At 57.5% G+C, this 133,180-nt stretch overlaps 8 protein-coding genes across 14 annotated transcripts; 4 read left to right on the top strand and 4 right to left on the bottom strand.

Annotated features, from left to right (window-relative positions):
* The first annotated feature begins 15,464 nt into the window (after positions 1-15,464).
* Positions 15,465-53,819, top strand: SEZ6L (seizure related 6 homolog like). 2 transcript variants are annotated; one of them, XM_030501686.1, is made up of 17 exons: positions 15,465-15,760; positions 38,360-39,079; positions 39,303-39,436; positions 43,654-43,846; positions 44,352-44,537; positions 45,094-45,259; positions 46,113-46,279; positions 46,620-46,814; positions 46,905-47,043; positions 48,392-48,588; positions 50,005-50,199; positions 50,295-50,486; positions 50,714-50,908; positions 51,314-51,346; positions 51,491-51,602; positions 51,864-51,966; positions 52,229-53,819. In XM_030501686.1, exons 1-17 carry the CDS (start codon positions 15,694-15,696, stop codon positions 52,256-52,258), a joined length of 3,024 nt encoding a protein of 1,007 aa, XP_030357546.1. In that variant the 5' UTR covers positions 15,465-15,693; the 3' UTR covers positions 52,259-53,819. The 2 variants fall into 2 exon arrangements, with proteins under 2 accessions (XP_030357546.1, XP_030357545.1); XM_030501685.1 differs by having other exon boundaries at positions 51,488-51,602.
* Positions 53,820-57,576: 3,757 nt separating this feature from the next.
* Positions 57,577-65,764, top strand: ASPHD2 (aspartate beta-hydroxylase domain containing 2). Its single transcript, XM_030500709.1, has 4 exons — positions 57,577-57,765; positions 60,434-61,509; positions 63,456-63,569; positions 64,378-65,764. The coding sequence occupies exons 2-4, from the start codon at positions 60,624-60,626 to the stop codon at positions 64,485-64,487; spliced, it is 1,110 nt and encodes a 369-aa protein (XP_030356569.1). The 5' UTR covers positions 57,577-57,765; positions 60,434-60,623; the 3' UTR covers positions 64,488-65,764.
* Positions 65,765-67,139: 1,375 nt separating this feature from the next.
* HPS4 (HPS4 biogenesis of lysosomal organelles complex 3 subunit 2) lies at positions 67,140-81,842 on the bottom strand. 2 transcript variants are annotated; one of them, XM_030500703.1, is made up of 13 exons: positions 81,730-81,842; positions 80,078-80,168; positions 79,490-79,633; positions 78,438-78,545; positions 77,953-78,069; positions 77,731-77,825; positions 76,100-76,172; positions 75,414-75,447; positions 74,684-74,780; positions 73,298-74,204; positions 70,395-70,527; positions 69,798-69,906; positions 67,140-68,332 (listed from the first exon to the last, which is right to left on the bottom strand). In XM_030500703.1, exons 3-13 carry the CDS (start codon positions 79,574-79,576, stop codon positions 68,161-68,163), a joined length of 1,932 nt encoding a protein of 643 aa, XP_030356563.1. In that variant the 5' UTR covers positions 79,577-79,633; positions 80,078-80,168; positions 81,730-81,842; the 3' UTR covers positions 67,140-68,160. The 2 variants fall into 2 exon arrangements, with proteins under 2 accessions (XP_030356563.1, XP_030356562.1); XM_030500702.1 differs by lacking the exon at positions 81,730-81,842 and adding an exon at positions 80,883-80,976.
* On the top strand, positions 81,032-86,122 carry SRRD (SRR1 domain containing). The gene is made up of 8 exons (XM_030500708.1): positions 81,032-81,169; positions 81,242-81,282; positions 81,356-81,492; positions 81,579-81,677; positions 81,780-81,934; positions 82,149-82,194; positions 82,473-82,728; positions 85,610-86,122. Exons 1-7 carry the CDS (start codon positions 81,042-81,044, stop codon positions 82,695-82,697), a joined length of 831 nt encoding a protein of 276 aa, XP_030356568.1. The 5' UTR covers positions 81,032-81,041; the 3' UTR covers positions 82,698-82,728; positions 85,610-86,122.
* TFIP11 (tuftelin interacting protein 11) lies at positions 86,068-93,722 on the bottom strand. Its single transcript, XM_030500701.1, has 12 exons — positions 93,431-93,722; positions 93,007-93,160; positions 92,461-92,617; positions 91,821-91,948; positions 91,211-91,363; positions 89,951-90,460; positions 89,223-89,329; positions 88,818-88,986; positions 88,394-88,637; positions 87,927-88,069; positions 87,515-87,680; positions 86,068-87,033 (listed from the first exon to the last, which is right to left on the bottom strand). Exons 1-12 carry the CDS (start codon positions 93,625-93,627, stop codon positions 86,678-86,680), a joined length of 2,484 nt encoding a protein of 827 aa, XP_030356561.1. The 5' UTR covers positions 93,628-93,722; the 3' UTR covers positions 86,068-86,677.
* A 169-nt stretch (positions 93,723-93,891) lies between these two features.
* TPST2 (tyrosylprotein sulfotransferase 2) lies at positions 93,892-109,739 on the bottom strand. 4 transcript variants are annotated; one of them, XM_030500707.1, is made up of 8 exons: positions 109,577-109,634; positions 101,938-102,005; positions 98,515-98,858; positions 97,952-98,379; positions 97,060-97,258; positions 96,059-96,109; positions 95,313-95,361; positions 93,892-94,437 (listed from the first exon to the last, which is right to left on the bottom strand). In XM_030500707.1, exons 3-7 carry the CDS (start codon positions 98,785-98,787, stop codon positions 95,332-95,334), a joined length of 981 nt encoding a protein of 326 aa, XP_030356567.1. In that variant the 5' UTR covers positions 98,788-98,858; positions 101,938-102,005; positions 109,577-109,634; the 3' UTR covers positions 93,892-94,437; positions 95,313-95,331. The 4 variants fall into 4 exon arrangements, with proteins under 4 accessions (XP_030356567.1, XP_030356564.1, XP_030356566.1 ...); XM_030500704.1 differs by having other exon boundaries at positions 97,952-98,858; positions 109,577-109,739; XM_030500706.1 differs by lacking the exon at positions 109,577-109,634 and adding an exon at positions 109,360-109,400 and having other exon boundaries at positions 94,348-94,437; positions 97,952-98,858.
* A 259-nt stretch (positions 109,740-109,998) lies between these two features.
* Positions 109,999-113,748, bottom strand: CRYBB1 (crystallin beta B1). 2 transcript variants are annotated; one of them, XM_030500699.1, is made up of 6 exons: positions 113,661-113,748; positions 112,909-113,068; positions 112,221-112,339; positions 110,679-110,811; positions 110,434-110,576; positions 109,999-110,294 (listed from the first exon to the last, which is right to left on the bottom strand). In XM_030500699.1, the coding sequence occupies exons 2-6, from the start codon at positions 113,047-113,049 to the stop codon at positions 110,114-110,116; spliced, it is 717 nt and encodes a 238-aa protein (XP_030356559.1). In that variant the 5' UTR covers positions 113,050-113,068; positions 113,661-113,748; the 3' UTR covers positions 109,999-110,113. The 2 variants fall into 2 exon arrangements, with proteins under 2 accessions (XP_030356559.1, XP_030356558.1); XM_030500698.1 differs by having other exon boundaries at positions 110,006-110,294; positions 110,434-110,811.
* Positions 113,749-116,691: 2,943 nt separating this feature from the next.
* Positions 116,692-118,459, top strand: CRYBA4 (crystallin beta A4). Its single transcript, XM_030500700.1, has 6 exons — positions 116,692-116,717; positions 117,170-117,215; positions 117,339-117,457; positions 117,660-117,801; positions 117,900-118,042; positions 118,304-118,459. The coding sequence occupies exons 2-6, from the start codon at positions 117,177-117,179 to the stop codon at positions 118,449-118,451; spliced, it is 591 nt and encodes a 196-aa protein (XP_030356560.1). The 5' UTR covers positions 116,692-116,717; positions 117,170-117,176; the 3' UTR covers positions 118,452-118,459.
* Positions 118,460-133,180: the final 14,721 nt, after the last annotated feature.

Here is a 133,180-nt window from a genome sequence, read left to right as displayed (position 1 = left end):
TCAGGGTAGGAAGGCATTTCTGCAGACATTGATTAATGGATGCCCTAAACCCTCCTGCGAGGCAGGTGCTGTCGATGCACACAGCAGTAGGTGAGATTGAGAGTTGAGTGTGGCCTTGTGCTGAGTTAGGGAATTTCTGCTGCTCACCATACCTGAGGTCAATACTAATGCAGTCCTCGAGCCCATGGCCAGCTGGAGGCTGAAAATCTTCAAAACTAGCCAAGAACCTTCCCCTGTTTGAGCTCTCGCTTTCCCTTCCACTTCTTGTTGCAAGATCAAGCAAACTTGGGTAAATCAGAACAGTGCCTCTGCTCCACCAAGGCCAAGAGCCCCAGATCATCTCAGACAAGGAAAAGCCCAACCGTGATGAAGGTCAGAGGCATCTCTGCTCAGGGGCTGCTCACACTGGGACTCTGTAGCCCCCATCCCCTGCTGAAACCTGCACCCAGGCTGTGCTGGGGACAGCCCGCTCCTCCTCTGCACCCTACAAGAGGAATTCTTGAAGCATGCCAAGAAAATAAACATGATCCCAGAAAGAAAAAGCAAAATACCTCCCACTCATGTATTGGATCATCACCCTGTCAGATGTCCATGCTGTGAGCACATGGGTATGAAATAACCATGAGTGTTCAAGCACAGAGATGGGGCTCCAGCACAACAAGGTGTCATCCTGGCTGCAGCACACTGCCAGCCCTGTGACAGCCCCTGTGCAGCCCAGACCCCTGTGCACCAAGCCCAGCACTGATGCTACGCCCCCACAAGGTGTTGAACACATCTGCTGCTTCCCCTGGCTTTGGGGCAGAAGGAATGAACCATGCCTCATGCTGGAGCAAAGCCGATAGCAAAGGCAGTAAGTCATTTGCTCCTCTCCCTCTCGGAGCACCCCTGTTTAATGAGACTATCCATCACTGGGGTTTTTTAAGCTATCAGCACAGTTCAGGGTGCAGGACTCAGCCATCAGTCACAGGGATCCACCAGCGGCTGCAGGCAAAGGCACTGGATGCTTCCTAATGTCTAAAGCAGCATCGCACTGAATCCCCAGCTCCGATTCAGGGTGCAGCACAGTGCCCTCATCCCACCAACAGCACAGCCAGTCCCAGAGACATAACTGCTGCTTGGCCACATTGCTCCGGGCTTCTTCCTGAACCAAGACCTGAACCAAGACCACTAATCCTGGGACTGGCCACCTTTCCAGCAGAGCAGCACTGGGAGAGCTGCACAGAGTGGAACTCTCCCAGGAACAGCCTTTGCCCAGCCTGCTGGAGGCTGCATACTGAAAAGGTCGGGCTGACACAGTGCAGCCTTCAGTAAACGATGCCCCAGCCCCGCAGTGGGACCAGCCCCTGCATCCCTCCCCTTGTTTATCGTCTCTCCTGAAAAACACCGGGGGAAGGGAAGGAGCTCAGGAAGGAGAAAGCACAAGGGCAGTGGGATGAAAGGGGACGAAAGCAGATGGCGAGATGGGAGGGACTAGAAGTACCTGGAAGGCTTGAACTGCGGAGAATCGCTCTAACACACAAGTAAGTACATTCTCCACAGTGCTGTGCACTGCAGGAGGACAGGCAGAGGCTTCTGCTCCATGAAATCAATCCCACTCAGTATACACAGGCACTTCGGCTGGAAACCACCACTTATTCCATCAGGAATCCTTCCTGGGTCTCGCTAACCCACCTCTGATCAACACCCACAGCTTGCAAATGGAATTAGAGCAGCAATGAGTAATTGAGACCTTGTTTTCAGAGTGGAAGAGAGCATCTGAAAGTGAGAAATGCCAGGAATGACTGGTTTGCAAGGAGGTGTGGGACACGCTGTGAGCCGGGAGGAAGCGCGCTCAGAGCCGCGTTGGGAGCAACACGGTTCCATGGTGTGGAGCCTGGCGCTGCACCCTGAAGACAACAGCCACAGGCACTACACACCATTGCAAGTTCCTGTGTAAACAGCAGTTTGAGACAGCACATGAGCATCGCTCTGCAGCATCCTTGAAGCACAGGCTCAGGGATCCCCAGAGAGATCTATTCCATGAGCATGGAGTTTTGCAAAGCGAGGAGCGTCCTTGGCCAAGGGTGGAGCACAAGCCCCTGGGCACATCCCAGTCCTGAATGGCCATGCCGCACCAAACCAGCTGCAGGGCAGGGTGATGGACCACACTGAGCCAGTATGTTCCTTGAGGTTCAGGGGTCCTATGTAGCCCCTTTTGCTGACAATCAGGCTTTGCAGTAGCCACTGAGATGTTCTTCAAGGCAGTGGGAAAAGCAGCAGCTTTTGCACAGGAGGAGCTGCCCTCCCCTCCCGCCCTTTTGTGCCACTGGAGCTTTTACCAGCTCCAGAAACAAGGGGAACAGGAGCCTGGAGCTAATCCAAGAGCCAGCCCCTGCCTGGGGCAGGAAGGCTCTTTGAGGATGTTGGAGAGCACCGTACATGGGCTCTTACACACAAGGGAGCTTTTGGTGCTCACAGGGGGCTTTGTAGGCACAGAACAGAGACGACACTAAATAGGGGCATGTTCACTGCACAAATCTGCCACCACATGTACGGAAAAGGAAGCAAAGGCAAAGGCTTTACAAAAAGTCTTAATTTTGTTAGAATCACAAGAGAAAGGAAATAACTATCTGTGGTTACAGACGTTACATTATCAGTGTTACACGCTCAGGTCCTTGGCTCCAAGCATGCAGGAGTATACAGCTCATCCTCTCATCATCCCCAGGCCCAAGCAGCAGCCAGGGAAGGTCCCTGTGACTCAGAGCTGTGTCATCGCCCCATCGCACCCTCACGTGCACATAGACCAACATGAGACCTGCACGTGAACACAGCTCAACACAGGAAGCATCTTTAAGCCTGTGACAAGGCCATGCACCAGCACTGCCAGGGGACAATGTTAACTCCAAACCATTACAACCAGGACATGCAGAGCTGGAGTTCCACAAACAGGATACAGAGCATGCTTTGGAGTGGGCAGGCCAGGCTTATTCCAAATGTGAGCCTCTCTGAACATACATCTTGCCCAATCCTCTCTGCCCGCCCTCATCTCCATCACTGCCAGGTCTAACCCTGGAGCCATGGCACCAGAGCACAATCAGCATCCCTCTGGGATAGCCTGAAGAGGCGGCTGGTCCTGGAGCCGCTGTGTCTGGGGGCTGCCACCCTCCCTCCCTCTGATCCTCCCATGTAATAACACACTGCTGCACTTGACAGCTTCCCTTATCTGCTGCCAGGCTGATCAGTTCTGGCTGTAATTTCATGCTGCTATAAGCAATCACACTTGTAAAGCAAAAACCATGGCTGCGTTTCATAGCAGAGGATGCAAAGCTGGCTTTCAAGTGCTGGAGAAATCCCAGCTTGCGGCTGCGACCTCAGTCCCTCCCGGTGCCCCAACAGCCACACATCCCCACACCTGCTCCCGCTGCTCCCAGACTCTTTCCCCATCCCAATCTCTTGGGGTTTTGCTGAGACAGCAGCTTGCAGCACCCACACCAGGGCATGCAGCGATGCACTCAGGGCAGCACGTTCTGCGCATTCACCGCAAACCACATGTGCCATCATCGCTGAGCCCTGACCGAGCCTGGGGCTGGCTCTGGCACAGCAAGAGAACTACATTGATGATGCTGCAAAACTTTGCTGTTACAGTGTGTGGCTCCAGCAGCACAGTCCTGTGCCTTCACTAGCCTTTTGCTGGGCCTCAAACCAGTCCTTTTGCACAGGGATGGAAAGGATGTGCTATAGGAGTCAGAAACCACCCTCCCCTCAAAAACAAGCACTCCTCCCATAGGATGAATCTGACCGTGGAAAGATGCTGCCTCATCTTCCCTGGGCTCGTGAGAACAGAGGGACCAGCCAGGACTGGGACAGGTGAGGAGTGATGCTCCAGCTCCCGCTGCACCCACCACAGGGAGAACAGGGAGCTGTGAGAGCTGAACCTCCCGAGGGCGCAGCAGGGCTGTTTTTAGAAAGAAAAGAGAGGTCTAAGCCATTTGCACCTGTGTTTTATAAGAAGCCTTTTGCAGATGTGCCTGTGGGGACAGATCACCTCAGGGAGGCTGCACCAAACTGGAACCCTGGGGTTGGATGTGCTGATGAAGCTTTCCTTCACACCCACCCTGCTGCAGAGAGCTGGGCTTGGGCACCCAGCATCAGAATGGTGTGCAGGATACCAGCTCCCGAGCTGGGATACCTGCTGATAGCAAGAAACGCTCTCAGAAGCCAGCCCTGCCAGCACACAGCTACTCACCGCTCACACAGCAGCAGCCCGGCCATCCTCACCTCAGCCCTGCTCCATGGGCAGCCTCCTCTGCACCAGCAGCATCAGGGGGAGGCAGCACCAGCCCTTTTTAATGGCTCTCAGTAACAAGCCCCAGGTGGGAGTGAGCATCTCTGTGCTGGGGCTGCCCCTCAGCTCCAAACCTCCTCCAGAGAATCATGGAATCAACCAGGCTGGAAAAGACCTTTAAGCTCATCAAGTCCAACCATTCCCCAGCACTGCCAAGGCCACCACAAACCCATGGCACTGAGGCCTCGGCTACACAGTGTGTGAACACTTCCAGGGACGGTGACTCCAGCACTGCCCTGGGCAGCCTGTTCCAATGCCTGAGCACCCTCTGGGGAAGGAATTGTTCCTAATCTCCAGCCTGAACCTCCCCTGGTGCAGCTTGGGGGTCCAAGGAGCCAAGGAGCACCCCTGTGCATGCTGCATCAGCCCTGGGATAACACTGGTGTAGCTGTTATCCCCTGCATGCTCTTCACAGCACAGCATCAACTGTTCCTTGCCCCACGTAGCGCAGCCCTGCGCAGACACCTTGTTAGACAGGCAGAGAATGTGTTGTGTGTTTTGGGAAGGAAACAAACCTCCTTATGGCGCGCTCCATCTGGGCTGAAAGGTTGCCTGGAAGGAAGGAAGGACAGCCAAGTGCGCAGGGCACCGTACCAGGGTGAGAAAAACCTGCCTCACTTCCAGCCCAGCCTCCCAGCACAGCTCTGCTTCCCATCCCTCCGCATCGTGTGCTGGGAAGAGGGGCTGGGAGCCACGGGACCAGTGGGACACATCACGGCTCCACTAGCCACATGTCGCATGGGAGAGGATGCGCTGCTGAGGGCAGCCAGGAAAAGGATGTCAGGCAAAGCAACACATCTCCTTTGGCCATAGCAGGAGGGGAATGAGAGCAGCTTGGTTGAGCCATGGCGGGGAATGTCTCTGTGCCTGCAACTGGCGATTTTCAGCAATGGGTTGGGACAGGGATGGTCCAACCTGCAGCTCTTCCAGCAGGGACAGGCTGCAAATGCTGGAATTTAGCTCCAAGCTGTCAAGTAGCTTTGAGGCCCTGAGGGAGGGAGGACAGTCCCACGCCTGTTCCACCTTGGGTTTCACTCTTTGTTGCTGGAGCTGATATTGTGGCAGTGCAATGGGAAATCTTTTTAAAGAGAGAGAACTCCCCAGTCGTGCAATTCAGTTCTATGGAACACAGGATGTTCCATAGAATCCCAGAGTGGTTTGTGTTGGAAGGGACCTTAAAGCTCCTCCAGCTCCAACCCCTGCCACGGGCAGGGACACCTTCCACTAGAGCAGGTTGCTCCAAGCCCCTGTGTCCAACCTGGCCTTGAACACTGCCAGGGATGGGGCAGCCACAGCTTCTCTGGGCACCCTGTGCCAGCGCCTCAGCACCCTCACAGGGAAGAGCTTCTGCCTCAGAGCTCATCTCAGTGTTCAGTGTCACCCTCCGGGGACAGAGGATGTTCTCCCTGTGCCATCAGAAGGGACTGGAGAGCTTGGGCCTGGGAAACAAACCCCCTCTCTGCACCCCCTGGGATGCTGGTGCTCAGGGCTGGGGACAGCAGGAGGACAGTGCAGAGCGTGCAAGGTGAGGAGCTGCTCTTCAGCCTCCAAACTTGAAGCAGGGACCCTTCAGATCACAAAGTCATTCAGGTTGGACAGGACCACTTGAGATCTCCGGGTCCAGACACACCAGTAACCCCATCAACCAACCACCCATCACCAGTACTGAGGAAGCTGTTGAGCATCTCAGGGTTTGGGCAGCAGCGCTGATGCCAAACTGCACTCACACAAGCAGAAGGGCTGGTCCCCAGCACACCCCAGGGCCCCAGGGATGAGGCACTGGAGCCTAGAAAATTGATTATGCAGAAATTTGGCTCCCTGTGGGTTTCTCTGACAATTCCCAGCCTTATTTTAGACTTTTATGGTCCCCATAAATGCAGTTATAGTAAATTATTAGACCTCCATGTGGGCTGTCAAGGCTTCTTCCATCTTAAATCCCCCACAATGTTGTTAATTCACTGCACTCAGGGGTGATTCCCTAAAAACAAGGGCTGCGCTTTGAAGAAGTGGTGGTGCCACACTGGTATCAGCAGGATGCTGTTATTCCTGGAGATATTTGGGATAGAAACCCACTGCTGAGCTGCCCCAGCGCTGGTTCTGCACAGTCAGTGGATGTTATTCCCAAAACACAAGGAAGAAAAGCAGCCAGGGACATTCCACTGCTGGGAGAACACCATGTCCTGGCCAAGCAGCAGCACCGGTAAGAGCATCACCATCCACCACACTGGTGAGAGCATCACTGTTTGCAGTACCAGTAAGAGCGTCACCATTTCTGCTTCACGGGTACCCAGCCCAAGGGTGGCTGAAGCCCAAGGCCAGGCACAGCCCCGGGACATTCTCTTTGCAGCTGAAGCTGCTGCAGTCAGTTTTTCCCTCCCAACTCCCCTTCACACAGTTCCTGCGTGAGGATCCTGCAAAAGACAGGTCCATGTCAGATGACATTAAGGTTTCCAGAGATTTATCCCCAGCTCCACCTCTTCACTCCCAGCTGCAACAATAGAGAAGTGCAGGACAACTCCTGTGGGTATTGTGAAGGAGCATCGTCCCCACCAGGGCAGGCAGGGCTGTGTCCAGCGTGCTGTACCCCACCGAGCTCTGCCCAGGTGCCTGGAACCTCCTAGGAGTCAAGAAGAGTCCTCACTAAGCCATCGTAATGGCCAGGCCTGGGGAAGCAGAACAGTGTCTGCTTCAGGCTCGCTGCTCTGCCCAGGAATCAGCTGAACTGGAACGCGGTTCCGCAGCGCTGGCAGCAGGAGCTGCAGGAGGTGCCGAGCTCTGCGGGCAAGGAACCACAGAACGAATTGCACACATTGCTTAATGCTGGTGTGTTTCCAGGATGGGCAACTGAATCCACCGGGCTGGCAAGTGGCAAAGCTGTGATCCTGCAGCACCACTGTGCTCGCCTTCCTTGGAGCAGAGGGGTGCCACCACCAGGGACCATTGTAGGAACTGCCTGTGCCCCCGCATCTTCTGCCCCAGCCCCAGCAGCCCTGAACATGGTTTCTCTGAGCTGGTTTGGCCACAGGGTGGGCCAAGGAGGGGTCCTGAAGTTAAGCTGGGGTGAATCGAATTGCTTCTGCATGCAGAGAGCAGTGACTGCTCTCTTCCCATTCGGATCGATGGAGGTACAGAGAAGTTTAGCATTGGCATAAAGCCCTTGGTCTGCTCTCTACAAAGAGCTTGTCCTCTTGTGAGACACATGCATATGAGGGAGAGAAGGAAAAATAACCTCTGCTGTCGCAGTTCTCACCATCATCAGCGTTACAAGTGCAGCTATGTGTCTGAAGAGACCTTTCTGCTCCGGAGCTGGTATATACCGAGGGTTAAACCCAAGCCTGCAGCCTGCAAAAGCCCCTTCCATGACAACTGCTTCCCTCTGCCAAGCATCTCAGAGCCCGGCCAAGAGCATCCTCTGAAAACACGTGGCTAATTGTAACCGAGGCACTGGGGGACGTTACTGGTTATCAGCGGCTGCAGAGTGGCCCCGGGGCCCTGTGTGCTCAATGTGCCTGGCAGAACAGCCCTTCTCCTGTCTATAGGTGCAGCAAACAGGCAGAGCCACACTGGCAGCTCAAAGTGTGTGCTATGGAGAGGATGCACCCCTCAGGCAGCAACGTGCCAGAGTTGCTGGGAGCAAACACCGCTGGGTGCTCGCAGGGACCATGCACCAACATCACGGTGAGCCCCTGCATCCCTCTCCTCGCCAGGAGGCAGGGCACCGGGGTTAATGGGCAACATTACCCAGTAAACCAGGCATGAAGATGTGGGTCTGTTGGAGGGGGAGCTCTCCCTGCTAGACGGGTGGTGTTTGCAGTACATTAGCTAATCTCATTGCAGCTTGCGCTACATCTCCCGCCGTGCGAATGCACACGCACACACACTGCGATGCTGAAGCCCTGCCAGGGCCCCACACATGTTGTTTCCAGGCTGCCTGCTCCTCCCTCCTCCACAACCTCCCTCCTGCCTTTCCGAGTCGTGCCTGCATCCCGCAGAGTCCCCCCAGAGCTGCTGCCTCCGCAAACAGGGAAGGACCCGATGCCTTTGCACACCGGCTGCTGTGGCATCGTGCCGCCCTTCGCAATGGCACGGAGCAAACCCCTGCATGGAGCCCGGGATGGATCCTGTGGGAGCGCAGAGCCACGGGGCTGGCTCCAGGCGATAACCCCCTCTGGGATGCTGGATCCCATCACCAGCTGTATGAAGTACCAGGAACCAACACTGGACCTTTCAGTCTTGGCAAATCCCTGTTCTCAGGACTGTAAGCAGGTGCTGGGGGGCAAAGTACTGTTATTTCAGAGGAGGCATTTATATAGCAGCACTTAGTGACTGCTGGTAGGTTTATTACCAACCCCTCATCATACTGACACACGCAGCAGCATGAAGTTAGAGCAAGGCTTGATAATAGCTCTGCACTAGTGAAATGTTATTATTTTGCTAGGATGTCTGGGAATAAATAGACCTGTATCCATACAGCCTCGCAGCGCTGCAGGATGGGAGGGTCAATGTGCACATGGACCTGCAGCTCAGGGCAGAGTGCAAGGTCTGACCTGGCCACTGACACCAGCACTATGTGATTTAGGGGCTTTTCCTTTTAAACAACCCACAAGCATCAGCCCAAAGGCACTTTGCAGGTGGAGGGCTGAATCTGGAGGCAGTTAATGGCTCCCCACCTGCGGGAGCTGCAGAAATGCTACCAACAAAGCACAGGCTCTGCTGCCAAGCTCTTACAAGCTAATCAATTAAAGCATCGCAGCTTGGAAGACGGGTCAGAGCAAAGCAGAGCAGTATGGATTTTAGTTTTCTTCATGAAAAGAGCTTTAGAACAAATCCCCTTTTTCCCCCGCAAAGAGAACAACTGGCTCCTGCAGAGAACACCGGCCCCAGGATGCCAGGAGAGCCCACGGGTGGGCTGCAGGGGATGATGCCTCCACAGCAAGTCATGGCCGCTGTTCTGCTCCCTGTGCCACCCCATTCATGGGTGCTGGCTCCATAGGTGATGCCCGGAGTGGGGGGGGTGTATGTATGCCCCTGCTGGCCCATGGTTCTGCTATTGAGGAGGCACAGACCCCATCAGGAGCAGGCTGCGCTGCCTCTGCAATGCCATGATGTAGTAAAGCACCGTTCCTTGCTCCAGCTGCAGGAGCTGCCACCACGATGGGACCCCCGAGCCCCTTCCAGTGCTGTCCGGAGCACGCCTCTCCCTCTGCTTCACAGCACAGGAATTAGCATCTGAGTGGCTGGACCACATCTGGTTCAATAATTCATCCTGCGCTGTGATCCGGGTTGCGCCGTGTGGCTGCACGTCTCCGCTCACGTTAACCAGCCTGCTAATCTCCTGCTTGGCAATCTAATCACTGGTGATTCCGTGTTTACCTGCAGATCATAATGGAAATGTGGAGCAGTGGCAGAGCTAAGCACGAGTTCTTAATGGGCTCATTAATAATTCCTCCATTTGAAAATCCTTCCTCATCGCTGTTCTCTGAGATCTGTCAATGAGCTGCTTCTTAACCCACTTAACATGCACCGCACTGATACTGCACCATGCTGCTTTTCATGAGGATACTGCTTGATACCACATCAAACACGCTGCAACAACCTGTGACAGCAGCTCCAGCACCTTCCTCTATCAAATGGATAATCTCCTCAAAGATTACAATCAGCTCATCGACAAGATCTGGTGTTCATAATGCCATGATTACTGCTGCTAATTGTAACCCGCTCCTTCCTTCTTTTCCCCCTTATTCCACTGTTCCCTTCCCTTTGCCGCTGCCCGCCGTGCTGCCCAGCCGTGCCAGGGCACTGCTCACTGCTCTCTGCAGCACCTCAGGGGTTATTCCCAATCAGCGTCACCCAGAGATGCTGATTGCGGCAGCTCCTCGGAGGCTGCGTTTAAGGTTCCTAAGGGGAAATTATCTGGGCCAGGTGGATGATAACTATTGACTCTGGTCAGTGCCCAGGCTGTGCTGCACACACCTCGAGTCTTCCCTTCACTCCTGCCTGGCTCGAGGTGCTGAGCATGGATGCTGTGCCCTCCTGCCTGCGGCTGGGGGACCCTGAAAAGCATGGAGAGACACTGGAACAAGTGGGAAAGTCAGAACATCTTCCTGGAGACAATAAATAGACTACAGGAAGCATAGAATAATGCAGAGGCAAAGAAATCCCTGTTTCTGGAGGCAGCAGGATAGCACTAAAGCGATGCTGCACTTGGGCCCGCTTTAAATAAAACTTCTAACAAAACCTGGTCCTATTCCTCAAGGAAAAATGTGTAGATAGGACACCACAGTTCTGTGCACTCATGAATTTACAAATTCAGTTTTCAGTAACAGAATCTGGTGCAGAGTAACTTATCTTGCCATTTATATGGGATGTGATGAGTAAATACCAGCAGTGTCCTGGCATGAATGCTGATTCTGGAATGAAGACTGGGAATGGAGGCCCAGGGAGGAGAACCTCAACAGAGCTGGTGTTTTCTGACATCTGACACTGAGTGAAAGGTGATTGTCCCCAGGCACTTGTGAAGATGCTCATATGGACTTGCTGTGGAGCAGCATTACTGCCTTGGGAAAGAGGCTCTAACCCTGGAGCAGGATGGGCTGGAAGAGCGGCGGTGCCTGAAGCTGATGGGAGCCCATCTGAGTGCTGCCGTGAGGAGATGTAGTTAATTAAGCTGTGAATTATGCATAGAGGATAAATCAATGTCCTGCTTTGTGGCTGGGGAATAAAGGTGCCATGGGCTCAGGGAGGTGCTCCCAGGCTTCATCCCTGCTGCAAGATGAAAGCTGATGGGATGACTCCCTGGGATGTGCTGCAGAGATTCTCTCTTTGAAGCCAGGGGCACCGCATCCTGGAGGGATGCTGAAGCGGGATGCAGGGGTGATGCTGCAGGTCAGAGCCCCCAGCCCTGGCTGGTGCTTGGCTGAGGAGCAGCCAGCACTGCCCGCAGGGTCCCTTCCCTCCCGCTCTGCAGGGACACTGCCTGCCATCCCTGCAGCGGGTTTGTTCCTCTCAGCCCCCTCCAGACCCCAATGGGCAATAGAGAGCCTATTTTTGAGCTGTGCAAAGTCTTCTTCTGTTGACAAGGAACAAGGACTTCCCTCCTGAAAGAGCCCCCAGCTGTGCCCGCAGGCACTCGCTCAAAGGGGCTGGACCCGAGCCTGGGCTCAGGCTCAAACCCCCCATTCAGCGCCGGCATTTGGGAGGCAGAGCAGGGAGGCAGCCCGCTCCCAAAGCCAAGGCCTGGAGTGGCTCTGCCATCCCAGGGGGACAAAGGCCTTTTCTGCCCTGGGACAATATTGCCACTCACCAGCAGTGCCCCCATCCAGCGGTGCCTGGAGACCGCTCCTCAGAGCCCCCATTCAGCCTCGCTACGGGAGACCTCAGCTTCCAAGTCTAAAGCTGAGGTTATTTTTCCGCTTCCTTCTGCCATTGAAGCCCCTCCAGGCACTGCAGGGAGGGGTGAAGCATCCCAGGAAAGCTGCAGGGAGGAGACTGGCCCTGTGCGTACACTAAGGGCTTGGGGAGCAGGAGCCTGCCCCTGGGTGCCCTCACGGGAACTCCACTTTGCCCCCCATAGCATCTGTACCAGCCTGGAATGGGAGCCCCGGAATGCTCTGGGACAGCTCCACAGGAATCTGGAGCCAGGACCCCCGGATGCACCCAGGCTGGGGTCTGTCCTCCCAGCACCTCTGTCCCTCTCTCCCACCTAGGGCTGTCCTGCACCCCCCAGCACTGGGGCCTCAGTGCCTCACAAGCACCTTGCTGCTGAGCATCAGCATCTCTGCTGAGCCCTGACCTTACACTGGGCCTGGGCAAAGGGACCTGCACCCAGCTCATATTTAAGCCCTGAGATGCTCTTCAGTGAGGTTTCAGGTAGCCCCATCCCTGGCAGTGTTCAAGGCCAGGCTGGATGAGGCTTGGAGCAACCTGGTGTAGCAGAAGGTGTTCCTGCCCATGGCAGGGGATTGGAATTAGACGGGTGTTAAAATCCCTTCCAACCAGTTCTAGGATTCTCTGACCCTCAGGGCTGGGAATGAGGGTCCAACATGTCACTGTCCATAAAATCACCACAGGTTCCTGGCTAGAGAGCTTCAGACCCAGGGAGTCAGCAGGAAGGGAAGCATCCCACAGGCGAATGTGTCTGAGGGCTCCTGGGCGATGCACAGGCCAGATGAAGTGAGGTGCAGGGAGCAGAGAGCAGATGGTGATTGATAGGTGTAACTGCAGAGCAAAGGCAGCAGCGCTGGGCTGCTGCAGCTCCATTGTGAAAATTAATGAGAGATTGATTTTCCAGACAGTTGGGATCTCATGGATCTCTCCCGCTGTGACAAGCGGAGATCAGGCATGACCAGCATGGATGTGCTGACACCCCCCTGCACTCCCATGCACAGGGGAGAGGAGGCGGCTGGAGACTTGGGCACCCGGGAATGAGGCAAAGCAGGTCTGAGGGTCCCAGGCTCTCACTGGCATCCCGGGGGATAGGCCCCATGCAGGGAGCCAGGCGAGGCTGGAGACAACAGCAGCGATGGGAAGTGCGGTGCCGGTGCTCACTGGCATCAGCCACATCCCAGACTGTGGTGAGCAGCGCTCTTCTGCTCACCAGCAAGGCTCTGCCTTTCTTGTACCATCTTATCTTCAAGCTTTTATTGCTAAGTCACATACGACTTAATTATGGTAATTAAGATTGACGTTAATACAAGATTAAAATGTGAAATTAAAATTAGCTGTGAAACTTATCTGGATTTTTAGTGTGCTTATTGATTTTCTTCGCTGTTAATCAAAGGTCTGAGGTAACTGCCATTGAACATGGTGCTAATTAGAGCAATGCCCACTAAAGTGGCCTTCGGAGACACGTCTCTTTGTTGCCTTTGAATATCCCAGGTTTCGGACCACAAATATCTCCAGCCCTGTGGCTGCCTGCCCTGCCTGCCCATAGAGCCACTGTCCTGCCTGCTCCTGCCAGCAGCGCTGCCTGCATGGTGCTGGTGCACAGTGCTGGTGCATGGTGATGCACGGTGATTCACGGTGATTCACAGTGATGATGCATGGTGATGCACAGTGATTATGCACAGTGATGCATGGTGATGATGCACAACATTGCACAGTGATGCATGGTGATGATGTATGGTGATGATGCACAGTGATGCAGGGTGATGCATGTCCATGCACGGTGCTGGAGGAGCCAGGGGCTGGAAGGGTCTTGTGGTGGCGGGTCTCAGCCGCAGGCAGGAGGACCCCTGCAGGTATTTCGGAGGCGACCCAAGGAACACCAAGGCAGCTGATTCCTGCGCTGCTGACACTGCTGTTGTTTCTTGGGCTGAAATTCCACAGACCATTAGGCCTTGGCACTGGCTGCAGGGGGAAAATTGTTCAAATCACCCTGTTACACACCAGGTGTGGGAAGCACATCCTGTGGTGCATCCCGCGGTGCATCCCACCTCATCCCAGCTCGCCTGAGTCCCCCACCAAGCAGCACTGTCCCCAGCAGCCACTTAGCCCCTCCAGGCCCAGGAGCTGTGGAGAGTCAGGAAAAGCACCCCAAGACCCCACTGGCCCCCAGCAGAGCAGCAACAACCTTGGGTGTGATGTCCTGGCTCGTGGGGTGCTGCGGTGGGGACCTGGGCCTGGCTGCGCTCCCTCATGCTGGCAAATAAGCGGAGGCTTGAGCATAACCCTCTCCATCACCATCCACTTTGGCCACTTCGTGGGCATTTCTGCGTTACAAATACAGCACTTGTTCTCTCTCTCCTGGCTGTTACCATGGCGCTGGTGTTATTATCTGGCTATCTTCGGAGTTTACTACAATGCAGATGAACACAATCAAAACCGCTCAAGGAAAACTGCTAAATGAGAGACAACTTTTATCCTGAATAACTGCGGGTTGGGAGGGGAGCCGGGGAGGGGGGCCCGGAGCAGACTGCGCTCACTCTGCCGCAGATAGCTTTGTTAGACCAAATTAAACCTGCGAGCAGGCGAATCCCGCTTTGTGTGTGAAGTGACAGTGCTGGGTAACACACTGCACCTCTCGGTGGTTTCTCTCCCTTTCTTATTTTGTCCTTCTCGCGTCTGCTGCCCAACAGCTCCCAGCCGGCTGCAGGCAGGAGCGACACAGGGAATGCAAATGGCCCGGCTGTGCAGAGCCTGCACCGTGCTCCTCAGAGCCCCGGCTGCAGTGGCATCAGTGCGGGAACTCAACACAACCCGGCAGGGAAAACACAGCAGGATCAGTCCCTGTGTTTGGACAGTTTCTTGACTTGATGTGTTCCGTGTGGTGGCATTTGTAGTGATACCAGTAGGTGATTATTGTTGCTGAGGTAACCGAATCGGTGTAATTGCTTTCTCAAAGGTAGCAGGGACTTCTCAGATGGCAGCATCAACAAACCGGCTATTCGAGGGAAAAGCTGGCCTTGGTCTTGTGGTGTTTGACACTTGTGTCGTGCTCTGTGACAGCGCTCTGGTTATTTGACTTGACAGGCAGAGCGGCCGGGAGGGCCAGGCAGCTCTCACCGGGAGGCAATTTACAGTAAATGTAAATCACAAGGTAGGATTTGGGATTTCGAGACAATGAAGCCTCTGTTCCTGTTCTTATCAAAGTCCATGTAATTATCCGTGTGCTCTGGTGGGGCTCATTGTAGCTGGGCAGTTCACGGAATGCAGCTCCCCCCAGGCTGGCTTTGCTGGGTGCAGCAGCAGGACCAGACCCTGGTGCACCCATGGTCCCTAGGGGGGACAGGGCCTGTATCAGCCCCCCCCCCCCCATAGCACTGCTCCCCTATTCACAGCCTGCTTTTGGGGAGCCTGAGGGGAGGGATGTAGGGTGAGGCTGGGCTTGAGTAGGGAGGCAAGAAGGGCTTGGGATGCTCAGGGGGGATTGCGATGCTGACCAGGGATTTGGATGCTGAGAAGGGGTTGGGATGCTGAGGGAGCCTGGGGACAAGGGGCAGTGAGATGGCACCAGGGGCTGGGCAGGGGTCTGCAGTGGGGAGCACTACTAGGTTAGGGGCGTCGGGGCTCCTGGAGTCGAGGGAAACGGGGGAGGGACGGAGGAAGCCCCGGGGAGCCGTGGGACCGGGGAAGCGCAGCGGGTCTGTGGGGCTGGGGCGAAGCGGGGAGGGCGGAACCGGGGGAGCCGCGGGCGGGGCCGGAGCAAACGGCGCTGCGCGGGGCCGGGGCGGCCGCCGGCGCCCTCCCCCGCCGCTCGCTCCGTTCCGTTCCGTTCGCTCCGTTCCGCTCCTCTCCACCCTCCGCCGCTCCCGCTCCCCCGCGCCGGCCCCGGCGACAGCGCCCGCCCCCGGCCCGGCCCCGCTCGGCTCGGCTCGGCTCGGCTCGCAGCAGCGCGGAGGCTCTGCCGCGCCCGCCGCCGCCGCCGCACCATGCCGGGGCCCCGCGGGCTCTGCCTGCTCGCGCTGCTGCTGGGCAGCCCCGCGGCCCCGCGGCCAGGTAAGCGGGGCGGAGCGGGGCGGAGCGGGCCGGGGCTGCGGCGCGGTGCGGAGCGGAGCGGGGGGTCCCCGGGCACGGCCGCCGGGGCCCTGCGCCTCCCGGCGGGGGAGGTGGAGAAGATGCCGCGGTGACCGGGGAGGGGGAAGTCGGACCGGGAAGGGGGGCAGGCGGCCCGGGAGGGGCTGCGGGAACCGGCTGTGGCACCCCCGGCCGGGGACCCCCCGCTTCTGCTGCTCCCCGGGCCGGGATGAAACTTCTGGCGTTGGTGGGAGAGCGCAGCACCGGCACCGGCACCGGCTGCGGGGCCCGGCGGGACAGCGGCGCTCAGCACCGCGGGGCGGACAGCTCCCGCCGCCGGGGCCGCGTCCTAATAGGAACCGTGCGCGGACCGAGCCGGGTCCCCCCGGGGCGCTGCGCCGGATCCTCCGCCTCCATCCCGCAGGGCAAGCAGCCCGGCATTCCCAGCCCCGGTGTGGGGAACGATGGTGTTCCCGTCCCCAGCGGCTGGGCACGCAGGGGGTGGCCGTGGGGTGGTGTTTACCCGGGGGCTGCGTGTTCATTCCACGTGTTTCACGTTTCCACGCAGATCCGCTCCCTCTCCCACTGCCGTGGTGACAGACCTAAGAATAGGCTCCGGGACCCGTTTGCGGGTGACTTGACAAAGTCATTGTAAACTCGTGTGGGGCTTAGTGATCGCTTCAGCCGGAGCCTGCGCCTGGGCTGTCGCACCGGGGAGGCTGCAGGGACAAGGCGGTGGCATTCGGTGTGCTGCTTAACGGTGAGGACTGGGGAGACGGAACCGGAGAGGCCAGCGCTGCGGGGGGTGTGTGGGGCCGGGAGGCTTATCCTCAGCCCCAGCGCTGGCTCTGTGGGTTTAGCAAAGATCAGCAGCTCCTGGTGTCAGGAGCACTGCATAATGCTGCCAGCCCGGCTTCGCCTTCTGTCCTCACATTCAGGTTGCATTAAAAGACTTTGGCTTCTTGGGCTTAAACCAAGACAGGGATTGTATTACAGAATCCATCCTTTCTGGGCAACAAACCAAAAATGGGCATAGATTACAGCATTTTCTCTCTCACCTGCATGAGTTTGTGCTCTGTGTATGGACATGCATGTACATAAGAAGGAATCAGGTCTGAAGTCTCTGCGCACAGTTGCTGGCACCCTGTTTCGGTACTGGAACAAACAGAAAGACCCCAGATTTCTCCAGGGTGTTACACAAATGCTCTCACCCAGGCTGCTGGCGAGCTGCTGTGGGAGATGTGTGCGTGCTGCTGCAGTCCCCATGCTGCTTGGGGGGGGCTCGAAGGACCCCAAACAGACCCACTGAAGGCAGGGCCCCTCGGGCATGCAGCAGCACCTCTGTGGGCAGGAGAGCTGCCTGGTCCCAAGCACTCGTTGGGAGCATCAGCAGGCAGCCCAGCTCATCCGGAGCAGGATCTGGCCCTTACAGCAAGCGTGATCTGTCATAAATCTCAGGGTAGGAGAACACGGCGTGCTGAACTCCTCTTCCCTTGGCAGAGGGAGCTGATGAATAGCTGACCCTTTGCAAGGTTTGGTGAATTATTGCTGTGAAAACCCAAGTGCCAGCATACGCAGCCCTGCGGCCGGAGGGGTGATGCAGCTCTCCCCATGCCCGGGGGGCATCGTTGATCTGTTCACAGGAGGTCACAGCAAGGCCTGGCTTAGCAAACCCTGCTGCTCTCAAACGGTGAGGGGGAGCAGGACCAGCCCCTGCAGAGAGATGGCTCGTTGTGCTCCATCTGCCTGCTCTTTCGCTTCGTGCTTCCAAGCAGCAACTAATTTCACATGACTTGCACCCATCCGTTGCTCGGCTGGTGGCTTCTTGGTGCTTTGCACTCGTGGAGCCATGTAGCGCAACAGAGAGGAGGTGCGAAAGCCTCTCCTCCAGCACCCACTCACACCCACCCACCGGCGCGGTGGCAGCGGAGGCACGTCCCTTCCCAAGGACTCGTGCCAGGAGGCTCCGGGCAGCAGCGTGTGAGGAGCACGGTGTCAGCAGTGTGTGAATGCAGCGTGCAGACACGGGCTGTGCAGGCAGGACGTGGCCAAGCTGGCAGCTGCAGGCAGAGGAGGGGCAGCAGCGCTGCAGGAGTGCAGCCTGGGGGTGCTGAGCATCGCATCGCGCTCCTCTGTACCCCCATCATCAGCGCTGCCCCTCCTGTTCTTCATGGCGTTCGGGCACCTCCAGGCTGGTTGCCCCAGCGGGTAGCAGCCACTGAGCTGTTCCTGGCTTTGTGGTGAGCACAGCACCACGGGGGACTATTTTCCAGAGGATATTGTCCGTCAGGAAGGAAAAGGGAGCGTGAACTCCACGAGGGCTGCAACAAGTGAGCGGTGAGTGCTGGTGCAGCTGGAGTCAGCGCCAGCACCGAGATAATATCACAGCCAGGCTGCCGAGAGCGGGGGGGGATTTGTCTGATCTATCAGAGGCCATAGTGAGCGTCTCCTGTTCCTTCTCTCCTCCTTGGCAGAAAGAACAGGGAAAGTCTGGAACAGAAGCAAATGGAATTAGTATCTCTCAGCCCTCCGCTTCTCCTGTATTTTTCCCATTATGGATCGATAAAGATGCTATTTAAAGTGGATGGTTTGTGGATGGTACAGTGCCACAGATGTTTCCTTCCATACATTTTTAACTTCTCTGTCAGTGAGGAATCTGATGGAAGGATCTGGGGCTGGAGAGGCAGGCTGCAGACCGATGAAGCTGAATGTGCTCACTTTGGCATACAGAATGCTACATGGAGGTCTTGTAAAACCACATAAAAAGGGAAGCGTGGAACATGTTGGTTTATAATCCATCCCTTGTAGTGCTAAGCCAGATTCTGCTGGGTTCAGAACTTGATAGAGAGTAAGTCCCAGCTGAGCCGGTGTGCACAGTATGTGGCAGGGCATCACTGGGGGGGACGTGAGGGCTGCTGTGAGTGGCATGTCCTGCCAGGGCTGCTCCTGTGGGTATTCAGGGTCAGAGCCCAGTGCTGTGACCCTTTGTTATCCCATTTTGCACAAACATATTTAGTTTTGTTCAGTGAAATAGGCTCTGGGCGATTAAATAACCCACAGCTTTTGATCTGGACTACAAGCACCCAGCAATCAGTGTATTTCACATCCTCTGCCATTGCAATGAGCACAGCCAGTTCCTGTGGCCTTTGGGGGGGGTGGAGGGGGGGAGAAAAAGACCAACCTTCTGTGAGCAATCCAGAAGTTATTTACTTGATGTGGGTTTATTTGTCAACTATTTGAAAGTGGTTCCCGAGCAGTAAAACATGTTCCAAGGAAATCCTATTACAAAACACAGGCTATATTTTGATTAGCATAACATGCAGTTACATGGCTGGAACTGGAGCCTGCCACTAAATGCATCTTTTGGGAGTTCAGATGGATGTCTATAGAAAATACAGCATGAGCACTGGCTTTCCAATTTTCCAGTCCATCAGGATGGATTTACGCGCCTGTCAGGGGGATGGAATGGCTGAACTCGGTACCGAGCACGCTCCGGCTCTGTCAGCCCTTGCCTTGCCAGGCATGGGGTGCTTAGGGGGTCCCTGCTTCTGTGCAAGGGACCCTGTAGCTCTGCAGGGGGATCACCCACTAGATGGGCAGGGGGTGCTGGACCCCCAACAAGCACCCAGCACCCCAAGCACTGCCCAGCACCCAGGGCGATCAGCAGAGCATCACCAGGGTGAACCCCGCTGGTATCAAACACGGTGCATGAGGCAAGCCCTGGGGATGTTGGTGATACCCCCACTGCTGGCCAAGGCTGAGCCCATTAGTGGTGCCTCTGGGGTAATATGTTTAAAAAGGGGGAAAAAGCCTGGGCAACTGCAGTGGGAGAGAGGAGTGAGGATATGGGAGGAAGAGCCCTGCAGAGCCCAGAGTGATTCCTACAGCAACTGCACCATGGGGAAGATGAAAAAGGGGAATAAGTGAACTTGTGATACTTGCAGCAACCTCCTCGTCACTCAGCGTGGTTATCTCTCAGACTTCATCCATAAGGACTTCAGAAATCAAAGGAGATCCTTCGAGCTGGAGGAGCTGATTGGAGCCTGGGATGGAAGAGGCAAAGCCAGAAAACAGCTGGAGGGAACACAGACTCGTTTTTCATACCAGAGCAAGGTGTTGTGGATCCCTGTGGATGGGAATGGGCTTGATAAGTACTGCGTCTTCGACTTGGATCTATGGCTGTGGTCCCTATGGCTGCGGGGATGCTTAAGCAGTTGTAGCTGGTGCCTGTGTCACAGCCCCAGGACTCTGGAACATGGGGATGCAGGTGATGTGTGAGGAGCTGCCGGGAACTTTGAGCGCCGGGGGCTGCAGCGGGCGCAGACGGGGAGCGCTGCTCCTCTTTCCAGAAGACACTATTTCTGGCCCAGCATCTTTCTTAGGTGACATGGATGTGGAATAACAAACCCTTTGAAGCGTGTTGCTGCGAGTTAGCATCACACCACTCAAGCTGCTGGGGCTGTGCTGATCTGTAGAAGCAGGGATCCAGCTGGGCGGCTCAGAGCCCGCGGGGCAGCGCGCAGTGGAGACCTGATTTGGCCCCATGTCCTCCTCCATGGTGTCCTCCCAGGCTTGCCAGATCGGGTAAGGGGTGCAGGAAGGAAATGGGCATTGGCACCCCCGGACGGATGGCTGCAGCAGGAATCATAGAATCCCAGACTGGTTTGTGTTGGAAGGGACCTTAAAGCTCCTCCAGCTCCAACCCCCTGCCACGGGCAGGGACACCTTCCACTAGAGCAGGTTGCTCCAAGCCCCTGTGTCCAACCTGGCCTTGAACACTGCCAGGGATGGTACAAGGAAACTTTATGCAACCGAAAGTCAAACTCCTGGGAGCAGGGAGGGAGCGTGTGAGCAGCCTGGCCACCAAACCCGGCTCTGGAGGTGCGATTCCAAATGCAAAGCTGTAGTCTGGAAAGGAAAATCTGGTGCCAAATGCAAAGGCATCCAAAAATCCAAGCGCGACAGAAGGAGTATCTGTGGGGCTGATCCTGGAGCAGTGTCATCTGCTCAGCAGAAAGAATTTGCACGTCTGTCTGTCTCACTGTCTTACATGCTTGTGCTTTATGTGCCAGCGCTGGGAGTTGTGCTCCAGGGAAAGGCCAGCAAACGTGGTCCCCAGGGCTGCAGAGGGGGCTTTGGCGATGTGCTGCAGCCCATCAGCAAGGGAACTGCTGCGGGGACCTGGCACTGCTGTGGAGAGCTTGGGCAGAGCAGGTAGGAGCAGGCAGGCACCGGTGGGAGCAGTTCTGGTGCTGGTCCCCTCCAGGCAGGGATGGAGAGAGGCTGGTGGAGTCTCCCACAAGGTGCTGTGGCAGTTGCTGTTGGGCTCAGCGTAGTTCTGCAATCAAAGCAATAAACTGATGAAGATATTAAATTAGCCTGAGCACATCCAGGCACTAATGAAACAGGAATAACGCGGGGGGAGTGAGGGAATGTTCTGGAAACTGGTCAATTCGGGATGATTTCAGAGCTAGTCGGAACGGCTGGAAATATTTAAAATTCAAGGGAGATTCTCCAACTGACTTTTTAGGGTGGATTAATGGAGCATGTCAACATTTTGTGGATGAGATCCTTCATCTCGGGTAGATTGGTGGCTGGGGGACTATATGGGAGGACATCACTTGTGATGCTCCCTCCACCGCAGCCCTGCAGCTCTTCCCCGCAGTGGGGCTGTGTGGTGGCACACAGCAACAGGGCTTGCATCTTCTGGTCATGATTTAAATGCAATTTCAGTAAAACATCAGCTATTCCTGGCAGCCCTAAACTTCCATTTGCAGAGATCCCATGTCCCTGCTTTGCAAGGCTGCTGTTGCATGAGCTCTGGCAGCCTCCCAGTGCTCCCAGCACACCAGCAGCATCCCCACCACAGCAAGGAGCTCTGCAGATGCAGCTTACAGACCTTGGACACATCAACAGTCCTTTCTCCCACTGCACGGGATACAGAGAAGGGAAGGATTTAAAATAAGAGAGGTAGATGATGCTAATGACATTAAAGACGTGATCCAAGTGCTGTTAGCACTGCACTGGCCTCAAGAGCACCCTTAGGAACATCAGACTGCTCCCAACACCATCATGGTTAGCCAGCTCTGGTGCAGAGGGGACAGATCCTGAGGCAACGTCCCCAAAGCAGCCACCCGCCTGCAAAGCCCCCCCAAACCCCAGCACCCCGAGACATGGAAAACCTGCTTTCCAGAGCCCACAGCCCCATCAGACGCCTCAGTTCCCTTCGCTCCTTATCATCCATACAGGTTATTTGCGCATAAGTTTTTAAACTGCTGCTGGACACTGTATTTACATAAATACAGGAGGCAATGAGGTCTAAAACCCCGGTGAGCTCTAAATGGCGTGTTAGGTTTGGGAAAGAGGATTTTATCAGTTTACTGAGAGTACAAATCAACAGAGCAGAATTTACAAACCCATCAAGAAGGGAGGTGACAGTTTGGAATTAATCCTCTGCCTGAGGCACACAATGTACCTCCACAAACACCTCCCAGCATAAATATAGTTGAGAAATAGCGAAGCAAAATGTAACTTCTAATGCCTTTGTAGGCTGCCAGTGGAACGGCGGCAGCATCCTCGGGGAGATGAATGGAGCTAATGTCATTGGGAAGGTGCTGCTGCCTCCCGCTTTATTTTTAGCCAGGACTCAGTCCCCAGCTTGCATTGAAATATTTCAATTTGTCTTTGTGCCAGAATTCCCCCAGAAGAAAACTTCCCGGATAATCTCTCCCTTAGTCATTCCTTAAAGTAAAATAATTAAATGTAGTTCCTCTGCACACACTCACACTGCTGGGAGCAGCACCGGAGCCGGTGTGTCCTGGGGCACGGGTCTGTGCTGGTGGGTGGCTGTGGCTCGGGGACAATAACTGACACTGTCTGGGCACAGTTGTGCCTTGATATGGGCTGGGTCAGAGGTTTTCTTGGGCCAGTGGGTACTCCTGGTATCCACAGCCCATGCTTCAGTCTGGTGGGATGCTCCTGATGCCCTTGGGCCAGTGGTACCCACGGTCCATGCCTCAGGCCAGTGCGATGCTCCCAGTGCCCACGGTCCTCAGGGGAGCCAAGTGTTCTGGCACTTGCCGTGCAATGCTGCTGCTTCTCCTTGCATAGGGCAAGAAAACAGGTTTTGTCTCCAAGCCCAGCGCAGTATCCTGAAGGCACAAAGGCTCCTGCTTCTCCTGGACCATTCAGAGCAGCACAGGATGCTGCAGCCAGTGCTGAGATGGGGAGCGGGGGCTGCTCTCCCATCAGGGCCCTGGAGCTGGCACTTGGATGAAACCAGCAAGGCAATTTCAAGTAAAAGCAAACTTCTCAAGCTATCTAATCAAAAAAATATAAAGGCTGCTTTTCAGCTTTTGTTTCCAGTACACAGAGGAGCCCATGCCTGCCAGCAGCGAAATGGCTGTCTTTGTTGTGTAGATGACTGTGAAGGACACAGGCAGCGCTCCCATTTAGGAATGTATTGAGGCTTTCTTGGAATTCATTATGAAAGGTAGGGAGGGAAAGGCGCAGCAGAACCAGAGCCCTTGCAGTTGCAGCCTGATGTGACCCAGGAGGATCAGCCTGCTCCCTGAATCTTTCCAGTTTTTCCATTGAAAAATGTCTTCACTACATTTAAATCCGAAAGCATTTTCCATTCCCGTAGCTGGGGCTTATCTGGAGTCTGCAGTGGAAGGCAGGAGGCACCACCAGGAAGCCAGCAGCTTGCTCTCCAGCACTGCTACAGCTGCATCCCAGATGGAAGCAGCCACGTCTCCTCACTGGGGCGCATTTGACATAGCCTAAATATGCTGCTGGACATCAGCATCTGCCCCCCATCTTCTACAGCTTTTGCTGCTCTTGCATATGCAGAAACATGTGCATGGTGATGGGCAGAGAGTGGTGCTGGGCTGCTGGGGAGCAGCTGATGGTGAAACACGATGGGGAGATGCTCCGTGGTTGGAAGCGCCTGGCTCTGCCGGTGGGATGCAGCGCAGGGGGATCATGACTCCATTCTGCTCCTGGGAACATTGTCACCCAACCGCACAAATGGAATTGAGTCACAGCAAATAACATCTCCTTGAGTGACTCAGATGATCCGAGCTGGATTCCATGGGCAAGGCCTGTATTCTTCCACATTTCCACTCCACATGCATCAAACTGGCCTCTTAAATTATACAGCATTGCATCTTTGATCAAAACAGAAAGCATGAACGAACAGCAAAGCAACAGCCTGATGAAAGGCAGGTTGGATGGGGCTTGGAGCAACCTGCTCTGGTGGAAGGTGTCCCTGCCCGTGGCAGGAGGTTGGAACTGGATGAGCTTTAAGGTCACTTGAACCCAAACCATTCCAGGATTCTATGAAAGTCAGGACAATGAGCCCAGAGTTGGAGTCAGCTCTGAAGAAGGCATTCAGCTCTGAGAATTTCCTTCCCAACACTCCTAGCACCATTCCCAGCTACACACCAGAACATTCCCAGGTAGAAAATACACGTTACAAGTACATCTTGAACCTGCTGCTGCTCTACCTGCTCTGATGCTTCCATGCTGTTGTGTTTCTCCTGAGCAAACAGGGACCAGCTCGGAGCAGGACCATCCCCAAGCAGGGACAACCCGGGTCCCCTTTGGCAGCGGCTGGTCCTTCCCTGCACATCAAGGAGGCAAGCCTCATGAACAGATTTATTCCTCAGATGTGCCTGTTTTAATCATCCTACGCTGCTATCAAAGCTGCATTAAAAGTTACAGTGACCCTGTAGGGGCATAAACAATAGCAGCAGCAGAAAGCAAACCCTCTCCGAGCCGGATGACACATGGTTCTATCATTTGCCAATTCCTTACCTGCTGGGAAGAACAGTCAGGTGCTTTCCCACTGCACTTCCCAGGCAGCAGCTTGTGTCAAAAATAACGTCACCAGGAAACACACACAGGCACCAGCACCACCACATGTGCGTTTACAAGGAGACGTGAGGAACATCTGACAAAGCCTCCTCTCCACACGCCAATTCAAATATCAAAGCTCTTCTGCAGAGACCACTGCTCAGCAGCACATCACCAGCACCCTGCTTCCCAACACACCACTCTGAGACAGGGCTCACAGTAGAAACAAGCCTCAAAGGCTGGCATTTGAGGGTGTTCTCATTCAACTCAATGCAGCTGTGACTAATGAACAAAACAGGCAATCAGTTACAGATGCCCCATCCCCGGCAGTGTTCAAGGCCAGGTTGGACACAGGGGCTTGGAGCAACCTGCTCTAGTGGAAGGTGACCCTGCCCGTGGCAGGGGGTTGGAACTAGATGAGCTTTGAGGTCCCTTCCAGCACAAACCAGTCTGTGGTTCGGCTCTGCCAGGGCTTTGACTTTCCTAACCTGATCCTCTTTGCATGTTTACAACATACTTTTAGCCTCCTGCTTCTCTGTTTTGGGGGAATTTGGGGGTCTCCTGGGTGCTGGTGGTGCCCTGGCAGTGGCACTGGGAGCAGAAGACTGGGCACCCCACACCTCATCCCCACCATCGCTGCCTGAGCAGCCCTTGTGTGCTCTTAACAAAGACATTGTCGTCTTAACAAAGACTTTGTCGTCTTTGTTCGCAATGTACTTGCACCCTCACAAAGACTATCATTATCCTTTCTGATGTAATTAAGATCAATCAAACGGAATAATAGAGCGGAGGTCAAGGAAGGCTGTTACTTCCTTGGGAAACAAGGGGCTGCTTTCGTCAGAAATACCAGGGAGCAGCTTAATTGTTCTAAATCCCAGGAATTACAAACGTGCCTTGTAATTGTGCGTCCTCCTGCACTGGAGGGAGGAGGGACCCGTGAGAGGCGCTGCTGGGGAGCCCTGCAGAGAGCTCCGGCACTGCACCCTCTGCTGTGGCACTGCTGCCATAGAGCAGCACGGCTAAACTGGCTTTTGTCAGGGTCTGGTGGGTCATGGCACCGATCCCGGGCTGGTTGGGAACCCTGTGCCTGCCCAGCCAGCGCTGTATGGGTGCTCATGGAGGGATGCAGAGGTGGCTGGAGCCAGGAAAGGACCAGGCAGGGCTGGGGGCTGTGCTCCTGCTGCTCCCCATGCAGGAGCGTGCTTCTCTCCTGCCACCCTGATGGCTAATGAAAATATATTTGCTATCTGTATTAATTAAAAGAAAGAGCAGCCGCTCGTTCTTGGGCTCTGTGGGAGAAGCTGTCCATAGGTTATCATCATCCAGCACGGCACAGTGCAAGAATGGAATTAGTTCTGCCAGGCCATCTTTAAAACACAAATCACTGATCACTCATACAGCTGGCAATTAATTACACAAAAACCAGCATCACTGGAAGCAAGGCAAGGGCTGAGAGGAGCAGCAGCTGCCCTGCAGGGATGGACCCAGGGTGGGCTGGGTGACCAGGGCAGAGCAGGGTGGCAAAGCCTGTGCCAGCCCCGAGGTGCTGCTCTACCAACAGCAGAATGATTCTGGTTTTAGTGAGGAAAAGTTAAAACTGTGTCTAGCTCTAGGGCAACAGCACAAGAGGGACGTGGAGCTGCTGGAGCGAGGCCAGAGGAGGCCCCGGAGCTGCTGCGAGGGCTGGAGCAGCTCTGCTCTGGAGCCAGGCTGAGAGAGCTGGGCTGGGGCAGCCTGGAGAAGAGAAGGCTCCTGAAGGGGAGACCTTAGAGCAGCTCCAGTGCCTAAAGGGGCTCCAGGAAACCTGGAGGTGGGCTTTGGACAAGGGCCTGGAGGGACAGGCCAAGGGCAATGGCTTTAACCTGCCGGAGGGGAGATTGAGATGAGCTCTGAGGCAGAAGTTCTTCCCTGTGAGGGTGCTGAGGCGCTGGCACAGAGTGCCCAGAGAAGCTGTGGCTGCCCCATCCCTGGCAGTGTTCAAGGCCAGGTTGGACACAGGGGCTTGGAGCAACCTGCTCTAGTGGAAGGTGTCCCTGCCCGTGGCAGGGGTTGGAGCTGGAGGAGCTTTAAGGTCCCTTCCACCACAAACCACTCTGGGATTCTGTGATAGAAAAAAAAGAATTAAAAATTGAGTTTCATATGTCTTCAGCTGAATCCTGCCTGCAAACAGGCCCATTTCAGGAATGATGCTGGTGCATCCCGCGCACAGAGCACGGCAATGGGCTGTGTGGGACACAGGGAGCTGCTGCGCTGCCAAATCCCAAATCGTTTTGACATAATGAGGATCCGGCAGCTCCAGTGCAGTTGATTCCTTTCTGTAGAGGGAAAACATGAAGCAATGGAGGAGGTGACAGGCTGACAAACTGCATCGCATCGCCCTGGCCGTGCTCTGGGTGGTTACACAGTGTTTGTGAGCAGAGCGTGTCCTGTCCTGTGGTGTCGAGCCAGGTTGTTCCCGGCCGGCAGCCGGTGCAGGGACAGGGAGCACCGGGCTTTGCCCTCGTTATTCCCAGGCTCTGTGGCACATTGTCCCCATAATCAATGGAGTCCAATAACTGCAATAACCACAAACATCAGTAACCCGGCACTTTCCCTGCCTCCCTGATTGCAGGCAGCGGGGCTGTGCGCAATCTGTCAGGAATCATTAGGCGCCAGAGCTACATAATTCCAGAGGAGTTTGTTCCACAGGGGTCTGTTCAAGGGCACTGTGCGGCGCAGGCAGCACGAGGGCACGAAGTGCAGAGGAAGCATTGCTTGGGAATGCTGCAGCCACCAGTGGGACATCCCCGTGCCTGGGCTGACAGACCCATGGAGCAGGCAGAGCTGGGACCCCACTGTGTCCCTGGGGAAGGAGAAACGGGCCATGCTGCGGGTGTGGGGATGAAGGCACAGCCGGGGGTGCAAGGAATCCCCACCTCTGTCCCCCTCCACTTGCCCACATCTCCAGCTCTGCCACCTCTCCCCACGCACAGTGTGATCAGCGGGTGCTGCATCCTGCAGTGGGAAAAGCCCAGTTCATTCACAAGGAGAGCAGTAAATACCTTGTACAACGGTGCCAGTGTTCACCCTCGCTGCTCTGAGGCACCCCTGCACCCTGGCAAGGTGGGCAGGACCTGGTGGGCTTCAAATCCCACCCTGGGACGCCCCAGGGCATCTTTTGGGGTACTCCAAATAAAACTAAATCATGCTTTTGGGGTACCCTGGTAGCACCCAGGGGAGGAAGGAGGCCACAGGCAGCAAACAGACCCTGAGGAGGCTGCTGGTACCTGCTCTTCCCTCGGGAGCCTGGACCAGAGCCACGCTGTGATTCCTGTTACATCTTGTGAAGGAAACACAAAGCCCTGCCAAGCAGATTCAGCACAAGGCAGCTCAGCTCTACCCCAGGCCTTGCAGTTGGTGCAGAAGCTGTGCCATGAGCTCAGGCAGAACCTGAACCCCCCAGCTCCCCACCCGAGGAGCTCAGGGCAGCGATGCTGCAGCACCAGCACGAGGCTGTTCTGGTCACCTGGATCTCTAATGCTGTATTGTCATCTCCTGTTTCCAATTCTGGAGTGGAAATCAAATCAAACCAAGGCATGAATACACTTCAGACAGGTAGAACAACAGGGGGAGGCTTTGAATAGTCAGATAGTCCATAGATGTGACTGCCTGGAAGTGAGAGCATGAATGATTTATAGCCAGGCAGAGAAATAGTCATCTATTATAATTAAACCAAACTTTGGCTGGCCAGATGTTTTATGGCTGTGTAGCTTGTAATTTTTTCCCAGCTGTCCCCAGACACACGGTGTTTTAGCTGAATCCAGTGGATGTTCCCCACCAGGCTCCTGCATCCCTGTCAGATTCCTGCATCCCCTCCCTCACTCCAGCCGGGGCAGGAGCTGGCAGGAACCCCTTGGTGTGGTGGCACAGAGCAGAGCACGAGCTGCATTCCACAGAGCTGACCTGCTCCCAAGGAGTTAAGTGCAGCACTCGCTCCTCAGGATCTGCTCTGCTGCATCTTAACAGTGATGGGAGATTAATTATCTTAGTCTCAGATAGCTGCCTAGAATGGGCTTTTTGTATCTAAATATACTCCCTTTTTAGGAACCCATTTCATTTTATACCCCGATATAGACAACTAGGCTGGATGATTGGTTGAGAAAGACGGAGCTTCTCTTCCTCCAGTGCAATTTGTAACCTGAAAAGCTGCCAAAATACTCAATTTCCTCTCTCCGGGGGGACCCTGAGGAAGGAGCATCCCAGCCACGGAGCCCAGGAGTGCCACAGGATCCATTTGCCTTGGCTCCTCCTTCCTCGTGATGAACCCCTCCGGAGCAGGGACATGGCAGCAGAGGATGGGATGGAGCAGGAGCATGGCAGGTCTTCCCCACCCCGGGCTATCTGTGTTTGGTGCTGGCTGGAGCCGGCCTGGGGGTGCATCAGACGTCTGGCTTCAGGGATTTACCAGGAGGACTGGAAAACTCAGTGGGAAACTTTCTATTGGCACCTCAGCAAGGCTCGGCTTTCCAAAAAATGAATTACTCCTCAAAACCACCCCGTTAATTCACTTCAGACAGGCCCATCTGCCCATGACAAAGCACAGACCGTGTCTTTCTTATATCAGATATTGTAAAAAGCTGCAGTGAACTCAAATCCCCACCTGCATCAAAGCACTGCTGTCTCTAATGGCTTTGCTCCCCTGCTCCGTGCTCCCCATCAGCCCCGGTATCTCTGTGGAGATATCAGTGTAATTAATCACCCTGTCAGCTGGGGAGGCAGCAGCGATGGGATAAGGAGCAGCAGTGGGACCAGACAGCACACAACAAGTCCTATTGCTTCCACACCGTGAATCTCTTGATTCCTCTGTAATTGGATGAGCTTCTTTAATTTCTCCTCCTCATTAGCTGCTGCTCGCATCCCTTCGGGTTCATCCCCAGGGATATGGGGACAAGGGGCTCTGCAGAGCTGCTCTGTGATGGGGTGGGACAGCTGCCAGGGTGCGGATGCTCAGGGCACATGGGGACACAGGGACCTGCTCCCAGAGCATCACTATGTCCCCCCAAGGCTGTGGGTGCCCACATGGAGCTGGTGTGGCCAGAACAAATGCCCGAGAGCCCAAGTCTCATTGATTCCAGCTCCACGAAGCAGCACTGGGGAGGAAAATCCATTTTCCTCGCAGCTCGGAGAAGTGTGTAATTTCCAGGCATCTGTCAGGCCGCTGCGGATCGTTAGAGCAGTTATGAGCTTCTCTGGAGTGTGGGGGGGGGAGAGGTTTGCAAGTTTAATTCCCATATTCCTGGCAGTGTCCTTGCTCCCAAGTGAGGAGTCAGGCACAGACGAAATGGATTCACCACTAAAAGGGGTTTTGAAAACAGCTTTTCCTTGTCAGAATATTGTTGAGAAGAAGCTCCCATATCCCATCAGTGTGCACTTGAGCCCAGAACCACCCCCTTGTGCTGGGCTGCACCCCCAGAGCCTGAGCAGCAGTTCAAGGGAGGGGATTCTCTCCCTCTGCTGCGCTCTGGGGAGACCTTAGAGCAGCTCCAGTGCCTAAAGGGGCTACAAGAAACCTGGAGAGGGGCTTTGGACAAGGGCCTGCAGGGACAGGCCAAGGGGAATGGCTTTAACCTGCCAGAGGGGAGACTGAGATGAGCTCTGAGGCAGAAGCTCTTCCCGCTGAGGCGCTGGCACAGGGTGCCCAGAGAAGCTGTGGCTGCCCCATCCCTGGCAGTGTTCAAGGCCAGGTTGGACACAGGGGCTTGGAGCAACCTGCTCTAGTGGAAGGTGTCCCTGCCCGTGGCAGGGGTTGGAACTGGAGGAGCTTTAAGGTCCCTTCAAACCCAGCCTGTGGTTCTATGAACATTGCCCCTGTTTGCAAGCAGTCCTGGGCACAGGAGTGGTGGCCGGGAGGAGAGCCTGGTCCTCGCTGGGCACAGCTCCTCAGGCCAGGCACTGCTGCCATCATCCATGCCCATAATGAAGGGTTTCCATGGCAACCTTATTTGAGCATTGCTAGTGACACAAGATGTAGATTTTAAAACAAAATATTCAGACCACAGTCCTGGGAGCATAAACAAACCCCTGCACACGGCCAATTGAACAGCATTTTAAAGCAGTTCGGAAGCTCCCCTGAGCCACAGGAGCCTCTGTGTCATTAGGAAATGCACGAAAGGGAAGGCAAAGCCCCTGACCCCATCCTGCCCCGGGAGTCCCAGCACCCAGTCGGGTCCCTAAGGCACTCCTGAGCTCCAGGGCAGGATGGAACCATACTCCTATGGTTCTAATTGCAACTGTGCTGCAGAAGATGCAGCACTCAGGGCTGGACATTCAGGTACCCAGGAGCAGGAGGCAGGGAGGTCCTGCAGCTCCTTAACCTCTGCTGCACCTTTCTTCTGAGCAAAGCCTGAGCATCTCTCCTCTTCTGAATTATCTGCCTATTAATTGTGCTGTGGTCCAGCTGAGGTGAGGACAGGCTGCCCAGATCCATCCACTGCAGCACTCCATGCACCCCAATGTGTATTAAGAGCTGCCTGCTTTGCACAAGCCCTGGTATCACTGCAGGACACTCTTACTGCCCTTGAAGGTGCGATATCCACATCTTCCTGCTGAACAGGAACAAACACTGGAATCTTTGGGCTCCCTGCACCCCAGGCTGTCACCCCAACAGGGCAGCAGGACCTGGGGACAGGGCACCGCTCCTGCAGCCCTTGCACCATGCACCAAACCATAGAATTATCTCCTGTTCTCTGCAACTACAATAAGAATGTTTGTCCAAAGCCATCCACAAGCCTTCCTGCTCCGGCCTCACCGGTGCTGGTGGCACAAAGCAGGAGAGCAGCTCAGAAACACCCGATGCAACGGGCAGACACTGCTTCGGCTGCACTTACCTGCGCTCCCACGTGGGTGACTCACTGGTGACCAGGTTGCTGCTATTCTGTTTGCCCATAGGCTGAGCTGCCAGGAAAACTGCTCGAGGAAAACTTTTTTTTACCATTGGAAAAGCTTAATTTGCCGAGATTGCATCCACAGGGAAGAGCAGGTTTCCGACCCCCTGTTTGGAGCCAGGCGGCCGTCGAGGCTGCACCGGTCTGTTTTGACATTTGGAAATGAAAGACTGTTTTGACTCAGGTTTTGCTGCACTTCAAGATTTAAAGCAGAAATGATTTAAAACCTGAAACCAACCCAAAGCATTTCCAATCCATCACATGCATGTTTTGACGGACACAACCTGCTTTTCTGCTCATCCTTGTTTCACCCCAACCCTCTGTATTTTCCTCCCTGATGGTGCAATCTGCATGGTGTGTGATGGAGATCCACGTGGGACAGAGCTCCTGCCGCTTCCCACCCCTACAGCCCTCCACCAACACAGGAGTGCATCAGAGACCAGCCTCGACACCCCTCTTTTACCTGAGGTAGATTGAGATCAGCCCTGTAGGAACTCACAGAAGGAAGCTTTGGAGTTAATATTAGCAGCATTCATCTTCCCCAGGTGTGCAGAGGGTGGCGTGGAGGGCAGGAGCTCTGTGTGCCCCTGCCTGCACCTCTCCTGACCAGGCACTGCTGCTGATGGCTGCAGGATGTGTGATCCAGTCTCTCCCATTGTGGTAAATGGCAGTGCTGACCAACCCTCCTTCATCACCCTGGTGGGAACTGGCAATTCTGGGGTTCCACCTTCATCCATCGCAGGCTGGAGATCACTGCCCTGCCTGCGCCTGCCACAGGCTCCCAGGATGTAAGGGAAGAAGCCTCTACCTTTGGGAAGATTTGGCTTAATCGAAGTGGCTGCAGGATCCCAACAACCTGAGCTGCAGCCGAGGCTGCTGGGCTCCATTGTTAGCAGCAGAATTGGTGCAGCTGCAGCAATGGCTTTGGTGGGTGGCTGCAATGTGCAGAGCCCTGATGCAGGGGGAAGATGAGACCAGCTGCCCAGGGCTCATCCAGCTCCATCTCATTGCCAGAGCTGCCCAGGCTCAGCATTTCGCTCACACAAGCCCAGGGACAGATGGAGCCTCTTCTCCAAGCACATCCCTCACGGCACCGGCAGCACACTGAGGCAGTTGTGCTCATTATGGCCATTGATTGCCCCATTTCACCTGCCGATGGAGATGACACAAGGCAGACGTGGACCATCTGTTGGGGTTCATTGCTCCACTCAGGCCCCTCTCCTCGCTCCCTGCTGTGCCATCTATCTCACCCTTCTGAGGCCTCACTCAAGGCAGGAATGCAGTAAAAAAATGGAGCTATGCTCTGCAAATGAATCAAGGCAACATCTTTTTAAAGGAAAGCCTGCTGCCTGTGCCAGGTGGCTCGCAGGGGTGGCTCTGCCCCCACAGAGTATCCCTGAGCAGGGGGTCCCCATGCGCCATTCCCAGGCACCCCCCCCAAAAACCCCCTCCTGACCTCGCAGCTGGCCAAGGGCTTGTGGTCCTCAGGGTCACCGCTGGGTCCAGGCGCTGCAGCGCATCCCTGCTCCCAGCACATCCCAGTGGCAGTGCCCTGGGTCTGGCACATGGCACAGCTCCTCGGCCGCATCCCCTGGCTTCAGGAAAGCTTCCTAACTCCTTACAGAGCAGGCTGAGCTACTGCCCTGCCCGTGGGAAGCCCTCTGCACAAGCCAAGCTTATCTACCTGCGCCTGACTTTATTGCAGAGTGGGGCCAGCTGGTCCCACAGCCCCTTAAAGGGGACTTGTTCCCTATAGCAGGGGTTTTGGGGTGCAGAGGCTGCGGTGCTGGAGGGTGCAGGATCAGTCCCAGCTTGCAGGGAGGGTTCAGGCGAGATGTCTGTGGCAGAAGCAGCTCCGGGCAGGATTTAACAGTCCCAGCACACCGTCAATCCGCCTAAGCCCGGCACACAGGCAGAGCGCAGGGGCTGAGCACCACCATTAATAGAATCTCTATAAGCTTCTCAGGGTTTCTGCTATAATCAGATCACTAAAACCTTCAGGACAGTAACCACCGAGCTCGAGCAATCGAGCCACCATCCTCAGGCGGCCGGGAACGCGCGCGGCAGTGATAGCATCGGTGTTAGTAATGGGAACCCGGCGATACAGCTGCTCACGGTTTAGCTCTTTCAGGAGCACAGCAGCAAAATGAGCGCTTTATGATTATTTCATCATCCTTTTATCACGCATTTGCAGTTCCCTAATTCCTCTAAGCCCCTCTGGCTGCAATACTGGCAGCAATCAGATTTGCCCGGCTCTCTCCAGCCTCAACACCTGTGGAGCGGCACAAGTCACTGGGATGCAGTCCCATCTCCCCAGCTGGGGATGGGGTGTCCCAGGGACCCTTTCTCATAGGGATGGAGCTTTGGGGCTGGGGAGGTCACGGCCAGTGGGTTCCTACACCTCGGAGCCCAGGGCTGAGCCTCTCATGGAAGTGATGTGGCTGCGCAGCATGGTCCAGAGAAGGGATGTGGGGACTCGACCTGCTCCAGGGATGCTTGTGGCAAATTCCAGACCACAACCCAAAATCTGTCACTGCATGCTCACAGACCACGGGCAATAAGCAGGATGAATGGTCAGATTTTACTCAGATTTAATTCTGAGTAACAGGAAAACAAAATTCTTCCAAAAAACAAGAGACAATTGTCCTAGATGGTAGAAAGAAAAGGCTGTTTGCACCTGAAAAAAAGTATTGTCAGGAGAATTAGTTGTTCTTTGTGGGGGCAGGAGGATTGCATGGACTGGTGAGGTTGTTGGTTTTTCTCACCCCAATAGCAAGTTCCAAAACATCACTTGTACTCATTTATGGATATTTAAGGATGATTTTGCTGCCAGGGGCCCTCCGTGAGCAGCTGATGGTGCTGGTGCCCTGGTCAGTGCTGCCCCTGTCCTGCCACCCCTCCAGCCCCTGCCATCACCCTGTCCCTGTGGATCGGGGCTGTGTTCCCGCTGGGAGCCCGCTCCCACCCGCGCCCTGCAGAGGAGCGAGCGCTTCCGACGGCGCTAAGTATAAACCATGGGGGAGTGAAAGCTGGTTGGAGATGTCCTCCCAGAGCTGAGCTTCCTTCCGCGCTGTTTACACGCCGGTATCTAGGCAGATCCCAGAATAGACCTGAAGATGAGCTGTCATTTCATATTAAGGTCACTTGTGCTCCACACTATCCCGGATGTTTCTGTCCCATCCTGCAGGAGCAGCCACTCGTGCCAATGCTGGGGTGCAGAGCTCGGTGCCCAGTGCTGTGCCCAGGGGCTATGGAGGCTTTCATGGGTTTAGAGAAGCCTTTCCAGCCTCAAACCGCTTGCAGAGTGCTCCTGATCGTGATACAAGATAAACCCCTCATACATCTTGATAGCATTCGCTTCCTCCAGAGCTGGTTTAGCAGATTAGAGCAAGGTCAAACGTGATCATTTCTTTTCCACCAACTCAGTGTCACTGGATCAATCACTTGTGCAGAACAGGATGGGTTTTGGCAGGCAGGAAGGGCTCTGGCCCCCAGCCCAGCCTCCCATGATGGTGGAGGGGAGCGTCAGCATCCTGCAGCACTGTGTGATGTCCCACAGCCTCAAGCCATGCTGGGAGTGGGCAGCAGAGAGTGAACCTGGCTGGGGAGCACCCCATGTAACCCTCCCATGCTGACATTTCCTGCTGCCATTGCTAAAGCAACACAGAGCAAGTCCATGGAATCGATCACAAATCCCCAGTGGTTTATTCCGCACTCCGGCCGCATTGCCGTGCTCCCGGGAAGGAATGGGGCTGCAGAGCTCCCTGTGATGAGTGCAAGCTCCTGGGCAGAAATGCACCAAAGATGCTCGGGCAATTTCCAACCTCATCTCTCACCCTTACCCCATAGTCCTTCGAGGTACTGTTTGCATTCAGATTGGTATGGAAAGTATCTTAGCAAAGCCCACCCTTATCCTCACAGCAAATATGGAACCCTCCTGCAATCCTTCCTTAAGGATGAGGATACTCGGTTCTGCTTCTCCTGCTCTTTGCTTTTCCTAAAGCCCTGCTCGCCCTGGAGATGCCATGGGCACGGGAACCCCCCCCCTGCGGGCAGTGACAGCCCCATCATGGGCTCTGCATGCCCATGGAGGGGGCCATGGGGCAGCACGAGGAGTGGCACCAGGAGTGGCAGCACCCGGACGCAGCAGCAGGGCTGGCAGCGCCTGCCGTGGGGACACGCTGGAGCGCAGCCCTGGTTTGGGGGTGGCGATGCAATCTGGAGTGCAGATCGCCAATCACTCCTCTTTCTGGTAGCGTGGAATATGCCCTTTTTAATCCCCGACACCAGGGTCCCCCCGTGCCTCCACCTCCCCGCTCCTGCCCGGCTGCGCTGTTCTGAGCTTCCCTGAAACACACATTTGCCCTTTACAAACTAAAGCATGTTAAGTACCTCATTAAAGAGTGGCTGTACAGAGTGTTTTATTTCATGCTTTGTTAAGGACAGAATCATTTAAATGCATCCTGGCAAAGGATCTAATAAGAAATTAGTCAACTTTCTGAAAGCATAAAATAGGGTTTAACGGCAACATCCGTTAAGAATTAGAGTTCACATGAGAAATAACCTGGAGATGCTGGTTCCCTGTTTCTGGTAACACACCAGCTTTAGGGACTCGGGTTCCTGCCTGTCTCACTGTGAGCCCATGTCCCACTGTGTCCCACCTTCCCCTCCCCTCCCAGAGCTGTGCCACCTCCTCCTTGTCTGACAGCCCCATCTTCTCCCATATGGAGAAACCATTTTGCTGTAGAGAAGCAAAACCAATGATTTGGAGGAGACCAGCAGCAGTGGCAGAGCCAGTTCCAGGCTTGGGCCGGGAGAGAAAGCCCGAAGCATAAACGAGCCCTGCAAAACCTGTCAGGGACGGAGAGTTGATGCTGGCACTGCCTTGGGGACCGATTCCCTCTATAACCCCATGGCAAGGTGCCCATGGAGGCCAGGCTCAGCCCAGGAGCAGGATGAAGAGGGAAGCAGGCACACTCAGACATGAGTGGAGGGTGCAGGAGCTCCCAGGCTGCCCCACCAGCAGCCTCCATGGGGACACAGAGGCACCAACCTCCCCAGGGAGCGAGGGGAGATTATTCAGAGCCAGCACAAGTCAGTGGTTGCCGACGATGTGTGTGAAATGCCTCCTAATGTGCTGAAGGAATCGGTTAATGAATTTGCTGAACCAAGGCTAATTAAAGAATTAATGTTTTAAGTCATGGGAAACATGCTGGGGGAGGCCGGGAAGGGCTCGGTATCTGGGATGGGCTCTCCTGTGGGTCTGTGGCTGGCAGCATGATGCGGTGCCTTGGGGCAGCACAGCCCTGACTGTCCCAACAGTACAATGTGCAAGGGCTCCCCGGAACAACAGCAGCAAGAATAACTGCTTGGTTATAAAGTGCAGGGACCCCTGAGACATTCAAGGCCCACTGTGGGTCCCTTTCCTTCCTGATGCATGTGGAGGTGACAGTGTGAGCACTCACACCTTGGGGCGTATGAGCCTGAGTCCTGAGATGCGCCTGATGCAGCAAACCCAAATGATGCAGGGCCGAGCACTGTGCTTGCAAACCAGGCCCAGTGGGTGCACAGCTCCGCAGGAAGCAGCACCCCAGGGTTGCAGGATCAGCGCTTAGGCAGTGCTAAGGCAGCAGAAGTTGAAAGGCATGAAAATCAGAGGGTGATGTGAACGGCGGTGGGACACTGGGGGAACCATGCTCACGTGTTTCAGGTTTCCCATCCAAAGGCTCTGTTCTCCCTTTCCATTCTGGTCCAGAATCTGAAACGCAAAAAAATCAGTTAAATTTCACTCAAGTGTTGTGCCTTTGTTTATAGTATCTGTAACTCCAGGCCAGGCTGGACAGGGCTTGGAGCAACCTGCTCTAGAGGAAGGTGTCCCTGCCTGTGGCAGGGGGTTGGCACTGGATGAGCTTTAAGGTCCCTTCCAACCCAAACCACCCTGTGATTCTATGATTCTATGACTCCCCATGCCTGTCCGGGCTCCCACCCTCCCCGAGGGCAGAGACCTGCAATTTAGGGGCTCCAAACCCCCCTGTGGAGCTGAGGGGGCTGGAATTACGGTCTTTAAGTGCCGTGCATTAAGCTCCTTCCCTGGCAACTGCTGTTTCCATGGAAAATGTTGACTCGGAGCGTCTCGGAGCTCCCTGCAGCCGCAGCCTTGCTCACAGCTTATTTTACACCGCGACCGCAGCCCAACCAGACCCACTGGTGGGGAATAAATTTATATTTCCTGCAATTAAGCTCCCAGCGACGCGGCGGCGGCGTGCCTTTGATTGCTCTTTCTTCCCCACGCCTTGCTTTGCCTGGCACAAAAGGTTAGTGGCAGCCTAAGGAGAGGCTTTGCCGAAGCGGGTGGTGCTTTGCTGCGGGAGGCAGGAGGAAGCCGGTTAATCGGTGACTGTTCCCCACCAGGCAATGGGACAGAGCCATGGCCTGAGCTGGTGCTTTGAAATAGCCCTATTTGCTAATGGCAACTGCAGAAATAAAGGCTGTTAGCAGAGACTGAGCCACAGCAACAAACTCGGCAGGAGCGAGTGAACCTCCCCGAACAAGTGGCCTCTAGATGAAGAGATCACAGAGCAGCTCTGAACTGGTGAGATGAGGCCACTGAGTTCCAGCAGAAACACAACTTCCAGGGAATCAGTGCAGGCTCATTATTGCTTTCCCATAATGAGCCTCTTTGGGAGAGCTGCAGGGTTCAATCAGCTGCAGCTCCCAGGGGGCTGATGCCATGCCACCATCACAGCCAGAATTCCATACCTGGAATTGCCCAAATCCCATTTTTTCTCCATGTCTTTTGCAGACAGCGGCTCAGGGGCAGCGCTGGTCCCTGCCAGCCCGGACCCTCTCGCTGCAGATGAGCTGGTGGAGAAGACAGTCCATGGAGCCGGGGAGCTGGGACACGCCATGGGTTCAGTTGGAGCTGGGGAGCTCGGACATGCCACTGCCCTCAACCTGCTGCCGGCCATGGAGGATGGCACCGAGCCGGCAGCGGAGGAGACGGTGCCGCTGGTGCAGAGCCACGTGCTGCCAACACCCACCACGGCCCCTGACGCTGGTGCGAAACAGACTTTCCCAGTTAAGAAAAAGCCACCCACTCCAAAGCATGTAAATACGGCGAGGAAGCACCCGAGGCCGAAGGCTGCCCCGCCGGGGTCCCCCAGGGCTGCCTCCCCAGCCAGCCCCATGCGCCCCGGGCTCCCCACCACCTCCCAGGAGCCGCGGGCAGCAGCCGGGGTGGGGGACACGGAGCAGAGCCCCCCCGAGCTGCCCTGGGGGGGCCAGGCCACCACCAGCCACCCTGCGCTGCAGATCTCCCCATCCACCCTGCCACCAGCAGCCCCGTGGCACCTCACCGACAGCACCGGCGATGCCGGCAGCGCTCCCACCATGGCTCCCACCAGGGATGCCGGTAACCGGACCGACAGCGCAGAGAGAGAGGTGCACACGGCAGAAGAGAGCCAAGAAACCACCACATCCACCATCATCACCACCACCGTCATCACCACAGAGCCCACCCCAGGTAAGCTGCACTGCTTGCATGGGGCCGGGATCAGGGCAGGGGTTCCGGCAGTGGATGGGGAGCATCCCTGTGTGTGGTGTGGGAAGCATTCCCTGGGTTTGTGGGGCTGCACTTTGGTGCTGTTGGTGCTCGAGCAAGGACCTGGGTGCTGAGGTTTAGGTGCAGGAGGGAGCTGCTGGGTGAGCCGTTCCCCAGGGCATTCACTGATGCACATTCCCCTCAGTCCTCTGCAGCATGAGCTTCCATGACCCTGAGGGTTACATCGACTCCACAGACTACCCGCCGCTGCCTCAGCACAGCTACCTGGAGTGCACCTACAATGTCACCGTCTACACCGGCTACGGCGTCGAGCTGCAGGTGAGAAGTGTGTCGGGGGGGGATCACCATGGCCTGACCCCCCTGCTCCGCAGCAGCACACGATGCGCAGCACCACGGCCATGGGCACAGCTGCCCCGGGCATGGGCTGAAATCACCCCTTCCCAAGGAGGAAAATAGGTTTTTCTTAGTGTAATAAAGCGGGAACTGGTACATCCTGAACATCAGCGAGGATCAAAGCATGAACATGCCATGTGATTAATTGAACAAGGAGCACAGCAAGCAATTTGCAAAGAGCCTTCATGGGAAGGGGTGAAGCAGCAGCACTGTCTCCAGCACGGCTGCCAACCCACACCAGGGCAGGGCCATGTCCCTACAATTGCAGGGTAAAGAGCACGCAGCCAAGGCATTCTGCAGGCATTCTGCAGGCATTCTGCAGCAAACCCCGGCAGCAGCAAGCATGCAGCTGCAGCAGAGTGCCAGGGCTGAGTTTCTGCAGTAGGTGTCTGTGAATGCTGTGAGCTGCACACATCGAGCATGGAGCAGTGGGCATGCTGCGTGCCAGGGCTGCCACTGTGCTGGTACCTGTGCTGTGCAGACACATTGGAGCCAGGGAGTCTGGCCCAGGCTCAGTGATCCCCAAAACGCTGCATCCCACAGCCTGGTGGGGCTCAGAGGGGAGCAGGGGCCTTGATGCTTTTCACATGGTCTCCACGTCAAACCAGCCCCCGGTCTCCATGCTCTGGTGCACAATCCTTTCTTCTTCTTGCGCTTTCCCCATGTCACCATTTGCATGCAATTAAAATCCATTAACTTTTAATCTGTGTAATTAAGAATGTGCATTAAAAGGAGTAGTAGCTCCAGAGAGCTTGTCCCTGCCATCCCCCCGTGGGCACAATCAAGGGGCTGACCCCTGGGCACGGCTGCAGTGTGGAATCGAGCCCTGATGGGAGGCTGACTCCCAATGGGATTGGGCAGTGCTGGGCTCCTTTCCACAGCATTAACTTGTCTCCCCAGCCCCACAGGGCTCTAAGGACAGGCCGCTCTGCTGTAAATTCGCTTCTGTCCATAATCCATCAGGTGACACCACTCCTGACCTCACTCCATTGTAAGCTGAGATTTTAATGGAGCATAAAATTAGCCTCTCCACTCCCCCAAGCTTTGCATCTCACTTTGCTGATGCTTCTGAACATTCCAGACAAATTAAATCACAGCAGCGGGGCTGTGCTGGCTGAGCACGGCCTCACCCGGAGCTGCTGAGCACCCGCTGAGCAGCCCGTCCTGGATGGGCACTGCAGGAGCTGGAGGAGGATGCTGAGCACCTTGGATGCCTGCATCCTGCCCGGGGTGGGCAGCAGCGCAGCAGAGGGCAGAGGGCTGCCTGGCCCGTGGATGAGGACCGATGTTCTCCTGTGTGACAGCATCAGCAGTGCCTGACCCTTGCTGCAGGCAGCGAGCTCTGCAGAAGGCTTTTAACCATTTAGGCAGCAGCAGTGACGTGATTTATGTCCCAGGGAAGCTAGGAATAGCGTTCATGACAAGCACAGCAACAGATTTATCCCCTCTCTCTAGTTCACGCAGAGGATGTTCACATGGGATACGTGCTGATGAAGGAGGCAGGCAGTGTGGTGCAGGAACTCTGTCTGTGTTTGCATGCAAGTCCACCCTGGACATCACCCCTGACCAGTGGGGCTGGTGCACAAAGCTCTGGGGCTTTTCCCACCATCACAAACAGGCTTTGCTGTAAGGACTCGTACCCAGCTGCTCCCACAAGCCTGCAAGAAGAGCATGAAAGACCAGCAAACAAGGGAGCTGAACCTGGAGGTGTCCCTGCCCAAGCTGCCACTGCTGGGGGGGGGACAGGGGCTGGGAGCAAACCCCAAAGGCCACCAGCCCCCAGCAGCATCCCAGCTCCTTGCAGCATCCCAGCTCCTTGCAGCATCCAGCCCCTCACCCAGGGCTGGGGAAAAGGGGCATAGGACAGCAAAAGGAGCTGTGTGGTGCTGTGTGGTGCTCAGGGTCCCTGCTTGGCTCGCTGCTGGCAGCATTGCAGCCAGAGCCATGTCCCCACGCCAGGCAGGTGCAGTGCCACAGCCCTGCCAGTGCTCTGTTAAACTGTATTTATGGTTAAACCCCTTGAATCTTCTTGGCAGGAAATAGAGTTTCCCTCAGGAGATTTGTCTAGTGGGTGAGCAGGGCTGGCAGCCGGAGTGAAGGATCCCTCCTGTCTTCCCAACAGGCTCTTTAGGAGCTGACATTGGTGCAGGCTTTGATTAAAGCAAGAACTCATCCTGCCCAGCCCCTGGCAGGAACTCACACATATGGTCCCTCTCGCAGTGCTGCCGGTCCCTGGCGCGAGGCCACTGCATCGGCTCTACCCGCCGGTCGCTCCCGGTCCTCGGAGGATCCTGCCTACCTGGCACTGGAGCTGTGCAGTGACACCCCTGCTCCAGGCTCCTCTGAGCCTGGGCTTGCAGGAGCGGGAGGCTGATGGTGCAGCTGAGCCATATCCCCAACACAGGGCACCCTGCAAAGGGCTGGGAGATGCCGCAGCATCCACCAGCTCCGTCTCTTCTGCAGAGCTCTGCAGGCTGGAGCTGCTCCTTGAACCCGCTTCCCAGCAGCACGGCTTGGGGAGGGCGGAAAGGCAGCTTGGTGCCACTGGGCTGCTTGAGCAGCTCTCCTGAATGTTTTTCTTTCCAATTTCCCAGAGCAATTTGGTGCTGGATAGTGTGTGTGATGGTAGTGATCAGAGGAAGCTAGAGGGGAGCAGGCTTGTCTTTGAGCGATTGCAGAACAAAATGTGTGTTAGAAACACCCTGGAAATGTCTTTGCAGTGATTCAGACCCAGCTCAGGAAGCAAAACTCTGCCCCAGTGGGAGCTGGGGGGAGCCGTTCGCTTTAGCATCCCTGGATCCCATGCTCCAAATAATTCATCCCTAATAACATTTAATTCATTCCATTCATTAATAATTAGACCCAAGCCATCACACCAGGCTCAATGTGTGCACGCTGTGCTGGCGTGGCATGTTTTCAGGACAAAACCTGGAGAAGAAAGAACCCAGGGGGCAGGTCAGGGTTTGGGGCATGCACTTGGCTTATGTTTCCAGTGCACTGCACAGTGCCCGTGAGGACAGGTCTGCTCTGCCCTGCAGCAAAGACCAGACTCTGCAGTGCCCCAGCATCCTGCTGCAAAACAAGGCAAAATCTGTTTCTCCTGGGTTAAAAGGATGGTCTGGGGTGAGCCCAGACAGGCTCTGACCCAGACTAAGTTTTTCCAGGGCTTGTGGACCTCTGGGGCAGGCAGGGAGTTACTCAATGGGGCTGATGTTGTTTCTCCAGTGGAAATCTCCCTTATTCCAGCAGAAGGTCAGAGGATGCCAAGCGCTGCTCGTGGCTCAGTGGTCCTTGGAGCCGGTCACATCCCCACCTCGTGCACTGGATACGGGCACAGTTGTAGCAACAGCAGCAAATCCTTCTAGTCACAACATGATGGGGAGTGCTCGCAGTCACGGGCTAAGGCTGTGGTGTGAGCTAAATATAGAGCTCCGGTCCTCGCACACTCACTTAAGGAAACAAATGATCTGATGAGCATCTTTCTGCTGAAATATGAGCCCATTTATTTAGCTAAATGGACGTAAAATGCAAATGTGAGGTTACTTTTCAGCTATTTCCAAATAATAATTAAAGTCTTTTGGGACCACTCATTAGGCACATTTGCTGTGTGACTCCCCGGTGTGGAGGAGGGATCCTGGGGAGGATCCCTGCTGAGCATCAAGCTCTACATACAAATGTACCCTGGTTTGGTTGCAGACCTGCCCTGCTGGGACCAGCAAGCCTGCTCCATGCTCCATGCTATGGTACCTCAAGGTGTAGGGCTGCTTCCAGGGTGGATGCAGGTGGAATTGGGGCCCCACCTGCCCTGACTCATGGTTCCCTTTCATTTTCCTCCTGTCTAACCCTCCCTGCCTGTCCAAACCCTCAGTTTCAGCAGGGAAGCAGACATGGGTCACCTTGTGCTGCACAGGAGCATCCATCCAGCATCAAAATGCACCTCAAGCGTGCAGCTCCAACTCCCTGTGCCTGCTGTCCCAAGGGTCAGTGGTTATGGGAGTCCTTGGGCTCATGCTGGGCACAGGCAGCTCCATCACCACTGAACAAGCAGCTCCTGTCCGTGATGACCCCCGTGCTGTGTGTGTTCGGGGCTGGGATGGGATCCCCATTCATCCCGCAGCTCACGGGTCTCTGGTCCCACCCAGGTGAAGAGTGTGAACCTGTCGGACGGGGAGGTGCTCTCCATCCGCGGCGTGGACGGCGATGCCCTCGTGGTCCTGGCCAACCAGACGCTGCTGGTGGAGGGCCAGGTGATCCGCAGCCCCACCAACACCATCTCCGTCTACTTCCGCACCTTCCAGGACGAGGTGGTGGGGACCTTCCAGCTTCACTACCAGGGTGGGTGCCTCCGCGATGGGGGTGCGCGAGGGGGGGTGCGATGGGATGTTGGTGCCTTGGGGCTCACCCCACTGGGCTGCAGGGTGGCAGGATGCTGGGCTCCTGTATCACTGTGTGCCCGTGCTGAGAGCATCACCGGGGCGCGTGGAACAGCCCATGTTATGCCCAGAGCAGAGAGTACAACATGCACCAATATCGCAGACCCTGGCACTGGCTGAGCTCCTCACACCCTCCCTGCCCCGTTTCTGTCCCCGTGCAGCAGCTCCTCCTGCACAACTCAGCCTGCGAGTCTATTTTTTCCTTAAAGAGCTATAAAAAATAGATGAGTTCAAGCAAATTCTCTCTAAAATAGAAACTGGGTCTGGGCAGAAGCAGTAACAGGTTGAGAAGCAGCAGCGTGACCGTTCGCCGGTGCTCTGCAGCCGACACCCGCAGCGAGGGCTGTCACTGTCCCCCCCTCTGACTGCGACAGCCCCAAGCTCTGAAATGTGTGTGCTCGTTGCAGTGTTTATGCTGAGCTGCAACTTCCCACGGAGGCCCGACTTCGGAGACGTCACCGTGATGGATTTGCACTCGGGGGGAGTTGCTCATTTTCACTGTCACCTGGGCTATGAGCTGCAGGGTCCCAGGGTGCTGACGTGCATCAACGCGTCGAGGCCGCACTGGAGCAGCCCGGAGCCGATCTGCTCAGGTATGTGCCTCATCAGCCTCGCTGCTGGGAAAAACTGGGATCCCCAAAGGAATAAACGAGGGTTGTTTTCTTCGTGCCATGAGTTGAATGCAGTCCTGAAGAGAGCGAAAGCAATGCCCAGGCCAAGGTGCTTCAGGTTTTCACTTCGGTGGCAGCAGAACCTGTCTCCTGATTAGGCAGGTACAAGAAAAGAAATCATAGATTTGTTGTGTGTGTGAGCATACATGTGTATACATAAACCAAAGGGGAGCCAGGCAGGAGGTTCATGCATTAACCTCTCTGCCCCATCCCTGGCAGTGTTCAAGGCCAGGTTGGACACAGGGGCTTGGAGCAACCTGCTCTAGTGGAAGGTGTCCTTGCCCGTGGCAGGGGGTTGGAACTAGATGAGCTTTAAGGTCCCTTCCAACACAAACCAGGCTGTGATTTAAGACTGCAGATCGAGGCTGGGCAGGCAGCAGTGGAGGGGCTCATCCCCTTTGCTGTGCAGAAGCCCCGGGTGCAGGAGCCCACCCGTGCCCTTTGCTGTGTGTGTCTGAGCTGTGCTCTGTGTTGGCAGCGCCCTGCGGTGGGACGGTCCGAAACGCCACCATCGGCCGCGTCCTCTCGCCCAGCTACACCGGGAACCAGTCGAGCAGCATGTACTGCGTGTGGGCCATCGGGGCCCCCCCGGGGCAGAAGCTGCACCTCCACTTCGAGAAGCTCCTGCTGACCGAGAGGGACAGGTAAGGCTCCGGAGCCGCTCATGTGTCCAGCGCCAGGTCTGCGGTGAGCACGTTTCCCATGGGAATGCAGCTTTGCTCTGCCCAGGGTGAGGAGCAGGGAGCTTCGCTGGGAGCTGAATATGCCAAAGCTTGGAAGCTCTAAACTGGTCTCAGCACCCCCACATCACATCTCCTGCTCTCCTGGTGCCTGGGCTGCAGGATGAGATGTGTGATGCTATGGGGCAGCACTGACCCGAGCTCAGGGTACAGCATCGGGGAGGCTGTCAGCCAGAGGACGGTAGGGATGGGGACAGAGAATGGTCCCAGTGCAGAAACAGAGGTTCATGATTTATGTGTTCATGCACTTGGGAGGCACAACAGGTCTTGAGCAGAAAGAGCTGCAAGATGCAGGCGCAGAACCCCAGCCCTGCTATCCCCAGGCCCTGTGCTTCGTGCCACGGGATGCGGCAGGTCTGATCCTGCTGGCTGTGGGGTGATGCAGTGTGCTGTGTGCTGTGTCACACTGCTCCTTTCCTCCCCCCAGATACCCAATGCTCAGCGCTATGGCACAAGAAGCTGCGAGTCCCACGCTACCAGCACCTGTAACACAAAGGACACGCTTACGGTGCTGATCCTTGTGTTTAAAGAGCATTAGCATTCAGTCTGGTAACAGGCAATAAAGCAGGTTTATGGCTTGTAGTAAAATGAAAGAATGAAGCCCCTGTTTATGACACTGTAAAAGAGACTTATCTGGTTGGTGATCTTTTGTTTGCATGATTCCTTTACAATGCTGAGCTCCGGGAGCACTGGAGCTGGTGAGGAGGGGAGTGTGGGGCCACTTCTGCTGTGTAACGTGCTGTGTCCTCCCATGCAGGATGGTGGTGTACAGCGGGGACACGAACCAGTCCACGGTCCTCTACGACTCGCTGCGTGCCGACAGCGTGCCCTTCGAGGGGGTGATCAGCGACGGCTCCTCCATCAGGATCGACTTCCTCGCCGAGGAGCCCGCGGCTGCCACAGCTTTCAACATACGCTTCGAAGGTGATGAGCTCTCATTCTGGTACCCGCAGTAATCCCAGCTCAGCAAACACAGCAACTGGTGGCACAGCGAGTGCGTTACTGGTGCTGTTATACAGTGAAAGCGTGGTTTGGTTAAGCCCGTGTGGCTCAGGACAGATAAGCTGTTCTTAATCCTAATTGCCTGTAAAATTCACCATGGAAAAGGCCACCCGTGCATGGTGGGATGAAGGGTTTGTAGCTGGGGATGAGCCCAGGGCTCGTTGAGCAAACCCCAGAGCTGAGGCTGTGAGGGCCAGGGGAAGGCAGCGCTCCCCCAGCCAGCTCCATATCCCTGTGGCTCACGGGGGATCTTCTCTTCCAGCCTTCGAGCGGGGCCACTGCTACGAGCCCTACATCCAGAACGGGAACTTCACCACCTCGGACCCCACCTACAACCTGGGCACCACCGTGGAGTTCACGTGTGACCCCGGGCACTCCCTGGAGCAGGGCCCCGCCGTCATCGAGTGTGTCAACATGCGGGACCCGTACTGGAACGACACGGAGCCGCTGTGCCGAGGTCAGTCCCGGCACCACGGGGTGATGCTGGCTGCTGGGTACAAGCATCCCCTGGACCCTGCTGAGCCTTGCCTGCCTCTCGCTCATGCAGCCACGTGCGGGGGGGAACTGACTGCTGTGGCCGGTGTGATCCTGTCCCCAAACTGGCCAGAGCCCTACGCGGAGGGGGAGGACTGCGTCTGGAGGGTCCATGTTGGTGAGGAGAAGAGGCTGTTTCTGGACATCCAGCTGTGAGTAGCCCAGGACCTCAGTGCCTGTCTCTGCCCTGCCAGTGCTCAGCTCACTTGGTTGCAGTATCCACACTTCCCTTGCCCCAGGGAACTGCACCATTTCCCTGTTCTCCTCCTCGCAGCTTTCCTAGTCCCCTATGATGCACTCAGGAGAGGTCCAGGGCAGCACCCAGTGCTGCTCTCTGAGTTCAAAGTGCTGTTACACCATCCACTGCAGTAGTTAATTGCTCCTGAGATGGCTTCTGAATACTGTCACAGGCAGGCACATGCTGAGGTCAGAGGGGTACAGGATTCGATGTTCAAGCTGGGAGCCCTTGGCATGATGATGCTGCCGATGCAAAGGGAATCTCCTCCGATGCTATTCTGGGTTTTCAAGAGGAGGGCATGTTTCCAGTAGGGGCTTAGAGTCATAACGATTTTAAAGCTCCCTCTAAAATCCCAAGTGGGAGCTCCCTGTGCACCTCTCCCGGCTCTGTGGGTGCTTGGGCTGAGCAGAACTGGATGCCGAGTGATCTAAAGTCATCAGACATAAATGTCACTGAGAAAATCGTGTCTGACAGAAAGCAGAGATTTACTACAAATGTCAGCTTGCCACGGGGATTAGCTGGGTGCCTTCCGAGAATATTCTTAATAAAAGGTTTGGGGATCGGCTCAGGTGCCTGCAGACAAGGATGAATCGCACTGCTGATGTGCAGGGGAGGGGTCCCACAGAGACTGAGCACGTCCCGTGCCTCAGGTATGGCACTCACAGTGCCAGGGCTGCCCAGAGAGCTGCTTCTGCCTCTGACCTGATGGAGGTTCCTGCGGAGCTGGGAGCATCCTGGTGCTTCCCATGGGAAGGGGAGGATGTGGAGTCCCTGCCCTGGCCCCTCCTGTGCTGCCCGGCACAGCACTGGGTGCTGGTGGTGCTCCCCTTGCTGATGTGCAGGATGCGAGCAGGGAAAGGCAGAGTCTGTGCCCGTCCCTGGGGATAAGCTGATAACTCACCCACACCACCAGCACCCAGTGGGCAGCTTGTGGTGGGGCTGCAGGGAGAAACAGCCTGGCAGCAGGGCTGCTGGGATCAGTGTTTCCCTCGGGATGTGCATCCATCACCCATCTTTTGCTGGGAGCAAGGACAGGAGAGTCCCTTTTCAACCTCGCTCCAGGGGCAGCCGCATCCCTGCTGCAGATGGGGTGGATGGAGGCTACTGTTGGTGCTGGGCCTGGGTATGGAGCGGGGTTTGACGCTTCCCTGCCGTTCCCAGCCGTTCCCTGCCGTTCCCAGCCCGTCCCAGCCGCCTGTCCGCGGTCCGACACTGCCCCCTCGCGGCAGTCCCCGCGCGGTCTCACCCGGTTCTCCCTCCAGCCTGAACCTCACCAGCAGCGACATCCTCACGGTTTACGATGGGGACGAGCTCACCGCTCGCATCCTGGGCCAGTACGTGGGGAGCAGCGGCCCGCAGAAGCTCTACTCCTCCAGCCCCGACCTCACCATCCAGTTCCACTCGGACCCGGCCGGGCTCGTCTTCGGGAAGGGGCAAGGATTCATCATGAACTACATCGGTACGGAGAGCGGGGCGCTGGGGGTGTCCCCTGCTGCTGTTGTGCAGGTGGGGACTGTGACATGCAGCAGAACAGGTTGTCCAGAAGCTGGGTCTGGAATCAGGGAGAGCTGTGACACCAGCACATCCCACCGAGCTCTGCAGGCACCCCTGCCCTGCTGCAGGTCTCAGGGTCAGTCACTGCTGGGGTGTCCCCTCGTCCAGGCTGACAAGAAGGCAGTGGCAGTTTTGGTCCCCATTAGTCCTGGTCTGGCCCAGTGCAACGGTGGAGCAGAACAGGGAAAGGAATTGCTGGAAATAGGGATGCAGGACCCCCCATACTCACACTGCCAGGCATGACACACTGCACCGAGGTGTCCTCTCAGGAGACGTCACAGAAGCCCACGGGAGGGTGGGCTCCTGACATGGATGTTCACAGCTCCTTGCTCTGGAGAGGCTCAGACTGCCACTGGAGATGTCTGTTCGCATCATCCTTCGGTGCAGCCATGTCTGCCAGAGCAGGGAGGCTGATGGCCAAGGAAAGGACAAGGGCTGGGAAGGACACTTCTTCCCCACGGCTGCTCATGGTCTCACTGCTGCCTCTCCCCAGCCTGGCTTCCCCTGGCAGGCTTCTTCCAAGGCTGTTTTCTTCCTGCTGCTGCCAGCTCTGGTTAGGATAAGCAGAACCAGCTGCAATGCAGATCACCTGCGAGGCTGCAGGTCCCTCCTCACTGCACTGCAGCACATGCAGCTGAGCTCAGCCATGGGCATGGGGCTGGGGGGAGCAGGGCATGACCCCTGCACTGTGGCAAACCCACTGTGTCATGACCACAGAGCCTGCACCGCTCCTGTGCCTGCAGCCAGAGCTGAGCCCGGTGTGCCCACGCTGCTGTGTTTGTCCTGATGCTGGCACTGACACTGCCCTGTTTCTACCAGCACAACCCTCTGCCTGCTTTTAGGGTCAGGGCTGGGGAGCCCCCATTTCCCCAGAGAGGGACTATAGTGATAGGACAAGGGGAATGCTTTAAACTGAAAGAGGGGAGATTTAGATTAGATATAGGGAAGCAGTTCTTCCCTGTGAGGGTGCTGAGGCACTGGCACGGGGTGCCCAGAGAAGCTGTGGCTGCCCCATCCCTGGCAGTGTTCAAGGCCAGGCTGGACACAGGGGCTTGGAGCAACCTGCTCTAGTGGAAGGTGTCCCTGCCCGTGGCAGGGGGTTAGAGCTGGATGATCTTAAGTTCTTTTCCAACACAAACCATTCTATGAGTTTATGATTCTACCTGCTGCTGCCCCTTCCCTCTGCCCAGTGGCTGCTGCACGTGCCATTTGTGGTGCACGGGGAGGGACAGGCTCTTGGCAAAGGGCTGCGTGTCCACACTCGGTGCCTTCAAGGAGGGCTGTGCTCGGTGTGTGACAGGAGCATCTCTCTTGGCTGCAGAGGTGTCCCGCAACGACTCCTGCTCTGACCTGCCCGAGATCCAGAACGGCTGGAAGACCACATCACACACGGAGCTGGTGAGAGGGGCCAAGATCACCTACCAGTGCGACCCGGGCTACGACATCGTGGGGAGCGACACCCTCACCTGCCAGTGGGACCTCAGCTGGAGCAGCGACCCCCCCTTCTGCGAGAAGAGTAAGTGCCCCAGCAGCGCGTGCTGTGTCCCCATTGCAGCCCCTGTCACTGCTGCTGGCCCCGGGGCTGCGGCTCAGGCGGCTTCTCCTCCCCAGTCATGTACTGCACGGACCCGGGGGAGGTGGAGCACTCGACCCGCCTCATCTCCGACCCGGTGCTGCTGGTGGGCACCACCATCCAGTACACGTGCAACCCCGGCTTCGTGCTGGAGGGCAGCTCGCTGCTGACCTGCTACAGCCGCGAGACCGGGACGCCCATCTGGACCTCGCGGCTCCCGCACTGCGTCTGTAAGTTGGGGCAGTTCCTCCTGCTCTCCTGCAGCTCAGCTCCTCTCTCGGGGGCGCAGAGAAGCCTTTTCCTGCAGCCAAGACCTTCCCCGGCTGCTTGGGGTGATGGAGAGCTTTGAGCTACCTAAAGAGGGGTGGGTGAGACCTTGGGTGCTTCCCCTCTGCCCTCCAGGCTCCATCTCTCAGCCCAAGCCCTGGGGCTCACCCCGGGATGTGTTCCCTTTCAGCCGAGGAGTCGCTGGCCTGTGATAACCCAGGACTGCCGGAAAACGGCTACCAAATACTTTACAAGCGCCTCTACTTGCCAGGAGAGTCCCTGACCTTCATGTGCTATGAGGGCTTTGAACTCATGGGGGAGGTGACCATCAAATGCATCCTGGGGCAGCCGTCCCACTGGAGCGGACCCCTGCCCATCTGCAAAGGTAACGGCGGGGGGTGGCAGGGGGACACGGGGACACCAACACCTCTGTCCCCAACCTGGGACATCCCAAGGACCTTCATCCAGCTGCAGACCCGGTGGTTCTTGAGCTGGGACCTAAACTCATCTGAGACCTGGATCTGAGCTGCACAACTCTGCTGCCCTGGGGAGGGGGAGCGAACCCCCCAGCCATGGGGCTGGCAGTGCAGGGCAGGCCTGGCTGCTCGCTGCTTTGCTGCTTCCCACAGCCATTTGCCCACCTCAGCAGGGATGCTCTCTCTGATTAAAAACTACAGGGCCCACACGATGTGGGACTGAATGGGGCAGGAGACCCTGGGCTGGGGTCCCCACGCAGCAAGCACCCAGTCAAACCCAGTTACGTACCAGTAACTCTCCATTTCTCTTCCAGTGAATCAAGACAGCTTTGAGCATGCTCTGGAAGGTGAGTGAAATGCATCTGGTGGATAAGCCCTGTGCAGGGCCCTCAGCCAGAGCCTGTGTGGAGCTGGGAGGAGGGAAGGGAGCAGCAGAGGGGATCGCAGGGTGTTTGCAAATGCCAGCATAATAGATCTTGTCCTTTTAGTAGCAGAAGCTGCTGCAGAGACGTCGCTCGAGGGAGGAAATATGGCCTTGGCCATATTCATCCCAGTGCTGATCATCTCCCTGCTGCTGGGAGGAGCCTACATCTATCTCACAAGGTGGGATGTGCAGTTGGGCTGGGGATGGTGGTGGAAGACGGGGACATGGCCAGGGCTGGCTCAGCATCACAGAATGGTTTGGGTTGGAAGGGACCTTCAAAGCTCATCAAGTCCAACCCCTGCAATGAGCCCTGGGCATGGCCCTGGGGAGCCAGGCACTGAGTTCCTGCTCCAGGGTCCTGGAGGAGCAGGAATGTGGGATGTGGGAGGCCGGGGCTGGTCGTGCTTTGTTCTGTGCAGTGAGTCCGGGCTCTCCCGCAGGTGTCGGTACTACTCCAGCCTCCGCCTGCCCCTCATGTACTCCCACCCCTACAGCCAGATCACGGTAGAAACGGAGTTTGACAACCCGATCTATGAGACAGGGGTGAGTGCTGCTGCACCCGCTGCTCCCGGGACCGTCCTGATGGGAGCTGTGGGTTGTGCCGGGTGTGCAGCCATGGGATGGATCCCAGATGCGGGAGCACTGAGTGATGGGAGGCTCTATCCCTGTCACTCCCAGGGGCCAGGTGGGCTGCAGGTCCTGGGCAGGGATGGCACCCAAGAGAATGATACTCACAGACTCTCTTTCCAGCTGGGGATGGTGGGATTATCCTGAAAAGCAGCTACCGGCTTTTCCTTCTTTCCAGGAAACAAGAGAATACGAAGTTTCGATATAAGGACAGCGGTAAGAGAGTCTCCGGCTGTGAACTTACTGTGCTCTCATAGACCTTCCTCAGTAACTAATCCAGAGCCCACGTGGAGTTTGGTTGGACCCCTGGACCTGCTGTTGTCTTTCCTTTTGCCTCTTTCTTGAAGATTTTACTGTTTTCTTCACTGTATTTATTCTATTTAAGCTGGGGTAGGTGTGCTGCAGAGCCCGGGCGCAGGCAGCAGCGGGGCAGAGCTGGGTCCAGCAAGGCCAGGGCAGTGTGGGGGGCACACACTGTGCTCCCCTGCACAGCGACACATCCCCTGGCTCTGTTCACACACACACAGGGGGTTTGTTGCGGTTCTGGTGTCGTTAGAATTAAACCCGTCTCCATTGCAAGAGCCTGCAGTCCATCGCTGGGAGCCGAGGTTTGCTGCAGGGTCCCACCAGCCCTCCCCATCCCGCGGTTCCCAGCTCCCCTCTTCCCAAGCCGGAGCTGCAGTGCGTTGTGTGTCACCAGCACAGGGTCTGTGCTCGCTGCGGAAGCAGAGCGTGGCTCAGGAACGCTGCGGCCGGCACAGGGGGTGGCCTGGCACACAGACGGTGCATCCTGCTTTGCTTTCCCTGCTTTGCTCTGGATGCTGGATGGGCAGTGGGTCAGGAGTCCCAGCTCTATGGAGAAGCATTAACCAGTGACCCCAGCAGCCCGGAGCCATGGGAAGCCTCACGCAGTGAAGGGGAGCTCTGCAGCCCGTGCCTCTTTAGCCACACTTACCATGACCCTTGCCATGAGAACCCAGCGGTCTCTCCCTGCCCCTCAGTAGCATCTCAGGGTAAGCAGGATGGGCTACAGGGGGGTCCCCAGCACGCAGGCAGCGATGCCAGGCTGGGATCAAGGCAGCGCAGCCCACCCAGAGGTCCGCAGCTCCCACCTGAAGCCCCCTTGCTGGGGCTCGTGGTGGGGCAGGCGATGGAGAGGGGCAGAGGGTGGAGGTTGTTGGGGCAGGAAAGGCAGGCAGTGCCCAGGCTCCGGCACAGACCAGCCCATGGGGAGCAGGATGGGCAGGAATCAGCACCTCAAAGCAGATCCCACCGCAGGCGAACCCCAACTGGAGCCTCAGCATCCCCTGCCCACCCTCACTGCCTTCACCCCTGCCAGAGCCAGGCACCGGCGGGGCTGCCCCCATCCCCATGGACCCCAAAGGGCCACCTCCTCCCCGGCCCCCCCCACGGCACCAACCTCCATAGCCAGGCCCTGGGGAGGGCAGCGAAGCCACCAACGTGTCCTGCGCTGCCGGTGCCGCTCCTTTGCCCTTGTAGAACAGCAATTGTAACCACGGGAGGCTGGTTTAGTTTCGGGGTGGTTCGTGCATCTCTGCAGTGTACAGCTGAGACTTAGGGGTGGTTTTTTTCCTTTAAAAAACAATGAATGTGTGTTTGTAATTTGTAAAGGTTAAAAAGAAAAAAAAAGGAAAAAAAATAAGAAAAAACGTGCCAAAAATGTACGAAGCATTTCATTTCCCTTCATACATGTCTGTTTTTATAAGAACAATGTGAAAATTGCTGGGATTAAATATTTTTGAACATGATGAAGTACCTCCGTGGGGAGCTCGAGCGTCCAGTGTAACCTCGGTAGAAACTGTTCTGTGTTTTGATGTGTGGAACCAGTCTGCAGAGCCCTGGACCACAGGCAGGGGTCCCGCTGCTGCACAGAGGGAGCTGTATCCTGCCCTGGTGCAACCCCACTGTGCCCCCTGCTCCCATGGGATGCAGTTGGCCGAGCCTGGCTGGGACACGGGCTGAGGCTCAGCACTGGGGACATCCCTCCTCCATGGGACACCCCACAGGAGCCAGCGCTGGCTCCTCCCGACCCCATCCTTTGCCAACACCAGCCCAGCCCCAGCGGTGACTCATGGGGTGTTGGGGGGTCCTGCCCCACAGCACTGGGACCCCACTGGAGACCATGAGCACATCACAGAGGATGTGCAGAAGGTTTGGGGGAGCCCTGTGGGTCAGGGGGACCTTGGGAACCCATCCAGCCCCACAGCAATGACCCATAGCTGTCTCCTGTGCCGGCTGGGGCAGGGCAGCTCCCCATAACCACAAAGGAGAACATGTGGGGCTGCCTTGCCTGCCCCCATACAGCTCTGCACCAGCTGCATCCTGCGCTGCTGCAATGCCAAGGAGCAGGGCCATGGGGGCATCCCTGTTAAATCCAGTGTTCAATGCCAGGTTGGATGGGGCTTGGAGCAACCTGCTCTAGTGGAAGGTGTCTGTGGATTGGGACTGGATGATCTTAAGGTCCCTTCCAACACAAACCATTCTATGAGTCTATGAAATACCATTTCCCAATGCCCACAGAGCCCCAGGTTTCCCTGGCAGGGGCAATGGCCATCGGGGAGGGACAGGGGGGCACAGCCCACCCAGGGCAATATCCTCTCTGCTGGTCAGCCAAGAAAACCTGGAGCCGCCCATCCATCCCTGCACGGAACACCACAATAACCCTGTGCTCTCCAAATGTGCTTTTAAGCAAGGTTGTGATGTGCCATCAGATAATAGCTTCGTTTAGCAGCTGTGAGGCTAATGCGGAGGGGCGCGGGAGCCAGGGCTGTGATGCGCAGCATTCCCGGAGGAGGGAGCTGGGGTTATTTTTGGACAGAAATTGCAAGGGAATTAAAATGAAAGGGGGGGGGCTGTTGGATCTCTCGGTGCTGCCGCTGCTCCGCGGTGACGTAAAGCAGGAGCCGAGCTCCAGCCTCACGCTTCGTGCTGAGGATTGAGCCGTGTCTGGGCACAGCAGCCACAGCCTTTACCCACCTCTCATCTGCAGGAGGACAACGTGCTCATCCCTCAGCAATCACATAGACAAAGGACCCCCCCGTGTGCACCCACCTGAGCTCGGGCACGCAGCAGCAGGGACCCCTCATCACAGAGCAGCGCATCCTGGGGCTCGTGGTCTGTAGCCAGGTTTCATGCAGCCATTCACTGACCACATTCCTGCACCTTCCCCCATCACTGGGTTATTTCTCAGCAGGAACCAAACCAGTTTGGGGGGCTCCATGCAAGGATGGAGGGCCAGGAGAGCAGCTGCCCCCCAGCTCTGGGCTTTGCTCAGTGCTGGAGGCAGGAACTGGCTGTGGGGTACCCACAGTCGCTGGTGCCAGCAGTGACACAGGCCTGGGGCGGTGCTGGCATCATTCTGCGCAGCGTCAGAGACCAGCAGCAGCGTGGAGTATGATTAAAGAGCAAAGAGCAGGGGCTCGGGGCTGGGCTGGTGGAGGAGCAGTGGCCAGGGGCAGGAATGCTGAGGGAGGGATGCAGGCCTGAGCCATACACCCATGCTCAGCATCCCGCACGTTGCCTGGGCACAAGCTGGTCTGGAGGGGACTCAGGGAGCAGCAGCCTGCACGGTGCTGATCTCCTTGGCCCAGGGAGCACAGGGAGGGACCCTCTGGGAGCATGGTCCCAGCTCCAGCCCAAACACTCTGGGAAACCCTGCCCTGGCACAACAAGCACGGGTTTGGCTGCAGCCGCATCCTGGCAGCGGCTCAGGAGGACACAGGGTCGTGCCTGCCCCAGGAGAACATCTCGGGGAAAGGGAGAAGGAACCACTGGAGCCAGGAGGCTGCAGAGCCGTGCCAAGGGCATCCCAGCGCTGTTCCCAGCCTTCTGCCATGGGATGGTTCCTGTGCCTGCTCTCGCTGCCCGCTTGGCCCCTGACAGACCCTCGTCCTGCCTTGAGCCCAGTGACCTTCCTGGTGCCCAGGTACAGAGGAGCTGGGCTCACACCTCCATCCTGCAGCCACCCCAGGACCTGCTGCTGGATCACAGGAATGGCATCTCCCCTCAGCTCCCCAGGCTGGGAGAATCACCCGGGCCAAAGGAGGCAGAGGAGGGACCCACGGAGGACAAACCCAAGAGGAGGCTGGCAGCAGGATTAGCCCTCACCACATCCCTGCCAGCAGGGATGTGCTTCAAGAAACCTCTGTGCTGATGCCATGGGCTTGGTATTACTGGGGAAATACACACCAGGGAGTCAGGATGAGACCCCAGTCCTTCAGATCTCCAATTCCTCCTCCTCTCCCCAGAGCTGCACAGCAGAGCGGTTGCTGGAGCAGATGCAGTGCTCAGAAGGGTGTTCTGCACTGGAGGGTGAAAAGGACCAGGCAATATCCGAAAGGTAGAGGAAGGACAAGGGCAGCTCATTCTGTAGGCAAAGGAGGAACAGCAGAGCTGAGGACCAGGGCCTGGAGGGGCCCAACGGGGAGCAGAGAGCAGAAGGCAGATGGAGGGGAGAAAGAATGGGAGAGGCCCAGTGCCGAGAGCCAGCAGACTCGGTGGCAGAAGGACGCGCTGCCTGCCAAGAGCAGGCGGGAGGCGTGGGCTGGGGCTGAGCGGGGCCTGGGAAAGAGCAGGAGGGGATAAACTTACCCTCCCTTCAGCCTGCAACACACAACGCTGCCAGGACCCTGCAGAGCAAACCGAGGGGGGCTGGCACAGGGAATGTGCTCGTGGGATCACAGGGAAACACCAGGAGCAGACAGGAGGCAAAAATGTGCCAGGACAGAAGACAAGGCGCAGGTTGGGTGTGCAGTCTCTGGGCATGAGGGTGCTCCAGAGCAAACACATGCACAGCAGCTTACCTAACACTGGGATGGCTGCTGGAAGGAGGACTGGACCACTGGGGCTCCTGGATTTGACATTACTCGCTCAGGTGAATGGGAAATGGGTTGGGGAGGAACAAAGCCATCAGGAAGCAGAAAGGCTCACAACAAACTGCTTCTCCACCAGCGCTTAAAGAGTTCTTAAGGGACACTCCAAATTGCTAAATCACACCCTCGCAGAGGCACACCCTGGCAGCTCCTGCCTCTGCAACCAGACATATGCATCCTCGGGGAGCAGCAACCCCTGCATCCTGGGTGCTGCATCCCCCCGTGCCTGTATCCCTGCAGCCAGCACTCCCTGCATCCCTGGACACCTGCATCTGGGGAGCCAGCATCCCGCACATCCCAGCTGCCGCATCCCTAATAGTCTGTGTCCCCGGAGGCAGGATGCTGAGTGCCTGCATCCCTGCATGCCCCCACCCCTGGGGCCCGCACCTCCTGCATCCCGACTGCTGCAGCCCCCGGTGCTGCATCCCTGGACCCAGCTCTCCCTGCACGTCCTGCTGCACCCCGCGGTGCCCCTGCCCGTGTCCCCGTCCGGGGTGCCCGCAGCCGGGCGGATGCTCGCCCGGGTACCAGCATCGCGCCCGCCTCCCGCCCCTCCATCCCCAGGACCCCCACCCGGGTGCCGCAACCCCGCCGTTCCCGCGCGGTGCGGGAGCGAGGTGCGGGGGCGCGCCGCGCCGCCCCGAGGCCGCGGCGAGGGGCGGGCGGGCGGGCGGTGCCTCGGCCGGGGCCCGCAGGCTGCCGGCCCGGCGCGGTCCCTCCTGCCCGGGCTGATGGGAGTTGTGGTCCGCGGCGGCGGGAGCGAAGCGGAGCGGAGCGGCGGGGAGCGGCGCGGCGGCCCCGCACGGCGCGGTGCGGGCAGCAGGTCGGTACCGCCGCAGCGCAGCGCACGGTGCGGGGCGCGGGGCGCGGAGGGGCGGGAGCGGTGCCCGCGGCGGGGGCTCAGCCCGGCTCCGCCCGCTAGGGCCGGGGGGGTGCTCCTCAGGGCCACAGCAGGCGGCGGGTGCCCCCCGCACGCTGCGTGACATGCGGGACACCCGCACACCGGGCAGCGCTGCCGCACCGGTGACACGCGCTGATGCCACCACGGGTGAGACCGGCGCTGGTGGCGCCGCCGGGGTGGCACAGTGGGGAAGGGGGAAGCCCGCTCCGGAGCAGCAGCCAGCCCCCCAGCTCTCCTGCACCCCGAGGAGGCTCCGGTGCTGCTCCCAAGGGTGACGCCAAGCCGAGGACACCCCACCACGCGTCCCCATCACACATCCCCGCCACCACGGGGCCCACGGCCTGGGGAGCCCGGCCGTGCTGAGCAGAGCCTGCCTGCCCCGGGCGATGCCGGGGTCCCCACGGAGCTACCGAGGTGCAACTTTTGCTGCATCGAAGCCTCTGTGCCTTCATTATGTAACGGCGCTGCTGCCTGGCACGGTGCTCGCCTCCACGTCCTGCACAACTTCAGTGCAGCCTGGAATCGATTCCACTCTCCTGGGCTGGCTCCGCCGGCTGTTACGAGCCTTTCCTTGGGTCTCAGGCCAGGGGTGCTGGGGTCACTGCCTGTCTCGGTGCAGGGTGACAGCATCAAGCCGCCCAGCAGCAGGTCCTGGCCATGCAGCACCCACCCCGTGCTGGTGTTTGGCCCCTGCCCCGTGGAAGGTGGGTTTGGGCAGGTTTGCACCGGGGCTGCCTGTGCCAGCGCAGGGGGCGGCTGCATCCTGGGGGGAGGCTCTGTGCGGAGCATCCCTGTGCCAGGCTCAGGGCCAGGCAGCTGCACATGGGCACAGGGGCTCAGATCTCTGACTGCTTTGATGGTCTCCCCCTGGCTCTCCCCCTCTGAGGTGTCAGCAGCAGCCCTGGGCAGCAGTGGGGCTGTGTTTGTGCTGTGCCACCCTCACAGGGGGGCAAGTGGCTGCGGCTCGGGGACCCCGAGGCTGTGGGACCCCTCAGCTCTGCTCCCTGCACGCTGGCTCTGCCTGTGTGAGCCTGAAGGAGCCTGGCTGCTGTGCTGCTGCTGTCAGGGTGAGAGCCACCCTGAATACAGATCATGGCAGGGTCTGCCAGCATTCCCAGGCATGCTCCGGCACTACCAAGGAGCGTGGGGGATTGTGCCAGCCTTGGGGAGCACCCCTGGGTCCGGTGCACCCCGGGAGCCAAGGCCTGGGCTGGAGAAGGCGACATGTCTGTAGGGACGGCAGCCGGTGGGGATGGAGGGAAGTTACCTTAACATTCCCAGGAGGCTGTGACGTGCCATGTGGATTGCTGATCCCGGGACAGGGCACCAGGCAGTGCGCTGCAAGGAATGGATGGAGGGAGGTCGCTGTGGGTGTAAAACTGCCCCAAGCCTGTGCCCCCCGTGCTGCAGCAGGTCCACAGCAGCAGAGCAAGGTCCCAGCCAAAGCTCCACCAGCTGAAGCACATCACCATTGCCAGCAGCAGGGAGATGCACGGTCATTAATGGGCTGCAGGACCTCAGCTAGGAGGGTTGGATGGTATTTGCCTTCCTTCCCTGCTAATAAACCCATCCTACTCCTTCAATCAGTGCTCCCACCAATGAGCTCCCACGGCATCTCCCTCCCCCCTACCTGTATCATCCTTGTTTTGTTCAGATGGGAGCTGTTTGCCCTGCGGCTCCTGCCAGGCTGCATCCCCCTGCCCTGCCTGGCACGTCCAGGAGGTGCAGCACTAGCACACAAGCAGTGGGTGAGAGCCCCTGTCCTTCAGTGCTCCGGGGCAGGATGTGACCCTCCACACATGCCCAGCCTGGGCATCTGCTCGGTGTGCAGACCTGGCCCGTGCACCTCCTGTTCAGCTGCTTTAACTGCTGCACATCAGTGATTACAGGGCTCTCCTCTGGTGCTGGCAGCATGCTGTAGGCCAGGGTAGCTCCCAGCATGATTCCCAACCAGGTCTGTGTTTCCAGTCCGTTCCTCACCCCCTCTTTGCCTCCCCTCTGGCTGCTCCGAGGTTCCTAAGGATGGAGCAGGGGGTGGGCAAACATCGCTTGTGGTTTTGAGGAGCTGGAGCACCTTCTCTTTTGGCTGGCTGAGCCTGGGCTCCCATGTCCCTGAGTGCCCTCATCCCGCTGGCCAAGCCTGGGCTCCTGCATCCCAGCTCGGGGCTGTCAGCTCGGTGTCCGGAGGGAGAGTCATTTCAGAGCATTTAGATCAAGGGGATAAACTGATGTGCTGCACGAGAGGGCTCTCAAGTGTCTGCTCCCAGCTTTGCCCCGCTGCCTTGTCAGCCAGGTTTCGGATGTGATAAGGCAGAAAGAGAGGAGAGAAATGGGGGGAGAACAGGAAGGGAGATGGTCACCCTGAGGTGGTGGGAGGGAAGGGCCTGGCTCCCCCTTTAGCTTCCATTTGGGTATTTGTGGAGGATGCTGTTGAGAGGGATGGGGGAATTCTCAGCATCAGATGATGTTGGGCTCTTGGGCAGAGAGGGGGGCTCCTCATCCACCATCCCCACATAGGAACCGGTGCCCCCGGCTGCAGGGTCCCCAGGGGGAAGCTGCCTCCCTGACTCCTCCGGGTTTCTCTCCCCAGAGCCTCCCTCCAGCGCTGCCTCTCAGGATGATGGTCCCGGGACCACCGGTGGGGACCCTCTGGGCACGTCACTGCTGACCCCCCGGCCCTTCCCGGGCGCTGCTGCTGCTGCTGCTGCCCGTGCTGGGCTCCCGCGCGTGCAGGGCAGAGCCGCAGCCCCGCTTCCCCATGGCAGCCCCAGCGCCACTGCATGGTGTGGGTGCCCCCGAGGCCCTCGAGCACTGACCGCCGGGCCCCGCTGCGCACCCCTGCGCCCCGCTGCACCACCATGTCCATGGAGTGGCTGCTGGACTGGAGCTGGTCCCTGGACGGGCTCCGGGATTTCATCGCCACTGGCATCCAGTCTTTCCGGGATTGCGACGCCACGGCCCTGGCCGCGGTCGCCTGCCTGCTGGTGCTCTTCATGTGGTACTGCTACCACGTGGGGCGGGAGCAGCCCCGCGCCTACGCCACCGTCAACGCCCTGATGCAGAGCGCCGAGGCCAACGGCGTGCAGAACGGGTTCGTGTACTGCCACTCGCCCGAGTGCGCGCGCTGCACGCACCACGACGGCCTCAACCAGAAACTCTACCACAACCTGCAGGAGTACGCCAAGCGCTACTCCTGGTCCGGCATGGGCAGGATCCACAAGGGCATCCGCGAGCAGGGCCGCTACCTCAACAGCCGTCCGTCCATCCAGAAGCCAGAGGTCTTCTTCTTGCCGGACTTGCCCACCATGCCCTATTTCTCCCGGGACGCTCAAAAGCACGACGTGGAGTTGCTGGAGCGCAACTTCCAGACCATCCTGTGCGAGTTTGAGACCCTCTACAAAGCTTTCTCAAACTGCAGCCTCCCGCAAGGATGGAAAATGAACAGCACGCCCAGCGGGGAGTGGTTCACCTTCTACCTGGTGAACCAGGGCATGTGCGTGCCCAGGAACTGCAGGAGATGCCCACGGACGTACCGCTTGCTCGGGAGCCTTCGCACCTGCATTGGCAACAATGTCTTTGGGAACGCGTGCATCTCCGTGCTGAGCCCGGGCACCGTCATCGCCGAGCACTACGGACCCACCAACATCCGCATCCGCTGCCACCTGGGTGAGTGCCCGGCACGTGTTCATCCTGCCCGGTGTCCCCGGGCAGTGCGGGGGGTGCGGGGATCCCAAAAAGGCCTCTTGCACCCTGAGATCATGGAATCCCATGATTTGTGTTGGAAGCGACCTTAAAGCTCCTCCAGTTCCAACCCCCTGCGACGGGCAGGGACACCTTCCACTAGAGCAGGTTGCTCCAAGCCCCTGTGTCCAACCTGGCCTTGAACACTGCCAGGGATGGGGCAGCCACAGCTTCTCTGGGCACCCTGTGCCAGCGCCTCAGCACCCTCACAGGGAAGAGCTTCTGCCTCAGAGCTCATCTCAATCTCCCCTCTGGCAGGTTAAAGCCATTGCCCTTGTCCTGTCCCTACAGCCCTTGTCCAAAGCCCCTCTCCAGCTTTTCCCTTTAGGGGCCCACTAATTGCATCCCCAAGTTCAGGTTTGCTGTGCTTTAGCCTGTGGGAGGTTTGGGGCTTTGGTGGCAGCATCCTCCCCAGGAGAGGCTGGTGCCCAGTGCCCAACCTCCCCAGGGTCCCCAGCTCAGCAGTGTGAGTGTTTCACCTCCTCCTCCTGTCAGCCTGGAGCCGTGGGCTCTTGCTGGTGTGAGATACGGGGGTCTTGGGATTTCGGGTGCTCTGTGTGTGATACAGGCGGATGTGAGCAAAGATGCTGCTTTGGCGCAGATCAGGGTGGGGGGTCCCGGGATATCCCCTCGGGTGCACCGGGCGCTGGATGGTGGCACCGGGCTCCCGGGATGGGGACTCCTGCAGGCGCAGATGGCAGGACGGTGCCGCGCTGGAGCCGGCACAGACCGTGCCGGGGGAGGCACCGCACGGGCCCTGCTGGCAAACACCGACCGCGTGGCGCAGCCAACTCCTCCTGGGTAAACATGCTCAGGCAGTGACTGCCCATTTATTCACAATGGGAAGCAGCACAGAGAGCACATTCCAGGCCTGGGCAGCCTGGACAACGTCTCTGCCCCAGCACTGGGGAGATGTGCCCCCTTTGCAAGGGGCTGAGAGCGGTTCCTGCGGGGGACCAGTGGCTCAGACCTGCCCTGGCAGCAGCGTGGAGCTGGGATCAGCCCCCCAGCTGGAGCAGCACGACCTGGGTAGACAAGCAATGTGGGTCCTTCCATTGTCCTTCCATGTTTTCCAGCTTCAGCCAGGACACAGGACCGTGCCCGGGGCTCGCTGACATCCCCACCTCAGGGCTGGGGTGCAAGGTTGTGATGCCCAGGACATGGGTGCATTTAGGAGACAACCTGCCCTTTGAAGCCAGCTCTCTGCAGAGCCAGAGCACCCATCAGCATGGCCAAGGGGCTCTCCAGGGTTCACTCCAACCCTGCCACTGCTGCTGAACACACTGGGCCATGCACAGGCACCAGCTCTGCCCCTCCAAGGACCGGGCAGCATTCCCCAGGCATGGACGCCATGGAAGGCTGCAGGCTCAGCTCCTCCTTTCCAGCTGGAGCATCTCCAGCTGAGGCCGTTGTGCAAGGAAAAGGCTTTGGTGTTTGAAGGCTTTGAAGCATCCATGAGGAAAGCAGAGCAGCTTTTGTGCTCCCACCTCTCCTGGGCAGGTTGAGCCCCTGCTGCGCTCGCTGGGGTTTGGCATCTCTTTGAGATCCGTTCCTGCTGTGTTGGTACCGGTTACAAACCACGTGAGCCCTGACCCCTTTCTCCACCATGGCAGCATCCGTGGGGCAGGATGACTGCACCAGCTCCAGCAGCCCCTGGTGCAGGGTGATGGGATTGACCCTTGTTAGGCTGGCCTGACTTGTGCTCGTGTTTTAGGGACAGACCCATTTCGTTTCTCAGGTTGTCCTTCACGTGGAGAGCCTCCTCCCCACGAGGGTTTTGCGATGGAGCTTCCTGTTCCCATTCCAGGGCTGCTCCCTCGTTGCAGGGAGCCCACCCTGACCCTCCCTGTCCTCTCTCTTTGTGCACGAAGGTCTGAAGACACCCAGTAACTGCGAGCTGGTGGTGGGGGGTGAGCCCCAGTGCTGGGCTGAGGGCCGCTGCCTGCTCTTCGACGACTCCTTCCTGCACACGGCGTTCCATGAAGGTAAGTGAACCCCGAGGGGGCTCACGGTGTTCTCTTGCACTGATGCAGTGCTGGGGGCCGGGGACCAGTGACCCTCTCCGTGTGATCCGCCAGAGCTGAGCAGCGCAGCTCAGGCTCCGGTGCTGCAGCCTCAGCATCCTCCGGCCCCTGCAGCATCCCCGCCAGCTGCAGCAGCCCTGTTGCAGGGCAGCAGCTCGGTGCTGACGTGCCAGCAGCGCCTTTGTCTCCTGTGCAGGGAGAGGAGCTTCCCGGCAGCCCGTTCTGCCTCTCCCGTCACTGACGGAGGCCGTTCCGCTCCAGCTCTCCCGGATTAACCGGCATTAGCTGCTGATGGCGTAACAGCCTCCAGCAGAGCTCTTCTGCGCAGGGGAGCGTGTGCGTGGAGGGAGTGGGAGAACAAAAGCTGTTGCTCCCACATCAGCCCTGCTGTGCGATTGGGAAGCGCTGCTCAGCGCAGAGCCATGGTGCTGGGAAGGCTGGAACAGCGCAGCAGCAGCTGCCTGCATGGCTCTGAGATGTAGTGGCAAAGAGGGAGAGCTCAGCATCCTACCTGCGACGGGAAACCTCCGGGCCCGATTGCCCAGATCTCTGCCAGGAGGCCCCTCTCCTGTGCTGGAGGCGCTGGGCTCCCAGTAAGCAGCAGTTCAGGTGTTTACTGGGGTTGCACTGGGCAGTTACAGCCTGGCCCCTGCGCTGGTACAAGCAGCAGCCTCCCAGCATGGAGCCCATCACCCTTGTGCCGGGGCGAGCACCATCCCAGGGGAGCCGGGTGGAAGCGCAGCCTCACCGCGTGTTTCCATCCCACCAGGTCCCCCGGAGGAGGGTCCCCGCGTGATCTTCATGGTGGACCTGTGGCACCCCAACGTCGCCGCCGCCGAGCGCCAAGCCCTCGACTTCATCTTTGCGCCGGGACGATGACGGCGCCGGCCGGGGCGGTGGGTTCAAGGGCGGCCGGGCCAGCTCGGCGCCGGCACCGGCTGGGAGCTGCCTCCCGGCGCGCGGCCTCGGGGGCCTCGCTCCCGCGGGCTCTTGTAAATGGAAACTGCGACGTGTATCCGCGCCCATCCTTCCCCTCCATCGTTGGCTTCAGGGATTCTTTTCCGCCGTGAGAGCGCATCGCCTTCCCTCCGTGGTTTAGCTGCAGCACCACTCTCCTACGTGTTATGTTGCTACTGTGTTTTGCGGTGTTCAGAAGTAGAGTAACAAAGCCAAGGGTGTTCGTTTGAATGTGATGATGTAAAACTTCTCGTGGCCATCAAACAAAAACCCAACACGCACACACACCAAAACAGCAAACCAGGCACCAGCCCAGCCCTGGCCTGGCCACAGTCCCCGGGTGGATGGACGGATACTGAGGGCTACAGGGGTCATAAGGCACTCCCCTGGGCAGGGGCTGCTCAGCCTGGGGTGGATGGGGCAGTCACCATGACCCCCAGGGCTCCTGCTTCCTCCTCCTCACATGGAGTCTTGCTCCTCAATCTGAACCGAGGGTGTTATCAATTACCTAAATCCCTTCCTCGCTTTATCTGCAACCTTCGGCTGTCACAGATGGAGCTGGGAAGCCCCTGCAGGGGCAGGATGCTGTTTGGAATGTGGAGCAGGGCTTTTGTTTGTCCATAGACTAAGGCTGGGGAAGAAAGGAGATCAGCTTCCTTCTGCTGCTCCATCTTCTGCTTTCCTCAAGCCAGAATGAGCATACAGAGGCAGCTCACACAGACCTGACAGCAAAGGAAAGGTTTCCAAAGGCAGAGGCCCCAGTGTCCTGGGCACCCACCAACCAACATGCTTCTCCCAAAGTCCCCCAGCACCCGGGGTGTGTTTGGGGGTCTCGGGGTATGGAGCCACCACAGGGTTTATAACACAGCACCCCTGAAGCAGCCTGCGATGCTCACCCCATCCTGCGCCTCTGCCCGGGAGGCGGCTCCAGGACCCTGCGGGGAGGGAACGCAGCCCCTTCCCAACACGGTTTCTTTGCAGGTTTTTCAGTGATTGGATGCAGGATAAGGCAAAGATTTCAAATACATCCGGGATGTTTTTTACACCTGTCTTGTTACAGACTATCTGATGTGCATGATTTCTACACGCATCGACTGCCCGGCCCCAGACCCTGCGGGAGCCGGTCACTGGCTTAGGGTTTGGGACCATTCATACAGTGGTGGATAAGCAAAGATTATCAATAAACAGTTGTGCTGAAACCAGACCGGGCTCTGCCTGCTGCTGTAACGAGTGCAGGGGCCAGGCAAACGCTGCAGGGTTGGATCCTGCTTCCCCGCACGGCTCAGCAGGAGCCGGTGGGGAGAAACGGCTGGAAAAGCGGAAAGGCAGGAGCTCCAGGGTGCGATGAGGCCGGTTTTAAACAGCCTCTCTGCACCACAACCATTAAGTCAAAGGCCTGGAGCTCTTCACTGTCCTACCCCAAGACAACTCTCCTCTTAGCAAAGGACAGCAAGAGGTCTTGGTGGCCAGATGCAGCTCAAGAAGCAGGAAGGGAAGGGAGCAGCCCCAGCTGTTCCACCGCTGACAGACGGCACAGCAGATTGTAGTGGAAGATTCCTGACAGCAGGCAAAAGCATCTATTTTGTGCTTTGCTGCTGTGCCAAAACTCCCTCCTGTCCCCCTCAGGCTTTTCCTTCAACTTCTTCGTGTTTCCCAATGGAGCACCCATCCACTTCCCAAACACCCAGCAAGGAGCCAGCAGGATCTCCCTGGGGGGAGCAGAGCAGCCTGGAGCTGCCTCGCTGCTCCTCCTGCCATCCCGGAGCTTCCCCACCTCCAGAGCACCGAGGGAGCCTGGACTGGGGCTGCTGGACCAACAGAGGGAGGACGCCAGAGGAGCCCAGAACATCACAAGAGGGCTGGAGAGCACATGAGCATCTTTCCTCCTGCCTTCTCCCACCTCCGCATCCCTCACCTACACGGTGCCTCTCCGTGCTGCACTCCAGAACCCGAGCAGCTTGTCCACAACTGTCACCACAGCAGGAGGGCTCCTGGCTGGCTGCAGCTCAGGCTTCCCAATGAGCTTTCACACCCACACTGCTGTTATCCAGAGCAAGCAGCAGCAGGAGCACTGCCACCAGCAATGCTGCTGCTCAAACACCTCCTCCGCTGCCGGGGGGAAGGCAGAGGCAATCCCTGCCCGGCCGCCCCTGAGCAGGCAGCCGGCTCTTCCCCTGGACTCCCTGCCTGTCCCCGCAGCAGAGCCACCTCGGGAACCGGCTGCTGCCCCGGTAGAACAGCTGTGAGGAGGGTGACTTTACCGTGCCCAGCTCTGGGGGTGCCCTGCTAACCCCAACACAGTGCTCACCGCTTCACAGCAAAGCCAGTAACACTCCTACCTTCAACAGTCTTCATATATCACATTTATAACAACCTTCTGAGACTCTGACAAGTGGCTCCTTCACAGGAGGGATCAAAGCACAGGCAGTGCCTGCTCAACCCCGCCAGCGCAGGAACTCACCCTCAGCACGGAGCCAACCAGGGCTAGCAGCTCACCCAACCCCAACCCTCACACCAGGAGCCACAAACATGACACCGAGCGGGAAGTGGGACTCTGGCCACTGACACACAGAGCTTGGATGAGTCTTGGAGACCCTTTTATTGTCACAGTGATGCGTATATAAGGGCAGGCTTTGAAACAGCACAGACACAGGTGTCCATCACCCAGGTCCAAGCAGCCGTCACCAGTCACTGGCAGGGACATGGGAAGAGAAGAGCTGCTGAGGAGCCACAAACCCTCTTTGGTCCCATTAGCTTAAGGGGCTCCCACTTGCCCTCTGCCAACAGAGCACAGAGACAGCGAGAGCCAGGAGGTGAGACGAGGCCCCCCAAGAGGAGGGAGGGGAGGCGGGGAGCAGGGGTTGGATTCATACCACCATCACCACGGCCCCTGCGAGAGGCCGGCAGGCTACAGCTGCACGGGCAGCAGGGCAGGCAGTGCTGGGCAGTGCTGGGCTGCACCATCACCAGCCATGCAGCGAGGAGGGACAAGGGCCAGCTACAGTATAAAAACCTCCCGACACTGCCTGTAGGAGGGTTATGAGTTTTGCAGCACTTGTTCTATTCCAGTTAGTCTGAGAACATGCAGGCTCCGGAACCAAGGTAAGGCAGGGGAGCATTTCTATAAAGATATAAATAAAGCCCCAGTCTGACCAGGGCCAGTGTAGGCACAGAGCTCCAGGCAGAGGCAGTGTCTGACCACTGCCCCATAGCCCACTGTCTGCGTAGCTTAGAGCAAGGAGAGGTTTTCCTTTAGGTCAAGGCACTGCAGGAGTCTCTGCCTGCGGCAGCAGAGCACCATGAACAGTCCCAGAGTCAATGTAAACCAGGCACCTCAACACAGGTAATGTCTATCTTGAGCCTTTGGTAACTGCTAACGTCAAAACCAGCCTGCACCAGCACAGAACATGCTGCAGAACAGGGCAGTAAGAGCACCCCATCCTGAGGGCAGGGCAGGCTGGAGACCCCCTGGACACGGCCCAGAGCCTCGTGCCTCCATTCCATTCAAAGCCATGGAATAAATGGCTTTGAGATCCTACTGCTGGGAGCTGAAGTACCTTTCTGCACGGGCCGAGACCTGCCCCAGTGCATCAGTTCAAAGCAGGTTCACTCCGTGCTTCAGCAGCTTCTGCTTGGCCCTGCTGGGCAGGCTGAAGGCGCTGTCGTGAGGGTTGGGAACGCCCGAGTTGCGGAGCGGAGCACCCAGCTGCTGGAAGTAGGTCTCCTGGACGGGGTTCCGGCAGGCGTACACGGCCGTGGCGGCGTTCCTGCAGGCAGGAGAGGAGGCAGGGCAGGATTGACAGCTCTGTGCAAGGTCCACTTCAGCTCTCCGGGCTGGCCACTGGGATGCTCACAGCACAGGGCTCCCAGCTACGGAGAGGGACTTTTAGGTCTCCCACGACAAAGGAACACAGAGCCAAAATGGCACTAAACCCTCGCAGGAGGGCACAGGGAACCTCCTTCTCAAGGGTCCTGGCATCCTGAAGTGTCACCTGTCACATCTCTGGGATGCCCTCGGCAGCATTAACACCCATGCATGCGGCCACACTGTGAGAGCCTCCCCCGCTGGCAGAGCAGCCCTGTGCATCAGTAGCTGGTAATTAAGTGCTCCTCGTGTCTAACACCCCTTCTCTCCTGGAGGAACCTGTCTCACTGCTGCTGTCCACAAGAAATCCCAGCACAGCACCCTTGCAGCAGGCTCTTTAGTCACACCTAATGAAGCTCAGATGATAGCCAGATACTATAAGCATGAAACTGAAATCCCCCACTCAGTATTCACCTGCAAGAGGGCTGGCAGGGAGCAAAGCAAGGGACTCTCCACTCCCTCAACGGAGGAAAGCAGCAACTGATATGTTTGCTGACACCCTCCTGTAACAACTCTCCATGAAAGCAAGCAGTTTTAGTCATCTTGTTACTCAGGCTGATTCACACATGCAGTTGCTTTTTTGGGGGCAACAGAGAATACGCCAGCTTAGCTGGTGGAGGATTTCAGGAGCCAGTGAAACTAATGCTAAGCAAGGAGATCTCCTGCACTGAGCGTGATTCACATTCCCTTGGCAAGCTGCGTCAGGGAAGTGAAACAGTGTAATTCCCAGAAGCATCTTTATTTCATCATGTTTTGGACAAACAGGCACGGCCAAGCAAGCGGAATCCCTGTGTGTTCCCACCAGAGCCGTGCTCCCGGGATCAGCTACCGGAGCAGGGAGAGCAGCAGCACGAGCTCGGCTGTGATAAGAACATCTCGCCTGCTGCATTACAATTGAGTTTGCCACGCACGTTACAGCGTGTTTCCAACCCAACAAGCCATGCAAGAAAACAAAATCTAGGTTGCCAATTCCGGGTGCCTCTGGCTCCCAGCCGAGACACACATTTATTAGGAGCAGCTATATTTAACACTGCGCCTTAGAACCTTATGGTGCCAGGAACTGGCAATATTCTAGCACTGTATCTTCATCCAAACCCATGGCACAACCCAGCTCTGCCTTCACTTCGCTGGCCTTGGTGGCATTCTGGCCTCTCAACATCCAGATCACACTACAGGCACGGTATTAAGTATCCCACATCTAAAGAGCAAACCTCAGGGAATAAGGGGACATGACTGACCCTTGGCAAGAGACATCGGTGTGAGCACAACGTGTGCCGCTTTGGGAAAGGGGTTCCCCCTTCTGCCTCCTCCCTGTGCCACACAGCACCCTGGGCCTGGGCGAGGAGGCAGTGGCGAGCACAGCGTACCTAACGATCACCTCCGAGGCAGCGGGCAGCCGGCTGAAGTCGGAGTGGATCAGCGTGGCAGCCCTCAGGAAGTGCCGCTCCAGCGGGCCGGGCGCGTGGGGCAGGTTGGCTGCAGAACAGGAGGGAGGGGGGGTGTTAAAATCCCATTCTGCAGGAGCCTGTCCCCATTTACCGAGCAGGAAAGGCTGATGACCCCTCCCACAGAGCCTGGATGTCTGCAGAACAGAGATGGGTGACCCCTAAATCCCAGTGTGACCTCAGGAAAGCAGTGACTTGCACCGTGCTCAGGCGTGCACAAACCAGAACCCCGGGGTACCTCTCCCCACATGTACACACATCAGAGGGGTGACAAGAAGGCCTGAGACCTGGGTCCCCAAGGATCACTGCAGTTTCTCTCCTTCCCTAAAGCACTCCTACACTGGAGAGAGCCAGGACACTGCTTGTGGGGCTGCCAGAAAAAGGGAAACATTAGAATGAACTGGAGCAGCACGTGCATGGGGCTTTCTGCAGGTCAATGGCCTGAACCAAGGTATCTGAAGCATGGGAAAAGGTTACCAGAAACCCTGTTCCTCTCCTTATTCCTTCCTGAAGGCTTACCTGTGAGTACATTCTGAACACAGTCATAGTGAGTGAAGCTGTAGGTTGTCTTGGCTGAGGATGAGGAGTCTTTGGGCAGAGTCTCCCTCAGATGAACCTCGAGGCCGTTCAGAGAAGCCAGGCTGCTGTGGTACTGCAGGAAGGGCAAGAAAAGGCAAGTGTTAGAGCAGGAGCCCTGCTTGGCCTGGACTAGAGGGAGCTCAGGAGACTGATGTTGATTACAGAGGGACTGGACCTTCCATGCCCTTCTGCTGCTGCCCAGGAAAGCAAACGAGTCTGAGACCTTACAAGTCAGTGAGAAAAGGGCATTCCAACCTGGAACTAAGCCATTAAGCCACCTGATGCTATTAATTACAGGAAAATGCAAGACTCCATTAATTTACCATCAAACATTACTCTCCAGGGCTCATTTTCACATCCTAGCCATGACTTTCAGCCACAGCAAGGAACATTCCTTTGCTCACCAGCCCTTGTGACACCAGGCAGACAGTACAACATTTGGATGCAGCTTTACCCGCCTGGGCTGGATTTAGTTGCCTGCAGTGCTTCCCTGCAGCACCCAAGCACATCTCCTAATGGGCACCCAGCCTCTGCTCTGAGCTTATGACCAGGGCAGGCTGCAGGCACCGGGCTATCACCAGAAGGAAGGAAAGAAGAGCCAAGAGCCTCATCTGTGGGGTAACGGCAGGCCCAGCACGGAGCAATGGACTCACACCACAGTGTGCTAACATGAAAGCCAAGCTGCTTTCCTGGCTGTGCTGAGGCTCCGGGGCAGGGCTGGGCAGATTAACTCCACAATCCTGCCGCCTGCCCTCCTGCTTTCCTGTGCCACGGTGAGGCTGCACTGCACGGATCAGCAGTGCCCGACCCACTGCTCATGGAACAGATTTTCTTTTCTGTGCAGTGAAACGAAGGGTAAGACCTGAAGAGCAGCAGGAAGGGAGGCTGGAATCCTCCTGCTCTGCAGGGAATGTCTGCTCTGGAAACTGCCATCCCTGAGGGATGGTCAGGACTGTCTGCTCAGCCGCGCGAGCAGCATATTTTACCCTTCTTTGGTGTCATTCAGGAGCCTCAAAGCATTCGACAAACATTAACTAGAACCCAGCTCTGACAACCCTGAGAGCTCAGGGTCATTTTTAATCTACAGATAAACAAAGGAGCAGACAAGCCGAGGTTATGCCTCAAATCCACCCTGATGCCAGCAGCAGAGCCCAGCTCCACCGCCTCCAACAGCCTTCCTCCTGGGAGGCAGGGACACGCAGTGCAACCACACACCCGCACCCGGAGGAAGGTGCAGTCGGAAGAGCCCAATCCCAGCAAAAGCCAGGACTGTTCTGCTCAGATGAGATCCAAAGCAAGAGTATGTGAGATGGAAGCAGCATGTTTGGGAACAGGGGAACCTGAAGGAACAGGGATTTGCCAGCCCTGGGGCAACACACAAAGGAGAATCGACGGAACTGCAGTGCTCCAGTGCCAGGCTTGAGACTTACTGAATGACAGGTTGAGCCAGACTGGCGCTGCCCAGGCATGTGATGGGAGGAGGACAGTGCAGTGTGTCACTAGCAGAGCTAACCCCCCCCGGCAAGGCATTTCACACACATACCACATCCTTCAGGTGCTCCCTCCCACGGCAGATGAGACAAAGCAGAGCAGAGGCTGGTTGCCAGCCACGGGAGCTGCACAGGCTGTTGGGAATCACACCACCCCCGAGCACAGCTGGGCTGCAGCTGGAGGAAAGCCAGAGAACCTGGGGGTCCTTTGCTATAAGGACAACCTCCAACACCCAAGAGCCCCTGCTCCTGCCTGCCTGGATCTCCCCTGTCCCTCCTGCCAGAGAGGATGTGTTAGAGCAGGAGGTGTTGTGCAGCTGGAGCCAGCAGAGAGGGCACACAGCAGCGTGCCATGTCTGGTGCAGACGACCAGGGCTGCCCCCCTGCAGCAATCCCCTCCTCAGCACACCAATCCTCTGTGCTGTGTGGAGGTGGCATCTCCCTGCTCACGGGGGGGCCGCAGGCACAGCCTCCCAGTCCCAGAGCTCAGGAGGAACAGGAGCAACCTTGAGGCTGTGCCGATGCTGGGAACCAGCCGGAGCTTTCCTCCACCTTCCAGGCTGAGAGTACCGGAATTAGGTTGTTCCTATGGCAACTGCATATCAAAGAGGCCTCTGCAGCTTTGACTCAGCTCCTGGTAGGGAGGCAGAGGCCAGGCAGCAGCTGCAGATTGATGCTACACCAGGAACCAGGAATGCCGGGGCCCGGCACATCCTTCCCCCACAGCCCCATTAGCTGCATCAGGGCAGCAGGGAAGCCCGGGCACCAAAGCCACAGCAGAGTAATCTGGGATTGCCCCCGTACCGCGCCTATGTGCAGTGCACGAATGGCACCACCCTTCGCTCCAAGCCCCCGGGAGCAGCGGCAGGGAGAGCGGGCCGGGGGCTCAACAGCCAGCTTTCCACCTCAAAAGGAACCGCTTCAGGACCCTGCTGCCATCACCTCCCTGGTGCCTCCGGAGGGAGAGGCTGTGACGTGCAAATCGCAGAGAACAAACCTTGCCTCCCAAAAAGCACTACGAAACTGAGGGGGTTTCCCAACGGATCCCAAATCCAGCAGAGCCCTTGGCAGCCGGCGCACTGTCTGACGGTCACACCTACACGTCGGCACCGACAGACAACAGGAGCCTCCTGAGATACAACGCTCTCACCTCTCGGGCTCGCTGCCTGCCGCTCGTGAACAGCCTCCCACGTCGCTCTGGTTGCGGTGCTGAACCTCAAGCCAACTGGCTTTGCCTTGCACAACACAGAGCAGGTGAGGGAAGAGCCGGAAGGCGTGAGGCAACGCTCGCTCCTCAGTTGTCACCCGCCAGCACCAGCATCGCTGCGGGTGTGGAAGAGCCTCCCCACTTACCACATCTTCGATGGAGCTCTGGTCCTCCCGCAGGTGATCTTCAGCCAGGAGGGAGAGCACAAGGCCCTTAACGCAGTGAACATACAAGCTCATCTTAACTGGTGCGCAGGGTCCGCCTGGCTCCGCACCAGCCTGGGCTCCCACACTGTCCCCCCGAGGTGGGCAGCCCCTGTTCTGTGCTGGGTCACCAGGCAGGCTCTGCTGAGCCTCTTCAGCCAGCAGCTGCCTCCTGCTTTGGAGCTGTGCTTGTACAGCAGTGGCTGCACAACCCAAACCCCACACGCTGCCACCAGCTGCACTGCTGCTCTCTCCAGAGACACTTCTTTGGCTCACAGTCCCTTCCTCATCTTGTTCACTTGATCTTCTCCTGCTCAGCTCTTGGGCAGGAGAGCAAGCACCTGGACTGCCACCGGCTGCATGATAACTTTGGAAACTGTTTTGCTCACCGTAAGAGTCCACAAGGGATTTCCTCATGTTGTAACTCTCCTGCTCCCGGGTGTAAGGGTTTGGAAACAAAAAGCCTTCCAGATACGGACCTGTAGTTTGAGCATATTCAGGAGCAGGCAGTGTGGAAGGGCTTGGCAGCTGCTTCGTGTCTCCCTCTGATGGGAAGGACGCTTTTCTACTGAGCTCTGAGCTTCTGCTGTCTGGTCTGCTCAGTTCTGCAGTTGGAGAGTTCTTTGTACTGGCTTCCATTTCAGGGAAGCCCTTCAAAGGCACAGCGTTTGCATGGCTGCCCGGGTGCACAGCATCTTCTGGTGCAGCTGGGCTTGAAGCTTGCTCAGGGGACTCCAGCACAGAGGCATTATTCAGGTCCTGGGTTTCAGGAACTCCTGTTGATTCTGAAACAGCCTGGGAGCAGGGAGCATACCCCTGTCCTCTGGGGCTTGTTGTGGACACAGATGACCTAGTGGGAGACAAGTTGATTAAACTACTGAGCAGGATCTGTTTGGAGTTATTACAGACCTCATAACACTACCACCTCCTGGCAGTGTTCAACAGCCCATCTATTCTCTGCTACAAAGAGCATCTACCTCAGGAAAGGTTGGGCTAAGGCCTAACGCAGGTGACCAGCACGGGCCCCTTGCACTGCAGGTTCAGGGAGCACCACTCCTGTCACAAAGCACAAAGGCTTTAAGCAGCAGCAGAGCTGAGACACAACAGCAGATGGCAGCTGGTCTAGGGAACAGTTCTGCTTGGGGCTGCTTCACACAGAGACAGGGACACCGCGGATGTGTCCGGCCTGGCAGACCTCAGGCAGCTTTAGCAGCCAGAGGACAGCGTGTGGGCTGGTATCAAACAGCAACAACAGCCCGTGAGGACACAGCACCACACGTTAGCTCCCTTGAGGCAAGAGCCTCCCTGTGTGTCACATCGATCCCTCACCTCGTCATCCACTCCAGTGGAAAGTCTCGGAGCACAGAGACTTCATCCTCTGTTAGGAACACCGGGATGATACGGACACCCTGCGGCAGTGGGGAACCTGCAGGAGCAATGAGGGTGTGAGGATTAAATTATTATGTGCCAGCATAAGGAACAGAAGCCAAACTCCATCAGCCCAAAGGCTTCTGCAGGAGGAGAAGGCACATGTTCATTCTGCATCTTGGGTCGCCACCAACTGACCACATCTAACGGGGCAGCATCTTCCCATCCTCCTCATACACTTAGTGCCTGACAGAGTTTTATTTTCCCTCAGTGTTTTCGTCTAACCATCCTGGCAGAATAGCTACAAACTGATGCTCAGAAGCAATGACTGAAGGTTTGGCCTGCAAGCATCAGCCATCTGTTTGCAGGGCTCCACCAGTGGCCAAGCAGGCACATGGATAAGCGGAATCAAAGCAGGCATGTTGGGAATCTGCAGAACTGACAACTAAACCCAAAAGAGCAAACTCCTTCACTCAGCCAAAGGAAGGAACTCGTTCTGATTACACAGCGCCCACTGGCACATGCTGACTAGTGGCAGCAACACCCTCAGGGACATACTCCTGCACCCAGCCAGAGCTTTGCCATGAATCCCAGAGAACCAGCCCATGCTCTCACTGCAGAGCACAGCCCCGGAGCGTGTGCTGCTGCTGGGCACTTGGAACCCGTGTGCTGCAGCTGGATGGATGCTCACCAGGCTCCTGCTGCTCCTCACCTCCAGGCTCACTCTGAAAGAAAGGCAAGAATCAGCCCCATGGCTTGACCCAACATTCCACCAGTGCCGCCTGGACATCAATTCCAGCCTCCCTGTGACCGCAGCACACCCCAGACCACCCCCTTCAGCAAACGCTGTGACTGCTTTACCATGGAGGTTTGTTCCTTGGGTAGCCCTCAAAGTCAAGGAGACTTCCCAAGAACCAAAATACACCCAAAAGCAAGGACAAACACCACAACTTGCCGTTACTGCCTGCTCAGGGCAGAGAAAGAGCAGAGGCCTTCCTCATACCTGTTCTTGAGGGCTTCTTTGGAGAAGATCTTGAACCACGTAAATAATTACTTTGACAAGTTTTAACACAAACAAAAATGGATCTGTCTGTCACTTTCAGACATGCATGTTGTGTATTTAGTGCTAAAAACCTAAAACTTGGGTAAAAAGCTAACCAAAACATGACACAGATGAGAACTTGTGAATGCAGTAACTTAAAGACTGAAAAAAAAACCCCAAATTCCTAGTGCAGAAGCTTTGAAATCAAGGCTTCTCAATCATAACTAATAAAAGCTTTTAGCACCAGCATCAATATTTGTCCCTCCCAGTAACACGTGACAAGAGCTCCCACAGCACATGGTATCTGCAGGCAGGGAACGTGTTCAGCAGCTTACCTGGCCTGGAGGCTCGTAGCCTTGGAGGAGAACTTTGGCAGTGAGAGGAGGTGGCAGTTGGGTGCTCACAATCCTGAAAGGACAAAGCAAAGTCATCCATGAGCAGTGTCACTTCCCAAAGCTCAGCCACAGGCTCCCATCACTCAGTGCACCAGGAGAGCAGCACCAGCAGCAATGCTCACACCAGACCTGTACTCTGAGCAAACTGAGGGTGCTGCAGGGCCCCAGTTCGCAGCTGGGTGATCTCTGGGGAGGCACTAAGATTGCACTGCACCCACCTCTCCCAGTCCTGCCAGACACCCTGCAAGGGCTGAAGAGCCAGCCGCAGACACAAGCTGGGGCTAACACATGTCCACACAAACACAACACAAGCAAGGTGACCAACAGGACCTCTTGTTTTCTTTGGGTCACTTCCACTCTGAATTCAGGAAAACCACCTGCTGGCATTTACTTTGGACCAACAAATCTGGTTTTGCTGAGCCAAGACCTAAGACACACCAATTCACACAGGCTGCCCACCACCCCATGAAGAGCTGTGGGCAGTGGAGAAGACTCAGAGAGACCAGCCCTCAAAGTCCTGCAGCACAGGCCCCTCAGATGGGGCTTCCAAAGGTATTCTTGGTCTTCACATCTACGTCTTGAGATCCACATTCTGGAGATTCTCCAAAGACTCTAAAGAAGGAGAAGTTTAACTCAAGTGCAAAGCCCTCTGCAGTGTTGCAGTAAGATTTAGAGTTCAGAGAACTCTGGTGACAAACAATCTGTAGCAGACAGAGCAGAGATACGAGTCACACGCATTGGTGAGAGGCAGCAACATGACAGGACTCCGAGTCAGACATCCACGTCCAGCTTTAAGGTGCTGCAGTGACTCACTGTGTCCTGCCTGCAAGCATGAGATCACTCCCTTAAATCCGCCTGGCCTGCCTCTGTCAGCCTGCAATGATGCACACGCTGTGGCACGTTTCCAGCGCTCGTAAAAGGTGTTACAGGAACAGTTCATGCCAAAGAAAAACGGTGCTTGAATGCTCTTGCCAAGAAACTCTCAGCATGTGCCACCTCCTGTCTTTCAAGGCCACCTTTGAGGCTTTCCTCGATGCCACTCACATCTGCAGCACCTTCAGCTACAGGTAGTGTTCAATGAGAGCAGCCAGCATTTCTCATGGGAAATTCTGGCTCCTTCCTCTGTGCACCTTCTATCAGTGCAGCCAGCCAACAAGTCAGTCAGGAATACACACGCACACACACACATATGCAGGAGAACACTAATGGGGAAGAGTAATATTCACACAGCTTTCTTTTTCTTAAGTGACTTCCACCTAAAAAGCCTAAAGAGTTCAGTCCTCACGTCCTGCTGGACAGCAGAGAGCAGGGTGCTACTGAAACCCAAACCTTGCATCTCTTCCATTTCTCCCACTGATAAACACAAACAAGCCCTGACCCGCTGTGAACACACCAGCAGACAGGGAGCACCCTGCCTGAAGCATGAGTGTTCCTGCCAATAGCCAGCAGCAGCCCTGTGTGCCCAGCTCATGCCCTTGCCCTGCTCCCTGGATGCCCTCTGGAAGCACAGCCCTGGGAAGGGGCAGGTTTAGTGTGCAGTTAACCCTTTTGGTAGTGCCGTGGTTACTTACAAGCCCTTGTAGAGAATGCAGCCTGCCAAGACACGGGGAGACCGCTGGCAAGTTTGCAAGATGAGAGCTGCTTTCAGTAAGAGCAGGGGGTCCACCTACGTGGGGAGAACACCAGGAGTGAGGCCAGAGAACCCTGGAAAACACTCAGAGCAGCAAATAACCACAAAACCATCGGCATTAAGGCAGCTCTAGAACCAGACACTGCAGAGGAGAGGCTTCTACCTTGGTTTTGTCCAGATTCCAGAGAGAATTGAAAATCCTGTGGAGGTCACTGGTGTTTTTCTGGATATGTTCAATGTATCTGTCCCACTGCCTGCTCAGTTCCTCCTGGGAAAACGCCTGTGGGTGACACAAATCCACACCCCATCACTGCACAGGCCTTAATGCATTCAGGATTTACATGCAATCAACCTGGGACAGTACCTGTACGTGATAAACCTTGTGAGGGCAGGGAGGGAGATGGAATCGAGAGGAAACTGCTTTAGACTGAACATCTGGGGAACTCTTAGTAGAGCCTCACACTACCTCGGAGCAATGGCAGGATGGGGCTGGGCACTTTTCCAGGTCCCAGTTCTTTGGTACGTGAGCTTATTCTGCCCCTCGCTAGCAGGAAGACAACACAGGGAACGCGCAGCACGTATGTGGGCAGAGCTGGGCCAGCACGGGCAGTGTTTCAGATCCCTTCCTCAGAAGAGATCTCTACTTACCGTGTACGCACAGTGCACGGGCCCGTTGTAGAAGGTGAAGAGGCTGATGAGCTGCTCCAGAAACCGCCGGCAGCTGATGTCAGGGAGCTCCACAGCACAGCCCAGAACCTTTGGTACAGAAAGCCATGAATGAGGAGTGGTTACTGACAAAACCCAGGCGCAGCAGGTGAGAACAACTCTTATCGGTTTTCAGTGAGTGTCAGAGGCATGCAGGCAGCTCTGTGGCAGGCAAACATCCCCCAGATTCACAAGTCAGCTGAAGAGGAAATGCAAAAATACCCACAGAGGAGCCCTGGCACAGACAGGATAAACAAGTGATGTCAGAAATCCAGCGTTTTAGACACATTCCCTTCCCACATTAGATGACTGAGCTCGGCGCTTTAATGGCCAAGAATGTTTTCCTGAGATGAAGTACTTAAAAATATTCAAATTAACTCGTTATTTACAGAGATGGAAATGCTTTATTTAGGCTCTGAGAGAAACAGAAGCACCAGGAGAGCAGCCTCGGGGAGAGCCCAGGCACTGCCAGTTAAGTCAGCCTGACAGGTCCCAGCCCAGCTTCCTGGGGATGGTTTGGAGCAGTTTTATCACAACTCTGCTGCACGCTGCTCTTTATACACTAAATGCTGACACTGACAAAGCTCTGCAGCAGGGAGTGTTGAGGGTTAGAAGGAAAGAACGATCAGACTATCAGAAATAGGGAGCCTGAGTCCTAACTATAAACTGCAGCACGTGGATCCTGTTTCCAGTAACCCATGGACACACACCAGGATGTAGAGCTCAGTGTTTTGCAGCCACTGCCAGGCACGTCCCGTAACACGCTGGGTGTGGGTGCACAAATGAGACGTGAAGCTGAAGTGACTACACGCAGCTGCAGGTTGCAGTAAACAACACTTAAGCCACCTTGCAATGAAGGGTTGTGCGCTGCAAGTTCTCACCCAGCTCTCCCCGGGTCTGTGTCCATACCCTGGAAGAAAAGCCCTTGTGTTTGCTACCGCAGTTCAGGCTCGCCGTTTCCACCCTGTGGCTGCCTCTAGACTACCTGCACTCACCCACAGGTAGTCTCCATCCACCACAACTGCGAACTTGAGCCTCCTCAGGCGAATGAGGCTTGGAGGCACCCCGGAAATCTCAGTCATGCAGCGCACCACGCCGGCAATCTGTCCACACAGCAGCTCCTGCTGGTCCGGGAGAGTCTGCGGGGGAAGGCAGGGAAGAAACAGGGCTGGTCTCTTTGGTTTTGAAAGGACTTGCAAAAGAAAGCACCACTATATTCAGGTATAAATAAAAATTAATTACAAGTTCAATTCAATTCTAAATCAAACACAGCAGCACAGGCACCGAAAACATCACAGAGAGCTTATTCAGGGGAAGTTTTATCCCTTGTGTGTTTATTCCCATCCCCAGGACAGACTTGGACAATCACAAAGTGCCCACCACTCACACCAGGCTCAGAACCAGAGCACTTCTGTGCCCTGGGTCTGGTGGAGCAGAACTCCTGTCCCCCTGGTGCTAGTTAAACCTTTTGTGAATACCAAAGAGGAATGAACCCAAATCTCCACCTGGGAGCCCAACCATTCCCGAACCAGAACCATCAGCACTGACCCATGACACAGGCATGGAAATAAAGGGAACATTACCTGAGGAGGGTAGAAGTAACAAATTCCAGCACTTGTAGGATCTCCTTCTTCCTTCACCTTCGAGCCATCATACAAGAAAAAGTAATTCCACCTAAAACCAAGGCAAAGCATGAGCAGAAATGACGGTATGTTTGAAAACACTTCTCCCTCTCCATTATTGCAGGCAGAGCAATGAAGAGGTTGTTACAAACGAAGAGATGTTGTTCTTACACCATCACACCGAGCTCAGACATAGAAACAGCACTAAAAGGGTCCCACACCATAAAATTTGACCCCTTTTGTGGGTTTAAGATAGACTCTACAAGAGACACAAGGAAGATCTGGGCTTGCAGAGCCCAGGGAACAGTTATTGAGCATTAACCACACACAGCCCAAAGCTCCCACGAGCTGCTGTTCACCCAGCCATTGACAGCACAGGGGGGCCTTGAGGAGCACAAGGGGGAGGCTTCCCCCGGGAGGTGGCCCTCACCGCGGCGCTGCTCAGCTCTAGCTCCAGGGATGTACGCGTTTAACACCCCTGCCTGCCCGCTCCTATGGCGAACACACGGCTCGTTATCCCCGTTACAGCTCGTACAGCCCGCCACTCGCTTGGACACCGCAGCTTCCCACAGCAGCGGCGGGGCCTGGAACCCAACCCGAAGGCGATACTGAAGCACCAAGTCCCTGCCCGGCCAAGGGGGAAAGGCTGGAATCAGCCTCCGGCCGCCGCCGCCCGCTCCTGGCCTGGGGGCTCCCGGGGGGTGACGGGAGCGTTCCCCGCCCGAGCCGGGGCAGCGAGGCCGGGGGCAGCGGGGCCGGGTCTCACCAGGGCGCGGGGCCGGACGGCGCCATCGCTGGGGGGCCGCGGCGGGGCCGCTGCCGCCGGGGCCGCTGCCGCCGGGGCCGGGCAGCCCGCTCCTGCCTCCGCCGCTTCCGGTCCCATGACGTGCCACGTGGCCGCGCTACGGCGGCCGGCGGGCGGTGCATGGCGGCGGCGGGCGGGTGGCGGCCCGCGGGCGGGCGGCGGCGGCGGCGGGGCCGGGCGGCGGAGCAGGAGCAGGATGAGGATGATGAGGGCGGCGGCGCGGTGCTGCGGCGGCTGCGGGAGGCGCGGTGAGTGCCCGGGCCCGGCCCCGCGCCCCCCGGTGCTGCCCGCGGCCCCGCTGACCCGCGCTCTCCCCGCAGGGACGATCTGCTGAGCTCCGGGTTCTGGGCGGCGAGCGCCGGTGCGTGCGGCGGGGGCGCGGCGGGGGCCGGGCCGCGCCCCGCCGGGGCTGACGCCTCTCTCCGTGCCCGCAGGAGCCGTGCGGGCGCCGCTGGGCCGCAGCGCGGAGCCCCCCGCCCGCTGCGTGTGCTACGGGCTGGGCCGGTTCGCAGCGTGCCCCGCGGCCCGGTACCAACTGGCCTTCCTGCTGCTGCTGCTGGAGGAGCTGCGGGTAGGGCCGCGGGCACCGGGGTGGCGGTAACCGGGGTGGCGGTAACCGGGGTGGGGGGTCCCCCTCACCCGCCCCTCTCCCCGCAGGTGCCCCCCGGACGGTGCTCGCTGTTCGACCCCGCGTTCTCCCCCCGGGAGGCGGCTGCGCTGCGGCAGCTCGGGATGAGGCTGCTCCCCGAGAACGAGGTGAGCGGGCCCGGGCAGCGACCGGCGCGGGCAAGGGGAGGGAGGGTGTTACCGTCGGGTCCGTGCTGCCGGGGAGCGACTGTAGCGGTGGTTTACCTGCAGGAGGGGAAACACGACGTTGAGGGGTCAGCCACGGTGTTCTACATGGTGCACTGCGGGAAAGCCCTGTACAACAACCTGCTGTGGAGGAACTGGTCGGCAGAGGCCCTGTCCAAAATGGTCATCATCGGGAACAGCTTCCAAGGGATGGAGGAGAGGTGGGTGCACCCGCGGGGACAGGGGCTGAGGCCTCCAGCGCCACCTTCCTTCCTTTACGCTGGTTTGTATTGCTTCTGACACTGATTTCCACCTTCTGCTCACTTTCTTGCTGTCTGGTTTGCAGCCATCGGCCACCTCCTCTGTCCCCCACACTGATGCACAATGGCTGTCTAAATTCAGAGTATTGTTTAATGCTACCTTCTGTCATTCCAGGCTGTTGTCAAGAGTATTGGAAAGAGATTATTCTTACATAGCAAAGGTAAGGGACACTAGTTTGTTAACATCATGGTTTTGTGTTGACAAAGTACCTTTTAATGAGAAAAGGAGTTAACTGCAGGTGGAACAGGGTGGGTATTTTTAAACCCTTTTTTCCTGGCTGCCACAACAGAGAAATGAATCACTTCAGACTCACTCAGAACACACTGCGTACGGGTTGAAGTTAACATAACACCAGCCTCACCTTCACTGACTCTTCACTGGACTTTTCTGCCATGTTCCTCTCCATCACACATAACTCTTTCCCCAACTGCTCTCCAGGTGTTGAAAGGGACGGAGGAAGCGGCGCTCCCCGCTCACCCTCGCTACCTGGACACCTTCAATGATACCTCTGTGCACTGGTTTCCCCTCCAAAAGCTGCAGGAACTCTCCCCCGAGGTCTGGGACTTCCTGGAGGAGCCGATGTACCAAGACTGTGACGACCTGGAGATCATCAGGAGGGGGGACGGAGCCGAGCGGTGCTGTCCTGCTGCTGCCCAGGCCTGAGCCCTCGGGGCCACGTCTCTTCACGTGGCAGGTTAGAATCATAGAATCATAGAATCGTAAGGCTTGGAAAGGACCTTAAGATCATCTAGTTCCAACCCCCCTGCCATGGGCAGGGACACCTTGCCCTAAACCACGTGGCTCAAGGCTCTGTCCAACCTAGCCTTGAACACCGCCAGGGATGGAGCATCCACAACCTCCCTGGGCAACCCATTCCAGTGCTTCACCACCCTCACTGTAAAGAACTTCTTCCTTATATCTAGTCTAAACTTCCCCTGTTTAAGTTTGAACCCATTACCCCTTGTCCTACCACTACAGTCCCTAAGGAAGAGTCCCTCCCCAGCATCCTTGTAGACCCCCTTCAGATACTGGAAGGCTGCTCTGAGGTCACCACGCAGCCTTCTCTTCTCCAGGCTGAACAGCCCCAAGTCTCTCAGCCTGCCTTCATACAGGAGGTGCTCCAGCCCCCTTATCATCCTCGTGGCCCTCCTCTGGACTCGCTCCAACAGCTCCATGTCCTTTTTATGTTGAGGAACCAGAACTGTACGCAGTACTCCAAGTGAGGTCTCACAAGAGCAGAGTAGAGGGGCAGGATCACCTCCTTTGACCTGCTGGTCACGCTTCTTTTGATGCAGCCCAGGATACGGTTGGCTTTCTGGGCTGCAAGCGCACACTGCCGGCTCATGTTAAGCTTCTCGTCAACCAACACCCCCAAGTCCTTTTCTGCAGGGCTGCTCTGAATCTCTTCTCTGCCCAACCTGTAGCAGTGCCTGGGGTTGCCCCGACCCAGGTGTAGGACCTTGCACTTGGCTTGGTTAAACTTCAGAAGGTTGGCATCGGCCCACCTCACAAGCGTGTCAAGGTCCCTCTGGATGGCATCCCTTCCCTCCAGCGTATCAACCGAACCACACAGCTTGGTGTCGTCGGCAAACTTGCTGAGGGCGCACTCAATCCCACTGTCCATGTCGCCGACAAAGATGTTGAACAGGACCGGTCCCAACACCGATCCCTGAGGGACACCACTCGTTACAGGTTTCCAACTGGACATCGAGCCATTTACCACAACTCTTTGCGTGCGGCCATCGAGCCAGTTCTTTATCCACCGAGTGGTCCATCTATCAAATTGATGTCTCTCCAATTTAGAGACAAGGATGTCATGTGGGACAGTGTCGAACGCTTTGCACAAGTCCAGGTAGATGACGTCAACTGCTCTGCTGCTGTCCATCAGTTCCGTGGCTCCATCATAGAAGGCCACCAGATTGGTCAGGCAGGATTTCCCCTTAGTGAAGCCATGTTGGCTGTCACCAACCACCTCGTTGTTTGTCATGTGCCTTAGCATGTTTTCCAGGAGAAACTGTTCCAAGATTTTGCCAGGCACAGAGGTGAGACTGACTGGTCTGTAGTTCCCCGGGTCTTCCACCTTCCCCTTCTTGAAAACGGGGGTTATATTACCCTTCTTCCAGTCATCGGGAACTTCACCTGACTGCCAGGATTTTTCAAATATGATGGACAGTGGCTTAGCAACTTCATTCGCCAGCTCCTTCAGGACCCGTGGATGGATTTCATCAGGTCCCATGGACTTGTGCACGTTCAGGTTCTTAAGATGGTCTCGAACCTGATCCTCTCCTACAGTGGGCCTAAGGTCTTCATTCTCACAGTCCCTGCATTTGCTTTCCAAGACTTGGGTTGTGTGGTCAGAGCATTTGCTGGTGAAGACTGAGGCAAAGAAGTCATTAAGAACCTCAGCCTTCTCCAAATCCATGGTAGCCAGTTCTCCTGATAGCTTCTGGAGAGGGCCTACATTGTCCCTAGCCTGTCTTTTATTTGCTACGTATCTATAGAATCCTTTCCTGTTATCTTTTACATCCCTTGCCAAACTTAATTCTAGCTGGGCCTTAGCTTTCCTAACCTGGTCCCTAGCTTCTCGGGCAATGCTCCTATATTCTTCCCAGGTGGCCTGTCCTCGCTTCCACCTTCTATAAGCTTCTTTTTTCCCTCTAAGTTTCCTCAGCAGCTCCTTGTCCATCCATGGAGGTCTCCTGGCCCTCCTGCTGCACTTTCTTCTAGTCGGGATGCAACACTCTTGAGCACGTAGCAGGTGATCCTTGAATATCAACCAGCAGCCTTGGGCTGCCCCATCCCTGGCAGTGTTCAAGGCCAGGTTGGACACAGGGGCTTGGAGCAACCTGCTCTAGTGGAAGGTGTCCCTGCCCGTGGCAGGGGTTGGAACTGGAGGAGCTTTAAGGTCCCTTCAAACCCAGCCTGTGGTTCTATGAATATTGCCCCTGTTTGCAAGCAGTCCTGGGCACAGGAGTGGTGGCCAGGAGGAGAGCCTGGTCCTCGCTGGGCACAGCTCCTCAGGCCAGGCACTGCTGCCAGCTTAACATGAGCCGGCAGTGCACGCTTGCAGCCCAGAAACCAACCGTGTCCTGGGCTGCATCAAAAGAAGCGTGACCAGCAGGTCAAAGGAGGTGATCCTGCCCCTCTACTCTGCTCTCGTGAGACCTCACTTGGAGTACTGTGTACAGTTCTGGTGTCCTCAACATAAAAAGGACATGGAGCTGTTGGAGCGAGTCCAGAGGAGGGCCACGAGGATGATAAGGGGGCTGGAGCACCTCCCGTATGAAGACAGGCTGAGAGAGTTGGGGCTGTTCAGCCTGGAGAAGAGAAGGCTGCGTGGAGACCTCAGAGCAGCCTTCCAGTATCTGAAGGGGGTCTACAAGGATGCTGGGGAGGGACTCTTCCTTAGGGACTGTAGTGGTAGGACAAGGGGTAATGGGTTCAAACTTAAACAGGGGAAGTTTAGATTAGATATAAGGAAGAAGTTCTTTACAGTGAGGGTGGTGAAGCACTGGAATGGGTTGCCCAGGGAGGTGGTGGATGCTCCAAGGATCTTGGGCCCCCCTGCCCTCTAGGACCGTATCCCATGAAACCTTACTAAGGAGGTTCCTGAAGAGGCCTAAGTCTGCTTTCTTGAAGTCCAGGGCAGTGAGCTTGCTGCACGCTCTTCTCACCGTCCTGAGGATCTCAAACTCAACCATCTCATGATCACTAGAGCCAAGGCTGCCCTGGACATCACATTTCCAACCAGTCCCTCCCTGTTGGTAAGCACAAGGTCCAGCATGGCACCTCTCCTTGTCGGCTCCTCTACTGCTTGAAAGAGGAAGTTGTCTTTCACACAATCGAGGAACCTCCTGGATTGCTTGTGCCGGGCCGTACCGTCCCTCCAACAGATGTCAGGATGGTTGAAGTCCCCCATGAGGACCAGGGCCTGCGAGCGTGAGGCTCTGCAGGTTCTGCAATGAAGCTCAAGCACGGACATGGGGTTGTGCTCTGCCAAAAAGTGGCAGCACCCGAACACTGAGCATGAGGGGACAGTTTTGTATCTTATTTAATAAAAGGTAAAGCTCTGCTTTGATTTACCTCAACGACAGCACATTAATTTAACTAAAACCCACCTCTCACACCACCTACACTGCAGCACACAGTCTGTGATTTGCGGGGTAAAAATCCCCTCATGTTCCAGCTCTGGGCTGAGGGGCCCAGCACCCATGGCTGGGCACCGGGCTGAAGGAGCCACCAGCACAGCTGGGCAGCAGTGGGATGTGTCATGTGGCAGAGAGGGCCAGTAACTTGCTGCCAGAGCAGTGCAGCAGGCACTCTGTCACTGGAGAGCTGGGGGACTTTTCCAGACCAGCCCTCGCTCCTCTCGTGGGAGCACAGAATCAGTGCCCACGGTCCCTTCCACACGCTGCTAAACCTGTCACTGGTGGCAGTTACACAAGCACTGAAACACTTGTTCCTCCTGTCACGCCAACTCCCACGTGTCATCTCATCTCTTGACACTGCCTCAACAGCTCTTTTAGGAAAAAAGTCCTGGCGCACAGCCACAGCCTCAGTCTATTTACAAATCCCTCTCTTTATTGCAAGAGAGTCACACTAAAAGCATCCACAAGCTGGTCTGGGCAGTCCAAAGCAGGGCCTCACTTGGCCATGTCGATGAGGCTCTGGAGGGAGGTGGGCACCCACGTCTTCTCCCCCTGCACGAACACAACGCCCCTGTCGATGTAGATGACGATGCGGCCGAAGGTGTAGAGCTGCTTCCCTTCGTGCCGCTTCCCGATGACGGGCATGAAAACGATGTTGTGCTCCTCCGCCTTAGTCTGAATGAGGTCCTTGAAGTTCATGGGCACGGAGCTGGCAGCCACGCCGATGCCGCGCTGGGCCATGTTCTCGGCCTCCCGCCGCTCCTGCATGGCCTCGTACTGGAAGTCCTTCCTCCGCTCGGTGTGCGTCAGGTAAGCGATGTTCTCCCGCGCGCCCGGCTGCATGTACCCGCCTGGGGGGAGACACAACAGGTGAGAACAAGGGCCCACGGCATTCCCAGCGCAAGGTCTGGGGGTAAACTCCAGTTCAGGACACACAAAGTCATAGAATTATGGACTTGTTTGTGCTGGGAGGGACCTTAAAGCTCCTCCAGCTCCAACCCCCTGCCACGGGCAGGGACACCTTCCACTAGAGCAGGTTGCTCCAAGCCCCTGTGTCCAACCTGGCCTTGAACACTGCCAGGGATGGGGCAGCCACAGCTTCTCTGGGCACCCTGTGCCAGCGCCTCAGCACCCTCACAGGGAAGAGCTTCTGCCTCAGAGCTCATCTCAATCTCCCCTCTGGCAGGTTAAAGCCATTCCCCTTGTCCTATTTCTCAATAGGTGAATTCCTCTTCGTGCAACACTTGCCTATAGTATCATTTTGCATGGTCACTGCTCCCAGGAGCTGCTACAATACTGCCTAAACACAGGCCATCACCACAAGGCACCTACCGACACTGGAGGAGACAGCCCGGTTCATGATATCAAGAGCTTCATTAAATTTGTCTTTGATGGATGGATGTGCCAACACTTGGTCTGAGAACATGGACTTCCAACCCAGGTACCACTTTGTGATCTCTTCATAATTGGGGCTGTTACTCAGCCAAGAGCACAGCACCTGCAAAACAACAGGACAGATAAATGCAGCAGGACTGGTACATTTATGGAAGAGTCCTGACTGCCACTTAGGTTATTACTGAGCTTTCACCCAGTCTGTTCTGATGTGTATGGAGCTACAAGTGGAAATCACCCCAGTAACTAGTGGCAGTTAAAGCATTTCAGCACTGGGGTAGCAATTTCTAAGGCAGAAGTCACTAAAACACAGGTAATCGGGCCTGTTCCCTCAGCCCTCACAGCCTCTCACCTGCAGCCACTTTGGGAAGAAGTGTTTCTCCAGCAGCCCAACAAGACTGGAGACAGAAATCATCCCCTCCCAGTCGATCACCCAGTAGAAGGCATCCATGTGCTGCTGGTGAGGGTTTATGATGAGCTCGTTCAAACACATCCCTGGGAAAAGGGGGAGAAGAGTTAGAAAAGAACCTGACTCAGTTTTGTCAGCGCCTGACCTATCTCACGAGCAACACACAGGGCTTGAGGAGCACCTGCACTGCCCTAAGGGACACTTGGGGTCTTTAAACTGTTTGGCAGATCCCTGCCACCCCAACAGTGTGCTGCCAGTCCCAGCTACTGCAATTTGCTGCCAGAACTGAGACACTTCATATTATTATTTGAGGTAACACCACAGTCAGGTTAACACGTGTCTTTTCTCGGGGTAAAGGGGAAGGTGGCAACCAGCAGATGCCAGGAATGCAGAGCTGTTTGCCTTCTCACCTAGTTTAGGCACGATGTTTTTGACCATGAAAGCCTCCCAGGACCCAGGAGTGAACACATCCTTCCAGGGCTGCAGGATAAGTTTGGCAGAGGAGTCGCTGGGATGCCACTTCTGCAGCGCATTGGCCAGCTTGTTCCTGATGGGGGAATACAGCGGCTCCAGCCGCACCTGCATCAGGGGGAGCCAGGGGTGGATCCAGGAATGGATTGGGACTGTGTCTGTCAAAGGATTCCAGCTTTCAACCTTGAAGATTAAAATATGTCCATCTGTTAGCATTATATCTGGCCAGATGCAAAGAGCCATAAAGCAATCCCTAAGTCCTCAGTGCAGAGGCAGCAAACAGGGATTTTAAAAGCTCTACTTGACTGAATTCAAACTCTAGTTCAGAGCACAACCTCCCTCAACGCAGCCCTCTCACCCTACCTCCTTCTGAAGCTTGGGGAAGATGAGCTGATCCAGAATGTTATCCAGGATCCAGACAGGAACAACGTTTACCCAGCTGTCCAAGAAATCCACCATCGCCCCGCAGTTCCGCGGCTGCCACCGGGCCACTATGTTCCTGACATATGGCATCCAGATTTCCCACATCAGCCTGGGGGGGGGAATACAAACAGATCAAAGCTAAGCTTAAAGCTACAGCCCCAGGGCTAAATAAACCAAACGGTATCTGTCATTTAAAAGCGACTTCTCTTCCTACAGCTGACAGCTGGACTTTAACAGGCGCATCAGGAGAATCAGCTGGAAAGCACACTTGTAGCTGTGCTTCTCCACCCCTGAGGAAGCAGCACTTGCAGATGCTGCACAAAGTCCAACCCCTTTGCTCTTTACCTGTGAAAAGCATCTGTCGACAGGTCCTGGCCACCGTGTGACAGCAGCTGGTCGTTTTCCAGGAGGCTCTTCCACTTGGCTATGATCTCTGTGCCATATGTGCAGTCCTGGAAATGAGAAGGCATGGGTGGCCTTTATCCTCTGTCATTCACTCCAGCTGCTACCTACAGGGAGCAGGCTGATGGTACACTTGGCTCCAGCTCCCTCACCTGCTCAGAGGCAAGCCAGGAGCTTGCAGCTGTGATTAGTAAAGGCCCACAAGAGGAAAATCCAACTTTGTGGATTTAATGGACCTCCAGGGGGAGAAGAGGATAGTCTGAACTGTTTCAGGCGTACAGAGAGGATTCAGACTCTCACTTATCACAGCCTAAACAACTTGAGGAATAGACAGCGTGTACCTGACTGCCTGAGAGACACACCTGCTTTTGATAAGAACCAAGAATGAGAGGCTTGGCTTTCATCTGCTTTTTCTTCCCAACACCCATGAAAGGGATTGACTTTACCCTTAGAAGCTCCTAAATGGTTAGCCACTTCACAGAACAGCCACCATCAGTTGTGGCAAAGGCCTGAGAGCGGGTGCAGAGTGGCAGAGAGGAGTTATGATTTGATTTCTTCTCTTTCTGTCCAGAGTGAGCAGGAATTTGGGACAAGAAGGAGGGGGAGTCAAGGTAATACCGACTACTTAAACCATCAAGGAAGAACTGCAGATAAATCAAACTGATACAGACCTTGAAGGGATCCCAGTTCTTGAAGTAATCTTTCATGAGAGGATAGACTATTGCCACTGCCAGGTCTACCCTGTCGGACATTCTGTACTCCTCGTAGTACTTGTCCTGCAGCGTCTCAAAGATCTTTGCACACTCATCCAAGGTCAAGGGATTTTCACAGCTGGGCTGCATCCGCCTCTCGCACTCTTCCACCATCTCCAGCACCTTGCTGAGGTTGCTGATTGCCTTCTCCTCGTGTGAGAGGACTTCCGATATCTTCTGTATCTCATGGGTCAGGTTGACAACCATGTCCCTCTCGAACTGCAGCTGCCGGTCGTTCTGGATGATCTCCTGCTCCGTGATGTCAATGAGGAGCTGCAGGTTGTGCTCCAGCTCGGGCAAGGCAAAGCCCTGGGGCTTGGAGTCTTTGCCCAGCGGCAGCTGAGGGCTGTCATCCGGGATGTTGTGCTTGTGGCTGATCTGGCTGTAGCTGTAATAAACCTTCTGTTCCCGGCCCGTCATGTCTATAACCTGCCGCAAACAAGAACAAACGGGTCTTTAAAATAACTGTGTAAAAAACCCAGGAGGAAACCCCTGGCCCCAAACTGAAAATCAGAGATTCCCAAGTACTTTAATCACTCTGGGAGGCTACTAATGCCCACTGGTATTCCGAATGAGGCAACTGGGATTGCCTCTGTCAAGGCCTGCTAGAGAGCAGGATGAATAAGAAACAACCTGAGCCAGAGCTGGAAGTCTCCTCTTCTGATCTCAGTCCTGAGCAATCCTACAAGCAGTGAGGATACAAGCTGTGCACTATTTGGTACTGCACAGGACTCTTAGCTACTTCTACACTTTTTTTGAAGATGCATTAATTTTAGATGAGTAATTTCATTAAGTGCACACAAGACAAATCCCTCCCTGTCCCTTCCAGGTAGGAGATGGTCCAAACCATGTGTCTGGTTGCACAATCTCAGTAAGGACAATTGTGCTTTCAGAAGCAGGTGATTGTTTTATCTATGACAGATGAGAAACAATTCAACTTAACTTGCAATTAACAAACAACCCACCCCCATTCCAGTTAATTTGCATCTTTCCAAGGCCAAAGACCTCACTTAAAACCAAACCCAATGTCCCAGGTCTATTACATGATCCAGGGATGAGTCCAAGGCTGCAGCCAGACAGTTCTGAACCTGGCTTCTCCCGATGACCAGAAAGCCCTCACAATGCCACAGAGGACAAACTGCTCCCCAGGGGTGCCACCTCTCGGGTTATCAACCTTACCTTGACTTGAGACAGCTCCTTCTGAGGGGTTGAAAGCTGCTTGTTGATCCTACCCTTGGCTTTCAGTTCTTCTACTGTCTTGTAGCTGTATTTGGGTTTCTTCTTGCCTCCATTGGGATCTTTCCGCCACTGGCTGAGCTCCTTTTGATATTCCTACACAAGAGCAAAAAGGAGTTGTGGTTCCTGCTCTTTGTCATATCCCAGATTTACCTCTATTTTCCACAGGAAAATAACCTCAGATCCATGAACAATACTGCACGGCAAAACAGAAGCTGTAAAGCTCAGTGACAAACCAGGCTGCTCACAGGGCTGACAGTGGGCTTCTGATTTGCTCTCTTTTCTTTAATTCAAAGAAGACAAAGACTATCTACCTGGGGGACTCTTTGAAGGGGGGGTTCTGACAAGATACTGCAATAACATGAGCCAGAAACAACAAAGAACATCACAGTGACAAGAAGACATGTCCAAATGAAAGCAGTGTGCTACATCTTTATCTTCTCATCTGAAATGAGCCCCAACAGTTTTCTCTGACACAGAAGCTAACAATTAGACCTGCATTTTGTACATACAACGTGACAGGGAACAGACAGACCAAGAACTGGACAATTACCTCCTCAGCTTCTTCTTCCGAGTCCACAACAGGGAAGTCCTGCAGGGACTGGCTGGTTCTCTCCGAGCCATATGCCCCCACAGCTCCTTTGCCTTTCCTCTGCTTGGCCTCGATGGGGTTGATAATACCTGAGAGGAGGGAGTCAGCTCAGATGCACTGACAGAGAACAGCAACAGCTTTTCCTACAGCACTCTAAGTTATCAAACCTGCACAACCACCCAGAGCGTCCTCCCTCTGTTGAACTACAGTTTCCTTTCCCACTCCACTGATTGCTTAGTGGCCATCAAATCACTTAATTCCAGCACACACCAACTAAACCCAAGCAGAGTATTACTCACACCTGCATTTCACTGCTTTTTATTCTATCACATAAAATAAGATCTCCTTTTCTGTTGACTTCCTTTGCAATCTACCTCCCTTTTTGCTTTCTCTTTTGCTCTTGCAAAACAACAAGAGCATAAAATGGGCCTCTGGTAACTTAAACCCAGCTGAGTGTTATCAGGAGGACCCAGATGACTTGCAAGAGATGCAAGCAAACACGGAGGAAGGTGTAAGCCCCCTGGAGATGGCAGCTTTTAAAGAATCCACTCTCTTCCCCAAATCACCAGTGAACAACGAACCCAACACCCAACCACGGTACCTTGAGCATTCTTCCCAAGACCTCTTCCAGGGACGTAACCCATCTTCTGGAGCAGCTTCTGCCCAATTCCCTTCGTGTGTCTCTCCCAGCTGCCAAAATCCACGAAGGATTTTGTCCCCCCTCCAAAGCCTTTCTGACTGGGCTTGAAATTGCCACCCTGTTAAAACAGACAAACAAAAAACCCCCCCCACAACGTTCAGGTTTTTAATCTACAACACACCTACACTGGTTACACTGCTCCGTGAGATCGGAAAACAAAGCCTTTGGAAGGCTGTAACCCAGGAGCATTCCTCTACTGTAACCTCAGCTAAAGGGAACACTTTAAAGGGGACAGAAAGGCCGGGAAGGACCTGAGGACGTGCAACAACACATGAGAACAGCTACAGCAGGCAGAGGCAGCACGTCCCCGCGCGGCGCGATGCTGTGCACAGCTCTCTGGGTTTCATCACCTCTTCCTTCCCTCAGTGGCCCATCACCGCTCAGCACCTCTGACTCCAGCCTCAGCCGCACCCAGCGCCTCACACAGAGCCCCCCCCCATAACTCACCGTTTTTAACTTCTTTGACACAAACTCTTTCGGGATTTCTTCCTGCTTCACGGGCTTCTCGTCCTCATCCGAGTCCTCCTCGGACGCATCCTCCGCCGCCGCCTTCTTCAGCCCCGCGCTGATGAAGTTCACGGGGGCCGAGTAATCCCTGGAGCTGCACCGGAACGACACCCACGGGTGAGTCCCGCCGCGCCCCACGACCCCCCCCTCCGGACGGAACCTCATCAACGGGCGAGCCCTTTACCGCTGGTTTAGCGGGAATCACGCCCCCCCGGCAGGAGGCGAACCCCCCCGGGGCAGCCCCCGGCCCAGGCGGGGCCGCGTTTACAGCCCCCAAACCCCCAGGGCGCTGCCCCCCCCCCGCCGGAGGAGCGGGGCCGGGGGTGCCGGGCGCCCCGAGGCCCAGCCCCGCCGCTGCCCGCACCGCTTGCCGCCGAAGCTGGGCCGCTCCTCGTCCGAGTCGCGCTCGGCCCACACGCCGTAGGTGGCCTCCTCTTTGGTCTGCCGGTGGCGCTGCCGGTGCGGGTTGAACTCGTTCTGCAGGTCCCAGTCCGACACCTCGAAGCTCTCCATCTCCACGCCATCCTCCCCGTCCGTGCCGTACAGGTGCGACATCGACATGGTCCCGCCGGGCGCCCCCGCTCCGGTCCGGCCTCCCTCGGCCCCGCTCCGCTCCCGGCCCTGCTCCGGCCCGGGCCGCAACACCGCCCACCGGAAACGAGCCGGCCCCGCCCGGAAGCCGCGCCCACAACCATAGAGTAAAGAGAGAGCGCCCCTCCGGGGCCTTTCAACCGCCGCTCCTCTATGGTTTGGCAGCCTGCCCCCCCGCGGCTGGGAGGTGCGTGTGATGCGCAGGGCTCTTGGAACAACGTTATTACAACGACGTTATTAAACAACACTTTAATGGTGGACAACGGGGCAAGGAGGCGGGATGGGCTCATATATTAACTCTGCAATAGCCTCTGAAAGGGACAGTGAAGGGCTGGGGGGCACTCGCACGACAAAGGGCTCCAAGGGGCTCCCAAAGGGGCACCCAAAGGTTCCAAAGGGGCTCCCAAGGGCTCCAAAGGGGCACCCAAAGGCTCCATGGGGCTCCCAACGGTACGAAAGGGGCTCCCAAAGGCTCCATGGGGGGCTCCGGTGCCATCGCAGACCCCCGAGCAGAGAACACGGCACAGACACCCAAGTGTGACCACACGAGTGCTCCGGGCACGGCACACAGACCCTTCCCAGCGCACACCCCTGCGCATCCCGGGGATCCCGGGGCCCGACGCGCAGAACGTTCGGGCTTTGCAAATAAATGCAAACACGTTCCCGAGGAGCAGTCCTTTTGGCAATAGGATTAGCAAGCAATATGCTTGGATAACCGATTTCCACTGGTGCCATCGCAAACTCTTCTTTGTTGGGCAAGAAAAGGCCATTTGCAGCATTCTGGAAGAGAGAAACAACAGCCTCAGGAGCAGGATCCCCTCTGGGTGCCAATGAATGGTTTTAAAGCAGCCATGACACAAAAAATGGGTAGGAAGAAACCAAGTCCCAGCTCCAGGATGAAGGGCACCCAACCCCTACTCTCACTCGATGCTTCTGATCTTGTTTTTTAGCAAAATATACTGCTTTTACATAGAAACTAGTTTTTAAAGGGTCATTTTTAGTAAGAACCACAGACTGGTTTGTGTAGGAAGGGACCTTAAAGCTCCTCCAGTTCCAACCCCCTGCCATGGGCAGGGACACCTTCCACTAGAGCAGGTTGCTCCAAGCCCCTGTGTCCAACCTGGCCTTGAACACTGCCAGAAAGAAAAGAGATTCCACGTTTCAGCGCAGAGGTTTGCTGAGGAGGGAGATGGAAAATCACCCGACACATCAATGGCTGCGTCTGCAGCACAACCCCGGGCGGCAGCTTTTGTTTTCCAAGCTGACAACGCATGTGGCTGCTTTTATCTCCCCTTCCCCAGGCCCACGGCACGTCCCAGGAGGCAGCCGGGGAGCAGCTCGGCTCAGCTCTGCCTTTCCACATCCCATGTCAAGGCTCCCTGCGGGGACACTCAGGAATGACCCTCCCGAGTGGCTGATTGTGCCTTTGCTGAAGTAAGGCTGTTTCCAGCGCTTGGAAAAGGCTTTCTGACAAACCATCTCACACAACAGCGCTGTTCTGAGGAGCGGGAGCCAGTGTGAAGGAGACCAGTGGCGATACGAGCGTGCCTGGAGCAGCCTGGCTAATCCACAGCACAGGAATTACACAAGCAGGACGCTGACCCTGCAGCAGCACAAGAGTTCACCCCATCCCAAACTGAAGTGCAAGGTCTTACCTGGAAATCATTAATTTTCTTAGTGAGAGGATGATGTGTTCTGAGCCACCTGCAACAGCCCGGAAACACAAGGGTCAGCTTTTAGACACCAACTGCACCTCAAACCATCCCCACTGTGTTCCCAGCAGCAAGACAAGGGAATGTTTAGGGCACAGAAAGCAGCACGAGGGCAGGGAAGCGGCAGCCTGCAGCCTCTCGCCTCACTGCTGTCCCCGCTGTTGGACTGCTCTGCACTACACAATGGTTAGTAACCATCTTCAAGCACTAATCTTTAGGGAAGGAGCCCCATTTTTGACACCTGAACACCATCACCCCGGTACAAGACCTACCTGTAACCTGTAAATCAGACAAGCCACCCTTCCCCAAGGCAGGCAAGACCCGTGGCAAGAAAAACATTAGGAGTTTTGGAGCAAAGAGCAAGACAGAAAGTGTCTTAAAGAGAATGAGGAGCACAAGTTTCCAACGAGTGAACACAGAACTCCACAGCACCAAAACACACACGAGCAGCCCGGGAGGAGGTGGCAGAGGTGAATGAGCAGGGTCTGAGGAGCACTGGACACGCAGGACAGCAACAGCCAAGGAGTGGCGGGTGGGAGCAGGAAGGGCAGCCCCATCGTCCCCAGGGACCGAGGGCAGAGCAGGGACAGTGCCCGTGGCTGCTGCCAGCCCGCAAACGTCCGTAAGAAGGAGCAAGGGATCAGGCCCCCAGGATTAACAAACCCCAAAGGGACGGCAGATGCTCTTACCTGTGGATGACCTTTCAGATTGGCTGGCGTTTTATAATCCCCCTTTAAAACCTATGGAAAGAGAAAACTGGAGTGACCCTCCTGGTGTAGCGGCTCTATCTGCATCGGCAAGTCCTTCTCATGTCCCAGTGTAGCTGAACCTGCTGAAATACCCTGATGGGTGTTTGTCCTACACTGTGGTGCTGCACTGGGGCAAAAGCAGGTTTCCTCTGCCCTGACTGTGAGCAAAGACAGGGAGCAGCATCCTGCTGGGGCAGGGAACTGACACAAGCAGCTCTCTGGCTCCTCCCTTAGCCTAGAAGGAGAGACTATTTTAGTCCTTATTATCATGCCAGTTCTCCAAATTCACCCCAAGAAGTACTGAAAGGTCCATGCCAGTGACCCAAAGGGTTCACCCAAATTACAAGCACTGTCATGGGGCTGCAAAGTCCAGCCTCAGGGAGGAACCTGGTCCACCCCGAAGCACTAGAAACTCCCTGTGTTCAGTAACTGCTGTCTGTGGCTCTGCAGCTTCTCCCTTCCAGTTCTGCTCCAGGAACATGAGTCAATATTCACAAAAAACGGCTGGTTTTGCCCAAACGCATGACGAGCCTCCACTCGCCGTCCTCATGGGGCCGGGGAGGGGCTGCTGGGCCGCGGGACTCAGCACAGCCCGTGGCTGCTCCTGCGCCAGAGCGGGCGCAGCGCCTGCAGCTGCACACCCCAATAACATCATCCAACCAGCAGCTCCCACGGCCGGGCCGGAGCAGGGCTGGAGCAGGGAGGGACAAGGGTCAGTATCAGTCACAACAGAAGAAGCCAGCACCAGCACCAAACCACAGCAAGCACCATCAGCCTCCATCTGCACCCAGCCGTTTCGACACCACCCCAGTGTGTCTGTGTTCCCAGCCTCCCACGGGAAGAAGCTGCTTCTTCCTGGCTCTTTCCCGACTCGGTTCAGCAGCCCCTTTGGCTCCAGAGGGCCCCGGGGGTGCAGAGACCCACAGCCCCACGACACTCACTCTGTGCGTGTTGTTGACAACCAAGGGGTCGGGGTGGCCGTAGTTGGGGGGGTTGGCGTAGGGGTCGTAGCCGAGCCTGGCCAGCATGGGCGCGATGTGGGCCATGTCCTGCAGCACATCCCCCGGGATGTGCCCGATCCATTTGGATAACGCCTCCATGTTCACCGGCTTGATGACCTGGTCTGTTGATCTCTCTATCCTGAGGGGAAGCAATAAAGGAATAAAAGAAGATGCTAAGGTTGGATTTCACGCACAGGCTGGGCTCAGACACAACAGCCCTTGGCTACATTCACCACTGCACTCCCAATGCACCCCATAGGCTGGGTCCCCTCTGTGGGGGGATCATCCCACACTGGGTTTGGGGAATGAAAGAGGAAAAGAAAGCAGGAGAAGACAAGCACCCTGGCACGCCAGGCCAGCAGGGAGGGAGTGCTGGGGTGTGCCTCTGCAGAGCAGGTATTGCTTTTACCCTGCAACCAAAGCTGGCAAGCTCTGCTGCTCACCCCTGAATGCTGTTCATTAGCAGCAAAACTAATTGCTCTAAGAAGGTATTTGTGGACAGGAGGAGAAAAGAGGCATTAAAGAGCTCGTGTTTCAGAGTAAGCAGTTCCTGTCAAATTAGAGACCAAAGCTCTGTGCTGCCAAGATGCATTAATAAAATGGTCACCTGTTCCTAAAAGCTGCTCTGTTGGGAACAGCAGATTGTTAGTATTAAACGCCTTTCCTCAGAAACACACAACCTAGTGCAGTAAAACTGGATGTGCTGCCACTTCTGCCCCTGGAAACCATGCCTAAACACAAGCAACGCCTCTCTGCCCTCGGTTTTAGCCTTGACCTGCTTCATGTAAGAAAATGCTCCTCAAAGAGCTGAGGCAGGAGCTGAGGCACTCACTTGGACAGCGACACCCCGCCGGGCTTCCCGATGAGCTCCTCGTGGTGCAGCACCGTGTCGCTCCAGGAGATGTCCAGGAACTTCATGATGGCGTGCATGGACTGCTCGGGGTGCAGCACCAGCTGCTCGTAGTAGACGGGCAGGCAGCGGGAGCGCCCGATCTCCAGGCACTGCGAGTACATCACCTCGATGGCTTTGTTCCACTTGGTCAGGCAGTCCCGGTAGCTGTTGAGGTCGAAGCCCGCGATGGTCACCTTCCGTGTGATCATGGAGTGGACCGAAGCGCGGCCGTCTCGAACCATCAGGAGGAATTTGGAATTGGGGAACAGCCTGGACAGGTACACGGAGGACTTCAGCGTGAAGGGGTCCTTGTTACACAGGTACCGCGCTGGCTCGCCGTGCTTGGCGATCACCTCCAGGATGAAGGCCTGCATAGCAGCATCCAGAACCTGGTCCGTCACCCCGGCCTCGTCCAGGCGCATCTTCTCCCGCCCCGACTTGGACCATGCCTGCCGCATGGCCAGCACGCGCGGGATGATGCGGGTCTCCTCCCCGCAGCGTACCTCGGGGTGCGCGTCCAGCATGGCCCTCATCAGCGTCGTGCCGCTGCGCGGGACCCCGCCGATGAATATCAGCGGCATCTCCTTGCTGTAGCGGTACTCGACGTGGTTGGAGTCCATCATGACCAGCTCCTCGTTCTCCGGTCTCATCAGCCTGTGCCTCCGCTCGCTCAGGACCTGCTGGCACTCCAGGACCTGCTGGCCAAGGTGCAGAGTCACCATTAGGGCGACCACCGAGCCCACCACCAGCAGCACCCTCCTCATGGTGACCCGCATCCTCTTCTGCTTGCACAGGCTGGTGATCACGCTTCAGCTCTCAGCTAGCAAGTGTTCATCCAAGCAGGCATCTACAAGAGAAACACAGTGTGGTCAGAGGAGCAGGATCCCAGCCCAGCCCCTACAGCACCTCAGTGTCCAGCCCGGCTCCTTTGGGATGCTGACACCACCCCAGGCTTTCATCACCTCTTCCACTTATCAGCAACTTCCAGGCTAGGTGCCTTCTGAAGGAGTAATTAAAGTCTGTCTCGGAGCACACCCAAAGAGATTATTTCTGCACAGTTTGTGTACCCAGAAACACAGGTTTACAGCTGGAGCAAAGCCCCAGCAATGTTTCAGACAGGAGGGACCATGCAGCCGGTCAGTCCTTACAAGAAAAATCTTTGTAGAGAGCCTGTTCCATCCTAGATGAAGCCCAAACCCTCCCTGCAGCTCTCCTGCCTTCCCAAACTGAGCTCAGCACTGTTTTCTCACTTCTCTCAGCACCTCTCTGTGCTTTCTTCAGTTTCAATGTGCTGTTGCAGGGGAGAGGGGAAAGCTGAAATAATAGCAAACTCATGCCAGTTTTAAGGGTCTGAGTCAGGAGAAGCAGTTACCCATGAGAATGAAACGCTGCGAGAAATTAAACCATGTGAGCAGCAGGACAGCGAGTCCGCGCTGAACGCCCTTCCTCTGGGACTGACCTTACACAGAACCCTCGAAGACCTCATCTGGCACCGAGAGGCTTTGTTCTGTGTCTCGGTGGGACGCAGGAGGAAGCCGCTGCCCCGCTGCCCGCCCCAGGCCCCCTGCGAGGGCTGGCACCGCTTCCCGCCCGCCCCGGCGGTGCCGCAGGTTTTGCAATCCTGCCCTGGGCTCTCCCGGCAGTTCCAGATCTGTGTGATTATGTGGCCGGGGCGGGAGCCGAGCGGAGGGGCAGGAACGAGGCGTCCGTCTGCTTTCTTTTGCTGACAGGCCAAAAACTGCTTCAAAAAGCGGCTTCTCCTCTCAACTCTCTCCATGAAAGAGCACATTTAGCAGCGGATGGTGTGACGGCCCTTAGGGGCAGGGAGCAGGCAGGGAGCAAGCAGGCAGCAGGCAGGAGAGCCACTCCAGAGCCAGCAGCCTCCCTGCCCCAGCCCTACCTGCCAGCACAGGCAGCCCAGAGCCATCCAGGCATTCCGGGACTCTCTCCATCCCCTTCCAGCCCTGACATCCTGCTCCATCTACCCACAGCGAAGTGTCATCTCCTCACCATCACCCACTCTGTGTTACCCACTTCTGCTCATACCATCCCTTACCATGACTCAGGTAATGGGCCTCTGCCCACCCAGGTACATGTTCTCCCATCCCAGCGGCAAAGGAACAGCATCACCAAAACGATTTTTGTGGCTCTTTAGCACCACTGTGAACATCCTGTTAAACAGGATGCCAACTGCTTGGTTGACATACTGAGGTTAAACAGATGCATGCCCATACACTATATAGAAGTCAAAATGTCAAGTGCTGGTCCATCTGGTCCATGCTGGTCAGGTTGGATGGGGCTTGGAGCAACCTGCTCTAGTGGAAGGTGTCCCTGCCCGTGGCAGGGGGTTGGAGCTGGAGGAGCTTTAAGGTTCCTTCCAACCCAAACCAGGCTGGGATTCCATGATTTGTTTAGATGTAAATCAGAGGGAAAACCAAACAGCTCTGGCATTTTTGCAGCACCAAGCACAGAGTCAGACCCATTAAAAAGACAAGCACTGCTCTGCTCCTTCCCACTATCTTCATCTGTTTCAGTCATGTAAGTTTACTCAAAGCTTCACCCTAAAAATAACTGCAAATGCTGCAAGACCCAGTTCAGTGCACAAAACCCATTCCAGTGCACATAGCCGGGGCAGTCAGGATTTAGGGCCAACTGGAACAATTACAGCCAAGCAGCCCAAGCCAGGCTGACTCGCAGGCAAGAGCTGCAGTCCAAAAGGGAGGCTGGGAGCACAGAAGTGCTCTGTTCTCCGCAAAAAACGCCTCCAGAGAGCCTTTCCCACCGAGATGCTCCCAGCAGCCACGGGAGGGAACAAAGGGACTCTCTCATTTTGCTGTCAGGCAGGAGGCTGGATGGGAGCCGGTGGTACCGGCTCTGTGCCGGCAGTATCCGGCGGGACAAAGTGGCATGTCCCTAGGGATCATCCTGCCTGCCTGACCAGGGCAGACACAGCTCCCTCCGGGCCTGGCCACGCCACCAGCGTGCATGGGAAGCTCTGGCTCTGCTGTGGGACAGCGGGAAGACAGAGAGGCTGGTGCTGACGCCGAGGAGCAGAGCTTCGCCCTCCTGCTGTGCTCCCGCCTCTCCCCACTGCTGCAGCACACACTGCTCCCACTGCACAGCAGCCCTGCTCTGCCCCAGCACAGCAGCCATGGGCGCCGGGAGGGCTAAAGCGGAACAAACCCCTCTGGTGGGATTACCCTTCCGTACCCGGGCAGGCTGAACAAGCATCCATGAGTGTGTGCCCGTGAGAGTGCTCAGCACGGTCTGCGGAGCAACCGCCAACAATCCCAGGTTATTTTCAACTCTTTCGTGCTACTCCCCACTGAGAATTTCCCAGAATTTATGGAGCTTATTAATCTATGAGAGAAGAGGGATGGATAATTGCTCCACAGCAGAATTCTGGTGGAAAACATCACAACACAATTAAGTGGCACAGCTGCCTGGTCAGATGACATTGTGGTCCTTCAAATGCCCAAGCTGCATCCGAGAACCCTCCACTCCCACAGGATTTAGGGAGCTCTCAGGGCTTCTCTTGCATATTGTGGCAGGAAAATCAGAGCAGCTGGTGATGGGGAGCAGAAACCAAAGCACAGCAGCCAACCCTGGGCTGAAGCCCCAAGTGCAGCAGGGAAAGGCTGGTACGAGAGCAGGGAACATGGGGAGGATGGAGCTGGTGGGGAAGTGCCAGCAGAGCAGTGACAAACGAGTGCACAAGAGGTATGACAGGCAGAAAGCCTTCCTCATTTCGCATGCTGATGGGACATTAGTACAAACAAGGCTTCAACTCTTTCTTGTCAGCTTGCAAAGGCAATGCAATATTAACAAGGCAGCAGCAGTGGGGTGGGCAGATGTATGAAATATTCACCCACCCAGCACCACAGGGGAATCAACTGCTCTGGGATGTACCCTCCAAACGTGCTTACCTCTCCCCAGTAAGTCCATTCTGCTCTAGCCAAGCTTCATGCTGAAACACCGGTGGCCATGAAAGTACCTGATGGGGAAGAAAAGGCACAATGTTGATTTGTTTAGTTGTCACACACATCTGTGTGCAGTGATGGGTGATGCTCTCCTGCTCGGCACCTTCCCCTCCTGCCCACAGGCCCCCTGCGAGCCCAGGGGAAGGGTGATCCCAGTGGTCCCAGCTCCTGGTCAGTGCTGGGAACCAGACAAAGCACAGGCATGCCTGCGACCTGGCGCCAGCACCACTTCACCACAACGGCATTCACACGGCTGAGCCAGAAGATGACATGGAGGGAAGCGGGAAGGCGGCTGCTCCTTTAGGAAGTGAAGGCTCCTGGAAGGGAGCAGCCCCAGGCCAGCAAGAGCAGATGGGATGTTTAAACCCCGGGGGACAACAGTCCGGACATGGCACGTTTCCATCACATACAAGCGACTGGCGCAAGAGCCTGTCCCAGAGGAAGCAGCTCCAGACTTGCCTGCTGCAGGCTTTGGTACAAGTGCTGGAATCAGGCAAAAGTCAGACTATGGACAAAGTCCCCAGAGCAGTAACAGCAAGAGGAGATGGGGCCCAGAGGACTCTCCAGGAATGGTGGGTCACGGGGATGCCAACCTCAGCACTTGGAGCTGCCAGGACCTCCCTGGCTCCAGCCCAAGGAGCAGAGCTCTCTCCAGCCTCACCGCCCGCTGAGGACCTTCAGAGCATGCAAATCCCTCCAATAGGGAACACTGGACTGGATGCCAGGCTTCCCACAAGGACACGACACCTGCACCCACAAGGACTGCACCCATGCTGGGGAGAAGCAGGAGGGGTGGCACCCTGCCCCCAGTGTGTGCATGGGACCACAGGCTTGTCATGGGGCTGCTGTGGCTGGGCCCTTCCCACAATCAGCTCCCCCTGGATGCACAGCAGCGTCCCGGCCTTGGAGGATGTTTTGAGAACACTTCAAGCACGGACACTAATTGTTATTCCAGACACCCAAGAGCCTCCTCCTCCCCTGCCCGGCTGCCACCGAACGTCACAAGGCCACTTCAGCACTAATTGCAAACCAGAGGGAAACTCCACCCAGCATGGACTTTACTGGAGCTTATCTGCAGCACATGCATTGCCCTCCTTCCCTGCAAGGCTTCCTGCTCAGTGCCAGCCTGGCCTCCATCCACCACGGGATCCCAGGTCCGACAGGGCTGCAGGTCTGCAGAGCAGCAGCTGCATCCCCAGATGTGCTTCACCAGCACCACGAGTGACCTGGTGCACAGAGCTGCGGCGGTTTGACAGCCCAGCCCCGCGACACGCTGCTCCGGAAACGGCTCCAGCTCTCACCCGTGCACAGCCACAAACACACGCTTGCAGACTTCCTTCCTGCCGGTGCAGCATGCCATCGCGTGCAGCGCGCCATCGCGTGCAGCGTGCCACTGTGTGCAGCGTGCCACCGCGTGCAGCGTGCCACCGCGTGCAGCGCCCCACCGGCCACCAGCACAAACCCACCGCAGCCTCCACCTCCTCCTTCACCTGCGGCTGTGCAATGGGGAAGCCACCACCAGTGCTGGGAGCAGCCCCATGTTGGTGCAGCCAGGGACCATCTGCTGGGATGAAGCAACATCTCGAGTCTGTTATTTTAGAGCAGCGAAGTGTCACAAACAAACAGCAAAACCGGTTTCCACAAGAAGCTCCAGATGATCAAATAAAAAGCCTTTTGCATTAAAGCTTTCCCAGAAATGACTGCTGTGAACTGCAACTTCCCCAAAAGACGTAGGTGTGGCCTGGAAAACTTGAGCTCAAATCATTGGTGCTTCACAAAAGGATGAGGAACTGCAGATGTCTCTGTGGTGGGACAGCAGCAGAAGCTGTGGTCAGCAAAAAATATCCCAACAGATCTAAGCTCACATCTTTGCAAATCAGCAAAATCCAATTCCTCAATTGACAGTCTCCAGCTCATTCACACACAAATGAACACAGCTCGCCCGAGGGTGCCCAGAAGCGCTGTCACCTCCAAGGGGAGGCAGCCGCGCTCCTCCGGGCCTCTCCTGGTGGCAACTTCTAATGTGCTTTTCAAAACCCCAAGGCCTCTTAGCAGGGCAGAGATGCTCATGCCTCGAGGAGGCAGGAGCAAACAGGAGAGGGGTCAAATGAGCCCTCAGGGAAGAAAACCGGGAAGAGCTGGCAGGGCGCAAGGAGCAGGAAGGACGAGCTGCTGGCACGCAGACGCACGGGGTGTTTCTCCACCTCAGTTTCAAAGCAGCCCAAGCGAAAGCAGATCAACACGTTACAACATTCACTAGGATGTGGACGAGCATCCTGGGTAGCAACGAGCACGGCACAAACACCGATCCCTGCTTGCTGCTGCATGCCCATGGCTGGGGTTCACCCCAGCGTGACACCAGCCTCAGTGCACAACCCACAGCTCCTGCTTATCCACCCCAGCACAAGGATCGATCCCAGTGGGATCATCCTGTAGGAGCACGGTCCGACCCACCCCACGGTTGCTGCCACCGCAAGCGATGCTGCGGCCGCTCAGGAGCTCGGTACAAACCTCTGATGAAAGCGAGTGACAGCCCGAGGCTGCAGGCGGTGAGAAGAGCCCACTTCTGTGTGTGTGAGATTAGCTGCTGGATGGCACCTACAGCGCTCAGCAGAAAGAAGCTGCTCTCAGCCCACCAAGTGCTGAGAACAGCAACATCGAGAGCTGAACAGCTTTTGCTTATGAAAGCTAAAGATGCACTGCAGGCCACAAACCCTGGCGCTTCTGAGGGTGCTGAGGCGCTGGCACAGGCTGCCCAGAGAAGCTGTGGCTGCCCCATCCCTGGCAGTGTTCAAGGCCAGGTTGGACACAGGGGCTTGGAGCAACCTGCTCTAGTGGAAGGTGTCCCTGCCCGTGGCAGGGGTTGGAGCTGGAGGAGCTTTAAGGTCCCTTCCAACACAAACCAGGCTGGGATTCTGCGATTCTTGCAGCCCAGAGGCCACTGGCGAGGGTCTTTCACTAAAGACCATTTTTCTCCCAAAGCACAATGAAGGGACATGTGGAATTTATTCTCACTGCTGAGTACCTAGAAAAATAAACCAGCAGAATCTGATGCCCTGAGGATCGGATACCAGCTTTGAGCAAAGGCTGAGGTGGAAGCCCTGAGCCACACAGCGCGTTCCCATCCGAGCACCCCGGCACAGCACCCTGGGAGGGCTGGCCAGGAGCACACACAGCGTGCCAGCCTGCTTTAACAGGCTCTAAATCACATCAACAGACATTTCACAGCACAAATGTCCTGTTTGTTTATTGCCTCGGGGCTGTTATGATTAGAAAAACATTTTATTATCCCGCCTAATGCTACAGTGTTGCTGAAATAATAAAAATCCCACCAATTTGCAGCATCTTCTCCACCCACCTCTCGTTCCAAGCACAGCAATGGCATTTCATCGTCCGGCAATGGAAACCAAAGCATTTCCAATGCCAACCTCTCTGTAGGGCAACTGCTTTTGTCTCAAACTGGCTTATTAATTATGAAATGCCTGAAGTGAAAGCTGCTGGCTGGAGACGGTGATGGAGGCACCCACCGTACCCACCGCGCGCTGCAGAGCTCTGGTAAAGCCAGGAGGGAAGGGGCTCACCGTGTACCCCCTGGCTCAAGGAGCAGGGTTGGGAGGTGCAGCAGGGTGAGGGGATACCGGCAGGGAAGGGAGAATCCCCCCGCACTGCTCTGTACCACAAGGGATGGGTGCCAGAGCTGGAGGGGTGTCTGTGACCCCAGTGATGGATGGGGATTGGCGTGGTCTCCACTGTCCAAATGGGGACAGGAGCTCAGTGCTTGAGGGACACCTCGGCCTTTTAATCAACCAGCTCCAATTCACAGCTTCAGCTTTTGTTAATTACTCTGCATCGCTGCCCCCGGGGATGAAGGCATCTGCAGCCACCGGGTTCACTCACCATGCTCAGTGCAAAGACAACTCTTCCCTCCCAAAACTGAACAAAGATTCCCCATGTGAATGTGGGTGGTCAGAGCCCAACATGCAACAGGGAGAAAGAGAAGAGGAACTGCTAGGAAAAAAGACTATCTTCAAAAGCAATATTTTCCCAATCCACACGCCAAACCCTGAGTCTCAACAAAATCCATTCTTGCACGCACAAAGCTGGGATTTGCAAATAAAAGATTGTTTCTGCAAGAGAAACCCCAAAACCTCAAATTTGCTTAAGAAACAAAATCAAAGTATTTTATTTCCTCATGCAGCACCAGCCATCCCCGGAGCTGCAGGCACGGCCTGAGGAGAGGGTGATGTGGACCGAGGGGCACATCGCACGCCCTCGGGCAGCCCCACCGCCTGCATCCCTGCTCTGCTCAGCCCTGTCCCTGCTCCCGTGGCTCCTGGTGCGGTGGGTACATGGCCCCGAGCATGGACCAGCCTCAGGATCTCCACCATAGCTCAGCACATCAGCTGCCACAAGAGCAGGCACTTGGTGTTTTCCCAAAGCCAGTCATTTTGGGAAGGGCACAGAGTGCTGCCCAGCACCGACTTCAACAACGATGGACACGTGGCTTCCTGCTCGATGCGGTACAAAGCCCGTGTGCAGGCACAGCCCCAGTGAGGACATGCAAGCCCTGGCGTGGGAGAGGTTCTTCTGGTGAAACTATGGATGGCAGAACAGGAACTGGGTCCTTCCGAGATGCGCTGCTCCGTAACACAAATTACCCTGAACAGCACATCCGAGTGCTTCACGGCTCAGTTCCTGTCTGCAGAGCCCAGCTGTGAGCTCTGCTGCCATTTACATCTGCAAATGCTGGGCCACCGAGGGCTGACTCCGCATGCCAGCCTTCCCCTGCCACAGGATCCAGCACGGAGCAGGGACAGGAGCACTGGAAAACCCCAGCTGCTTCTCCCTGCCCCACTGCAGCAGCCCTGGAGCTGGAAAGCCAGCGGTCACTTCCCCATGGAGCAGCACCTCGGTGCCGCAGCCCGTTGTGGATTCCCCATCTCAGCTTGGGCTCACGCACCAGGGAATGCACAATGGAAGCAGCCACTTGCTTCACTTCTGAGTTCTGTGCATTGAGCAACCCTCTGCTGCTGGTGGCGGTTCTTATCTGCAGACCCTGTGAGGAACAGCTCCTGGTGGGACCTCCTGCACGCCGCATGGCACCTATGGGCAGCGCTGCAGCCACGCTCCTGCCCGCACGGTGAGGCCAGCGCGGACGCATGGGGATGGAAAGGGGGAAAAAAGCTTCGTTCACTTCCAGATAGGATTTCTTTGAGGAGAATCCCTGTGATATGGAGGCAGATAAGAGCTTGGGAGGACTGCACTAAGGGCTTCAAAATGGTATAAAACAAAGCAGGCAGATGACAACACAGCCTCACACTTGCTGCCTGCACTCGGAGAGCTGTGAAATCCAAAGTGGAACATGTTCTGCTGAGGCTTCCTAATGCTCCACAAATTCATCAGGAGATGCTTCTGTACAGCACCAAATAAAACCAATGGCCGGGTGGTTGTTTTCTCTCTCCAAAACATCCTCAACAGTCAGTGCATTTCACAGCGCTCCGGCCATCCCGCACATCCCTCCAAGGCTCAGCTCAGCCTATCCGCAACACAAACTGCTTTTGGAAGGATCTTCCTAAAATAGCACAGAAATTGCCAATACCATTTGTAAAACCTACAAGCAGAGGAGGCAGTGGCACCATCCTGGAGAGACCCCATGGCAGCTCCTGCCTCTGCACCCCAGCCTGGGACATCACACCAGCACAGAGGGTGCGATTTCACCCATATGCCCCTGCAGCAGTGCCCCTAATGCGGCTGCAGCACCGGCTCCAGGCGATGTGGGAAGGACTTGCATGGCTCAGCCACAGCTACAGGACACGGTGCTGCTCACCCTGAGCGAGGGGCTTTAGGCTGGATGCAGCATGGTGGTGGCTGCCCCAGCTCGGCTGACACACCATCAGATGATGAGGGATGGACCCGGCTCTCATGGCTGGGCCCAGCAGCGATGCTGCGGTGCCCGGAGCTGGCAGCCACTGCTTCCCTGGGGAGCAGCACTGCCCGAACACCCGCACAGGCACAGAACTGACCCACAGAGCGCAGGAGGCTCAGTGCCCCGCACCAGCAGCACCCTGCAGGCTCCCTGCAGGCACCACAGCACGTCTGCTCCTGCCGGGTGCCACATGCACAGGCTGCAGCCGGGCACCATCACAAAACCCACACCGAGGACACATCCGAACCTGCGCTGGCACTTGCCAGGCTCCCCACGAGCGCGCTGCGGTGTTCCCAAAAAAGCAACGTCAAATTTGGAACCCTGTTAGCACAAATCATTTTCATCTCTCCACTCGCCCTCGCTCGGCTCCTGAGCACGAGCGCAGCTCAGCTGTGCAAAGGGGAAGATGCATGAGGGGGTTTCAAGCTGTGAGATGTGTTTTGGACTGAACCCACACATGCAAACAAACACAGCGAGGGACAGAACAAAGCCTCATGTGATGCAAACCATGTCCTTCCCGTGGAAGGCTGCGGCCCAGCATGTGCTGCCGGCAGTGCCAGGGATGGTGACACTGGCCACGAGTCCTTGAGCGTGCTGCAGGCACAGCATGGATCTCACATCCCCACCACGCAGCACCTGGGCACGGCAGGGACAGCATCGGTGTTTTGGGTGGGCTGAGGCACCGACGCAGCCACGCAGGAGCCCTGCCGAGGGACACATGCTGCAGCCCCCCAGCAGAAGCTGCTGCACAAACCTGCTGTGCCAGAAGTTGAGGCTGATGCTGAGGGAGACCCATAGGCGCAAGCACTCACCCAGGAGGCCACGCTCACCCCAGCAGTGGAGGGCAGCCCCGAGTGCCTGCATGGACGGACGGACAGACAGCCCCAGCCCATGGGTGCCTCCCAATGGGCAACGTGCTTGAGCCCGCTCTCACACCACTGTCCTGTACAGGGATGCACAGGTGCTGGTGCTGGGCTCCCGAAAAGGTGCAGGGAGACCGGGGGTGAGGGGAGCATGCCGGAAGGCAGGAATGAGGGGAAAAAACTGGTACATGGAGCACCCAGCACTGAGCACCCTGCACTGCACGCTATGCGCTGACGATGCACACCAAGCACCCTTGTGCTGCCTTCCACACTGCGCACTGCCCTGCACGCACCCTGCACCGCACCGAGCACCCTGCAGGACCCCCTGCACACCGTGCGCTGCACAGTATGCACCCTGCACCGAGCATCCTGCACCGGGTGCTGCATGATGAGCACCAAGCGCCCTGCATGACCCTCCGCACACCCTGTGCTGCACGGTACGAACCCCGCGCCCAGCACTCCCCGCACCGAGCACCCCGCACCGAGCACCCCGCGCCCAGCACCCCCCGCACCGAGCACCCCGCACCGTATCCCGCTCGCCGCTGCCACCCCCCCACCGCCGCGCACCTTGCCACCCACCGAGCTCCGAGCTCTCAGCGCCCGCACCGCCCGCTACCGAGCATCGAGCGCCGCTACCGAGCACCGAGCGCCGCTGTCACATGCCGCCCGGCGCCGCGGCGGGAGCGGCGGAGCACACGGTGCCGGAGCGGCGCAGCACGCCGAGCCGAGCCGAGCCGAGCCGAGCCGAGCCGAGCCATTCCCCGCCGTGCCGCCCCCCCCGCTCCGCTGCACTCACCGGGGCCGCCGCCGCCGCCGGCCCGGAGCGGCGCGAGACGCGGCGACGTCACGCGCACGGCGGGCCGGGATCCCCGCGCCGCCCGCGGGCCGCGCATGCGCCGCGCCGGCGGCAACCGGGAGCGCGCGCGGGGGCGCGGAGCCGCAGCCGGTAACGGGGCGGGAGCGCGGGAAGGAGGAGCCCGCGAAGCCGGAGCCGGGCTCTGACGGGCCTCAATTACCGCAGCTGATTGGTCAGCGCCGGATGCGCACCGGCACACCCCCCCCTCCGCCGTGTCCCGCCGCTCCCGGGATCGCCCCCTTCCCGCGTGTGATGCTGCCTTCACCAGGGTCCTGCCTGGGGGCCGGTCCCCTGGGAAACCACCCCATCGCCCCCTGCCCGGGTCCCCCCCCGCCACCGCCGTGTGTCACCGACCCCGGCAGCTCGAGTCTTCGGGGGTTTTTAATTGCCTCACAGGGTCAAGTACATCCCGGGAATGTGCCATGTACAGGGAAGGAAGGTGCGGCGCGGGGAGCCGGCGCGGCGCGCGGGGCCCGCTCAGTCGGAGGGCACGTCGGGGGTGACAAAGGTGCCCTTCTGGTCCCACTGCATGTCCCGGATGCGGCGGATGGACTGGATCTGCGGCTGGAAGGCCGACCACTCGTTCCAGTGTCGGAAGTCTCCGGTCTCAAAGAGGTACTGGTAGCCCCGGTAGCCGGGGTACTGGTACCCGACCCAGCTGCGGGGAGAGCACACGGAGCAGCCCTGAGTCCCCGCTGCCGCCCCGGTGATGGGCACCGCCACCAAAGGCTGCCCAGGAGCCCGGTGCTCGGGATCAGAGCCGGGGGCACGGGGGGGTCTGGCAGGAGCTCACTTACGTTCCGCTGGGCACCTGCACGCTGCCCACACGGTCGCAGAAGCCATAAGCCCAGAGGCTGGGCACGTCGTCCTCCTGGATTTCCATCTTGTTGCCCTTGAAGTCAGCAGACTCGTACAGGGAGATTTTGTGTTCCTCAGCCTCCTGGGGAAGACAAGATGTGGGCGCTGGGTCGTGCAGCACGGCACGGAGCAGCACGGGTCCAGGCCAGACCCCGCTGGGTGCTTCTGCTCCCGCCCCACTCACCATCTTGATGGGACGCATGGACATGAGGCAGTCGCTCCGGTAGCTGCTGGACCAGGTGTCCCAGCGAGGGTATTCCCCCTTCTCCAGGATGAACATCTCCCCACGCATGTTGGCCTGCTCGTAGGCCACCCAGCTGGGGACATGGGAGGACAAGACAGCGGGTCAGATGCACCAGGCGCTCCTGCTCTGCCTGCCTGCAGGGTGCCAGAGCCCGGCTCCCAGCACACAGAGAGGCTGCGGGTGTCGGGGCTGGTCCCACCATCCTGCTCCCACTTTATGGCACGTGCAGAGCTGGCAGCACTGAGCGGGCAAGCTCGCTCTCACTGGTGCACACATGCAAGGCCTGCAGCAGACACGAGCGTGCTCATGGTGCTGCCCTTGCCCAGCCCGCGGAGCTGCTGGTGAGCCCCCCACGCTGCTCACCGGAGGCTGGTCCCGGTGTTATCACAGACTTTGCTTTCCGTGTTGCCCCACGGAGCCCGGGGCAGGGCTGCCGGGGCTGTGCAATCCTGGCACGCTCACATGCTTGGCTGCAGAGCCGCAGCCAGCCCTGGCACTCATCCCGCTCCCAGGGTGCGGGCGCTCGGGGCTTGTTCAGCTGCAATGTCACCTCTTTAGCAGTGCCACGAGGTGCTGCTGTGCTGTGAACGTCACTAACGTGGGGCTCCAAAAGCCACGGCACAGAACAGCCCTGCGTTCCCCTTGGACAGGGGATAATACCTGTTCTGCAGGCGCCAACAGGTATTTTCCTAATGGCAGGAGACGTGTTTGGGCGCCACAGACAGCACAACCACGCACTGACTTCTGAGGCTCAGCTTGGTTGATTCTGCTGTTCTTTCCCTAAGTAAATTTGTGGCACGGAGTCTCACCAGTGATTCTCAAGGACACTCTGAGGACCCCAGTGACACGTAAGTGCTCTGTTCTCCAAGTCTCACCCTTTCCGTACTGAGCGCAGCTGCCTGTCACACCTGAGCTCCTTTGGGGCTGCTCCATCCCCTCTTTGTTTCAAGAAGAGTTGGATGTTCTGGCTTCCTAATAAAGTTGTCACTGGTGCTACTTGGTGTCATTCAAGGTGGTCGCGGCTCACCTTGCCCGGTGTGTGAGGGCAGGCTGTGCCCCATCGCACACATCCTCCTTGCAGCACTGGCTGCCCTGTCACTGCTGCACTGCCTTCCCAGGCACGGTGTTTCCATGGCCCTGGCCACCAGCCTGGTCCAAGGCACCTGCATCATTTCGCCCTGGCTGCTCTGAAATTTGCAGCCACATTTCATGGTCAGCTTCACCTACCAGATCGGAGGGATGCCTGTCCTTGGCCTCAGGCTTTGCCTCTAGTGCCCTTTGATTTGCAAATGCCCTTGGCATCCTGCCCATGCCATCCTGCACCCCGCAAGGGAGACCCAGGGTCTGGTCCTGCCCCACTCTCTGCCCGGGCTGCAGGGAAATGCACATGGTGCTGTGCCCAGGGCTGCTCCCCAGGACCAGGTCCCCACTCCCCAGGGCATCCCCATGGCCACGGTCCCCTCCATGGCCAGGGTCACTTACGGTCCAGAGGTGACAATGACGCTGCGCACCCGGTCGAAGCCGTGGTCCCTCAGGTTCAGGCACTCGGTGGTGAACTCCATCTGCCTGCCCTGGAAGTTCTCCTGGTCGAAGACGGTGATCTGGGGCAGAGGGGAAGGGTTGGATGGGCACAGGCAGGGCAGGGCAGTGCTGCATGTCCCTGCATGGACCCTGCCCACATCGGCCCCAGCCGCACTCGGGAGGAGCTGCTTCTCCAGGAGCTGCGTCCGTGCCATGGCCTTCGCTGCCCGGCATGTGCAACATGTCACCAGAGCCCTCGCGTTGCTCACCCCTTGTCCCCAGCCCTGCTACAGTGCCTTGGTGGCACGCTGCCCTGGCGGTTTGGTGCTGGCCCTGTCACCCACGGCCTCCTTCCCCAGCCCCTGGAGCAGCTCCGGACCCCTGCGTGGAGGGAGGTGACCAGGGGCACCCTGATGCCGTGACCTGGGGAGAGCATTTCTAAAGCCTGTGGTCCCCAATGAGCTGCCCAGTCAAGGGGCACCCGGAGCATCCCTCCTGCAGCAGCCCCACAAGTGGCTGCCCAAATCCTGCTCCCCTCCTGCACCCTGCTGGAACACCAGAGATCTCCTTCTGCCGACCACCCCAGAGAAGCTGCCACTGTCCCTCGCCCCCGGCCGTGTCCCCGCGCGTGGGGAGCAGCAGGGCTTACCCTGAAGGGTTCTGTGGAGGGCTCCTCGCCCTTGCTGTTAGCGACGGGAGCAGGGTCGAGGGATGGAGTTGGCGCAGGAGCCGCCTTCTCCTTCTCCTCCGCAGCCTGGCCGGGACCAGCGGGTTTTGTGGTCTCAGACATCGCGGTGTTGGGCTCAAGTCTGGGACAGGGAGGGCACCAGGCAGAGGTGCCAGCAGCAGGTTAGAGGGGAGGCGTGGATGTGGCACCTGCCACCCTGCCCTGGGGTCGGTCTCATCGGGATGGGAGGCTCAGCAATAGGGTGGGTGCTGGAGCAAGGGCAGGAGCTGCTGGAGGGTTCTTCAGCAGGCCCAGGCAGTGGTCCTGCCATTGCCAGGAGGATGGTGGGAGGTGCTGGGTGTCCACACTCTCCTCATGCCCTGAGCATGGTCTCACCGCTGCGGGGATGGCCAGGTCCTTGCCGTCCATGGACAGGCTGGGCCTGATGCTGCACCGGACTCTGGTGCCATCCCACATGGGGGTGTCAGAGACCGCAGCTGGGCACCGGGGCAGCAGGGAGTGGGAAGGGGACAGCCCTCGGTTGCCGAGCCCCCCAGTAGTCACCCAGTAGCAGGTGGGGGTCACCAGTGGTGCTGGGGTAGGGGAGGGCGGTGGGATGCTGAGCATGGGACGCTCCCAGACATGATGACCACGGCAATGGCCACAGCTGAGCCCCTGCCTTTTCCTCTCCCCGCCTCGGGTCCGGCTGCAGCCTGGGGACTGTGTCCTCTTACCTGGGCAGCTGCTGGTTCTTGTTGGAGTGAGCGGGCTTGTGTTTCGGGGTGCAGCGAGGCCCCCACTTTATAGCCTGGCAAGGGCAGACCCCGGGCGGGCGCACAAAGGAACTGCCAGCTCATCAGTGTCTGCGCGCCCGCCCAGTCATCACATCCTGCAAAGCGCTGGGCGAGCTGGAAGCCTCTCCCCGGCCCCGTGCCCAGCCGCTGAATCCAGCACTTTCCTTTGTGCCCGTGGCACAACAGAAGACCTGACCCTGCCACTTTGTGCCCTGCGTGCGGCTGCCCCGACAGGGCATATATAGCCCCGGAGCAGCCCGGCACGCTGCCCTCCCTGCCCGCTGCACCCACATGGGCACCCAGCTCCGGTGCCGCTGCAGCCGGGAGGGTGCATCAGCCCCATGCCTGCGTGGTGCCCACCCTGACAGCCACACTGTGCCTGTCTCTCCCCTCCAAACATTAAATCTCTCGCTCTAAACATCTCTCCACACCCACAGACGGCTGATGCGCTGCCCTGAAGATGCCAGAACACGACTGAAGTGCTTTGAGATGCTTCAAGAGTTGGTTTGGGTTTTTTCCAAATTATGTGTAATCGAAGCCGACACTTTCCAAACCATCCCCATCCCTGAAAATGGTGTTCTCTGTGGAGGACATCCCCTGGTGTGGATGTTGGTTGATTTTAGCCCATTTCATTCTGTCCCATCTCCAGTTCTGCCACCGTCGCACTGTGTGGTACCAAACCCCATGCGGGTGTCGGTGCCTCGGTGCTGTCTCAGTGGCAGAGGGGCCACAGGGTGTCTGGCTGGAGACACGGTGAGCACCCCATGGCCACTCTCGACACCAGGCGACACCTCGGTGGGACCTTCCCCTGGCTCCCACTGAGCCTCCAACTGCTGCTCTCCCTGTTTGCTGCTGTGATCCTGTTCATCGGGTAAATACCCTCATGCTTGTTTCCTCCCGGTCCATTCCAACACCCGCAGCCTCCCGCAGCACCAGCTCTTCATCACTGGCAGCAGGAAAACACGCAAGTCTGCGTATTCTGAAAGCTCAGAGCCCTCAGTTTTGCCGTCATCTTTCATTCCCCTCAAGTGCCAACCACAGTGGTGGGATCCCGCTGCACCCTCTGAGCCATTGCCCAAAACCCTGAATCAAAAGCTTTTACTGACCCTTTCTTCTTTCCCCATGTTTTTAGGGGACTGTGCCCTCAGTGGGTGCTGCTGCCCCGTTTCCCTTAGACCCTCCCCACAGGCTGGTCTCTCCCCTGGACACTGGGCAGCTTTTTATGATTCTCAGTTTTCAATTTACATTCATTTCATGTTTGATGGACACGTTTCTGTTCTACGCTGCACTCTCTTTCCCTCTGAGACAGTGTTCTAATTGTGCTGCCTCGCCGGTGGCTCCTGGGCGCTCATCACCAGGTCTCACCCACTCCCAGGTTCTGCTGCTCCTGGCACCACTTTCCCTCCCAGCACCTTTGGATTTGGGTACTGGAAAACTGTGTCCAGAGGGACTGAGCTCTGCTCCTGATGGCTGCTCCGCACTGCTTTGGCTATTCTCTGAGGACTCGGCAGCCCAGGGATTGTCCCTGTGACAGTGCTGTGGAAGGGCTCACAGCAGGATCTGTCCTGTCTGTTCCTCAGCCCCTCTGGACACAAAATCTCTTCCCTCCCTACTGAGCATCCCTGCCCCTGGCTTTGGAAAGCCTCTGCACCATCCCGTCCTGCATCGTTCCCTTGCTGCACTGTCACATCATGCACCATCCCCTCTTGCAGCATCCCCTCCTGCATTGTCCCACCCCAGCACAGAGGGATGCGTGGGATGAGCAGCTCAAACCCAGAGAAGAGCTGCCCCAGCCTTGCTGCATGGCTGGAGCTGGCACAGCTCAGCCCCGCAGGCACCGGCACGGGCTCATGCCCTGCACAAGGGGTTTGTTCTGCCCTGGTGGGATCTGCTGCATGCAGACCTCCTGCTGCATCGCTGCATGCACACCTCCTGCTGCTGCATCCCCTGCCCGGCACTGAGCCCTGCCACAGGGGCACCAGCCGCAGCCCGGGCTCCCCAGAACCACATCCTGGTGCTGGGGCACACTGCAGAGAGCAGCGAGCAGCAGTCCCTGTGCTGACGTCTGGCACCAAGCTGAGTTCAGCTCAGGCCACAGTGAGAGGCTGGGGGCAGCTTGTGCCTAATGCACATTTGCTGGGGTGCAGATGTTGGGGACAGCCCCGCTGCACCCTGGAGCAGCCAGTTCCATGTGAGCCCCTGGTGCCAGGGCTGCCAGGGCTGGAGGGAGGATGCTCCAGCTCAGCCACCCTGCAGATTCCTGGCAAACGCTGTCCCAAAACACAGCCCTACCTGGGAACGCAGGAATTGCCACCCAGCCCAACAGCCTCCTTTCGCTGCTGCCCCATTGCTGCCCTGCTTTGTGGGTGCCTCTGCAGGGTGCCAGCCCCTGGAGCCCTGCACGCACCCAGCATGACCCTGGGGTGATTTAGGGGCGGTCACCAGGAGCAAAGCTTGAAGGTATTTAGGTACAAAATGTGGCTGCAGCAGGATCTTCTCAGGTCCCTGCACAGAGGCAGGAGGAGGCCGCAGCACTCCCCAAGTCCTGATCTGCATTGCAGTCCCCCCAATGCCTTTGCAAATGTGCCCCCGGCTCTCCCGTGCCCCCATCCCTGCTCGTTGTGATGCTCCGTGGTTGCTGTGCTCAACCTGCAGAAGAGCTGCCCCTGCTTTCGGGGAGAGCAGCTCTGCCCCAGCAGATGGAGATGGAGATGCAGCTTTCCTCCTGCTGCCCAGCAATGCAGGTGAGGAAACCTTCCCCCAGCCAGGGCACAGGCAGGGGCCGTGGTCCGTGGGGTCAGGGCAGTGAGAGCTGTGGTGTTCCGGCTCATCAGCGTCGCTGCAGCATCGCCTTTGTTCTGCCCGGTCCCTCCTCCTGCCATGTGCTGAGTTAGGGGTTTCTGTAATGCTCCCCTGGGCTCTGATCTAGCTGGAGGCTATAAAAACCCAGTGAGGCTGCTGGACATGTCACCTCCCGGGCACCAGCACATCACCCAGGTAAGCACAGGAGCCTGGCGGCACCACATGGCTGGGTCCTGGGAGCGGAGCAGTTGTGGGGAATTATGGAGGAGGATCTGGGAACTGGGGCTGGATCCTGTGGCCGGGCTGGGAGACAAGGGCAGCTGGGGCTGGGCTGTGGCACTGCTCTGCTGTCACACGTCTCTGCACTGGGAATGGTGGTGGGGAACCAGGCAACATCGCAGGAGGTGACAGCAGGACAGGGTGCTGCTACTCAGCATGGACATGCAGCCACCTCTGCAGTGCTCCTGGCTCTGCTGGATCCCCAGGATCTGCTGCACGAGGATCTGCCTGTCCAGATCCCTGGGAGCAGGGAGCAGGGGTCTGTCCTGTCCCAGGGAGCAGGAGTGTCCCTGGGCACAGGCAGTGTGCTCACACTGCTGGACCATGCAGGGTCCGGGCAGGCTTTAACAGTGCCATTCCCCTGGCAGAGCCACCATGACCCACCACAGCAGGAGATCCTCCGGTCTCTGGAAGGTACAAGAGCATCGGCAGGACCAATGACACCACCTGAGCCCCGTGAACGCCCGGGCATGGGGCTGCAGCGTCTGCCCGCGGCCTCTGCACCACAGAGCCCCCTGACCCCTCCATCCTCCGCAGATCGTGGTGTGGGATGAGGATTTCTTCCAGGGCAAGAAGCACGAGTTCACCACCGACTGCTACAGCACCGCGGAGCATGGCTTCAGCACCGTCCGCTCCTGCAAGATTGAGAGTGGGGCGTGAGTGGGGACCGGGGGGGACAGACCCTGTGGTGCTGTGGGGCATGGCTGGAGAGGGGTTGGAGGATGGAGATCTCCAGTGTCTTTTGCCACCCGAGCCATGGGGCTGCCTCCTCCAGGCGATGGCCACATCCCTGTGGGTGCTCTGGGTGTGAGCGGGGTGGTGGGTGCTGCGGGGGTCTCACCTCACTCCCCCCGGCAGATGGGCCGGCTTCGAGCACTGCGGCTTCCAGGGGCAGCAGTTCGTGCTGGAGCGCGGCGAGTACCCGTGCTGGGAGGCATGGAGCGGCAGCAATGCCTACCACGTGGAGAGGATGTGCTCCTTCCGCCCCATCGCCTGCGCCGTGAGTGTCCCCGTCCCAGCTCCCCACCACTGGCCTGGTCCCCAGAGCCCACCACCGGCTGGGGCCATGCACCAACACCGTGCCCCTCTTGGTGCCAGGACCATGGGCGCAGCAGGCTCATGCTCTTTGAGGAGGAGAACTTCCAGGGCAAGCGGGGGGAGCTGAGCGAAGACTGCCCCTCGCTGCCCGCCCTGGGCTGGGACGGCAGTGCCGTGGGCTCCTTCTTCGTCCGCTCCGGCGCGTGAGTACCCAGGGGCTTGCACCTTGGCAGTGTTCAAGGCCAGGTTGGACACAGGGGCTTGGAGCAACCTGCTCTAGTGGAAGGTGTCCCTGCCCGTGGCAGGGGTTGGAACTGGATGAGCTTTAAGGTCCTTTCCAACACAAGCCATTCCATGTTTCTATGATTCTAAGGCCCATCTCAGGGGGCACGCACTGGAGCTGAGGATGCTCTGGTGCCTCATGGCTCTGCCCGCGCTGACCCGCCGCTCTCTGCCTGCCGCAGGTGGGTCTGCTCGCAGTTCCCGGGGTACCGGGGCTTCCAGTACCTGCTGGAGAGCGACAGCCGCGCCGGCGAGTACAAGCATGTGCGGGAGTGGGGCTCCCATGCACAGACGGGGCAGGTCCAGTCCATCCGCAGGGTCCAGCAGTGACCACTGGAGCCGCCGTGGCAGCGGCCGCACACCCTGGGCACTGTGTCTCCTGCGGGGCAGCGGGGGCAAAGCTCAATAAAGGCTCAGTTGTCCAAGGTGCTGGCATTGGGGAAGGGGTCCAGGGGGTGTGTGGCTGGGGGTGATGCTGTGCCCGAGGTCAGAGTGGGGGCTCTGCAGGGGCTGTGCTCTGGGGTGCGGGGATGACCGTCCTTTTCTGCCCCTGCAGCCAGCACAGGCACCCACATGTCCCCATTGCAGTCAAGAGAAGCGCCTGCTCAGGTCACATCTGGAGCTGCAGTGAGGTGCAGTGGCCCAATCTTGGCCCTACTTGAGCCTGCACAGTGGTCAGCCTGGCTGCTGTACCCACACATCCTCAGGGGCTCTGCAGAACCCATCCTGGTGCAGCCATGCACACCCCTGCACCCACACCAGCTTGCAGCACCCGCCAGCCCTGCAGCACCTCTCATGCCCAGGGCAGAGGCAGGCAAGCAGCTCTGCCTGCAGCAGTGCAGAGGGACAGGCCAACACACAGCCAGGAGAGCAACATATGAGCCCAGCAGCTGCAGAGGATGGAGGCAGGAGGATGGAGGATTCAGGATGGAGGATGAAGGATGAAGGAGGGGGATGGAGGATGGAGGATGCAAGAGGGGGGATGAAGGATGGAGGACGGGGATGGAGGATGGGGATGGAGGAGGGAGGATGGGGATGGAGGAGGGGGATGGAGGAGGGGGATGAAGGAGGGGGATGGAGGTGGGGTTTCCGGGCCGGCTCCTCCGGGGCGCTCCCGCACACAGACGCTGCGCGGCGGCCGGAGCGAGCGGGACGCAGCGGCCCGAACCCCCCGCCCTGGAAGCCAGGTACACCGCTCCTCCGGTGTTTTCCGGGTGGGATCTGGGGTGCGGGGGGTGCAGGCGCGGCCCCGGGGGGAGACGGAGTCGCCGGAGCCGCGGGCGCCGCGGGCATCGCAGCGCGACCGCGCTCGGTGCAGGGAAACGCTTTATCCCCCCTCAGCATTCTTATTCCGCGGTTAACAGCAGGTCCCACGCGAAGCCCTCGCCGGGCAGAGCCCCACGGGCACCGGGCCGGGGCCGCGGCAGCGGCGCATCCGCAGCGTGGTCCCGGCCGGCGGGACGATGCTCGGTCCCTCCGGGCTCCGCTGGCAGCCCCGGGCCCGCTGACATTGACTGATGCTCCGCTTGTTTGTATCTGAATTTTATTTTGCAGAAACCTCATCAGGAATAGGGCTCGGGACAGGTAAATGGATTCTTGCCTCATTTCCAGTGCTCCTGGAAGGGAATGTAGCCAAATTCTGGCTTACTTCTTTGTCTTGAAGCCACCATTTCCTCCTACACCTGATGATCTTAGGTAGGGGGTTAGAGGAGAGGCTGGGCCAGGACCCCCCAGCACAGCCCTTCCCTGGCAGGTGCTGCCCGGCTCCTTTTGGGGAGCCATTTTCTCGCCCTCATTGTCTCTCTGCCTTTTGTCTGTGCCAACACGTCCTGCCCTGGGAGCCGGGAGGAGCCCAGGCATCATCAGGTTTTCAGTCGCATCTGGGCTTTGCAGGGAGCTTCCTCCCCCTCCATCCCCCTTCTCCCGGGGCTGCCCAGCATGAGAGCTGCAGACAAAGGGAGGCAGCGCCTGCGCCGCTGCGGCAGCACCGCAGCCGGGGCTGTGCCGGAGCCTGCGCTGTGCCGGAGCGAGGGATGGGCAGGGCAGAGGGCAGGGGCATGTTGCCCATCCTGCAGGATCTAGGGGGTCAGGGGTGCCTGGATCCGCATCCCAGAGGTCTCCTCAGTGGAGCAGCCAGTGCCGTGCCTGCAGCGTGGCAGGAGCACACGTGCAGCTTTCTGGCTGCCCTCACCTCCCTGCTCCTGCCCGCAGTGCTCCCCTCCATCCTCCTCCTCACTGTAGGAGGGGTTTAGCCCCTGTTTTACTCTGGTGTGTTCTGCACCACAAGTGCCACCAACCCCATGTCAGGAGCTCAGGGCTGGCAATCGCTTGCCATGCACAGGACAAGTGTTTGGTGAAGGGCCGCCTGCACAGATCTGGTTTTCTCCCCCTCATCTCCTGGGATGTGCTCCATTGCACCCATCACCCCAGCACACACACCCCCCCTCCCCTCCACAGGCAGGGTCCAGGCAGGGAATCCATCTGCCAGATGCTCGATGGCATTTTGGTGCCTGTCACTGCCCAGCCCCACGGCAGCTGGTTTGCGAATGCTGCTGGGACGTGCTGTCCCCGGCTGTCCCCACGGGAGGCCCTGTCCTGTGATGTGCGGCCACAATGGACACGGGCAGCAGGAGGTGGCTGAACCGCAGAGTCATCAGAGCCCCAGTCCCCTGGGACCTGCTGCCAGTGCAACCCAGTTAAACCACAGGGCAGGGGCAGTGGCAGTGCCTGCTCCCAGGGCAGGGACATCCATCGACAGACAGGGACACATTTTGAGGCATTGCCATCATTTCTGACGTGGTCCTTCCCAGTGCGCCACCAGTGCCTGGTGGTTCATCTGCCCCTAGCTCTGCAAGGGGACAGGCACAGGAGGGAGAGGTGACATTGCCTTGGGCACTGGGTGCAAGCGGTGGGCAGCTGAGCAGACGCATGCAGGGAGCAGATCCCCACGGGAGCATGGGCTGAAGCTCCCCACTGCCAACCTGCCTGCCTCTGCCCCATTGCTGCCCACTGCAGAGCCCAGCACCAGCCGCTCGTGAACGCAGGAGCTGCCGTGAGCACCAAGGGGCAGTTCTGGCCATGGGGGCACCCATGGGGCCAGGGTTCACTCACTGCAGGAGGCAGCCCCTGGACAGGGTGTTGGTTTTCCCGGGGCTCATGGCAATAGCATCACCATGGGGCAGGATGCAGGGCAGGCTGGGCACTGGCACAGCATCACCCCTGCAGAGCTCTCGCATCCCTGTCCTGCAGGATCTGGCTCTTCCATTGCCCCAGCTTTGGGCAGCACCCGGGCACCCTGCAGGGACCAGGAGTGGTGCCAGCAGTGGTGGGGTCAGAGCAGAGGGTGCCGACTCGGGGCTTCAGTCCCGCAGGGATGTGGAGCCGAGGGAGGCTCTGCCTGCCCTGCCTGCCCCTCCTGCCAGGCTCCCCCGGCAGGATGCATCCCCTCGGCTCTGCGTTGCTCTCCCTTGCTGCGTTGGTTGCTTTCTTTTGCAGCTGCTAATGACTGACCTGAGGTTGTTCACACACAGTCCCCTGCGCGGCCCCCGCGGCGGAGCAGCCGGACAGGACAGGGGGACACTGCACGGCACCCGCGCAGCTGGTCACCACAGGTAGGACCCTGGGGAGGGGGACACGGACGGTGCCAGCCCTATGCTGTCCCCTTGTGAGCTGGGGGGGCTCTGGGCAGTGGGGAGCCAGCCTTCTTCCCCAGGGACCCCCCATCACGGGCTGTCCCCAGGCTCCAGTGTGTCCATGGGGTCACACCATCCCCAGGGACACCCACATGAGAGGATGTGTCCCCGCACATGCCCAGTGGTGGGGAGGGGGAGGCCGCCGCGCTGCCCAGGGTCTCACAGCATGTCTGCTCCCCAAGGGGACAGCCCCAGCTCCTGCCCAGCGCCTGGAGGGGAGCCGGGGCTCCGGAGCCGCCACCTCTTCCCATACACGGATGCTGGAGCCCGGCCGACCTCCACAGAGTGACCCGGTGCCAGCTGCCATGGGCTGGAGCCACGCGCCCGGGCGCTGCAGGGGACATGGCCGAGGAGGTGGCGGTGGGGACACCTGAGGACACGGGGCTGCAGCGCGCAGTTTTCCTACGAGGTGCTGGGGTCCCCTTCCCTCCCGCTGCTCATCCCAGCCAGAGCCAGAGCATGGGTCCCCACATGCACCCTCCCCAGCAGTGGGCAGGGCATGGGCAGGATGAGACCCAACCCCTTCACTGAATGAGGTGTGTGAGGAGGGAGAAGGGGAAGGGGACAGGAGCGGAGCTGTGCCAGCTCCTCAAGGAGACACGATGGCCAGAGCACAAAGGGACCATGGCTGTCCCCACTGATCCTGCCTGCCCCTCTGTCTGTCAGCAAAGCCCCGGTGCTTTCTGCTCTGGCACTGCCATGTCCCAGCAGGGCCCTGCCTCTACCCTGCTTTGGGGAAACACCTTGTGTGCGGAGCAGCTGGGAGCACGGGGAGGGACATGGGCAGTGAATCCTCCTCCTGAGGTGCCCATGGCATGGCCTCTGCAGGGCTATGTGGGGTGACAGTGGCCCCATAAGTGGATCTGACCATTTCGACTATTGCCTGCTCCAGTGAGCGTCCCCCGGGCAGGCAGGGGGGCTGAGGGCAGACACAGCTCGTGACAGGCATTACAGCCCCTTCAAAACGGAGAAGCATCCTCCTGGGGACCAGAGGGAACTAGTGCTGCAGGAGGAGGTGATGCAGAGGGACATGGGGTGCACCTTTTCCCAGCCTTATTTCTCGGGGTACAGTGCACACCCACCACTCCTGCTGCCTCCCAGCAATGAGCGCTGCTCAGCCACCGCAGGCAGGGTAAGAGCTTCCCTCTGCTCCGTGGTGTGGTTTCCCCCCTCAGGCAGTGGGAGCTCGGTGGAGACCCAGAGCAGCCGTCGCTGTCTGCAAAAGCCCTGCTCTTGTGGAGTTACCCGTAGCCTTGCGCAGGCACCGGCAGTGATGCTTTCACCCCTTCCCTCTCTGCTTCTTCCAGCTCCTTTAGCGCCCTTACCCGGAGCCTTGCAGCGCACTGCGGGATTGCCTCTCCCTGCGGCCCATCTTCTCCAGTGCTGGGGGTGGGAAGCACGTGTTGTGTGGGGCACCTGCTGCTCGGGGCCCTTTGTGCCTCCCCAGCAGGATGACCGGGGCAGATCCCTGTGAAGCAGGTTCCATGGCACAGGTTAAACCCTCCACTAACACCTTCCCAAACCCCACTGCGGTGCAAAGCCCCAAACACCTCCTGCTCTGGTGAGCCAGGTCCCCTGGACCCAAGCAGCCCCTGCCCTGGGAGAGGTGCTGGGGAGCGGGACGGGCTCTGCATGCTGCCGCCGTGCTCCGGTGTTAACCCACTAACCGGGACCGCGAACGCACTAACCCACTAACCGGCCAGCGCATGCCCTACTAACGCCTTGTCTCGCCTCTAACCCCGGCCAGCGCCGGCTTCAAAGGGGAACGGAAAAGCTGGGGCAGTGGTGTGAGAGGCGCTGCCTTGGCGCAGGCAGGGCCGGGCAGCTCCTGCCCGCACGAGGTGAGGTTCCTCCTGGCTCTGCCTGCGGAGCTGCTGCTGACTCGGAGCCTAAAGCGGTTTTATCAGCAGAAGCTTTTCAGTTCCTTTTTAAGCCAGTGGATCTGTTACTAACACATTCCTGAACCGAATTAAACTAACTAACCACTGCTGCTTTTCTCTTCATTTCTCTTCCAGTGTGTATGTCCTCTGAGACCGACTGTGCCATGCTTCTGTTACTAACTGCCTGTACTAACTGCTCCTGACTTGTTCCTCTACTGCTACTAACAAATTCTCTTTGCACTTTAACTCTCGGGCGCTCTTCACCATGACACGAACAGTGGCCTCCTCCTGGAGCCCTGGGCTTAACCTGCAGCAGCCTGGTTTCAGTGCTGCTGAGCATCTTTGTCTCCCGGGGAAAGGAAGATGCTCAGGCTGGGGGGCTTTGAAAATTTCCCTATTGGCCTTCCATTTTCCAAGAAATTTCATGTGGTTAAATGAGGAAAAGAGCCTGAGTGGAAAAAGGACAATGTGGAAACTGTTGATAACAATTGGTAACAGCCATAAAAGTCCAGCAAAACCCAGTCTGCCGAAAGATGGAGGCAAAGAGTGATGCTATTGCCATGAGCCCCACCAGGGCCCAAGCTCGGGGCTCTCCTGGGGCCCCGGTTCACCCGTCATGGGGAATAGTCTTGTGCTGCTCCCGCCAGGGTGCTCCCGGGCTCCTCTCTTCACTCCCTTTGTCTCTCCACAGTTGTTCTTGTGCCTCTGATGCATGCGGGAGCCGCTGCCAGCAGCGTGGTCCTGACTAACCGCACGGCGCCGAGGGCTGCGTCTAACCGGGGTTGGTACTTGCAGGGTCCCCCCTGGCCGTGGGCCGGGCAGGCAGGAGCAGGGGGTGGCAGAGCTGTAGGGCTGGGATGGGGACACAGCCTGTGCTTTGCTTTCTGTCCATCTGTCAGGTGGACAAACTGCCTCTAATGGGGTTCTCCAGGGTTCAGACATCAGGATCTGTGTGGTTTGGCACACAGCATCAGCATTAACCTCTGGCTGTGCTAGCAGCAGTGCTGTGATGCCCATGAGGCAGAACCAAACCCTGTACACCAAGAGTAGACGGTGGCCCCCGTGCCGCTGGCTGGGATGGGGACAGCTTGAGAGGACATCCCGAACCGTGGCTGATGGGGGGACATAGCAGTGGATCGGCTTAGGGGGGCTCAGCCAAGGGTCAGGGCGGCTCTGTCCAGGGGGATACAGATCAGACGGTGTCCAGCTCTGGCTGCTTTCCCTTGGCTTTGGCTTGTGCTCACTAACCCCGTGGTGAGGAGCTCCCCAGATAACCTGGTCTCTCCCAACAGCGGTTCTCCTGCCTGCTGCTGTAAGGCAGAGCCAGAGCAGGGTCCCCGGGTGTCTGGGTTCATCCCACGACACTGCCCACCTCCCCTTGGCATCCTGCTCTACAACAGCCACAGTTTGGTCTCTCAGTGGGGGTCTTCTGGGCTCAGGGTCCCCTCCCCACCCAGCTCCATGGCTGCCCGACCCCACCATCACCCACTAACCACTCGCCTTCCTCTCCTCTGCACTGCTGGGACCCGGGGGTTTGGGGCTGATGCTGCTGTGATTGATGGAAGCGGAGGCAGAGCCCTGCTGTGGGCTGAGGCAGAGGCTCAAGCAGAGGAATGGGGCAGGAGGACAAGCTGGGATGGGGACAGGGCAGGTAGGTTCGGGGCTCCTGCACAGGTCAGAAGCATCATGAGCACTGGGGTTGTTAGAGCACATCCATTGCAGGGCACTGCCCCCCCAGGCCCACTTTCAGCTCCAGAGCAGCTTTCCAGGCTGGTGGCAGAGGGGAGCGATGGGGCCACCAGTCAAGCAGATGGCCCAGAGGATGCACTGGGCAGGCAGGACCCCACAAAGGCAGCAAGTGCTGCCCATGGACCCCTCAATGGAGACAGACCCTGGTGCCTCCCAGGCCTGGGGCCAGGTCACCCCAGCAGCAACATGGGCAGGGGCCCAGGGGCAGTGCCAGGCCCTGGGGATGAACCATCCTGCTCAGGGCACGGACCCAAGGTGGCCAGAGATGCCCCTGCTCTGCCGGGACCCCACTGCCGCCCCACACCCCAGCAGTGGGGCTGGCGTGGAGCGAGGATGCCCTGGGGAACGGGGTCCTGGAGCTGCCTCCGTGGTGAGAGCAGGAGCACCGCGGGACCCCACAGCCCCGAGGGTGTCCCCACTGCCTGTAAAGTCTGCTGTGAACATGGCAAGTGTGCAACCACCCGCAGTCTGTGTCTCTGTGGGGCGCGGGGGCTGCGGGTGGGGATGGTCTGGGGGTGCCGCAGCTCCTGCGGAGCAGCCGGGGACACCCACGGGGGGGACACGAGAGCCCGGCGGGGAGAAGGGGCAGGGCTCTGCGGTGGGGCGCAGGGGGGTGGCTCTGGAGCGGGGAGGTGACATCCGTCCGCAGCGCAGGCAGCACCCGGGGCACTGCGGGGCCGGGGCCGGCGGCGGCAGAGCCCCCGCACCGGGCTCACACCGGGCTCCGGGGCGCGGGATCCGGCCGGTCCCGCACGGGGGGCGCGGGGCACCGCAGGTACCGCCCGGCCCGGGGCGGCGGCGGCAGATGGAGCTCGTGCTCCAGGAAAGCCCTGCCCGCACGCTGCCCGCACCTCGGCGGTGCCCTGCCCGCACCCTGCCCTGGCAGCCGGCAGCAGAAGCGAGGGCAGAGGGACCCACACAGACCCCCCCAACCCATGGGTCACTGATGCCGGCGTGCTGCAGAGCACCCAGACCCCCGGGCAGGGGCTCAACCCAGCACCCCGGCTGCCCCGCAGACCCCCGCAGCAGTGGGGAGGTGGGGAGCACCGGAATGGGAGGACCCCAAACCCATGTCTGCAGCAATGGCTGTGGGAGCAGCAGCGCTGGGGCCTGTGAGCGTCCCTGCCTTGCTCCCAGCGGAACCAGGCTTGGTCCAGACCCTGCCTAGAGTGGGCAGAGAAGCACAGGATGGAGCTGGAAGGATGGCGCTCTTCACCCTGCATCCCGCATCCAGCATCCCGCATCCCACATCCTGCACTGCCCTGATGCCGCACAGGGACACCACAGATGCAGAGGGTGTGTTTTGGACACGGTGGCAGCTCCCATCTGGGACACAATGGTCTCACAGCAGGGATGTGGCACCTGCCTGGCCCTCTCCTGGGTGGGAGGCTGGAGGGGCCCCAGCTCTGGCCCTTGCCCAGCAGTTCCCGGCGGTGGGAAGGCAGCAGCCAAAGCACCGTGTTTATTTCCCCCAGTGGGCAGCATTTGCCGTGTCACCCGTGCCTCCCAGGCCCGTGCTGGCAGGAAATGTGTAAGCATTCTCTTGTGCAAGCAAGAGAAACATCCTTCACTTGCATCAAATGGCAAAGACATTTGGTGACATGGATACGTGGCATTACTTGAGCGGCTGCACGGAAGCCTCTGGCACCGCAGGCGGGAGCCACCGAGGGGCCCTGCGGGAAGGGATTTGCCAGCGGGTTGTGAAAGCCTGGAGCACCACTGGCATTCCCAACCCCCCTGTGCTGGCCTCGGCACCTCCTGAGCGGGTGCTGGGGGGTCTCGGGCTGCTCACGGTAGCTCAGGAGCTGTGAAACACCCCAGTGCCACAGCTCTGCCCAAGGTGCTGCTGCACGGAGCTGGTTCCGTGTTTTGCTCCCAGACCTGCAAAAATGATATTAAAATCCACCCCAAATCACTAAATTCCCATTTCCCCTCCCTCCCTTCACCCTAGGAGGCAAATGGAGCCGTACCCAGGCTGTAACCCTGCAAGGTGCCCACCACACTCACCCTTGGTGAGGTTTTATTCTCCCCAAGTCCTGGAGCTTGATCCTGGGAAGCGTCAAGTGTTGCTGTCCCCAGACCTACAGGGACATCACCGAGGAACCATGTTTAGCCCCAGTGTCACAGTGTGGATTGAAATGTGGCTGCAGATGTGGCCTCTTGACCTAACCTCATTAGGAAGGTGGAAGTGATACTAATTAAAATCATCAAGTCCCAAACTGCGCTTCTCTCCTGGTTTGATTTATTTCTGGCCACTTCTCATTCCTGCAAGCAATGCTCAGCTGAGTTAATACTCTGAAAATGACCAAAAGATGGGAAGTGAAAACTGGAATGTGATGGCATGTCCCCTTGAGGAGGGTTTAAGCAGGGTCCTTGATGCCCCAGGGGGTCAGCGTGGCCGCTCACCACTGGGTGAGGAGGAGCCTCCTTCCTCAAGAGCCGTGCTGACCAGCCGCTGGTTTCCCACATGGTGATGACTATCTCATATCTTGCAGCAAACAGAGCCAAAAGCCATGTGTGGAATAATGAGCAAAGCCGAAGCTTAAGGCAGGAGATCCCGGCAAATCTTGAAGCAATTAAAGTATCAATTCCACACTTCCGAGTGTGCAAACCCGCCGGCCTTTCTTCTACCCCCTTTGCAGAACAAGGCAGCGGCTGCGACTTGGTTTGGGCACCGGGATAAGTTTAACTCCTGCCTGGAGCAAAGCTGTGCCGGCGGCAGCCACAGCCGGGCGAGCATCACCCCGCTGCATCCCGAGGGGACTCGCTTCCTGCGGGCAGGAAAAGCACAGGAAGAGCCCTCGGCTGCTGGGGATGGCTCAGCCGGGGGGGGTTCTGTGTGAGGGTAAAGCCATTCCCACCAGCCCCGCTGGGGAAGGGCTCGGGGTGGTTTGTGGTGGGCCCTTGGTGGGTGTGTGGTGGGGTCCCCTGGGCACGGTGCCCCTCGCCCAGAGCCGCCTGCTCTCATTAATCCCTGCGACTGTAAAGCGATCCATAATGAGATGCTAACTGAGTTTTCTCTAAGTTGGGTGAGGGAAGGTCACCAAGGTAGGACTGGAGTCAGCTTATTGTTATTATCAATCAATAACCTATTTATTTTCCAACATTCCTATTAACCTCTGCAAGCCACTCACCGTTTCCATTTGAAAGGGCTGTGCAGCCGCTTTGCTGACTGGACAACTCTGATTGAAAATGTAACAATGACCCGACCCCAAAGGCAGAATCCAATTAAAATCATTTTCATTTGTAGATTAATATTTTTTAACATGTTCTACATCCCCTGCTTCAGCATCTCACCCAGGAGCTGCTGCCTCATTACACGAGCGGCCCGTATCCATAGCGCCATAAGAAAATAATTATAACTAATTAGACATGAGACAATAGAACTGTCCCTTTATGGGGATCAAGGGACAGGGTTCAGCTGCCGTGTGCCACCCCCACGGTGACAGGCACTGGGATGCTCATGGAACAGGGCTGCTGCGCTCCAGGGGAAGAGGGATTGGGGGTCTCAGTGCCTTGCACCACTCCACAAGCATCAGCCCTGAGGAGGGGGGGTGAGGGTCGCCGGTGGTCCAGCCTGGGGCGATGGAAGAGACCAGATGCCCCGGTGATGGGCACATCACAGCATGGCAGGTCCCATCCTCGCCCCTGCTGCAGCGCCTGGTGCTGAGCGCTGCTGGGGACGCGAGGGAGCGCAGTAATTGGCTGATGAAGCTTGGTCTTAACACAAAGTCTATTATTAATAATATGACTTTGATAATAAAAAGATTAAAATTAAGTTTCTGGTTTGCTGACTGCCCTTTCCACACTGTAATCATCCCTCATTCATATTCATGAACCACTCATTAGTAACCACTGCTTACAAGCAAGCTAAACAGCCAAACCATTCAGCAGCCACCATCTCCTTAACTGCTTAACTTGCTCACTGATTACCAACATCAAATTAACTCTGCAGAACGGATCTAATAAGCTTCCTGGTGGCTTCAAACCTCCTTGCAAATTGCTCTGATGTCTCCATAGGGCCCTATTAAAAAGAATTCTTCCCTTGTGACTATTGAGCTCTAGTGTGGGTAATGCATTGGGCTGCGGCTGCGGCGCTGCTGCTGCCCCGTCCCAGCTGCCGGTGCTGCTGGGTGCAGCACTAAGGGGGCACCCGGCAGCGCCAGCAATGGGGTAGCCCCATCGTTGTGTGTGGATGCCCTTGCAATGGAAATGGCTGTTCCTTGCAATGGAAATGGCTGTTTGAACTGATGTGCTGCTTTCCTGGGAGCCCACCCGTGGTCTCCGCTTCGCTTTTCCCAAATCTGCCTCTGGAGAAAATGGATTTCCTTCCTCAGCAGCAGCAGGCACCAAAGTCATGGTGGGGAGAGCTGTGGGGCAGCCAGCTCCTACCATCCCCTTGCCTCCAGGCCCGGAGGAGCCCTGCTCAGCCCCTGCCTCCAGCCCCCATCCATTAAACGTTTCTGAGACTTAATTTGTCTATTTGATAGCTCGGGGCTTGGGGAACAAAAGAATAAATAAGAACGACCTTTCCATTTAATTACATTTTTTAGATGTGGGAAATACATCAGCTTCCCAGCAGTGGGGTGTGAGGAGGTTTGATGGGGTTTAGGAGGAGCAAGGGGACCAGCCTGAGGGTGCTCTACCACCGCAGGGGCAGGTCTGGGGGCTGCAGCGGTGCCATGGAGGGCAGGCTGTGAGCTGGGGATGATGCTGTGCTTGGTGCTGGGGATGGGGGTGGCTTTTGGCAATTAGCTCTGATTAATCTTTCAGTGGCAGCCCCGGCAGCACTGCCATGGCCGTGCGGGGGAATGCTGCGCCGAGCATCACGGGAGTGAAGGGAGCCTTCCTCCCATTGCCATGGCAACCGTGCGGGAGAGCTGTGCAGGGCTGGGGGATGCATCCCTCCCTGCAAACAGACCCTGGCTCGGGCGGCTGAGAAGCTCACCCCAAATCACCCCTTTGGGAGAGGGATGGGTGCTGTGGGTGCCCATCACCAGAATGCACCCGGACATACCTCAGCCCAGTGGGATGCAGGGATCCAGACCCATGCAGTAGGACATCGCCCAGGATGCAGGCAGAGCTGGCTGCTCCTGTGTGCACGGTGCTGAGCCCCCAGCCCCCCAGCACAGGAGCCTCCCACCCTGCTGGTGCTGATGGAGCGAGCAAAGAGGCTGCAAATCCCGCACCCAGCACATATTTCCTGTGTGCTGGTGGGTGCATCCTGCAGCAAGGTAGAGACAGGAGAGATTTAGGAGGCAGGAGGTGGAGAATTTGTGTATCAGCTCCCTGCTTTATGGCACCGGAGGAGGAGGCAGGCAGCAGCCGCAGTACACAGTCCCTGGGCCATGATGCACGTCCTGGACCCCTCGCTGCAAGGGACGAGGATCTTCTGCTCGGTCCTGAGCCCTGGATCCCCATTTGGTGTTAACACCGGAGCCTGCAGTGCCCCCCGGCACAGGCAGAGGGGTCAGTAACCACACTGTGTGCACATGCAGGGGATCCTGCAGCCCTGCCCCACAGCATCCCAACCCCACACCATCCCAGCCCCACAGCACCCCAGCCCCACAGCATCCCAGCCCCAGGAGCTCATCGCAGCCCTGAGCCCCAGAGCTGCAGCAGCATCACTTGGCTGCAGGGCAGGCAGGAGGGGCTGGGCACGCTGCCCCTGGGGCAGGGGGACATTGCCACTGGCTTTGGGGGATCCTCAGCCTCCTGCCCAGCCAGGGGAGACCTTGCTGGCCCAGCTCAGAGACGGGCTGCCTTTGGTGGGTAGACCACTCCCCATCCCTTGCCCACACCTGACCTCCCTGCAGATTCCTCCCAGGTTCAGGCTAGAACTGATACTAACAATGGCTTATTACGAGTTTTCAGTCCATTTTCTCCAAAGAAAATATTTATACTGAGCTTCCCTTTCCATTTCTTTTCAATTACCACCGTGCCTAGTCACCTCCCCACAACTCTCCTTGTTAGCCATAAACACAAATCCTATTACCTTTTCTCTTTCTGTGTATTTGCCCTTTGATTTAAGCTGCATTTTCTCCTGGTTTCATCAGCTCTGAGCCTCTCCCGCTGTATATCTCCCTGTTTATCTACTTTCCAAAGCCCTCCTCTTATTTCTCAGCCCTGATCAATACGGCTGCGGAGCCGGCTGGCAGCTCCTCTCCACCTCTGCCTGTAGTTTTTCTTGGGGGACTTGTCCAGTATTTCTTGTTAAGCTTCTGTCTCAGCTTGTTCCATTTCTCATTAGGTTTTAGCACTGCCATTGTAGTATTTCTTGTATTTCCACGCTGCCCAGCGGATCTCTTGTAATTCTTAATGGCGAGGCTTAAAGTCTCCCTCTTTAGTGGCCTCCCGAGCCCTCTGTGGCAGGGTTCCGAGGGGCAGGCAGCGTGACACTTTGATTTTCAGGTGCAGGAAAGAAGGTCCCTCTGCTTCCAGCCAGGCCGTGATTTGTTCCTAACAGGAGGGGCAATGGGGATTATCTGTATTTCACAACCATGATCCCAGGGGATGCATTTCCCAGGGCTGAGCCTCCTCCGTGCCCGCGGAGCACAGCCTGCGCTCCCTGGCTGGGTGCTCACATCCCGCCTGTTTTCACTCTATTTTTCCCCTCTTCATCCCTCTCAACGTTTTCCTCCTGCGAGAGGAGCTGCTTTTGAAATACACCGCAGCTCCCCGGCTGTCAGGAGCCAGCAAACGCATTGCTCTCCACGGCTGCATTTCTGAGCATTCAACATGACGCGCAGGCGCCGCGGCGCAATATTTCCTCAGATGCCACCGCGCTGCGGGAGCCAAACTGTGTCCTCTCAAATAAAACCCATTTTTCCTGTCTCCTCCACAGAATGCCCTTATTTATACTCCTCAAACAGCTGTTACCGCAGGTTAACCAAAGGTTGTAAAAACATTTCTCAAATGCCCTTAACTCTGCTGCGTTTGTTATTGAAATGATGAATCTTGGGGGGGATTTTTTCCCTCTCACGCTGGTATCAAACAGGTAAACCCGGCCCTTCCCTGGTGGTGTGGAGCTTCCAGCACCCACACAGCCGCGCTGTGCTGCCCGGGAGGGATGGACACTGCCGTGCCCCTGGACCGGTGCAAATGGGATGTTGGAGCATCCCTGCCAGCAGCAGGGACATGACCCTCTGGCCTGGGGAGGGGATGGTGTTGCCTGCAGGTGTCTGCCAGCGCATGGCAACCTCATCTGCTGCTGCAGAGCTGTGCTGCACCGTGCAATGCAGTGACATGCAGTGCTGTGCAGTGCAATGCAATGCTGCACGGACCAATCCAATCTGATCTGATCCAATCCAATCCATTGCAAACCAATCTAACCTAACCCAACCCAACCTAACCCAACCCAACCGAACCCAGCCTAACTTCCTCTCTTCCTCCCCTCACTCCCTCCCCTCTGACAGCAGTGGGGCTCACGCAGTGCTCTCATGACCCTTCCTCTCATCTCAGCATCAGCCCCTCAGCTGATGCCCCCCTGAATCCCCTCTATGTGGTACCAGGACACTGTCCTGAGGTCACCGGGAGAGCTGGCACAGCCGGGTCAGCGCCAGCGCTGCCTCTCACCTGGGAATGCCATTTCTGTGCAGATGATGCTCTCACCTGGGAGAGGGAAACCGAGGCTGATGAAATCCCATCTCATCTCCAGCCTGATTGTGATAATTTGCAGCGAGCTGAGGGAAAGAGAATTATTATTAAATGCAAATAAAAGTTAAATAGTGCTGTTTGG

The sequence above is a fragment of the Strigops habroptila genome, chromosome 11, assembly GCF_004027225.2.
Source record: "Strigops habroptila isolate Jane chromosome 11, bStrHab1.2.pri, whole genome shotgun sequence".
Classification (NCBI taxonomy): Eukaryota; Metazoa; Chordata; class Aves; order Psittaciformes; family Psittacidae; genus Strigops; species Strigops habroptila.
The sequence above is the reverse complement of the archived record's forward strand: the minus strand, read 5'-3'. Positions and strand labels throughout refer to the sequence as shown.

Coding starts and splice junctions, on each gene's coding strand:
- SEZ6L (XM_030501685.1), top strand. CDS start 15,694: ATGCCGGGGCCCCGCGGGCTCTGCCTGCTCGCGCTGCTGCTGGGCAGC. Junction 15,761..38,359: donor CCCCGCGGCCCCGCGGCCAG/GTAAGCGGGGCG, acceptor TGTCTTTTGCAG/ACAGCGGCTCAGGGGCAGCG. Junction 51,967..52,228: donor ACCCGATCTATGAGACAGGG/GTGAGTGCTGCT, acceptor CCTTCTTTCCAG/GAAACAAGAGAATACGAAGT.
- HPS4 (XM_030500702.1), bottom strand. CDS start 80,908: ATGGCGCCGTCCGGCCCCGCGCCCTG. Junction 79,634..80,077: donor GTTACTTCTACCCTCCTCAG/GTAATGTTCCCT, acceptor CTTCCCCCGCAG/ACTCTCCCGGACCAGCAGGA. Junction 77,826..77,952: donor GGAATCTGGACAAAACCAAG/GTAGAAGCCTCT, acceptor CTCCCCACGTAG/GTGGACCCCCTGCTCTTACT.
- TFIP11 (XM_030500701.1), bottom strand. CDS start 93,627: ATGTCGATGTCGCACCTGTACGGCACGGACGGGGAGGATGGCGTGGAG. Junction 89,330..89,950: donor AGAACTGGGATCCCTTCAAG/GTCTGTATCAGT, acceptor TCTCATTTCCAG/GACTGCACATATGGCACAGA. Junction 88,070..88,393: donor AAACATCGTGCCTAAACTAG/GTGAGAAGGCAA, acceptor CCCTTTTCCCAG/GGATGTGTTTGAACGAGCTC.
- SRRD (XM_030500708.1), top strand. CDS start 81,042: ATGGCGGCGGCGGGCGGGTGGCGGCCCGCGGGCGGGCGGCGGCGGCGG. Junction 81,935..82,148: donor TTCCAAGGGATGGAGGAGAG/GTGGGTGCACCC, acceptor CTGTCATTCCAG/GCTGTTGTCAAGAGTATTGG. Junction 82,195..82,472: donor ATTATTCTTACATAGCAAAG/GTAAGGGACACT, acceptor ACTGCTCTCCAG/GTGTTGAAAGGGACGGAGGA.
- CRYBA4 (XM_030500700.1), top strand. CDS start 117,177: ATGACCCACCACAGCAGGAGATCCTCCGGTCTCTGGAAG. Junction 117,216..117,338: donor GATCCTCCGGTCTCTGGAAG/GTACAAGAGCAT, acceptor CATCCTCCGCAG/ATCGTGGTGTGGGATGAGGA. Junction 117,458..117,659: donor TGCAAGATTGAGAGTGGGGC/GTGAGTGGGGAC, acceptor TCCCCCCGGCAG/ATGGGCCGGCTTCGAGCACT.
- ASPHD2 (XM_030500709.1), top strand. CDS start 60,624: ATGGTGTGGGTGCCCCCGAGGCCCTCGAGCACTGACCGCCGGGCCCCG. Junction 61,510..63,455: donor CCGCATCCGCTGCCACCTGG/GTGAGTGCCCGG, acceptor TTGTGCACGAAG/GTCTGAAGACACCCAGTAAC. Junction 63,570..64,377: donor GCACACGGCGTTCCATGAAG/GTAAGTGAACCC, acceptor CCATCCCACCAG/GTCCCCCGGAGGAGGGTCCC.
- CRYBB1 (XM_030500698.1), bottom strand. CDS start 113,049: ATGTCTGAGACCACAAAACCCGCTGGTCCCGGCCAGGCTGCGGAGGAG. Junction 112,340..112,908: donor CCTCCACAGAACCCTTCAGG/GTAAGCCCTGCT, acceptor CCTCTGCCCCAG/ATCACCGTCTTCGACCAGGA. Junction 110,295..110,433: donor GTGCAGGTGCCCAGCGGAAC/GTAAGTGAGCTC, acceptor CTCTCCCCGCAG/CTGGGTCGGGTACCAGTACC.
- TPST2 (XM_030500704.1), bottom strand. CDS start 98,787: ATGCGGGTCACCATGAGGAGGGTGCTGCTGGTGGTGGGCTCGGTGGTC. Junction 97,259..97,951: donor GGCGGGGTGTCGCTGTCCAA/GTGAGTGCCTCA, acceptor GCTTCCCCTCAG/GATAGAGAGATCAACAGACC. Junction 96,110..97,059: donor TTGTCAACAACACGCACAGA/GTGAGTGTCGTG, acceptor CTCTTTCCATAG/GTTTTAAAGGGGGATTATAA.